The sequence below is a fragment of the Convolutriloba macropyga genome, chromosome 5 (genome assembly GCF_964194025.1).
Source record: "Convolutriloba macropyga chromosome 5, txConMacr16.3, whole genome shotgun sequence".
NCBI classification, from domain to species: domain Eukaryota; kingdom Metazoa; phylum Xenacoelomorpha; order Acoela; family Convolutidae; genus Convolutriloba; species Convolutriloba macropyga.
The window spans coordinates 47350273-47472168 of record NC_134472.1 but is presented as its reverse complement, the minus strand read 5'-3'; the positions used below and the strand labels follow the sequence as shown (position 1 = coordinate 47472168).

The 121896-nt window shown below is 35.5% G+C and overlaps 2 protein-coding genes and 1 long non-coding RNA gene across 4 annotated transcripts; 2 read left to right on the top strand and 1 right to left on the bottom strand.

The window, feature by feature from the left end:
* Nucleotides 1-20863: 20863 nt before the first annotated feature.
* Nucleotides 20864-21918, bottom strand: LOC142340053 (uncharacterized). 2 transcript variants are annotated; one of them, XM_075390454.1, is made up of 2 exons: nt 21422-21918; nt 20864-21067 (listed from the first exon to the last, which is right to left on the bottom strand). In XM_075390454.1, exons 1-2 carry the CDS (start codon nt 21836-21838, stop codon nt 20972-20974), a joined length of 513 nt encoding a protein of 170 aa, XP_075246569.1. In that variant the 5' UTR covers nt 21839-21918; the 3' UTR covers nt 20864-20971. The 2 variants fall into 2 exon arrangements, with proteins under 2 accessions (XP_075246569.1, XP_075246570.1); XM_075390455.1 differs by having other exon boundaries at nt 20865-21067; nt 21403-21918.
* Nucleotides 21919-28397: 6479 nt separating this feature from the next.
* On the top strand, nt 28398-92064 carry LOC142339427 (uncharacterized). Its single transcript, XM_075389453.1, has 10 exons — nt 28398-29001; nt 51259-51386; nt 54164-54295; nt 59079-59316; nt 59926-60142; nt 71544-72763; nt 73692-73930; nt 74364-74494; nt 91357-91499; nt 91896-92064. Exons 2-10 carry the CDS (start codon nt 51328-51330, stop codon nt 91941-91943), a joined length of 2427 nt encoding a protein of 808 aa, XP_075245568.1. The 5' UTR covers nt 28398-29001; nt 51259-51327; the 3' UTR covers nt 91944-92064.
* LOC142340052 (uncharacterized) lies at nt 46387-46987 on the top strand. The gene is made up of 2 exons (XR_012759046.1): nt 46387-46448; nt 46580-46987. It is a non-coding gene; the product is annotated as an uncharacterized LOC142340052 (long non-coding RNA).
* Nucleotides 92065-121896: the final 29832 nt, after the last annotated feature.

Here is a 121896-nt window from a genome sequence, read left to right as displayed (position 1 = left end):
ACTATTAATTATCTTGTATACTTCAGAATTATTGTTTTTTTGGAGAAATAAGGTATTTGTGACAGTTTTTACGTGTCTCAGATAGTCTTGACAAACCTCTTTATTTGCTAGTTGATGACCAATGTTCACAAAAAAATCATTGAGTTGATCACAAGATAGCAAAATACTTCTGTTTTCATTCTGGTCGTTTCTAATGTCTTTAGCTAGGTGGAATAAAGTCCGGGAACTATGTTTAGAAGAGACTTTCTTTTCAAAGTGTTCAGTTTTAGTCAACCGGCAGAGTGCCTTCAGCCGGTTACTTACTACTTTGTACTTCACTTTGTCTTCCTCGAGCTTGCTTTTAAGATATTTAGTCCATAAAATCGGTTTTTTCTGCGACAATTTTTTAATTTTATTGGTAACCCAGCTTTTTTTACAACCACTTCTAAAGAAAATAGTCTTTTCGGGTTTATAAGTTTCCTTGGCCTTTAAAATCAACTCCTGAATGACAGTAAAGACATCATTTAACTCTAAAGATTTGATGAAGCTTCTATTTTCCTGAAACTTCTTGTAGAGCCAAAAATTAATATCAAGACAAAAGTTCTCATCTTTAAGCTTGTGTAGTTGTTTGATCAATTTTGGACAGGGGGAACATTATTTTTTGTTGCAATGTCTAGTTCTAGAAAGATCGAATAATGATCTGAAATTTTGGTTTTCTCTACATAGAACTTGCAATTGTGATTAGCAAAAAAAAGGTCAATTGCACTTTGGCTATTTACAGTTTCACGTGTACAATCATAGCTGTTTTTGAAATGATAATCAAATAACTTGAGAAATTTTATTAGTTTTGTACTATTTTTATTCAATTTTCTAATATCTGTATTGAAATCACCGCACAGAATACGTGAATCGACGTCGCTTTTTGTATTCTCGAAGTGTTCTATCAGATCATCTGTAAAATGGTCGATTGAGTAATTTGGCGCTTTGTATAAAACAGTTACGAAGCACTTGCTCTCGCCTGTTTCTATTTCTACAGTAAGGATTTGTTGGTGCCTTTTAGTTGTCTTTTGTATTATTTCTACCGAGAGTTCATCACTGACAAGAAATCCCACACCACAACCTCTATTCTCTCTATCACAAGTTATCAACTTGGAGTAAACTGTCAGCTGAAATGATCCTTTTAATGTTTTTTTCGGATGTCCAGGTTTCAGTCAGAGCAATAATGTGAGGCTTTGTATCAAGATGATGTAAGAAAACTTCAAGCTCATCAAAGGTTTTTTGAATTGAACGGATGTTTTGAAGCAAAATATTAAATCCCATATGTTACACAAAAGTTAACGTCATGCGTTCGTTTAGTTTTTTTAGAATCAAATACTTTTTTTAAAAATAAATTATCAATTCAAGAAATTGCTCAGGAATCAAATTTTAAACAACAAAAAAATTTTTAACAAAAATTATTTAGCACTCGTAATTCACGGAAGTCGCAAATTAAGAGTAGTCAACAAATAATTTACATCGAATAAAGTTTGAATTGGTACCAGGATTTGCGCAAGTCGCAATCCTGTTTGACTGTGACCATCTTAAGAGTTTGAGAGAATCGCGAAAGTCGCAATTCTGTTTTTTTTTGTTAAACCTTGAGTCCGATTTGCAAGAAAGAGAACGTCTAGTAACCAAAAATTAGAAACACCACAGTCAAATCGCGGAAGTCGCAATTTAACATGTGTTTATTATATAATTTTGTAAGTAATTGTCTCAATTGTTTCTCTTTAGACCATAGACCCTCAGCCAAAAAAAGTTATCAAAAAAAAACTCAAAGGTCTTAATTTGAAAGTTAAAGTGTGAATGAGAAACAGGATAAAGCTCAAATATTCGTTATGTACTTGCTATGAACTGAGAACTGAAAGTTTTGTTTGATCATTCAATCGATTAGAGGGCAAAGTGTGATAGACAAATGAATGATCATTGTGTCTCACAATGATTCAGTTTTTCTCCCATGAGCCGTTTTTGATCTGGCGACATTGAGGCGTATAATCACATAACTTTGTCATCGTCAGTCATCATCGAGTTGTGAGGCCGTTTGAAGGGATTTCTCGAGTTATTTTGGAATGTTTTAGATTTGTCAACATTTCTCACAACCGGATTTCTCAAGTTGACAACATCAGAAGCATTGTTTACTTTCACGTACACATTGTTACCGCTATTGTTTTTGCACATCACGGAGACTCTGCAATTATTGCTGACCGCTACGAGATTTTTATTTTCAGCAAGCTTTTTGACAAACGCATCTAATGGAGGGAGTCTTTCTTTCATCCAAATGTTTTTGTTGTTGATTTCGTTTTTCATCGATTTAAGCATCCTACGATTTTTGTATATCTCGGCTTTATCGCTGAGGTGAACAAATTTGACAATGATTGCAGGCATTAAATTATCTTGCAGGGGTACGGGTCCAGCAAGTATATGGTATGCTTTTAATCTCGATTCCGAAATCGTAATATCAGTTTTCTTGTACATTTTAGTTAGAAAAACAAGAAGCTGAGGTAGACAAGTCTCCTCATGTCGAGCATCACAGGGCGGGTTATCGATAATTATAGAATCTTTACTGGTGTACCTTTCTTGCTCCCTTAATCTGTTGTCAAGACCTGATACAAAGTCCCATATTTCAGCAAACCTCTGAGTACATTGGTCTTGATGCTCCTTTAGTTATTGTACAACACCCAGCAGAGCTGTTTGTGTAGCCTCATCAGTGATTCCAGCAAAAAGAGCATCAATAGATTCCATGGGTAATTATGAAATTGCAAAAAAACCGCGTTTAAATGAGCAAACTTGTCTATAAATTGAACAATCAATGGTGTTTTGAATTTCAGTGCTTGATGTTTTTGAACGCAATCGGTCACTTAAAAGTTAAGCTAGAGCGCAGCCGACCTCTAAAAGCGCAACCATGGTTTCTTTTTACGCAAAGATTAAAGCCGAACAGATTTTTCTTACCCCCTACACCTTTTAAAAGGTCAATAATTTCCTTGAAAAATCCCTCTGTTTGAAAATTGATGTGACTTTTAAATTCTGAAAGATCCCTCTCCATGAAATGTGATGTAACATTTATTTCTGAAAAATCCCTCTGTATGAAAGTTGATGTATTTAATGTCGGAGAAATCCCTATTTTATAGGTTTGCCATTGTATAGTGCAGTAACTATAGTTTAGAAACTATTGTATGCCCTTCTTTAAAACAATCTTCAGCAATCTATATAAATATAAATAAAAAATACAAATAGCTAATATAACCACAATTATTTTTTCCGGCCAAAATCAAAAAACAGATTTGTTGGACAACTACAACTAGCGTTGAAGATGGGCCAGTGCCTGTTTCGGAAACCAACGCCAAATACCCGGGCCGAGGATTTTCCCCAACAATAACGGGGAAGAGAGTGTAAAGAGTGTATAAATAAAAAATTACCCCCCTATTTCTCCGCTTAATTAAGCGTGAAAGAGTGTAATTATAAGAGTGTAATTTTAAAAAATAAAAGTGGAAGGAGGTAATGAGAATTGATCCCCCCATCTTCCCCCTGTCGAACACGTTACTTTAATTGTCTGCATTAACCATTGCGCCAACTGACACTAGGATCAGATGTTTCAATTTGGTTATATTAGTAATCGTGTAAGAGTGTAATTTTTTATTAGTTCACCCTAAATTACACTCTTTGCAAAGAGTGTAAAAAGAGTGGAGAAAAGAGTGTAAATAAAGTGTAATTTATTAAAATTACACTCTTACCCTCTTTCCCCCTATAAATAGGAGTGGAATACGCATTACACCCTAGTCCCCGCTAATTAGGGGTGGATTAGGTGTGAAACCTCGGCCCGGGTAAATATTAATTATTATTTATTTTGTTTCATCGGAAACATGCTGAATTTTTGGATGCCTAATTTCGGGATAAGGTGAAAATATCGTCGCCTTACTCAACAGTCATAAACTCTCAATTTCTACAGAACATAAAATGCGGAATACAATGCCGAAGTTTGTCAACATTTTCCTCAAATTAATTCTTTTTGAGGAGTTCGGATATAATTAGTTCAAGCTCCATTTTATCCCAGGTTGAGGTCCAGACCCAAATTTTTGTCTGATCAGACCTTCCAGACCCAAATTACCTCTGATCAGACATTCCAGACACAGAGGGTTTTGATCAGACTATTCAGACCGAAAACGTTCTGATCAGACCATCTTCAGACCATGGTCCAGACTCAAATTCAGACCCTTGCCCAGACCTTAATCAGACTATGATCAGGCTCAAGTGCGCTCGAAGAGGTTATGATTAGACCCAGTTGCGTTCGAAGCATTTATGGTCAGACCCAGTTGCGCTTGCAGCCATTTATGACCAGAAGCGCATTCGAAACCAGTTCTGATCAGACTAAAGTGCGCTCAAAATAGTCTGATCAGAGAAAAACTTTACTTATGAACATATCTCTTAATTTTGCTATAATATATTCATTTCATAAGAACTGATGTTTGCAGTAATTATTTCATCCAAGGAAAAACCAATTATAAAAGTATTGCCAAAAAAAAACGAAACCCAGCTTTTGACAACAAATTTTATTTAGTGTACCAATTAGTGTATATTTCTAACTCAATGGATGAGTTTAGACAGCTTTTCATAACAAACATCGTGGTCTCCAGTAAATAAAAATTTCCTCTGAAGGGGAACGGCTTTTGCTATCATCTGGACTCCTTTTTTTCTGATCAGAGCTATCGGATTATAGATGAGTTTCTGATCAGAACTCTGCTTCATTGTTGCTTCTTGACAGAGCCAACATCTCTCATTAAAAAACCAAAAAAAAACAAAATAAAAGAAAAATAGGGCGCTCGAAATGGTTCCCGATCAGACACAATTGCGTTCAAAAATATTTCTGATCAGAACCAATTGCGCTCAAACCGTTTATTATCACACTCATATGCGCTCAAATGCGCTTATTATCAGACTTTTCAGACCAATTTGATCTCTGAACAGACCAACTCCAGACCATGGTCCTGACTTTAGTGCGCTCGAATTTCCGTCCAGACCCTGTAATTTCGGTCTGGGAGCACACGGGTGTGCGCTCAATTGGGTCTGATCATAACGCAACTTGGGTCTGCACCTCAACCTGGGATATGGGCACTAGCCTGTAATGAGGAACATATGAAGTCATCAAATTCGACATGTCTCAAGTGAAGCAATTTTTACGGACACACAATTCTTCCGAAAAATACCCAGTTTGAGGTGCCATCCGGAAGTGACCTCCAATCAGAAGAAATCGGTGTGTTCCCAGAACAAAATTACAGGGTCTGGAATTCGTTTCGAGTGCACAATAGTATGCTCAGAGGTCACCTCGGTCTGTGGATGGTATGACCAGAGGTCACTTCGGTCTGAGGATGGTATGATCAAAGGTCTTTTAGGTCTGGGGATGGTATAATCAGAGGTCATTTCGGTCTGGGGATGGTATGATCAGAAGTCACTTCAGGATGCGAATGGTCTGATCAGAGGCGGATTCAAGCTCAAATTAATCGGATCAGAGACCATTTTGAGCGTAATTTTTCGCAATTAATTTTTTTATGATGAGAGATGTTGGCTCTTCCAAGAGGTAACAAAATGCAGCATTCTGAACACAGACACATCTAGAGTCTGATGCTTTTGATCGGAACCAAAAGGGCCAGCGGTCTGATTTCGATCTGATCAGAGGTGATTTCCGTCTGGAAAGGTCTGATCAGCAGAGACAGTTTCGAGCGCATTTCGAGCGCACACAGTGTTTCGAGCGCACTTTGCTCTGATTAGAGGATTTTTGGGTCTGGGATATTCTGATCAGAGGTTACTTTTGTCTGGCCCGGTCTGATCAGAGGTCACTTCCGGATGGCACCTCAACCTGGGTATAAAACTATCTAGAAAGTGGTTTTTAAGTGAATGTTGAAATCCTTCTAGTTATAATTTTTTCAATAGTCAAAAATTTTAGTCAAAAATTTAGTCAAAAATGTTGAAATATTTAATAACAAGTTTCTTGGTTCTTGAAAGTGTCTTTCAATGTAATTTAAAATGCAAACTTTTTACAGACAAAAAACAGATTACTTAAATGAACAGTTATTGCATTCAGTTTGAAGAAAGTTCCAGAAAGATTTTATTGCCGTTATCTGAAGAAAGATTAGAGAAGTTCAACCGTAATTAAATTTACGATATAAAAATAGTGAAAATTTGCATAACACTGAAAGTGATAAAATTAACAAGACGACATTCGTATGAAGATTATTGAAAATCTTTCTTGTTAATTCTCAGAGAACGCGTTCTTTAGACGGCCGGTTTTGCAACACTCAAATTGGAACAATTATTGAAGCAACCTTGATTGATATTTTCTTTAAGCTTAGAGATGAAGAAAGGCAACGCCCCTGATTTTGATATGATTTTGACATACTAAACCTTACGCATTGTCAACTAATTTGCGACATGCAGAGGATCCTCTGACACGTGAAGTTCAGCGTGAGCATTTTTATGCTAACAAAAATTATCTTAAACAAACAGACAGAGGTTTTAGAAAAATAAAGGAGAAACGATCTGTTTACACGCTAGAAGTAGCAAACAAATATATGACTGGTTTCACTCACCTAATCGTTTTGTCATTGAATATATCCCCTAGCAATGAAATTTTTACCCAAAGGTTCAATCAAATACTAGTTTTTGCGCAGAAAATTGTCAGCGAATATCAATTAAAAATCAAAGATTAGAGTTGATTATTTCGAGCAATGTAATTTTGTTGAGAACTCGGTGGACAGATAATTGCATTTGTCTTAAGTTGGGAAAATTTTGTGAAAAGTATTAATTTCGTCCAAGTTTTTCTTCAGGTTTGTTGCAGTTGAACTTTAGGTTGGTTGTATTTGTTTTGTTTTTTTTTGCCTCACGTAGGTGGCTGCTGTACTTGGCCAATTTCTTCATAAGTTGAGAATACAGTAACAGAGCTAACAAAAAAATTTTTGCATTTTTCCAAAATGACTATTTTGTATCGGTAGTCAACCAAATTGCGCATAATTGATCAATTCGGATAATCAAAGTTGTATCGTACCATTTATCAACTGTTGACTGAGTCTTGGCCAATACGTGGCAGATATTGAGAAAAAAAATCCATAAGATAAATTTTATCTTTTATAACTGTTCGAGGTGAAAACTCGTAAGAAGTGCTATAAAAGCTGCCAACTAATTAATTAAACGCGCATATCAAAAAGAATCTACTTGAACAGCTAAAACTTAAAGATCGATTCAAGTCTGAAGAAGGGGATTTTGGACGCCAAAAAATGTAACTCCGTTCTTTCCTCAGGCTGAGGAATTTCCTGTGGTCCTCTTTTTGAATGCCCATACAGAAACAATTCTGTTATTTTGTGTCATTATAGCATGTATGAAAAAAATGGTTTAGGGTGAAGAAAGTTTAAAATGTTACGGAAAATTTTATGCATGGTAGCTCTAGCAAAAATTTTCAGCCTAATGTACTTCCAGACAAAAGATAAACCTTAATCTCAGGCAAAGTCTTTCCGTGTCTTCCAATATTATCAATCTATCTTTATCCGATAAACTTGCACATCAACTGTAGTTCTCATTTAAAATTTTTTCATGTGGTTCCGCTTTTTACATATTTGTGTCCTAAATTAAGCTCTATTTATCTTTAGAGTTTGTATTTATTTATCTTCGAAGGGTTTAAAAATGGTGTTTCTCTTTTTTCGTACACAAAATCAAAATTTGACTCAAGAAAAGAGCCGTCTTCTCATATTGTCGTACTTTATTATTTTGCTGTGGTGATTCGCGGTGCGAGTATGCAGACGGAATGTTTATGAGCTATTCGCGGAGCGAGATCTACTTTTACTTTTGTTTCGCTTACTTGCGGAGCGGGAGAACAAGAGACAGTTTTGCAAACTGAATTGAGTTGCATAAATTAGGAAGAATGAATTTAACAAATTGGAGCCACTTGGGCACAACGTGAATACGTGATCAGACATGTCTGATCACGAAACGGGAAACTATCAGACAGTGGAATGAAATCATATGATAAACAAATTGAACAAAGTTAGTGAAGGTAAAAGTAAGGTGAAAGTAATTGAACTAATTTAAAGGCATCAAATAAATTTTACTGCAACAATTAAATAAATGAATAAATATATCACCAGGTATCACATACCCTTCACAGCAAGAAGAAAAATTGTAATATACAATTTTTCAGATATAATTAATAATAACAATATTTACAAATTAATACAAGGTCCCCGGTTAAATAGATAATATCAATATATTTGCTGGTTATCATAACTAAAAATACGATGATTAATACAATATAAAATGTCTTTTCAGTTTTCGAGTTTTACAAGGTCCAATCTTCATTTTCAAAATCTTGTTCCTCTGCATCAAGAGCAGTCATTGTTCTAGCCAATGTCGGGGTGTCCGTCTCTAGCAAAGGTACATTTCGTACCGCGGGAGGCGAGACAGAACCAATCTGGGGTGACACGTTTTGCTCTTCGGGTTGGGTTTCCAAGATTTGTTGCACCGATTCGACAACTGTGACAGGTGGTGCAAAATTTTCGACATCACCCGCTCGTCGGGGTCGTTTAGGTGGTGGTAGGATGTCTGATGCTGGAGGTGATGTTTCGAAACCATAATATGACGGGCTTCGCCTATTACGGTCTGATGATCGTGTTGAAGATGCTGTTGCGGGTGGATTGGTAGGCGCATTTGTAGTCGGTTCGCTGATCGCGAGTGGGGGTTGTGGGTTTCGCATCGCGGCGAAATTTGACAATTTTGGAACTCGCCCCCGCATCGCGCGTGAAATGTTTGAACTTTGTGAAGAGACTCCGCTGCCCGGCTCTCTCTTCCTGTGTTTCATTTTTTTATCACCCTTTTGCTTTCGGGTGAACTCTTTAATGTGGGTGTGGATCAGCTCTTCGACGACTTTCTCCCCAGAACGTGGCCCGCGTCTGACAGCATATACTTTTAATGGAGTCTGTCTCTCCTGTTGGGTGCCGAATTTGGCAATATCGCTATTGCGGGCGGTAACAATTTGTTTGCCCGGCTCCTTGATGGTCGATGTGGTCGGGCTTACTTTGAGGATGTGCGACCCCGGGGCGAGAACCTCATAAAGACCTTCTAGTTTCTTCTTGGATCGCCTTTTGCCATGAATTTTGCGAGCCAAGTTTAACTCTACCGATCGTTCTTTTAGGGGAATGGGGCGGATTGCTTTTGTTTTGAGGAATCTAGATTCGCCATCCGTGATTGCCCTCTCTCTTGCGCTTGCTTCCGTTGTGACGCGTGTCATGCCCTTTTCGACTTCAATGTCGCTTCGGTAGCCACTTATCCATTTGTCATCGGGCAATATTTCCTCCAGCATCACTGTTTCTTCGTCTAAATAGTAATTTAAGATACCTTTATACGACAAATTCATCAAATTCGGTTTAGTTGCGATCACGCTTAGCGGGGTATTAGGTTTTCTCCCAAAATGTGCTTCGAAGGGCGAGATCTTTGTTGTTCTTTGTTTACATATTCGCAATTGGTGAACGATTATCTTTAATGCATGCTAAACATGAAAAGCGTGTGCAGCTAATTTCTCTTCTTTGATACATGCGAGTCTATTCTTAATTGTTTGAATTAACTGTTCCACCAACCCAATAGCACGGTGATCAATTACAGGCGCTTCAAAAATTTCAATGTTGTTTTCATTACAAAAAGTCTTTACTTGATGTCCAATTAAACATTTAGCTTGGTCTAAACGGCTAGATCTTGGAATTCCGTGAGTTTCGATGTGCATGTCCAAAAATTTTAGAACATTTGGTCCATTAGCTATTTCGTAGATATATGCAGTTGGATATTTAGAAAAACGGTCAATTGCTGCCAAAAATATACTTCATTGTTCTTTTCATCAAAAATTGGTCCCCCAAAATCGATTTGAATTTCCTGATTAGGTTCAACACATGGTATATGAGGAGTAAATTGCTTTGCGGGAATAACGGATTTTAGATTCTTACCAATTACTGTGCACGGTTTGCACTCAGTGGCCTTGACTATCAGCTCCCGATGCATGTAAGGCCACCAGCAATGTGTTGCCATACAAATCATGCCCCATGTACCCGGATGGCTGGCATGAATATCATCTATAAGTGCTTCGCGGAGCACGTTGGGGATAGCTACCTTCTCATCTATACATACGCACCCGGAGCGCACGTGAAGGTCCCTCCAGTACGAATGTATGTACGGGTTGATGGCTTTTAGTCGGGCTTCGTTATTTGTCAGTATGCAATCCCTGACTTCTTTTAAGACGGCATCTTTGCTAGTTAGAGAAGCGATGAGTGTTTTATTGAATATCTTTGATACTATATAATCAAACGTGGGGACGTGCGGGCTCGGCGTTAACGGGGTACTAGCATTCGAAGAATGGGTTGGGGATGTTGGGGTTATGTTGTGTGCCATGCTTGTTGCCGGCGGAGTACTAATGTTTTGCGGACGTTGATTTGCTGTGCGGGGTGTAGATGTTGAATTAGATCGCGTACTCGCGGTGCGCGTGACGTTTTCACTGGTTGAGGGTTGATCCGCTGCGCGGGATGTATCGTTGAATCGTACTCTGGTTATTCTTTTCTTTGACGGCATACTGTTGGCTATTAAATTGATGTCTTTAATTATGGATGATGATTTAGTTAAGTTTTTAAAATTAGAAGGATGCGACTGAATTCTAGATCGACAAGGGGCAAAAGGCACTGATTTTAATTTTGGGTGGTGACTTTTGGAGTTATTTTTGGAATGTGATTCGATTGGTGGGATTTGTAATTGAGTAATTTGATGCTTGCGCTGCGCGTATGTCACTTTATTCCTAATTTGGATTAATTGTTTGTTATTACTGGTATTTTGCAGAGCGAGAGGAGTGCTAAGTGGATTTTGAGACGCGAGTGGTGCATATTTTAAATTGTTTAATTGGTAAATACTATTTGAGGCATGATTTCGCGGAGCGAATGAATGACTAAATACATGTTCGCAAACTTACATAGCGCGTGTGCTAATTGAATTTATTGAGTTATTAAGAGACTCAAATTTAGGTGTGACTTGGTGTGCGGAGTTATATATTTCAATTTTAGGTGTGTTTTGCGGGTCGAGTGTGTGATTTGTTAAAATGTGATGCGGGGTGTTCAGTTTTTAATTCTAATGTGTTAATTGATTTCGAGATTAGTTTCAACTTTGCGACTATAAATTCTTCATCATATGTGGAGACCTTTTTAGCTTTTTGAGATGGATTGCGGGAAATATAATCTACCAAACCCATTTTTGCCCCAGGAAGGTGTTCAATATCAAATTGAAAAGGGAGAAGACGATCTACCCATCGGGTTAATCTACTGTTGTAGGATTTATTAGATCTGTGTTCTTTCATAATTGAGAGAAGTGCTCTGTGATCAGTAATTACTTTAAATTGTTTTCCATACAGATAATTTTTGAAATATTCTGTTGGCCAGACTACACCCAAAAGTTCAAGTTCGTTTACGCTATAGCGTTCCACGCATGAGTTTAAAAATCGAGACGCGAACGCAATTGGTTTCCATCCATCTACAGTTAATTGTTCGAGTGCCGCACCAAGACCTGACCGATGCGTCGCATTTCACACGTGTTTCGAGTTGCGGGTTGTAGTGACTATTAGCAGTAGCGTTCGCTATGCGAGTTTTTATTTCTTGGAAACAATTTTCATGTTCAGTCGTCCAAATGAATTTTGAAGACTTTCTCAGTAGCGGACGAAGGGGATGGCTTATTTGGGCTAAATTTGGGATGAATTTCCCAATATAATGAACGGTTCCCAAAAATGAACGGAGTTTCTTTAATGTTTTCGGTGCATCAAGAGCCAAAATTGCCGCAGTCTTAGATTCGAGAGGCGAGATACCCTCTTGTGATATATGATACCCAAGCCAGTCAATTTCTAGATTTCCAAAGTGACATTTAGGTAAATTTATCCTAAGGTTTTCATCATCTAAACGTTGTAGGCACTTCATGACGTAATTTATGTGATTATTCAAAGACCCTTTGCTAACAATTAAAATATCATCCAGAAAGCAATATGTATTTTCCAAGCCAATTAAAGTATAATCCATAGCTTTTTGAAATTCTGCTGGCATATCTGTAAGTCCGTAAAATCCTGTTTGAAATCTATACGTGCCAGTCATATCACCATTAATTATATTAAAGTTGCATGATTAGCTGTATTAACATCCAAATTCAATTGACTGTATGTGTATTTCAAATCGATCGTAGAAAAGTAAGTTGTGTTTTGCGAGGCGGGAGCGCTTATCTGTTGAGAAATTGATTCAATGAGCGTATCAATATTCGGCATTTGATATTTGTTTTTGTGGATAGCTTTATTTAAAACTTTTGAATCCAATGCAAGCTTTATTGTTTGGTCTTTTTTAACAGTCACCACAATAGGTGAAATGAAATAATTATCTGGGCAGCTCGACAGTTTTATAATGTGTTTTTCGGCTAATAATTTTCGAAGTTCTGTATTAACTTTGTCTTGGAGATTGATAGGAATTCGTCTACCTTTTTGGTGTCCAGCTTGGAAATTCTTAAGAAATTTTGATTTTGCTACATGACTTTTTGATCGTCCGATGCGTGATACCAAACCAGGGAATTTTGTGGCTATTTGCTCTTTAAATTCCGAGGATGCAATGTTATTGACATAATTACCTTTTTGAAGTGTAGATTGTGTTACTGCAAGTCCAAGTTGGTCGAACAAATCACGACCTATTAAGGACTTTAAGCCGTCAGCAACAACGGTGACGGTTGCTGTGTCGCATACCCATCCTTTGCTTGTGATCGGAGCTTGGATTTTTCCCAGTACCTGTATTGGCTCGTTAGAGAAATTTCGTAGTTGTGCTGGTGACGATTCGTGGATCCAGAAAGCGCGGGGGCTGTTCTGTACTACTTGCGACGCGAGTGAATGATGCAATATACTGCATGCACTCCCGGAGTCCATGAGCAGAGTTGTATTAACGTTTCCAATCTTGAGTGGCATATTGAGGGGTTCAACTTTCTCTACTGCGGATTCAATCATGGCAACTGTGTTGTCCTCTTCGCCGCTGCTGTAATCAGATTCATAGAGTTTTGGCGGTTGAACAAAGTTTCCTCTGGATGTGGATCTTCTTCCACTACCCGAACTATCTTTTTCTTGGGATCTTGTGGTTTTGTGTTGATGGTCTTTTGTTGTTTGCGGCAGACTTTCGCGAAGTGGTTTAGCAATCCGCAATTGTTGCACGTCTTTCCTTTTGCGATGCATTTTTCGCGATGATTTGGGAGCCAAACTCCGCCACAGTTGGAACAATAGAGTGTTGATCTATTATTCTGTTTTGCAACATTGTTATTGTTGTTCTGTCAATACGGTCTTCGTGGATTGTTGTTGAATTGGACGGCATTTACGTTCGCCGGGACAACAATTTTGTTATGCTGTTGAATTTGGTGTTGATTTCGCATTCCGAGTTCCATGTTGATTGCTAATTCCAATGCCTGACGCGGTTCCACAGTTTGTTTTAGTAGCTCTTTTTGAATCTCGGGGTCGATTAGGTTTGTGATGAACACATCGCGTATCAGAGTTTCTTCTTTGTTCTCAAAGTCGCAGTTTTCTGCCAGTTCTTTTAATTTACCGTAGAAGTGTTCAACAGTTTCCCCCCTGAGTTGTTTTGTGATCAGAAAGACGTGTCTATCGAATGTTATGTTACGCCGGCGGATGAATGCTTCTTCTACAATTTTCCAGAAATCAAGAGTTGATAGTGTATCTATCATAATATGCGGGTTCTTAAAATTTAAGATACGGCGTCCCGCTATTCCAATACTCAAGTAGAGAAGGGATACTGATTTTTGGTCCGCCAACGACCACGGTTTGTTACCACACATTATGCCTATTTCCGTGAGTCGTTGGCATTTGTTTTGCCAATTCATCTTTTGTTGCGCGTTGCGCGCGTTCCTTTCCCTCTCTGATTGTGCAGATGCACCCACAATAGTCTCTTCATAGATGGGTTCCAAGGTTAGCTCCACCATTTCAGGCTTTGGGCCGAGTAGCGTGTCCAAAATGATATTCTCTTTGGCTAAGAGTGCTGATTTGCATTGAACTCTCCACTTCTCCCAGCGAAGTGGTGGGTCCGGTGTCGGTTTGTCCCAGAAAGGGTCGATTCCAAGAGGTGTTCTTTTTGTTGCTGATTGCGCCATGTCGTACTTTATTATTTTGCTGTGGTGATTCGCGGTGCGAGTATGCAGACGGAATGTTTATGAGCTATTCGCGGAGCGAGATCTACTTTTACTTTTGTTTCGCTTACTTGCGGAGCGGGAGAACAAGAGACAGTTTTGCAAACTGAATTGAGTAGCATAAATTAGGAAGAAAGAATTTAACAAATTGGAGCCACTGGGGCACAACGTGAATACGTGATCAGACATGTCTGATCACGAAACGGTAAACTATCAGACATTGGAATGAAATCATATGATAAACAAATTGAACAAAGTTAGTGAAGGTGAAAGTAAGGTGAAAGTAATTGAACTAATTTAAAGGCATCAAATAAATTTTACTGCAACAATTAAATAAATGAATAAATATATCACCAGGTATCACGCATATATAAAACCATTTCCCAAAAGGTGTTGGAGAAACTAAAATGAAAAACTGGTGACTGATTCTCGGCCAATACGTGGCAGATATTGAGAAAAAAATTGGCCATATGATAAAGTTTATGTTTTATTAGTGTTCGAGGTGAAAACTTATAAGAAGTACTAAAAAATTGCCAACTAATTGGACGCGCACATCAAAATGAAGCTACTTGAACAGCTAAAGCGCAGAGATGGATTCAAATCTGAAGAAGGGGATTTTGGACGCCACAAAAATTTCAACTCCGTTCTTTCCTCAAGCTGAGGAATTTCCTTTGGTCCTTTTTTTTGAATGCCCATACAGAAACAATTGTTATTTTGTGTCATTATAGCATGTATGAATAAAATGGTTTAGGTTGAAGAAAGCTTAAAATGTTAAGGAGAATTTTATGCATGGCAGCTCTAGCAAAAAATTTCAGCCTAATATACTTCCAGAAAAAAATCCTCAATCTCAGGCAGAATCTTTCCGTGTCTTCCAATATTATCATTCTATCTTTATCCGATAAACTTGCACATCAACTGTACTTCTCAACAGGAATTTTCTTTGGTGGTTCAATTTTGTACATATTTGTGTCCTAAACTGAAATATATTTATCTTTCGAATTTGTAAAAAAGAGAGCTTGATTTATAATTGAAAAACTTCCTTAAAAACTTGGATATAATTTATTTTAAAATGTGGAAAAAAATCTGTCGTTGAGAAACAGCTTTCAAGTTTAAATTTTCCTTAGCAATCAACTTAAACTCATAAGAACTGCTATAAAAATGCAATTAAACTGGAAGTGCTAATTAAAACTTACTTATTTGAACAGCTCAAGCGTTCAATTGGAAATAAGTCTGAAGAAAGGATTTTGAATGCGAAAAATTTTCTATTCCGTTCTTTCCTCACGCTGCTGCTTTTTCTGAATGTATCCTAAGGAACTAATTCGGTTGTTTTGTGTCATTATGTCACGTAAAAATAGTGCAATTTAATATGAAGACAGTTTTGTGTGTTGAGGATGCAAAACTTATGCAAAATCAAGCCATGAAATTTAAAAGTAAACTCTAATTTTCTCCATTTTCAAAAAATCCGTATATAAGGTTCTCACTTTCTCATTAATGCAAAAGTATATTGGCAATATTTTCATCTTTTTTAAACCTTTCTTTGAACTCAATTTTGTGATCTAACAGAAACCAAAGGAGTGCTTAGACTCTAAAGCTAGTTGAATCGTCAGTAACAATTATCAAAATGCAGAATAAACAGAAATAAATTTTCTACTCGCAAACTTTTCTTTTTTTTCTCTTCTCAAATATCCAATGATTGGTCAAGGCTTAAATCTTTTATCCAAATCACATTCCAATGGAATATGGCAGTGAGTTTGGGGTATAGCATAACATTATTTTCAGTGTTTTGTCATATTAATACTTATTTTTTTGAAGAAAATTTTCCCTTTGTCATTTTTTCTGACAAATGTGTATAATCTAGCATGATTGCTTTCCCATGATTAAATGACAATTATTCTAGCAATTGTCGCAACTCAAATCCCACCCCCAAAACTCTCTGTTTGCTGCTTTTCTTTCCAGTGTTTTAAAACTAATTTGCAACATGCAAAAAAGATTGCCGCTTTTTATAAAATCAAAACTATAGTCTAAGGGTTTTAAAATGGTGTTTTTTTCCTCTACAATTCCTAAAATAAATCAGAATTTGACTGAGGAAAAAAGCCGGCTTCTCATGTATATCAAACCCAATATGAATAAAGTGCTTTAAAAAAATCATAACGAAAGCGAAGCCAATTGGCTAAAGTTTTGGGTACAACCGAAACTGTGAAATAAAGATCGGATTGAGAGATTGTTCCAGCAGCTTTTGGAAGTACATTTTGCGTGAAGCTCTGTACAAAAGTTCTGGCAAAAGTTTTGAGCCTAAAAAACTTCCAGACAAAAAAATTAATAACCCTCAATCTCAGGCAGAACATTTATGTGCTTTCCATTATTATCATTCTTTCTTTATCCGAGAAACTTGCACCTCAAATGTACTTCTCAACTAAAATTTTCTTATGTGGTTCCGTTTTGTACTTATTTGTGTCCTAAACTGAAATATATTTATTTTTCGAATTTGTGTAAAAAGAGAGCTTTATTTATTTCTTAAAAACTTCTTTAAAAATTTGAACAGAATTTTATTTCAATTGTGGAAAAAATATCTGATGTTGATTAACAACTTTCAAGTGTACATTTTTCTTAGCAATCAACTTAACGTGAAAAATAATGAATATTCGAATTTTTCATATTCGAATTTTTCAAATAATGAATATTCGAATTTTACATTGTGAGGTAATCAAAAAACAATTACATTGTCCAGCACCGATTAATCCCAATTTGCTGATTTTTTACCATAGAACTTGGTTTCTTTCCACAAAAGAGACGACACTCTTGCTCTGTTTGTTCATCTCTACCAAATGACCTTTGCCTCTAGAGGAATATATGAACAAAATCAATGTTTGCGGGTAGTCTTGGAACAATTTTTTTTGTATTTGCTTTTGGTTATTACTGTTTACATCCAATTAGTTTATCATTCAGATTTTTGCTTGCCAAGTACACAAATTGAGATTGCAATGTCCCTTTTGTTTTAATGATACAATTCCTTGCAAGCATCCTGTTTTGATATGACATCCCTTTGCCAATGTTTTGTACGCGTTCTGTTGTTTAAGCAGCATCAGCAAAACGGAAAATTATCTAAAAAGTGGCAGTATTTGAATTGTAGCTAACCCTCAAATGACAAAGGTTTTTGAACTGCCATAGCATGGAAAAATGCGGAAATTAGTGACAAATAATGACGTATGATTGTGAATATATTATTTAACCTATAATTTTTTCATATTATTCTTATAAATAGCGGAGAAAAACGAATTAGGTCGCCCACACTGAATAATCCCACTCTATGAGGAAGTAATTAAATGAAAAACCATTTGATCATCTGTGCAAAAAATGCCCTAAATGACAACAAAAATGCTCATTGTAGATTATAAACAACATAGTGACATAAAAAAATGATGTTGCGCACACGCCAGCAGCCATCCTAAGAGACATACAATTGTTTAGCAACCAAAATTTTCTCTAAATTATCAGTATCCAGTCAAGAAGACCGAAAGTAATGCATTCAGAACTTCGAGAACCGTTTCAGAGAACACAAAAAAAGGATCATCTAGATTAAGTATTTCAGTTGGGAGAAACTGCTGTCGCAAGTGAGATCAACTTACGCTCAAACTTTGCCATGATATCTAAATGACGTTCTAAAGTTGTCTGTTTCCCGGGTTGACAACCATAAATATTTATTGAAATGGTTCAAGATTTTCCCATGTGTTTCATTTCGTTGTTTTTAAGCTACTATTTCTCGAGTATCTTTTTTTCTACTCTATTCCCTGTTTTAACACAAATTTCTGTTTTGGTACAAATTTATTCTGTTATGATACAAATTTCTGGCCAATTTTGGGTTTTTTGTTCACTACTCCAGCAATTATTTTTCTTTAAATCCAAAAATCTACCATTAATGATTTTCTTAGAAACACTAAACCGACCATCAATGACTTTCTTAGTTATCAAGAAACTAAAATCAATGCTTTTCCTAGATACCATACACATTCTAATTATGGCCATCTTGAATATCATAGAATTATCATTAACGGTGATTTTGGATACCATAGACTTATCATTAATGGCTATCTTTGTCAGCATACATCCGACCATTTGTGATATCCAATGGTACTATGGTAAGATCATACACGAAAATTTGGATGTAACCATAAATGATCTTACCTATGGTATCTACGATGCGCCAACCCCGATTATTATTTGTTTGAAAAGAGAGCCATAAAAATAGCCAATCTTCGCCAAACAAAAAAACCTTTCCGATTAAGAAATCTTCTACTGTCATAGCCTTTGACAAGAAAGATAATTTTTTCAAGTGTTTGAAACTATTTTGAAACACGGCGGATTTTATCTTGTTTGCCTTATTCTTTTGAAAACTCAAAACAACTTTAAGTTAACGGCTTTTCTACCTAAACTATTCTATTTTTACTAATACGTACACTTAATTGCAATTGTCAAAAACTTCTCTTGACTGTTCTCGAAGTGACTCCGTTATTTCCAGCCTTATCAGATAAAATCAAACTCCATGTATTTACGCTTGCTGCACATTTCGATTCACCTTATTCCACTTAGAACAAGTATGCTTACATCTAATTATTTAAAAAAATGATCAGCTATCAGCTGAAGATTTGATAGAATCTCACTGAGTCATGCCAATTGCGTAAAAATTGCCAAATAAAGAGAATGGTATAAATTTTTTAGTTGTTGTTTGTTTGTTTATCAAGACACTCATAAAGAAGTGTAATCTGGTGTTACAAGAGAGATCTACACAACCCAAGAAAGACACTGATTCATTCTTTCCATTATTTTGACTAAACGGCGTAGAAATTAATCCTGGATGTTGGTAAGCATTTGAAATCTATAAAAAAAGGAATGAGTGAAGTTGTACTGCTTATAGAGTATTTCTGAAATACAAAATTATTTAGAATAGGTCATTTTTTCATCAATTCTTGAGCGTTGAAAATCTCGAAAAAATCAAGCCTTCTGATTACGATAAATTGTGTGTTCAAGAGCGCCAGAGTCTGTTCATAAGGTGATCCACCGCAGCCCTCTTTTTGCTCTTTTTAGAATGTCTTCTTATGTATCGAGGTTAAAGCTCGAGGTTTCAATTTAAGTTTCAGCGATAGATAAGGAGCAAGAATTGAATTTCTCACCAGACTGTTGCCTGCTAAATATGTTTTGTGTTTCCTGTTTTTAGTCAATTAGCATTTGAAAAAATAGAACTTGAAAAACTTTTGCTGCGGTATCAAGAAACAAAAGTTTAAAACTTCTTGATAAGCTATTATCGGGATGTAATTAAGATGCTGCGAAATTTGATTCCATATCCGGGTAATGGCAAGAACATGGCTGGCGGACTGCTGGAGTAGCTGCAAAATAGACTTGCGTGCTGTAAAATACAGATCAAAACAGATTCAGAGTTATCGCGGGCGCTTTGAAAACTTTAATTCAAAGGGATTCAGAGCGTTTTTGTGGAAAAGAGAGAAGGTGAAAAAAATTGTCAACGGAGAGGTTAGAACCCTAGTCCCCGGCGTAAGAATCGGAAGAACGAATCATTTGGCGATCGATGCTTGTCACCGATCGCCTTACAATCGAATATGTTTTAGCAACAGACATAGTTTCGGATTGTGAGCAACTAAGGTCACACAAACTGCAATAAATTAACCGTGAATAAATCATCGAAAAGTGAAGCGAAAGATTGCTTTAGGACGATGTAAAACATAAAAAATGCTTCAAGCGACGAAACAATAAACATCGCAATAAAAGTCCTGACACAATTCAAAGAATTTTTATTGACTTAGCGTAAGACTAGGCATAGAATGGAACGGGAAATCACATAGAAAAATATACGATGAAAGACAGAAAAGACAAAGGCCGTCGAGAAAGCGATCTTTGTTCAAACAGCGTTTCTCACTGTACTTCGAAATTAGAATCAACCAGAATTCACGCAGCAAAACCACTGTCTCTTTCTCTCTGTTTCATGTATCGGCGGGACCAAAATCACATCTGCAATATGATATTATAGTTTATGGAAATATGTGAGCTGATCTTAATAAAAGTCAGCGTCCAAATACAATTCAAATTCTCTGAATTACAAAAACCAATAGCATATAGTTACGCTCAGGTTATAAAATCGCAGCCATTGTATTTTTTGTTTTGTAAGAATTATCATCGTTATTACAGATCATGCCTATGGACAGTTAGTCATTTGGTCTCTGTCGATATTTATGTCAAATAATACGTTGCAAAAGGTGCATTTGTTTGAGTAAATTTCTCGAATATGTCACTGTTTTCAACGATGGCTCTTAACAGCGTGTCTGTTAGACAGAAATGGAAGAAAACTTGATTTGTAACTGATTGCGTGAAAGGTCTTCGTGTTTCTACTTGCAGATTAGAGCACAAATTGTAGACTAGCTTTTATTCGACAGGGTACGGCTTTATCGATAAGAGATACTCTAATTTCTAAATCTTATTTTATGTTGAATGGAAATTCGATAAATAAATTTTAAGGTATTTGAAGTTTTGTCACTGTTGGCTGCAAAAGCCTCGAAGTGTACGTTTCGCCCAAAACTGTATTTTTTTGAAACGCTCTGGAATTGAACTACGTCCATTTTCAACCTTCTTTTCAGCTATTCCTTCATTTTGCCTGCTTGTGAAATATTAAAAGAACTGTTGGTACGATAAATATTTTCAATTCGTTAAACATACCACTATTGAATTATCGTTTTCAGAGTTGCAGTCCACAATTTAACCAGTTCCATCTGTTCAGATCCAAAAATATATGACTTTTCGCCAAGGAAAGTGAAGGATTTAGTTTCCAGAGCTTAGAAGTTACGTTACCAGAATCGAATTAGCATATTTAAGAGGCGATAAGTTTACTCCGATTAGAAAGTGCTTTCCGTTTTGTGATCTCTTTGCATGGCGGCATGGCAGAAAATACTCCAAATCGGATTTCTCTCACGCTTTTATCTTTGAAGCTGACGAACAATTATTATCATATCAGGAAAAAAACACCTCATATATATTGTGTAAGTGAAATCGGAGCTCTATGGAGATTAAGGAAGTTAAGAGATATTTAAGAAAATTCCGAATTAAGAAAACTTTGGTTGGAAAATTCTGACCACTTTAGAGGCGCCAATGCAATCCTGGTAATGTTACGTAATGCATGCGCTCAAACTTTCTTGCACTTGCATTTATATCCAGGGTACATTGCTTCTTTGACAGTGCATGCGTTATCCAGCCACCACCTTTCGCCCAAATGTCCACAGAGCCAAAAGGGACGTTTCTTCGTAACATCGTCAATTGATGGCTTCGACTGGTCGATAAGTCTTTCATCTTCGAAACGGGGCTCAAAAATCGTGGACTTCATGATTTCGTCAAAATGACGTCTTTCTCCGTTGTTTTGATTCAAAGCTGGTCTCTTTAACAGGCTTTCGGGTTTGCAGTCGCATTTTCGAGGGGGTACTTCTGCTAAGATCATCTCTTTACAACGTCTCTGAGCTGCCTCGGATCGAGCGTTCTGAAGTTTAGTAATCGCATCATTTCGGACACTGGTGGCATTTGTGCTCGAACACTGCTTGCAAACGGAAGGCATGATTTGAAAAAAAACTTAGTTGAACTGTTTCAAAAACTTGTGTTATGCTAAACTAAGCGTATGCGTGACTTCTGAATGGGTTCTTTGACAGTTAGATAGCTATTTTTTGTAAAGGTTGATTAGAGTACCCGGTCTTTCCAAGGGTCTTCACATGGTCTTTTCTTCCCAATATTGGTCGACCGCGATCTCATAAACCCTATCATGTTTTTTATATATTTCTTTTCAATTAATCGGGTTGATAGACAAGCATCGAGGCTTTTGTCCAGAAAGCAAATGAAAAAGTTTTTACACAGTTAAGCCACCCGACCTTGCAAAAAGCATTCCCAAAAGGTAATTTGTTGAGAGACTTCCAAAATCCTGAAATTTTGTACAATTAGGGTACAATTTGACAAGATTTGTTGATCAAAATTCATCAGTGTAGCAAAATTTAAAAGTTTAAAAGATTTTGTAACCAACTTTTCTGGCTTACTGCAAAAAAATACAAAAATACTTCGACTACCGTATAGGCAGAAACGTATGTTTAATGACGGTCAACAAATCTTTTCATAATTCGGCCCACGGAATTTCCAAGAGCATAAACGTGGTCTAACACGGCACTGTCTTTCCATAAGCTAATACAGTTCAACCAAAATTTAATAATGGGCCTTTTCTTACCACATATTTCGGTCGACAAATGAACGACCCCAACCTTTTCGGTCTACTATAATGATCTCCAACTATTAAAATTGACTATAAATTCTCTTCATACCCGATATCTTTAGACCATGGTCTTTTAGTCGACCGCTGTCTTTTCATAGATCGACCCCCCGGGTCGAGAAAAAATGGAAAACCATGTATGATAAGCGGTGAAAAGTTGTTTTTTTTTTCACCGCAAATTTTGTACATCATTTTTGCGGTGAATGCGGTGAACTTACAAAAATGCGCCACATTGCACCGCTTACTACAAGTTACCGTCCTTGCAATAATTCGAAACTCTCACCTACTGCGTGTCAGCCACTTCTAGTTCCACTGCGCAACTTCTCACTAAATTCCAGAATATTTGATTTGAATTTAATTCAAATTCACTCTACTTTTTGTGAAACATACGCAAAACCTTTGCAAGATTATCGGGGAAATTACAAATTTTAGCGGTGAAATGTGATTATTTTTGGTAAGTTCACCACTTACTCTAGTGGTGAAATTACATAAGTTCACCGCTTAAATAAAGTTTCATAAAGTTGTAGGATTATTGAGTATAATAAAGTTGAGTATAATAAGCGATGAATTTGTCTAATTTGATTGCATTTACTGCTGATCTCACACAATTCTAATTTTTCTTTCTAAGTGGTGAGTTTATGTAATTTCAACGCACTCACTGCTGTTCTCACACAATTTTAAAATATTTTTCTAAGCGGTGAATTTCTAAAACTTCACCACTTAGTTAAGCGGTGAATTTTGTAATTTCATCGGATTCACTGCTTATCTTACATAAGTTACATATTTTTTTCGAAGCGGTGAAATTATGTAATTTCGCCGCCGAATTCAGCTGTGAAAATATGTAATTTGACCGTATTCACCGCTTACTTTACAAAATTTTTCGCATTCAACGCAAAAGTACGCAGGAGAAGCGGTGAATGCGGGAAACTTTGTAAGATAGGGGTGAATGCGGTGAAATTATATAAATCCGGCGGTGATTGCGGTGAAAAAAAACTTTATCACCTGGTAGAGGCAAAATTACATAATTTCACTGCTGATTTTAGCAATGAATTTACATAAAATCTGCGCTGTGAAAAAATTGTCCAAATTATGTGAGATGAGTGGTGATTGCGATCAAAATAACACAAATTCAACGCTTATCTTTGTGGTGAACGTACATAAGTTCAACGCAAAACGCTTAGAAAAAAGTGTTAAAATTGTGTGAGATCAGCGCAGTGAATGCGGTGAAATTAATTAGGAGAAATGGAGGAATTGTAAGATTTAAGCTCCCCTTAAAATTTCTTCTTAATCTTTTTGACACTATTCTCTAAGCGGCTAATTGATGTAACTTCACCACTAGATTCATCGGTAAACTTACACCACAAAATCATCGCTAAAATGCTTAATTTCACCGCTAAAATATTAAAAATCTCAAAAAATTTCACCGCGTATGTTTTACAGAAGGTAGAGTGAATGTGATTTATATTTAAAACCAAAAATAGTTGAAGTTACTGAGAGATGTTGCAGCGGAAAAAATTGTGCATGAAGAGTTGAGAGGTTCGAACCCTTCTAAGGGCTGTGAGATGCGGTGACTTTTGTAAGTTCACCTCTTACTATAGCAGTAAAATTACATAATTTCACCGCATTTCACCAAAAAAATTTGTACGAAATTTGAGGTGAAAAAACTTTCTTTCACCGCTAATCTTACATATTTTTCGTGCTAATGTTCTGGCATTAACTTAGCGACCTTAAAATTTTGCTTCTTTTACTTTTTTAAATCAGATTTTTTAAAAAACAAACATATCACCTCAGAAATATAATAAATAGAAAAAATGCAAAAATATGTTGTTAGGAATTCTTTAGTTTACGAAGCTCAGATAAAACTATTTACAAAATCTGGCTTAAATAGTCACCCGCGACGAAGTTCGAGATGTCTACCAGTTGTTGACTTCATTAGGGTCGCGTAACTTTGCCTGAAAAAAAAACCATTTATGGAACTTGGAAATGTAGCCATGTATACAAGAAAATCCTGCATTGTAGAATCTGGTACCGCAGAGATCTGGCAAAAGCATTTTCTGAGCAATAGTTAAAGAACCGACAACATTTGTTCTGCGCTTAAAAACGAAATAAAATGGCACGAATTCTTGATCCAATTGGGCAGCCGAAACTTGGAAAACTTGATAAGGCCGTAGTACGGCACGGTATCAGTCGTAAAAGAAAACAATACTTTGTTGTTGTTGTTTTTTACGTGCCCTATTGCGATTTGTCATATACATAAAAAGAATGTAGCAAGATTTATAAGCTGCAGTTCTTAAGCGATAACAAGCTCAATGAGGAGCCTTTAGTTTAAAAAAAATGGCCCAAATGTATGAAGAAAATTTTTGATTTGTTAATTTGATGACATTACGATGCAGAGGTATACCCAAATCGTCACGGGCAAATATGCCCGATGCGTGTATCTCGTGTTCGTTTTTACTATGTTAATACATTGAAAGTGGAAATACACACACCGCGAAATACAAGTACACACTCAATAACCTATTTTTCGCGCAAGTTGTATCACGCATCCGCTCCATTTATGTATCGATTTTTCGCACGCAATGTAGCTCAATTTCACATATAATCCGCAATTATACCTAACTTAATTACTACTTATTTAATTAAGCCTAACTTATTACTATAAGCAGTACTTTATTACTACTTTTTACTACTTATAGTAATTTATTACTACTTAAAACTACTTACTGGTACTATTTATTACTACTTATTAAACTCGGCCAGTCCCACATTGATATACAACGCCTTTGATGTGCAAGGGATTTTTCGGAAAAAAATCAATTTTTGTGGTTGCATGTATTTAAAGCACTTTAAAGCTTTGAAAGCTTTAATTAAAACTTTATTAAAATGCTTAATGCATGCTCAAAATGCGCGCGAATAATAGATACCTAAATTGAGCGGAAACGTGCTACAAGATTTGTTACCTACTTTTCGCACCGAATGTTCTTTTATTTCGCAAAATGGGCGGAACCCATTTTGCGAAAAGTAAGATACAAAGGATGTCTCCTAATTTCGTTCTTTGTATGTATCTAATTTTAGAGCCAATTTTACTAAGGCGGAAATTTTGGGGTATACCTCTGCATCGTAATGGAATACAGATTTACTCCACTTAAAAAACACGCAGAAGCAAGCGCGCTCGTGTCATGACACTAAATTCTTGGCTGCTAAGCTGTATATTCCAGTACATGTTTGAAATACCGAGCAGAGCTTAATTGATTCAAAAATTCCCTATTCCAGCCAACCAGAAGTACAACCAGCGCTAAAAGTTTGCGGTAATGTTAATTTTGTTATCGATGCTCTAGTCTGGATAAAACGTGGGTTAAGAAACCGGAGTTTATTTTTCGAAAACAGACCGATATTTATCCAAAAGGTAACTGCAAACGCTTTGTCTCCAAGAAAACAAAAACAACTTTTAGCAATTAAAACAACAAGCTATTTTTTGGAAAGAATTTTTTCTTTGTTTCGAAGTAACCAGTTGGGTATTTGCTTTCGTGGTATAGCGGGATAGAATGAAATTATGAGTAGGGACTTAAAAAATGACGTTTTCAATATTTGATAAACTTTACAAAAAATTTGTAATTTATTCTGTAAAATTGGGGACAGTACTGAGTTATATTTTTGAAAAATCATCTCGACAGTCTGCAAAATTTTATTTTTTTCACTCTCTTTCTAAGGTTACGTTAATTTGTTTCTGCTTTTTTGCCTCAAAAGTAAGTTTGTTCTGGAGTCAACTCTTTGAGAATTATAAATCTTGCTTATTTTTTGTACATACAGAAAGGAAAATGGTATGCCACCAAATCAAGAATATTGATAATGATTGAACCTATCAAAGCAACAATCAGAATTGGTCACTCTTATCCAGGGGACAATGATCCATGATCAATTTTTGGCTCGCATGTCTTCTAATCAGACGACACGATTGTTGAGGATTATGGTGTTCTAATTTTATGCACTCCAATGATTTGTTTTTTTATTGACTGATCGTGACCGTACACATCAATCCGCGAAGGAATGAAGGATTGAAACAGAATTGAAACTAAAAATTTTTTCTAAGTTTGTTTCACTTGAAAATTTTTTTGAGACACTCTCGCAACTCTTTACTTACTTCAACTGTTCCGAGCAAGAAACTTTTATAGGAAGTAAAAGAATTTATTTTTCTCTAGTTTTACTCCAACGTCACATTGTTGTGGTGTACCTGTGGATGTCACAACCTTCAATTATTTTTGAAATTACGCTCTGCTAATAAAACTTTTTTTCTTTAAACAAACTTTTTGCAAGAAGTTGGTTCAGCTAATTGGCTAACTGACACGTACGCAATATCTCCTCAAAAAGTACAAATAGTACTCAGGTGTGCCCACTTTACAAAAGAGTTGACATTAACATTTTGCTACGAGAGAGTCCAAAATTTATCATAATCAATTACCAGAAAAGAAAGAAAAATCTTATAAGGCGTTCTTCTAATCAGTTTTGGAGAATTTTTCTAGTTTTTGTTCTTTTCTGAATCGGCAAGTAAAACAAATTGGTAAAGTTATTTAAATGAAAAGTTTTCAGCAATGTTATTTTTGTTAATGATAGTTTTAGTCTGACTAAAACGCGGGTAGGTAGTGAGTTTTTTCGAAAACAGATTGATCTTTATCCAAAAGATAACTGGAAACGTTTTGCTAATTTTTGGAAAATCTATTTTCTTTGTTTGAAGTGATCAGTTGAGTAATTGCTTTTGTTGTTAAAACGGACTACAGAAGATCTATGAGTAGGGATTAAAGAAGTAGACATGCTTTCAATATTCATTCATTTTTAAAAAGAAATCGCAATTTGTTCTGTAACGATGAGGACAGCACAGTAATTTTTTTGAACATTCAGCTGGACAATAAGCGAAACGTTTTTTTTTCTATCATTCTGCGTTTTACCACGAAAAAAAACTTTGTTCAGGAATCAGCGCTTTGAGAATTGAAATCCTTACTTTTTTTAAGTGTGCGTTCAGATATGAATGGCACAGACCAGCAAATGAAGACTATTGGTAATGATTAAACCTATCAAGGCAACAATCAGACATGGTCTACCCAGGTGATAATAATACGCTATGATCATTTTTTTGCGTCATCTACTCAATTGACAAGATATTTGAGGATCATGGCACTCTAGTTTAACACTCCAATCATGTGTCTTTACTGACTGATCACTGTGACATATACTTCAATTCGGGAAAGAATTGCGCAGAATTGAAAGTTAGGCTGTCACTCACGGCGGAAAATAAAAAAACGTAAATACATGGTTTATTTATTTTTGAATGAATGACTTGGATAATTTGTAGTGTTTTGCACATTATACTCCGGTTTTCCTCGTGTGTTCACGATATCGCCCATTCAATCACGCGCCTCTAACCTTTTCAAAGTCTATTTAAACTGGTCACATATATTTGAGGTCAGAGAAAAGCGAATTAAACTATCGTTTCGACTCAATGCACCGTTCAGCATAAAACAGGTTGACTAACATTTGAGTAATAATCAGTTTGGCCCTGTGCGCCCATTCAATCTAATGTAGATTAGACATGCCCCAACTCAGTCAAATAAACTGAGCGTCTCTTAAACTCCAGACTCGTATTTCCTCCTTTTGCTATGGAAATAGAACCTTACTGTCACGCTGGCAAAACAGATCTGGGAAAACAGACCTTTGAGTATTTGCATAAAGGAGAGTTTGGGCTATGAATACCTTGTGAATAAAATATAACAAAACATACGCTGTGTTTGGGCTAGCTCTGGTGCGGGTAAGGTGATATAACGGAAACTGCTCGAGTGTCTAGGGATAAATTTGCAAGTTTCCACTGAATTTAGCAAACGTTGAATCAATTTGTCTTCTTGTGTTTGAGAAACACAATTTAACAGATTTTCTTGTCACCTTGAAAAAGCGTGCGGGCTTACTGTTCCCACTTATTTATGAATTCAAGCTATTTATAGCATTTCAAATTATAGCCATTTATCATTCCGAAATTTCTCCTCTATCGTTTTGTTTCTTGGAAAATTTTGAATTTATTGTCAATTTCGTGAGAACTGAAACTTGAAGATCGCCATTAAAAATTTTAAAACTTCTTCGACTATTGTAGCATGGCAGGATCTATACATTATTTTTTGACAATTTAGAAAATTATGTTTCGTGTTGAAATGAACAATTTCGTTGTGCTTGAGAACAATTTCAATATTTTCGGCATATTATTTTTTGTTTAGTCTTTCCTTTCCTACTGAGCTTCATTGTTGCTGAAAACTTTGCTATTCACCACTCTAACAAGCAAGTTGATTAATGTGATTATTCAAAAAAACCTATAGCAACAATAGCAATAAATACGCTTAGTTTACCACTTGTACTTTCCTTACTGACCAATGGATGTTCCAATGTTAAAAGAAGAAAGGCATGCTGACTGAAAAGTTTGTGTAAGGGTAAGTGATAACAAATTTCAGGAGCTGAGGACCTGAAACCACAACTGATCGTTGCAATACATTCATTGACAAAAATAAACTATCAAATTGTAAGTTTACATGGTAAATTGTCTGTTATCGAGGAGCATTTCCCGTACCAGCCCTATTTCTGTTTTTTTTTAACTTTTTTATGGAATCACAGTCTGATAATTTTAATAGCACTAAGTTGTAGCAACAACAAGAATCAAATCATTCAAAGTTTGGAAAAAAATAAATGGTCTTGCGGTCCCGAAAACGTTGCTCGAAAACAAGCATTTTCCATTGAAAAGTTCCAATTGGAGCATTTACTTATGTCAATGGGTGTATGAGCAGTTTTAACTCAGATTTTTGATTTGTTTCGTTTTCCCGTGAACAGTTATTCTTTTCCTAAATAAGCGTTGTCAATAAACGAGTGCGCTATTTTACAATAATATTCGTTTGCATAACCTGATCAGACGTGGTACTAGCTACTAAAATTAACAGTTTGCCCATATAGAAGTTACGGTAAAACAGCGGGGCAACAATTACAGGGTGTACGCTGCTTCAAATATTTCTAAAAAATCTTTTGATTTCAGTTGATTACAAAAATTTGAATTTTATGAGTCTCGAGATGAAATAATACCAAATGTCAGAAGTAAATCGTACCAAAAAAACTACGTACAGTACAACTTGTGTTCTTGAGCACAATTTTTTGCGCAGTAACTTTGATCTGTTCTAGAAAATAAAAAATGGATTGAAGTTTTGAAGTTGTCAACGAAACTTCATTTTCGTTTTCCGCACTCATACTGAAAAGTTTGTAAAACTGCTTTGTTCTTGTACTGTTTGCCAAGTTGTTAAAAATAGAAACTTCCGAAACTTATGCAAAAAGATCTCACCTTAAAACCAATATCTAGTGCACAGCTGTCATAAATGCAAACGTCAACAAAAAAGTAAAAGGTTCTAAACATCTGCAGCTACAGAATTGTATAATCGTCGAAAAAAAATGGAACAAGGTTTCTTGACAAAAACAAAAAATTTGAGTTTAGACAACTGCTATCTTAAGCGTTAGGTTGCAATACAAAAAGTTGGAGGAAAACGGATGAACTGTCAAACCCGTATTTGACGAAATTTCTGAAAAGATTTTGGGGTACTTCAATGCTATTGGGGATCTCAATTTGCCTCTAAATTTTGGGGCAATTTCGAAGCCGAGTGCGCAAACAGACAATGTTTTTTGCGGATATTGGAAGACAAAGAGTCAACAATTTTAAACAAGATTCACGCAGATGTGATTAAAATTGTGTGTGAAAACTATATAAACCAGCTACTAAATGTTAAAATTGTTTCAGGTGTGCTGATTCGTTACTATAGAACACAAAATATTGTTTTATTTGTTGACGCTTTTCAAAAATTCTGTATGCAGTTTTATGCTACTAGAATGTAATGTAAGAAATCAACTCCAGTTTTTTTGAAAAAATGGGAAAAGTTTGAGGAGAAAAAAGATGACACTGGTTTGCCCCAGGTATCTATTTTGGGTCCTAAGGAAAATGAACTGTATGTTAATAATTGGTCAATTGCATTAAAAACTTTTCATTAGAATTTTTTGATGATAGGTCTCGTTCGTTTGAAACGAAACACAAAACTTTCCAATACTTCAAGACTAAAAGAATGATTTTTTATAGATATTTACTAGCATAAAATTTTTTAAAATATTTACGAGCATAAAATTTGATGTTGGCATCGGCAAAAACTGCTTTCTGCTATCATTACAAAACCTAAAAAGCTGGCCGAGCTTCATGTTTTGATTATGGCATCTAATTGATGACTTGTATATTTGATGACTTGTAAAGATGACTTTGATTCCTAGAAAAATACGTCATCCAATGAACGGGGAAAATCAACACTAATGAGTTTTGATGTCTCTCCCAAAGAGTGGGGAGCTGAAAATTCTAAAGGTTGGATTCAATCTTATTCGAACGGAACTGATAATAAAAATATCAATGAACGATTACGAACAAACTCTTCAATAATTTACAATTATTTGATTTCAAAAAAATTTTATGAACACAAAATAAAGAGAAAAGTATCGCATTTGACGGATTGCTAAAACAAGCAACGTTCAGATGCTTTCTGACGTGACATTGCCTGATAAGATTATAGAAAGTGTGCATGCTCAGTGTTCAAAAGGATGTTAATGTTGCCTCTCTTGTAGAGAATGTGCATCGGAAATGAATTGTGTGCTAACAACGCAAAAAGTCCAATTCCATTAAAGTGTAATTTTGATAAGTGGTCATTTCTTTTGAGGCTCATGTAATGGAAACAGTGTATCTCATTTTACCTAATCTCCGATAAAGGAATAACAGCTAGGACATAAATATAACTCGCTTCTGCTGTAGCATTTATAGCTAAATTTTGGGGGAAAAGAGGCGCCCTACCAGGGTTGTCTGCAAATGGTTAACCTGTACGAACATGCAAGTTTCTTGCAAGCTGGCATAGTGCGATGCATCACTTTGCAAGTTTTTCTTCCAAAAACTCACAAATTCTTGCAAATTAACCGTTCGGCTTACAAGTTCTTAGAATTTAACTTTTTGTCTTACAAATTCTTACAAGTTAACCAATCGACACCCAAGGCACTTGAAAGTTAAGCATTTGACTTACAAGTTACAAATTCGACTTAAAACATTTATTGTAATCTCACATAATTTCATGGAATATAATGTGGTAAAAGATTGCAAATTCTGTCTATATTGTAGCAAAAAACAATATAACGTTGACAGATATGAATATAGCAGTTGTTTAAAACAAAAATTATAGAATCTGGAAAAGTATGAATTGAAGTTATAAACAGAAGGTATGAAAATGAAGGCTAGCCGAATTGTGTTGAGAAAAATGCGGATAAATGTTTGAAATTTTGATCAATGTCAAAAAGGGTGTAAACTTTTACGAACAAATTTGAAGAAAAAATAGTGAAAAAGCTATTGGAGATGTCCTATTTCTTAATTAAACTGCAAAAGAACCTCTTAAGCTGATAAAGTTAAAATATAACCGTTTTGTCAATATAGGTCGCATTGTTTTGTTATCCAAACTGAGCAACTAACTTCCACGTGTTTCCTACGGTAAATGACTGAATTTGAATCTTAATTAACTAATAAGAGTTGAACTCGACCGGAACGAACTCGCAAGAAACTTACAAGTTAACCAATCAACCTGCAACTTCATACAAGCTAATTATTTTTTCAAGAATTTATAAATTCTTACAAATTAACCATCTTTTGCAAGAAATTTTGCAGCCTCCAACCGGGCATGGTTCAACATCAAATTATAATTCTTTATTTCAAAATAAGTTTAGTATCATAAAAACTATTTGAAGAAACTACAAGAAAATTTGTAATTAGAAACAAAGAAATCACTTTTTAATCATCTTGGTGCAAATATATTCTGAGTTAACAGCTCTTGCTTCTTGGGCTATATTATTGAAATCCATCCATGTGCTTGTATAGTTTCATTTGTGATTTGGTACTGTAATCAAACAACTCAAATCAATTCAATTCAAATGCCATCGTCATTGGGTAAACTTATTGTCGACTACGCTGGAATGCAAGTTATGGATCAGATCTTGCCTTGTCCATAATAAATTAACCCTGACATTAAACTAGTTTTCCATGGTGACAGATTTTGGTTTTCTCTAAAAGTTAAACTGAAGATGGCTTCTACAATGACAACAATTGACTGTTGAAAAGCACCGTTGAGCCAACTGCCCTTTCTCATGTGTTGCACCCCAAAACGGTTTTGCTTTAGATGGAGAAAGTTGCATTCCGTTTCGTTTCTGATACTGTTGTTGTTTGACCTCATTACCTCTATCCTAGTTTCAATGGCATCTGCAGTGCTTTTTCTGCACATGAAAACAAATTGTTGGTATAAAACAATCTCCAAAATGAGGTCGGTTTTGAAGTTGGTCAAGAACAATATCTTCGGAAGCTTTTACCAGATTTGGAGGCAACGAAATGGCCTGAAACTTTATGGATCAAAACCAGTCTAATGAGACACGTCCTGTCGATAATAAGACGGTATCAGATGACACCTCAATAGATATCAGTAGACATTTTCCAACCAACATTCCTCGCCGTTTAATAGGATCCCACCCAGGTTGAGGTGCTATCTGAAAGTGACCTCCGATCAGACCGATCCAGACGAAAGTAACCTCTGATCAGACCATCCCAGACAAAAGTAACCTCTGATCAGACCATCCCAGACCAAAGTAACCTCTGATCAGACTAATGTGCGCTCAAAACTTCGTGTGCGCTCGAAGTGCGCTCAAAACTGTCTCTAATCAGACCTTGCCAGCCGGAAATGACCTCTGATCAGACCCAAATCAGACCATTGTCCAGACGATTGTGCGCTTCAGATGATCTCTGATCGGACTATCCCTAGACCAAAAATGCCACTGATCAGACCAATTTCTTCACTTCTTCACTTATTATATTTTTGAATAAATAGAAATTTGATCGGGTCATTGAAAGAGTTGTTTAAAATGAACCAAATTGATATCCCAGACCTACAATAGTATGTAGGTAGTAAAACAATCAGAATGGTCTGCCTGACGTTCCTGGGAAAAAATTGTATTCACCCGACTGAACTGCAAGTCAAGATCAGTACTGGTCACGTCAAATTGCAAGTCTTTTATCAGTAATGATTCAGAGCTATGATCATGTCACTTTTTACACTTGTCAGTATAAAAGCAAGTCTTGGCCTAGACGTGCAATTCTAGACGCAAGTCTTGGCCTAGACGTGCAAGTCTAAATGCAAGTCTTGGCCAAGACGTGCACGTCTAAATGCAAGTCTTGGCCAAGACTTGATACGTCTAAATGCAAGTCTTGGCCAAGACTTCGCACGTCTAAAGCACGTCAAAAATAGCCGAAAAAAACGTCAAAAATGGCCAAAAAACCTCCAAAAATAGGTCCCAAAAACATCAAAAATAGCCGAAAAAGACGTCAGAAATGGCAGAAAAAACGTCCAAAATAGATCCAAAGAAAACGTCAAAAATAGCCGAAAAAGTCGTCAAAAATGGCCGAAAAAACGTCGAAAATAGGTCCAAAAAAAAACGTCAAAAATAGCCGAAAAAGACGTCAGAAATGGCCGCAAAAAACGTCTAAATTAGTGCAATTCTGTAGTCTTGCATTTCGGTCCGGGCAACTCATAAATGTCGGCTTGTTGCCTTCGCCGCGAGAAACGGATTCAAGCCTCAAATCAGAGATGGTTTTAAGAAAAAGAGTTGATGTTTTGGTTACCTCTGAGTAATCGCATATTTGAATTAAAGCTTTCAGCCAGATGTATTAAAAATTAGAGTTCAGTTCGTTTAAACATAACTCACTAATTTCGATCGTCAATTTAGAGTAATGAATTTAAATTAATTATTTCATCTTAACTCTTTATCGTTAAAACTGCCTCTGTACTCGGAATGAAGACAAGGTGTCAGTGGTATGACACAGCAAATGATTAAAGGTAAATGCATCGAATTCAGCCCAGGTCGAGGTAGCGAGACAGAATTGAGCTCTGACCAGACCATCTTCGAGCGCACACATGTTCTCGGTGCGCTCGAATTATATGGTCTGGAAAAGGCTTCAAGCGCATTTTTGTCTGGACAATTGTCTGGAACTTGCCTAGTCACAGGTCACTTCGGTCTGGGACGGTCTGATCAGAGGTAGTTTGAAGCGCATACTAGTCGCAACAGAGGCGAAGCCGAGCGAATTTTTTTCATGTTTTTTTGTTTTTTTCTGGTAAGAGTCAACAATTAAGCAGCATTCTGATCAGAACTCCATCGGAAAATATGATGGGGTTGATCAGAACCAAGGGATCCAGCTGATAGCAACTGCCGGTCCCCTCAAGAAAACATTTTAAATCAAAGTACAATCAAGACGTTTTCATGCAAAGCTGTCTAAGTTCATTTATTCAGTTAAAAACATAAATTAAAGGCATACTCAATAAATTTTTTGGCACGTTTTTGGTGTTAACTTTTTAGCAATACTTTTAGAATTGGTTTTTCGTTAGTTTAAAAGAAGAGTGATGACATTGATTTTCATGAAATAAATATATTACAGCGAAATTGAGAGATTTGTTCATGTTCAAAATCATTCTCTGATCCGACTAATTTGAACGCACTTTAGTCTAAACAGAGGAAACTTCGAGCGCACTTTTGTTGATCAGAGCTGGACTCGAGCGCACACTAGACTGATCAGAGAATGACTTTCGAGTGCACAATAGTCTGATCAGAGTAGGTTATCGAGCAAACTTTAAGCGCTCACGGAGCTTCGAGCGCACGATAGTCTTATCAGAAGACACTTCAGTCTGGGTCGGTCTGGTCAGAGGTTGCTTTTATCTGGGACGGTCTGATCATAAGTTTTTTTTTGTCTGGACCTCAACCTGGGAGGTCAGATTAAAAATTAATGCGTTCATAGCAAATTTTCAACGGTTTGATGCGTTAATCGTATATAATTTAGCGCTCCTTTTAGCGTTCCCAAGCAGAAATGAGCGCTCTAAATTGTCATAATCAGAGTATGTCGAGCACACACCTAACATTTTTGCGCTTGAAATTGCAGCGTAATTTTGAGCGCACGAGCTCACTTGTGTCTGGCCTGATGCGGACTGGGGCGCGCTTGATTCTGATCAGAACCGGTTTCGATCGCAAATTGGTCGGAACATCAAAGGTTTCAAGCGCAACTGGTTCTGATAAAGAACGGTTCGAGCGCAACTTGGTCAGATCATAGACAGTTCGAACGCAAGTGGTTCTGTACAGAAATATTTTAAACGCAAGTGAGTCTGTTCAGAGTCCACTTCGAGTGCATTACTTTTCCCATTTTTCTGTAATTTCAACTGAGTGATGTTAGTGAGGCCATAAGAAATTAGCGTTCTGATTAGAGACTCATCCAAAGTCCAGTGGCTCTCATCAGAACCAAGGGATCCAGCCGATAGCAAAGGCCAGTCCACTTTAGAGGATTTTAATTAACTGTAGTTCAGGACATTTTCATGGAAGTCTGCATAAGTTCATCAAATGAGTCAGAAATATACACTTACGGTATACAAAAAAACTTTTTCGAAACAGCTGGTTTTGTTTTTAAGCAGTATTTTCAGAATTGGCGCTTCCTTAGTTGCAAATATTAATTTGAATATAAATTTTTATGAAATGATTTTATTTTTTGCAAAATTCAGGGGTTTTTTGCAAAATTAAAATCATTCTCTAATCAGACAATTTTGAGCGCACTGGAGTCTGATCTCAAACGGCTTCAAGTGCAACTGGGTACCATAATCATCATCAGTTCGAGAGCAACTGGTTCTGACCATAAACAGTTCGAGCGCAAAATAGTCGACAGTTCTGCCATGCGTTTTACTAAGAGATTTGTCTAGAGGCATTTGGCTCTGATTAGAACCTGGGGTCCACTTGAAATCGAAATTCGGTACCCTTTAGATGATTTTAATTAACTGTAGACCACGACGTTTTGTATGGATTGCTGAATATTTGTAAAAATTGCTAATTTCGGTGGTTAATTTCTTTAGCGCATTCATCGCTAATACTGCAAATCTTACAAAAATTAACAGCATTCACCGCCAATATTTACAGCTTTACACTTTACAGCATTTTTAAGAGGTGACACCTCAGCCTGGAAGTCTGAACAAAGTGAGGCGTTAAAATTATGATCATAAATTGTGATTAACTATAACGGCTGCTCTCCTAGAAAAAACAAAAAAAACTTTACACCGCGCAGTTTAATTCAGCGGTTTCAAAACTGTCAAGTTATAACATTTTACAGTTAGCTTTTGTAAAGTCTGCCATCGGCTACTATAGAGTACCGCTACCTTACTCAATTCTCAATTAGTACAATTAACTAATCGTTCAGCTTTTCTTTTCAGCAACATTCTTTGCTCAGAATACAAAATTAATTCGCAGTACAAATAATGAATTTTTGTTTTTGTTTTGTATCATATTCCCAACTGTTGTTTTGTTGTCCAGCTCTAGATAATTGTCTAGCTACTGTGTTGGGTCAACTATTTCCTATGTCCAATGTGTAAAATTTTTGGAGAGTTATTATTGATAGTCGTAGTTAGCAAATTAACCAATATTCGAAAACTGTGCTTTTCAGTGCAAACAGTTGCTCAAAAACGCAACTGTTTAAAAACCCTGGGATCTGTTAAATCTAGTGAGCAACTGACTATGTACTTCGCACAATGTTTCTCCTACTTATGAGCCCCGTACCTTAGAATTGTGCCGCCTAAGCGTTCAGTTTTGCTGTTCAGCAATTTAAAAACTGTATTTTCAAAAAATGAATGTTTGCTCAAACATCACTCAATGTTTTGGTTAATAACTCGATATAAATCAAATTTGCAAATCTCCTTTATCCAGCTCCATTTTCTAATTTACAGAAACAAGACAAGATAACAGGTAAAATACAATTCAAGGAAATGCGATAGCCACTTGATTTTAAATGCCATTAATTCATCTGTGGTTGGTTGTAGATAAGGTTATCAACAACATATAAACAACTTTCCATGATGTCACTTTTTCAGTGTAAATTTGGTGTCATGGGAAGCCTTAGAGAAACTCAAATTTTGTCGAATATTCTGCATCAATAACAGGTTGATTCTCAAAACAATTCGTAAAGCAAAACAATTGTGTTTGCTTTGTCTCTTTGTGCAATGAACCGCATGATGACCACCATCCCTTTCAAACTTGGTTACCTCCTCCTTTATGCACCGTTCTCACAGTTAGACGAGTGAGCAGAAAACACTGTCGAATTTTTTCCTTTGCTCAATCTTCCTAATGAAAGAGCCAAATTAGTCCACTGCAACACTTCGTAAATTTGTTGATTCAGCCAATCGCTCACTGGGTGAACCTGCCACTACAGGTGTTGTTGTGTGTGTTCTGCCCTTTCTACAGATAACACACCCGTTCTTGATATATCGTAAAAACTTTTGTATTTCCAGGATCCGCACCGTGTGCTTAAAATTGCTTCTTGCGTGCTCAGTGCCGTAGTGTTGATTCTACATGTGCACGTGTATCAAAAATAATTCTACGGCATGATGTTTCCAATTGAGCAATACCAGGAACTTTACAAAAAAGTCCAACGGACCCTTTTCTATTCTGACTTTGAAACAAGTGAGTCTTTCTTCATCAAGAGGGGGGTGGCAAATATAATATTTTGCTTCTTTTTGGATTTTACTTTTGGATTTTGAGAGATTTCATCTCCTCAGCTGATCTTGTTGTAGTAGCCTAAAGATGGTTGCGTTTGTTTTTTCTCGTTCTTCTATACTTACCGCAAGTGTTGGAATTCTGTGTTTGCTCAGAACTCTTTGTACATATGCAACCATATTGATCAGCTTGCCTAAAGATTTTGAACCTGTCCCAAAGATTAACAGTTTTCTTTACTTCAGCCTGTTTCATGACAACTGATACAGGTATGTTGTATTCCTCTGAAGCAAAGAACATGTTCCTCTCATCGGGATTTTTACATGACCGCCGCGTTCTTAACACCGATCAAATCTAACACTGTGAAACATCAGTTGTTTGCGATATCTCAGCTTCCCGATTGCCCAAAAGCACTTGTCTTTTACAACGGTAGTTGCGTATCCACTGCAATACTCTAAATTGATTCTGACTAAAGACTGCAACTATGTATCTGCATTTTGTGTTCATTGACTGTATATTCTTTCAGCCTTAATGCCTTGACTGTCGCTTGCAAATACACTTTTGGTATTAAAAGAGATGTTATTAGTGCTATTCTGCAGTTTCAAATAAAAAATGCCAAATCGGGCAAGAATTTTTTTGTTCGTGACCTTGGATAAGCCATTGCGCACAACTTGTCTTCTGATGCTCAGCAAACACTTGAATTTCAATTTTGTTCTTTAGTGTAATGAATTACCTTCTATCGATGATTGTTTAAGTTAAATTGGAAGCCTGTTTTTTCACCTCAAATTTTCTGCTGCCTCATTTGGCTGCACTTTAACTCTCCAGTGTTGTTCATTTGTGTTTCAGAAGATAATCAGTTGTCGTCTTACGTGAATGTTGATTGGAGCAAACAATCCAATCAGGCATAAGACAGTAGATACCAGTGATATAATCATCCGCACAGTCATGGGAATTTCAATTTCTTTGTTGGAAGTTCTGCACACCTGAAGACCAACACCAGTAACATTTCATCGCAATCCAAGCACTGGGGAGCACATGCTTCGTTTTGCCGGTCAATTTCAAATATTCTGCGATTTCTTTGATAACCGAGCCGTTGCTGTTTATCCACTTCTCTAGTTCGAATACCTACTGAGAGAGAAAAGGTAGCAACCGATTGAAGAGGTCAATGGCTTCCTCTGGTGTTTCTACCAATTTGATGAAATCGTCGAGGTAAAAGTTATTTTGTGTGCGTTCACTGCGATTGCATACAACTCATTGTTGTCGAGCCAAATTCATGTGTCAAGATAATTTGACGAAGTGGCAGAGCTCTTAGCGTCAAAGACTTGACGCTAAAAATCATATATTCAAACAGGTTCGGCAAGCTCGTCGGGAAGTTGCACTTGCAGGACAATTGATTCAATGTTAGCTGTAATAGCTGCTGGCTTTCAGAAAACTGAAAACTGTTCGAATCAACCCATGTACTTAATTAAATTTCTCATTAGATCAACGAGCAGCTTTTCGTTGAGATTTACTTCTTTTTTGTGATAGAGCATTGCAAAAACATCTTATTTTGTCGGGCTTGGTAGGATTTATCACTGGATGGTGAGGCAAATATTATTCTTTCCCAAAGGTGATTTTACTTGGGACTCGTTTGATTCCTTTTGTACATCTGTATCTATTGATTGCTGATAAAATCTTTTATATTATGATCCCTTGGAATCTTTGCTCCAATGAAAAAGTGGACCCAAAGCTGAGTTGTAGTTGTTCGGTATGTTTGGCTCTAGCTCTCATAGGTGTGGCTCTGGCTCATAGGCTTGGATCGATGATTGTCCTTTGCTTAGACATCCGTTACGTTGCTTCTTTACTGCTGCGTACCGATTTATCACACTTGTGTTCCTGGATAAAGTGAGGTTCTAAATTTGATTGCCATTTTCTAGTTGACAGTGATTGGTTTGCATTTTTTGTTTCCTCGGCATTTGAACGCCTCACGCTTGTTTCAAATCTCCAATTTATCGTTACCCTTTGAGCACGTCTAAAAAGTCAGAAACAAGAACTGAGAACTAGATCAAACTTGATGAGATGCGAGGCTTCTTTGATCTGCCCTATGGAGAATTAAGAGCTGTGCATCGTATATCACATAAAAACCATCCAAAGTTCTACTCCAGAATGCTCGAGCCAGCAGCCTAGAAGTTTCCGTAATAGTCCATTCCACTATTTTTTCGCTTTGCCGTGTTTGTCAGTAGAGTCATAAGATAACTCAGTCTCTCTGAGGATGGTGTTGGTCGTCGATCCACTGTAAATGTACAAAGTAGATGACTCCGGCCCTAGACCGTTCCGGCCACTCCAGTAGGCTTATTTCAAAGTTGTTCAACATCAATTTTGTTAGGTTACTGTTAGCTGAATAACGATTATTGCAGAATAAACAAGCTCTTGGGGAATGTACCGGTCTTTGGTAGCGTTAATTTAACCCAGCTTGATGAAACGCTTGGTGAAAGGATTTATGAACGGTAGCAAGACTTTCATTGTCCTAAGAAGTGACTATGCCTATTTACTTCAAGTATTGGTTCGGAGGGAGCTGCTGTCGGTCTGGCATTAGAAGGTTGTCTAATGGACTGGCCCAACTTGACGGGTGATTTGTCCTGAGCACAGGTTGATTGGGAGCTATCATCATCGTTTTTAGGTCTTTTCATCTCCAGACTGTTTCGGATAACTTATTTTGTTGTAGTATCTCACAGATTGCTTAGCTTTTTTCGTTCTTCAGTGCTTACTGCAAGTGTTGTCATTCACTGAACCGTTCCTGAGGAAGGACAGCTTTCCTTTCTTCAGCCTGTTTCATGAAGACTGATGCAGTTATTTTGCTCTACATCTGAAGCAAATACCATTTTAATTTGCTCATGCCATTCAATTTATGGTCGCTTCAATCATGGCTGCCCAGTGAGCTACTCAATTCTACTGAGTTATTCATTGATGATTCCTCACACCTGAAGACCAACACCAGTAACATTTCATTGCAATCCAAGCACTGGGGAGCACATGCTTCGTGTTGCCGGTCAATTTCAAATATTCTGCGATTTCTTTGATAACCGAGCCGTTGCTGTTTATCCACTTCTCTAGTTCGAATACCTACTGAGAGAGAAAAGGTAGCAACCGATTGAAGAGGTCAATGGCTTCCTCTGGTGTTTCTACCAATTTGATGAAATCGTCGAGGTAAAAGTTGTTTTGTGTGCGTTCGCTGCGATTGCATACAACTCATTGTTGTCGAGCCAAATTCATGTGTCAAGATAATTTGACGAAGTGGCAGAGCTCTTAGCGTCAAAGACTTGACGCTAAAAATCATATATTCAAACAGGTTCGGCAAGCTTGTCGGGAAGTTGCATTTGCAGGACAATTGATTCAATGTTAGCTGTAATAGCTGCTGGTTTTCAAAAAACTGAAAACTGTTCGAATCAACCCATGTACTTAATTAAATTTCTCATTAGATCAACGAGCAGCTTTTCGTTGAGATTTACTTCTTTTTTGTGATAGAGCATTGCAAAAACATCTTATTTTGTCGGGCTTGGTAGGATTTATCACTGGATGGTTGCAGAATAAACAAGCTCTTGGGGAATGTACCGGTCTTTGGTAGCGTTAATTTAACCCAGCTTCATGAAACGCTTAGTGAAACGATTTATGAACGGTAGCAAGACTTTCATTGTCCTAAGAAGTGACTATGCCTATTTACTTCAAGTATTGGTTCGGAGGGAGCTGCTGTCGGTCTGGCATTAGAAGGTTCTCTAATGGACAGGCCCAACTTGACGGGTGATTTGTCCTGAGCACAGGTTGATTGGGAGCGATCATCATCGTTTTTAGTTCTTTTCATCTCCAGACTGTTTCGGATAACTTTTTTTGTTGTTATATCTCACAGATTGCTTAGCTTCTTTTGTTCTTCAGTGCTTACTGCAAGTGTTGTCATTCACTGAACCGTTCCTGAGGAATGACAGCTTTCCTTTCTTCAGCCTGTTTCATGAAGACTGATGCAGTTATTTTGCTCTACATCTGAAGCAAATACCATTTTAATTTGCTCATGCCATTCAATTTCTGGTCGCTTCAATCATGGCTGCCCAGTGAGCTACCCAATTCTACTGAGTTATTCATTGATGATTCCTCTGGTGCCATTCTCTGCTAGGATGTTGATACCACTCAAAAGTTTCCACCGTGAAACATCAGTTGTTTCAAATATATATTGACTTTCCGATTGGTCAAAAAAACTTGTTTACACGATTGGAGATGTGTACCCACTGCAGTACGCTAGTTGATTCAGACCACAAAATTGCAAATTTGTATCTGTATATAGTGTTGCTTGGTCTTCTGTTCTTTCAGCCTCAGTGCCAAGACTGGCCCTTTCAATTCCAGTCGTGGTAATGAAAGATCCCTCATTTGTGCCGTTCTCCATATTCCAAATATATATGCCAAGTCTGGCAAGCAATTTTTTGTTTGCGACCGTAGATAAGCCAATGCACACATATTTGATTGTGGATAGTATTCGTTTCGCAATTGCTTCGTTTCTTCGACAATAGAACTCCTCGCAACTAAATTACTTGTCTTGGCGAATTTTTTGCCTTTATTTGTACCACTTCGGTCATTTTTATTGCGCAAGTAAATAACAAGTCAAGCTGCGAACTATTGAACTCACTCAGGTTAATATTGATCTTAATTGGCTAATTGGAACTAAATAGGCGTTTAAATTGCCTCTCATTTGATTCTTTTTGAGATCAAATCAAAACATTGCGCAAAGGAATAAAAAACTTTAGAATATTTTCTGAACAAAACAATTGTCAACTATAACTGAAGGAGAACACAATCTGCAGCAGAGGATTATTTCCTCAGCATGATCAACAAATGAAGATTATAGATTTCAACAGGGAACACTTATTACTGTTATTTTATCAGTGTATCTTCTATACCAACTAAATAAAATGGTTAACAATTCTTGATACCCCTGGAACCTTTTCTGCAAATTTTTAAACAATTATCAAAATTGGTTTATTAGATTTTGAAATTCTCAATTGTTCTGCCAGAATAAAAAAGGGAAAAATCTAAATTTCATCAAAATTATAACAAATATTTTTCTCTGATCTTTTTGCCAACAGAGATTTGATATTCAGTTTTCCCGCCACAAATAGCCCATCAAAACAAGCAGTGATTGCGAAAAAATGCGAAAGTTTTTTTTTCTAATATTGCAGAGGGAATTGATTAAGACAACTGTTTTTCTTTTGAAAAATCTTTGCAATTACCGATTGTTTTTTAAGTATTAAAAAGGTTTTGTAAAAGTAATTGCCACAAGCAGTAACTTGTCAAAAATAACTAAGAATGATAACGACAATTAAAAAAAAAAACATTTAATTTTAAAATTTTTCAAATTTGCATATATCTCTTACGCCAATCACTTCAATTTGTTACAACTGTAATAAGACCACTCCCGCTTTCTTAAGTGTCTACCAAAGTGTTGGGCGAATATTTCTTAAAGTTTCAAAAATGTTGGCTGTTTATTGTGTTATTCAACTTTCCAATTCAGACAAAAATTTCTCTCCAACTATTTGGCTTCAAGATATTTGAAACACAAGCGACTTGGTAAGCAAACATCTACTCGATAGGTTCATTTTTCTAATAGTGTTCAATTGATACAGGCCGAAATAAATGTGCAAAATAATAGCGGCACGGCGGGCACATAAATCCTTCAAAATATGAATTTGCGAGTTTTAAAAAGACGAATGTTTTCAGTTTCAAAAGTTAAATGCCAGTCTTTCCTATATACATAGCAAGAAAATTTTCAAAATTCTAAACGCAAATTGGTTCGATGACTTTGAGTCAGAAATTCGAGGTGACTTCTGCAGAGTCACGTAGCCATGCTTTAATGAATATTAGCACACGGTTGTTATCGCCACCGAGAAGTTATCAAACTCCGAGGCGAAGCCGAGGTGTTATAATAAATTCGAGGATGATAACAACCGTGTGGTAATTTTTTTTAATCAACACCTGTTGCAATCATGTTTGTTACAATTCAAAGAATTTGAACTGTATTGGTGCGCTGTGTTTTTTTTTTGATGTGTTCACACATTTTTCAATGACTTTGATTGTTCAAAACGGGATAAACAGGTAATACCCAAAAAGCATTAAGTTTCATTAGAGGCCCAATGTGGGCTTTAGTTGTCTTTCAAGTGCTAATAGTGGTGCAGCTGCTCGGATGGCCTTAACTTAAGGTTGAAAGGTCATTTTTAGGAGTTTTTGGACTCAAAATGGTGCATTTTTTCATGTTTTTTGTGATTTTTTTTGAGTTTTTTGTTTGATTAGTCTTAGGTTGAAGATTTTAAAAGTTGATTAAGGTCTTTTGCAACACAAAATTGCTTGTTATGACCAATTTATGAGCTATAAGTTTTAGTACTACAAACACAAACACGCGAAAGGATACTAATTTTTGCAATTTTTTTCAGGTTTTTTGAAAGTTTTTGTCATGTTTTGAGCCCTAGGTGCCAAGAAATCTCTTCTAGAGTTTGATAAAGGCTTTGATGATAAGTTCCTGCATAGTTTCTAGTGGTAATGAAATGGTTTTCAACTTTTTGCTATCATGAATTTGAGCAATTTTTGACAAACCTTGCAATTTTTTCAAATTTTTTGACATTTTTGTCATTATTCAAGTTGTTTGAGTCCCAGGGGCCAAAAAACCCCATTAGGGGTTGGATATTAAGTTACTGAAAAGTTTTTAGTTGCCATGGAATAGGTTTCAACTTTTGAATATCACAAACTTTAGCAATTTTTTTTGACAAAATTCGCATTCTTTTCAGGCTTTTGAAAACTTTTTGTCATTTTTTTCAGATTTTCCAGCTTCAAGGACCAGGCATTCTCATTTAAGTTTTGTTAATAGGACACTTCATAGTTTCTAGTAACAATGGGAGGGTTTTTAACATTTTATTGTCTCGAATTTTAGCATTTTTTGGATAAAAACTGCAATTTTTTTAAGGTTTCCTAAAATTTTTGTCAGTTTTTGTTATTCGTCCATTCGCGGGTGCAAAAAAACCTATTCCACGTTCTGACAAAATTTACTGAATGTTTTTTAGTTTCAATGGATTTGTTTTCAACAATTTAACCTTTAGACTTTTGCAAGTTTTTCGATAAAATATGCAATTTTTTCGAGTTTCTTCAAAACATTTGTCTTTTATTTTTTTTCTTGTCTCAGTAGACAGGTAACCTCATCCAGTGTTTGATAGTATGTTATTAAATAGTTGATAGGGGCAATTGAATGGCTTTCAACATTTTAATAGAACGAATTTCTTTTTTTTTGAAATTCGAATTTTTTTCTGAAAATTATTGCCTATCAATCTATGAGCCAATGAGTTTTTTAGAGCTTGGAATTGGCTTACTGGGTAACCTCTCGAGACACAGAAATGAATCGCAAAATATTTATATCACAATTTTCAGCAAAATTTTCTGATGATTTGTAATTGATTTCTTTTCTTAAATTTTTTGGTCATTTTCGAGTCAATCGATCTTCAAGGGCCAATGAATATTTTTCAGTTCTTGCAGATATAATACTGGACCGATTTCTAAAAGAAAAATTTACCTTGAACATATTTTTGAAATAGGTATTTTTAAAGGGAAAAAATTTAACCTTATGTTTAAAGGCTTCGAGTTTTAGCAATGAGTATATTTTTTTTAGTTTTGATTCTTTTAGTTTCTCAAATTTTTGAGATGATTTTGTTTGTGTTCTGGCTGGCATTGTTCAATTGATCTACTAGTCAGTTAGAGTAGGTCTGAGCTTTTCATTCAATTCTTTGAATTGTATTTCAGGACTTGTCCTGCTATGTTTTTTTTAGACTACAAGTTCATCAAACTGTTTCCATCATTAGACTACGAGTTTATCACCACTCTTTTATCGCCACTGTTTACTTAGTAACAGTGGCGATAAAAGAGTATGATTAAGTCGTAGTCTAATGCTGACGTGTTTTTCCAGTGTCGATCGGGCATTCAAATTTATTACACTGGCAGTTTATTTAACTGCTATTATCGCAACAGGTGTTGATTAAACACGAAACGGTCACAAAGTTCGTGGAAGTCAAACTTCTGGCTATGTATGTACAAAGTTGTGGCATTTTAACTTATGGCTCTGAAGACTTTCGGTATTTTAAAATGAGCACATGAGTGTTTTAACCAAGGTTACGGTACTCTGTAGAAGTCATTTTGCAATAGTGTTTTGAAATCTCCAACTGCTACGCTCTTCCCATTAAATGCAAGAGTTTCTGTATCAATTCGGTTTTTGACGGTACGAACCGTTAATTTCTTTTGTGACAAGTATTTATACTGCTAGAGTATTCTGAGTAAACTAATTATTGAGATGTACTTCTGCGAAACTTCTTTTCCCGAACATTTTCTTAAAGCTTCTATATTTTTTAGGTTTCTGCAAAAAGAATCTTTGAACGAAAGGCTTCCATTTTAACATGAAAGTTCAATGAAAGGAACCGCATGTTAAGACTATGGGTCGATTCTTTTGATGAATATTTGGTTGCTTTTAATCACTGATCAATCATCTCAATCGACAATATATGTCTCCAGCAGTACTCCATTCAAACAGCTCAGCAGCCAATCTGGTGCAACTTGTAATGGCAGAATTAATGTATAGAGTTATCTTCAAAGTGATATCATAACTAAAATAGGCATAAATACATCACGTGATCAAAATGGGAAAGACGTGACTGGGACATGGAAACTGGAGATAAACAAAAGATCAACACCTGATTTGGAACAACGAGTAAGCAATGTAAACAATTAGATTGGCTTACCAATGTGATTTTTTAATCTTCAGTGTTTTGCTCCCTTTTGACTATATGCTATATTTCATCTACGTTAACAACAACAATCAATGGTACAACGTTTACTTTTATTGTATTGTTATTGATACAAATCATTCGCTTTCAACACCAATTTTGAAATTTCTTCTCGAAAATTTTTGTCATTGATCTGAATCTATTATTGTTCTGTACCATTCGTTTAACTCTAAATGTATCTTTTCTGGGAATAAAATAGTTGTTAATTTTGAAAAATGAGTGGCCGCTTTCGGAAGGGCAGAAAGGTAAGAATTTGAATCATGCTCATGTCTTTGTTAGTTATTTCTAGTCCAGAGTATGTCATCCTATCAGATCTTGATGAAACTTTTCTCCACAATTTTGTACTACCATGCGTTTTCTAGACAGTTTAATTTGGGTCCCAATATGATCACCAGGTGTGGCCCAAAATGCTCCGATCATATCGGAAAGCTTGGTCATTACGTGGCCAATTTCCGAGAAGAAAAATTTCAATAAATTTGGCGTTTGGTGGAATCGAGTGACCAAAACGTGTCCCAACTTTTCAAGATTCGGTTATGCTTTCAAATTATTTTCATACATTTAGCTAAGCAAAACATGGAAATAAGTTACTTATATCGTGGAAAGGGCTTAAATTTTGTCACAAATATCCACTGATATATATTTTATTTTGGTAATTTGATACTGTAAACGTGGGAATAAGTGACGTAGAAACGAGTTACTTAAAATGTAGAAACTAGTGACTCAAGGCGTGGAATTAAGTGACGAAAGATAGTCTTTTGTTTTCACAATAGCGCTGTGTGAAAAGGGGGCATAAGTGATGAATTTTGAAGAATTTGAAATAAGTTAGCCTAGTGTCACTCGTTTCCACACACGCTTATAATTCTCAGCATAAAACATGGGTCTTGAAAAAGCCCGACAAAACAGAGTTTGAGTACTCGATTTTTCGGATGTTGCCAAGATAATGGCTGGGCTTAATTCAAACAAAACGTCGCATTAAATAACTATGAATTAAAATGTGTGAGGAAAAAGTTGGGGATTTTAAGGAAACTTTCAATTTTTAGGTAGGAATAATGAAACACGTGACAAAAAAGTTATTTAAAAATCTGGATATAAACAAAAAAACATCAAAAACACTTACGAAACTCCTGTTGTTAAGCAATTTTTTAGTCAGGAAAAAACTCATCCGATCAAATTTCTCATTGTGTAAGACTATATGGTTTATACTACATAAAATTTGCTCAGAGTATATTCAATGACATTGGATTCTACAAGAAATAAATTTAGTGTCGCATAAGAAATGATCTCTTTCACAAAAAGAACCTCATTGAAAACAAAAACTTGATAAACAAAAGATCAACACCTGATTTGGAACAACGAGTAAGCAATGTAAACAATTAGATTGGCTTACCAATGTGATTTTTTAATCTTCAGTGTTTTGCTCCCTCTTGACTATATGCTATATTTCTTCTACGTTAACAACAACAATCAATGGTACAACGTTTACTTTTATTGTATTGTTATTGATACAAATCATTCGCTTTCAACACCAATTTTGAAATTTCTTCTCGAAAATTTTTGTCATTGATCTGAATCTATTATTGTTCTGTACCGTTCGTTTAACTCTAAATGTATCTTTTCTGGGAATAAAATAGTTGTTAATTTTGAAAAATGAGTGGCCGCTTTTGGAAGGGCAGAAAGGTAAGAACTTGAATCATGCTCATGTCTTTGTTAGTTATTTCTAGTCCAGAGTATGTCATCCTATCAGATCTTGATGAAACTTTTCTCCAGAATTTTGTACTACCATGCGTTTTCTAGACAGTTTAATTTGGGTCCCAATATGATCACCAGGTGCGGCCCAAAATACTCCGATCATATCGGAAAGCTTGGTCATTACGAGGCCAATTTCCGAGAAGAAAAATTTCAATAAATTTGGCGTTTGGTGGAATCGAGTGACCAAAACGTGTCCCAACTTTTCAGGATTCGGTTATGCTTTCAAATTATTTTCAAACATTTAGCTAAGCAAAACATGGAAATAAGTTACTTATATCGTGGAAAGGGCTTAAATTTTGTCACAAATATCCACTGATATATATTTTATTTTGGTAATTTGATACTGTAAACGTGGGAATAAGTGACGTAGAAACGAGTTACTTAAAGTGTAGAAACTAGTGACTCAAGGCGTGGAATTAAGTGACGAAAGATAGTCTTTTGTTTTCACAATAGCGCCTTGTGAAAAGGGGGCATAAGTGATGAATTTTGAAGAATTTGAACTAAGTTAGCCTAGTGTCACACGTTTCCACACACGCTTATAATTCTCAGCATAAAACATGGGTCTTGAAAAAGCCCGACAAAACAGAGTTTGAGTACTCGATTTTTCGGATGTTGCCAAGATAATGGCTGGGCTTAATTCAAACAAAACGTCGCATTAAATAACTATGAATTAAAATGTGTGAGGAAAAAGTTGGGGATTTTAAGGAAACTTTCAATTTTTAGGTAGGAATAATGAAACACGTGACAAAAAGGTTATTTAAAAATCTGAATATAAACAAAAAAACATCAAAAACACTTACGAAACTCCTGTTGTTAAGCAATTTTTTAGTCAGGAAAAATCTCATCCGATCAAATTTCTCATTGTGTAAGACTATATGGTTTATACTACATAAAATTTGCTCAGAGTATATTCAATGACATTGGATTCAACAAGAAATAAATTTAGTGTCGCATAAGAAATGATCTCTTTCACAAGAAGAACCTCATTGAAAACAAAAACTTTTCCTTCATAACCTCAGCAGTCTTACATTTAAAATTTTTTGACTGAGTCTTTACATTTTGTTTTCATTGAGACATTATATGAACATGCATAGTAAAAACTTCATGCTAACATTCAAAAGTTTTCATTTGTTTTTTTTTCGTGTTTAATTCGACCTCTAGCACGTGTAGTGCAACAGTACTGTCCATAGTCATTATGACACTTTATATTTCATAACTGCTTCATAGCCAGCTAAAAGCAATTTTTCGTAAGAATATAAAGAAATATTTTTTTGGAAATTGACCCTACGTTTTCTCATAGTTTTTTCTTTTGCTTTAGGAAACCATGGCTTGAATTTTTCCAAAGACATCATTTCAGGAAGATTTGATCTGAAAAACTAGTTTTAAAGCAACAAAATATTTATTCGAAATCGGAAGGTTGCAAAAAACCATCCAAATTAGTTTTTAGAGTCCTTACTTATTACTTGTTTTGCTCATTTTATTAGAGTCCTTAGTTTGAAACATCATTGCAACACATATATATGATGTCTATTTGTCTAGGAACGTCTTGTATGAGAAACCTTTGAGATTTGGAGCAAAGAAATCACCAAAACAACCAATTTAAATGTTATCTACTTAAAAGATCAAAAAATGATCAGGAAAGTTGTTTGATCTAAGAATAAAGAACAAAGCACGTTGGGAATTTTATATAATATAAACAAAAATAAGTTTTAGAGCCCACCAATTGAACTCCTGCATCCGATGAATAAAGAAATGTTTTTTGTTTCTCTCAAGTACTAATACGCTTTGTATTAATCTGTCGGCTATAATTTTCATAAGTATTTTATATAACTTCTGCAGTGAGTGTCTCTACTTATTTTTTCGTGCTTTAACACTGGCACATTGTTTCAGGTATTAGTTTTTTTAGGATCCTGCATTAAAGCAACTTCAAAAAATTCCTAATAATTTTCATTTTCAAGCTCGTATAATCACATACGGGATGCTATATTGTTTTGCAAAGTGTCATAAGACAGACAACAGTTTATAGTAATAGATCTCACACGAAAATCATTTTAAGCTCAGAAAGCAGTAAAAAAGAAATAGGTTGTTCAAAACAGTTTTTTATCTAAGATTGCAATTTGCTCGTAAAGATCTTTTTAAGGAGATCTGTCCATAACGGCAATTTTTGCACTGTATAAACCTGTATAAAGAAACTCACAATCAGACTGCAGTTTTCACTTGCATTCCAAGGCATAGATATTTTTGCACTTTTCACAGAGAATGTTTTGAAGTACTTACGACCAGTGAAAAAAAGACAAATAACAATTTTAGTCATCTGATCAAAAATTTCAGCTCTTTTATATGCATGTTCTTGAACCTCAAATTTATCGCCTGTACACGTTGCCTAAATTCGGTCCTTATCAATCCTTCCATTGAGGTACATTTTTTTCTTTTAATTCTTTTAGTGGAATTTGCCAGGAAACAGTTTTTTTCCTTTTCACTTATACGAAGTATTTTAAGGCAGCAACATCCAGTAGCACTGGCAGGGAATTGACGTCAAGCTCATCCCGGTTGGCAGCTCTGGGAAAGATGTTCAAGTCCATTGGTTCCAGAGGAAACACTCCTGTCAGCTCACAAGCCAATCTCAGGTCAGAAAAGACTCACAAATTAAAATAGTTCATTACCGTGGTTTTCACCGTTCTTAACTTAAAATACCGTTTTTGTAACGTAAGAAATTGCCATTATGTTCAGCCTGGATATGTTCGGTTCAGCGAGATAAAAACTGCGATTTGTGTATTTAATAGCCGCGAAGTAAAAGTCTATTTAAAAGTGTATTTAATAGCCGCGTTAAAGATCAATAGTGAGCATCTAAGTAGTACCAAACGTATATGCCCTATTTTTTGAGTAATAGAGTCTTTGAGTATAAGAGTTTTTGATTTCGAATAATAATTTTGAAAAAACTCTCTAAGTTTTTCCTTATAGAGCGTATTTCTTTCACAAAAAACGACAGTCCGAATCTAACCCAGAAGGTCTAATGGTCTATTAAATGACTGGTGGTCAATCTGTTTATCTTATTTCTTTAGTTGTTCCAATTCTTTGGAAGGCCACAAGCATCTGTCGCGGATTTTTTCCGGCAATCTGCCGGCTATGATTCTCCAGTAAGACCACACAATGTATCAAAAAAATTGCAAAATCATTTTTGCAATGAATTCAACATTCAGTTTTAGGAAGATCGTTTTTTTCGACCTCGTTTACGACGTAGACCTGGAATATCATTGTGCTATTATTTGAGAGATAGTGAGAAATTTTGCGTTGTTGCAAAACGTTTAGAAACAGGTATGAGTGAAACAACTTTGAAGATAATATGATATAATGTGGGTGCCATTTACTTAAAAATATCCTCAAATACCTGAAACAAAAAAAAAACAAAAAAAACGTTTATTAATTTAATCGGCGTCATTTAAATTGATTTTAGGCCCAAAAAAATCTTTGGATCTTTTTCCTTTGTGCCCCACAACAGTACGTTATGCAACCCCTTAACTCCAATTATAAAGCACATGTCATTACAAACTAAAGCATTGTGTAAAAATTTGCACGTAAATCTGGGGGTTGCAAACAATATGCACCCAACAAGATGCGGGGGGGGGGGAGCACAAATGGAAAATATCCAAATTTTATATCCAAACAAGGAATTCAATTGTTCAATATCGCATTTTAACTTAAATCATTTTGCGCCAAAGGTCGCATATGAACTTTGTTGCAGCAAATGTTTTGATCTCTGTAGTTTACAAGTTGTTTTTGTAGATACATGCATGTGTAAACTTACGAACAAACCTTTGTTTGATCCATAAAGTTTGCAGTCTGCACTTGTTTTTTAAAACTATACACGAGCTAAGTTCTCGCAATAGGGAATGTCAAAAAGCTGTTAATTAAAACATGCAGCAATATATGACGCAGAAGCCATTACTCTTTCATGGAAAAATTATTTCTGATCATCTCATGCGAAAAATTTGTAGATTAATCTATTTATCTAATGACGCAACTGGCTGTGGTTCTAATTCTGTTAGTCTAAGAGTAAGGAAATTCCTAGAATTCATTTTCAATCGAGAACTAAGCTAAACAAATTGGGGATATTTCTTTCTATGTATGTTCAACATTACATTCAAGGTAATGCTGATTTACTTTCAAAGATTTGCTGATTCTTTAATAATTTTGTTAATTCTTTACACTAATCTTTTATGCGTACTTTCAACTTTTTCATGTTATGAAAATTTTCCGACAAAAATTGGAAATTTGTTAAGCTTGCCAATTATTTTTCAACTGATTCAAGGCAGCACTTGACTAGGCTTCCTTGAAGCCTATTGATGACCTGTCAGATCTGAGTGATGTGCTTTTCCTGATTTAATAACAAGTCCTTTAAGTCTGAAAAATAATTTTTGATTATCATTCTCATTTGCTTATTGTGAAGGTCATATTTCCAAAAAAAACTTTACGTATTTGTTTAAAAAATTACACACGTTCACTAGCCTCAGAGAAAAAATACCCGCTATAGCTATCTGTGCCCATAACGCAATGTTTTTATGTTTAACCAACTGCACAAAATTTGAAAAACGTTCTATTTCATTCATTTAGAGCTTGCGAATCTCGATTTGCCATGCAGGATATAGTCAATTTGATGCTTTTGATTTTTTGTCAATTGGCGTCAGCATTCACAGTTTTTTTTTTATAAAAGTGTTAATAAAAGCGGTCCCATTTCAGGCGGCTAAGCGCTCTTAGGTAAGGGCTACAATAAATTTATTTATGTTCAGTTATTAATTCAATTAAGTTATTGCTCTGACTTCATTTTCTTAGTTTCCTTGAATAATTCTTATTTTCAGAGTTTACTCTTACCGTCGGGTTACAATCCACTCTCAAACAACTCAAACTCCTTCTGCGACCTCAACGCGATCCTCAATCTAATGCTTTGCATAAATTGTGGTCTGAGTTAGCTTTTTATCCCCAACCCCTCCATCGTGCGGTAGAATAATAGCATCTATAATTGCTCTATATCCATGCAGTAGCTGCTGTGTTTAGCCCACCCCGTTAAGGAGACTAACAGTAACAGTTAATATAGCAATGCATGGTTATATAGAGCAATAATACGTCGGTCTTTGCACTGGGCGACCAAAACTGGTAAAAAAAACATTGCGCACAAATTTTTTTTTCCACACAATAGCAAAAAATCTTTTTTTTTCACGCAGAGAGAGTGCAGCTGATATCCTCATCTATTAATGAGTGGATGTAACTCAACGAACTGTTTAGTTTGACTGCACGTATGTGTCTATCTATAGCTTGCACCAAAATGTAAATATTTACAGCTTAATGCACCAAAAAATAAATTGGTGTTGATTATATGCAGAAGACACAACTCTTTCTGTATTCTTAGGTCTGGGTCTAACTCTGGCATCGATGAGCAGGCGGTGGCCAAACAGGCGGTCCAAATAGTGTTAGCTGGATCGAAGAGTGGTATGTCCACTCTATGTGGAGAGTTCGCCAAAATCATGCGAGACAAAATGAAGTGAGTTGTGCACTGTTTATTACAAAAATATTCTTCTCGCTACCCAGATCGAGTTGTCTGGGGTGTAAAACCCAATTTTGTAAGAAATCAGCTGAGTTAAAAATGATTTCAGTATATGTCAACTCCTTTCATATATACGAAAAATTTGCACTTGTGGATCAACTACCTTCAATATGGCCAGGACGACTGAAATAAATTTATACTCTGTTCGCCCCTGATGGCGGAAATCTGTTTCAAAATTTCTCGCTAAGCATGCAAGATTTCTTTGCATCCAACCTTATAATTTTTCGATCAGTTTGTGCACTATGTTCGCAATTCGTCGACTCTCATTAAATAAGCTGCATCTTTTAATGAAATTACAAAATATGTATTGAAACTTTTGACTTTCTTAAACAATTTTTCACGATCTTTTCGATACTTTTATGAACGCCCTGTTTATTAGATATACGGTTTGTATACCTCATACCCGGACTAAACGTCAAGTCTTAATCAGTACTGATTCAGTGAAAGCGCAAGTCTTGGATCAGTATTGTATCAGAGCTCTGATCATGCCACTTTTTTGACATGGCATGTCTTAAATCAAGTCTTAATTCTTGACAAATCTTAGGTCAAGTATTGAGCTCAGTATTTATTGTTGGTTTGCTATCGCTTCGTAACGAAAGTAAAAGGCCGCCATTTACAATGGCTTGCCCTTTAAACTCTCCAAAGTAAAACAAGAAGCACAAGAAAACGCAATTTTTCCACAAAAATCTGATAATGCCCAAAGATACCAGTCCTGGCCACTTTCTTCTGCCCATTGAAAAAAGTTTGGTTACTGAGTGAATATATATATATATATATATATATATATATGTGTGTGTGTGTGTGTGTGTGTGTGTGTGTGTGTATACTATATACATATATATATATATATATATATATATATATATATATATAATATATATATATATATATATATATATATATGTGTGTGTGTGTGTATGTGTGTATATATATGTATAAAACTGAGACATTCTAAGTTCGTATATGCTCAATTCACAAATAGCCTGGTCAAATTAACAAATTTCTCATAAAAAATATTACCAATATTTTGGTAATTTTGTTACTAATACGCAAAATATTTTGTTAATTTTGAAATGCATTAACTGTAAAAATATTCTTCCAAAAAATCTACTTTGTTTAGTAACTGCGCAAAAATCAAGACTTGTCAATTTTTAGCCAAGACTTGACTTAAGATTTGTCAAGTCTTGTCAAGACTTGACTTAGACTTGACAATTCTTGAGCAAATCTTGACATGTCTTCGCAAGTCTTAAGACCTGAGATAAGACGTGATCAGTAGTGATTTTCATTTCAAGACATGTATTTCACTGAAGAAGTACTGATCAGGTCTTGAAACTTGTTCCGGGTAAACTGAAGACCAGATTGTGTGGGTCAATCGGGAAAAGTTGGGACGACAATTTTGTCCCCTTGCGGGCACTATTTCTTATTTAGAAGTGAATAGCATTTTGAAATAAACTGCCATTTTTTGACTCCTTTAGCTGATTTAGTTAATTTTATCCATAATTTTTTGTGTCTGTGACAAAAAGCGCTCAAAGGTAATTAACCGTTTAAATGCGGAGACTGGATGTAACAATTGCGGTTTTTACCGCTGAATGCGGTGAAATCGGTGAAATCAAATACTTTACCGCTAAGAAACTGACGTTTTACTTTAACTCACCCGTAAAAATCAGAGAAAATAATTTTGAAAGATTTGCTGTTTTTAACGGTGAAGTGTTAGCAGCGAATTTTTTTTCACCGCTTATGCCGAGAAAACAAAATTTCGCTCTATAAATTGCTAATCTTACAAAAATTCGTAAATTAGATTGAATCCGGTATAAATTCAAAAGAAAAATCATCACACTAAGTGGCAGGAGGCGCAGTAGAAGAAATGGTTGACATTCACGAGGCTTGAGGTTCAAATAATTGTACGGGTTTTGACAGCCGCACAGCGATAGCTGGAGCTATTATTGGCCGTTTTTTTGTTTTTAACAATCCAAAGGATTTTGCTTAGGTTGGGGTGCTGTCTTTTCTTAAGATCTGTTCACGCTTTTCTTGGTTTTTTCACGTCCTTGAAAAGTCAAATTAGAGTGGTGATTTTAGTCACATTGAAGTACTCAAGTAAGAAAAAATTAGAGTAGGTTCAAGACCTAATTCTTTTAAAATTAACTCTAAAGTGGAGTCAAAATTTGGTGTTTGAACATTTTTTTGTTTTTGTGAGGTAGTATTTTTCACGTCAACGTGAATTCTGTTTTCAGAGTTTTTTTGTGTGATTTTAATATGAAATATATGTGTTATAATTGAGTCAAGTTGAAATGCTAAAAGTCCTAAACATTTTATGACCTGAACACTTTTTTGATAAGAAACTTTTTTTTGACAGCAAATATTTGATTTTGCCAGCTTTTAAAAATTATTTCAATTGTCTTATTACTTATTATCATCATTGACAGGTCTCATTGGTTGATAATGAGGCTCAAAAGAACCTAATTAATTGTCCGAGTTAATAGCTTTTTAGTTTTCATGACATTGACACTAATTTTTCTCAGAAATTCTGAGTTAATTTTTCAGTTCTCTTGAACTTTTGTTTTTTTTTATTTATCGTTTTTTTCTTTAATAGCAGGACTCGTAGGCTGCTAAAAGGGGATAATTTTAATCGATTAAATTGTTTTTGTTCAAAGCCGATGCTATATCCGAATTTTTGATTTGTGCATGTTTCCGTTGTTAACTTTATTTTATGTCTTTGTCTCATTATTGACCGTTTTCATTGCTTTCTAAAAACAATTTTTTTTTCGTAAAATTTTTTTCAATTCATTCTTATTGCTTTTTTTGAAATTACGCAGCCTGTTTTCAAAAAAAAACTGTTTGTTAGTTTTTGAGTTTCTGCAAGTATTCATTAAACTTATTGCTGTCTTATCACTTAACCTCATTAATGACAGGTTTTATCGGTTGATAACAAAGAACAAGGGAGTTTAATCAGTGGTGTGAGTTTTTGGACGTCTTTTTTTGATTTTGACCATGTCTTTAAAAAAATAGATATGATTTTTTAGTCTTGCTTTTATTGTTCTTGTGGTAAAATTGCTGAATCTCATTGGCGTCACACTATTTGTTCTAATTGGACATCTAAAGGGGCTTATTTTATGTCAGGTTAAAGCTAAGTCAATTTTTTAGAATGCAATTCTATGCTTTTTATTCCGTCGTCAACAATTTTGTTACAACCATGTGATGTCACAATCACTTCCAATCTGCTTTTTGTTCATTCGTTCATGCCATTTCAACTGAATTGCGTGAGTGACGTCACTTTTCACTCCTATTGAAGCGATATTTTTGCCCATTTGCGTGATTTAATTTCTTGCCGCGCGTGACTTACCTCGCTCCTAAAAATGACTTTGTGACACTGAAGTTGACTTTTATTTACTTTAACTCAAAGGGATAAGGTCAAGTGAGTGCGCATCACTCTAATTGCAGGTTATTTGAGAGCATCTAATAGAAGCATCAAAAACTTTTACGGATTCGTAATCAAAATATAACATCTCAATATTTAACAAAAATGTTTCCCTTTGGTCTGTATCTGTTACTATTTTTTCGAGACTGCAGCTCTACGAAGCTATTGCGGCTATTTTCTGGCAGTCTGCCAGCTATGGTCTTGCTTTGTAAGAATTCTTTTGAGTGCAGTGAAGTTAAAAACTTAACCTCTAGAGACTGCAAGTCTCCCAAAATTTCAACGCCATAAACCACAAATCTTACAAAAATTCACCGCTTCTGTCGCAATCATCGGTAAAAGATGCGGGAACTTTGCGGTGGAAATTGTTTTTGCCATTTTTTACCGTAATTCTCCCATTATTTTGTCGACAAATTCTTGACGTGGGTGATAATAAAAAATTGTTTATAAATAAACCTCATATTACTGGTTACCATTTTTATTATCTCGAAATTCAAGTTATCTTTTGCGCTCCGACAGTACATTATTGGCCCCTACGGATAACTTTCAGATGCCTTATGGGGAAATCGTGTAGCATTTTACGGAAATAACTTTAAATGAAGAAATAAAATGAGGCATGGAAAAATGTGAAAATTCCTACGGAAAAACCATTTTCAGTTTTGGTTTCTGTGTGCCTAATTAAACAAAATAGCGGTTTTTAGATGTCTATCTGATCATAATTCTGATTAAAACACGCACGTGCATGTTATAAAATGCCAAATATTTAAAATGCCAGAAATCAACAGGCAGGAAGTTATATACAGCGCCAGAAGTTGAACTTTCGTCTTTTTAAAACGTTCAAGTTGCGTGTTCTACAAAAGGTTACGTGAATAGGCAAAAATGGGTTCGAATTTCACCCACTTAACATCTTGAGCCACTACGCAGATCTCTATAAACGCCAGAAGTTCTCAGTTACTGCAGGCAGAGTCAGGTAGCCTATACTAACGAAGTAATTCGTAAAATTTAATCGTTTTTTAAAGACCTTTTAAAAACAATTGGGATCTATTCTGTTTTGTCCACCCCCCCCCCCCGCTCAGTGGGCGTGTATCTTTTCAAAAAAAGTCTGGAAATGAACGCACGAAAATCGGTTGAACGCACGAGAGTCTAGACATAGGCACTTTCCGACTGGGACGGTCTGGACATACTTGGTTCCGTCTGGGACTTCAACCTGCGTTACGCCCCCCCCCCAGGCGCAAAACAGAACAGATCCAAAAATTGCGCATTGTTATTTGTTGTCATTCTGGAAACGCTCTTAATTTCTGAGTTCAGATACGAGAAGGAGAACCAAGTGATGAAGAAAGAACTGGCATCTGTCAAAGGAGAAGTGGAGCTCCTTAGGACTATGTTGGATGCTGCCAAGCAACAGCTCCAAGAGGGCTCTGGCTCATCCGGGTACAACACACTTGTGGGCGATGAACCACACTCCAACTGTGGAAACGGTGTCTCTGGAGGTGGGAATGGGGTGGTCGTGAGTCCTAGCCAATCCAGTGATTCTGTAACCAGACCCGTGAGTTGACAATTTTAGCTTCATTACGCCGCAAAACATACATTTGAACTACTAAATCTACTCGCACGTTTTATTGTTTTACCCGACTGCTGTTAGTTATGTCCCAATCAGACATAATTGAAAGCGAATCTGATTACTATGCACAGCTGCAAAGTCCCTCGCGTCGCTTTTTTTTATCGATTTCGGAGACCAATTGCAGATTATCAATAACTCATTTGACGGCGCTTAACAAAAATTTAGAAGTCTTAATTGTATCTTAAAGAAACTAATAAAGAAACACGATTGATCAAATTTTTGTTAAATTAAGGCAGTTTTTTGGGACAAGATTGGTTTCACCAGTGATTGAAACATCTACTATTTGCAACGTAATGTGACTTGAGAAAGATTTGAGCGGGGAAAGATTTGAGAAAAGAGGATCTTAACGGATGATCGGTGAATTTAAAAGCTCGCAAGCGTCTTAGAAGCAATCTTGCATGTGAATACATCCCATCTCATTAATAATCAAACAAAATCGGACATTAATTAGCCATAATTAGATTTTAGCTCCTTTCACAATTTTTGGCTCGTTTTTTTTACTATTATACATGCTTTCAATAAATTTCGTTTCAGTGTCATTGTGAGGGGAACGTGTTAAGCTGTGACAACTGCAACTGCCATGAGCATCACTCTACATGCAGACACTGCTGTATGTGTAGTCACATGACACACTACAGGTGCACGTGTTGCTTCCACTCTGGGGAGGAACCCCCCTGCAACTGCTCCTGTCATCACAGAGTCATACCCCCTGACTACCATGGAACCACACTCGAAATTCCTCAGGCCATAGGTAAACTCATCGTGCTGGTATCGGAATCTGAGTCCCCTCTCACTCGTATAAACACACACACACACACACACACACACACACACACACACACACGCACACACACACACACACACACACACACACACACACACTCACTAGTTGTAGAAACTGACGAGCTTTAATTACAATTTGTGCACCTTTGTATGGGTATACATAAGTTGTAAGTGTTGCTCTTACTTCTCATTAGGCTGATAATAAACCATTATTATTGGAAAACAGGAGGCTGGATAATGTATGTTCCCCAGGTTTAGGTCCAGACCCAAATTGAGCTATGATCAGACTATGCAGACTGAAATGACCTCTGATCAGACTTTCCAGACCGAAGTTACCTCTGATCAGACCTTCGAGACCAAAATGATCTCTGAGCAGACTTTCCAGACCAAAATGTCCTTTGATCAGACCGAACCCAGACCACTGTCCAGACTATAGTGCGCTTATCATCAGACCCAAATTCAGACCATTGTCCAGACTATAAACAGACTATGATCAGACCATCTTCAGACCATGGTCCAGACTCAATTTCAGACCATTGCCCCAACCTTAATCAGACTATGATCAGACTCAAGTGCGCTCAAAATAGTCTGATCAGAGAAAGATTTTAACTATGAACAAATCTCTTAATTTTGCTATAATATATTCATTTCATAAAAACTGGTGTTTGCAGTATTAAAATAATCTAAGGAAAAGCCAATTCTGAAAATATTGCTAATGAAAACGAAACCTAACTGTCGAGAAAAAAATTTTATTTACCATACCCCTTAGCTCTTATTTCTGACTCAATGGATGAAATTAGGCAGCTTTCCACAAGAAACGTCGTGGTCTTCAGTTAATCAAAATTTCCTCTTAAGGGGCATTTGCTATCAGCTGGACTCTTTGTTTCTGATCAGAGTAATCGGACTTTTGATGAGTCTCTGATCGGAACGCTGCTTTATTGTTGCCTCTTGGCAGACCCAACATCCCTCAATAAAAAAAAACAAAAAAAATGAAAAAATAATGCACTCGAAAACAGACCTTCCAGACCGAATTGACCTCTGATCAGACCGAACCCAGACCATGTTCCAGACTAAAAAGACTATGATCAGACCGTCCAGACCGAATTGACCTCTGATCAGACCGAAATCAGACCATGGTCTAGACTATTGTGCGCTCGAACCGCTTTCCAGACCCTATAATTTCGGTCTGGGAACACAGGGGTGTGCGCTCGATTGGGTCTGATCATAGCTCAATTTGGGTCTGGACCAAAACCAGGGTCGCAATTAATGTTTCAACCCCGCTGATATAGATTCTTGGCTTAATTGTCCACAAAAGAGGATTCGATAGAAAACTTTAACATAAAAAACGGTAATAAATACTTACCCGGGTCGAAGAAAAATCCGAAAAATAGTAAGATAAGCGGTGAAAGGTTGTCAGTTTCAACCGCAAATTATGTACATAATTTTGCGGTGAAATGCAGTGCAATTTTGGTAAGTTCACCGCTGGAGTAAGCGATGAACTTACAAAAATTCACCAAATTTCACTGCTAAAGTATGCAATTTCACTGTTTTTCTTTTCACCGCAATTACTGCCTGGTTTTTGTAATTTCACCACATTCACCCTTTATCTTACAAAATTTTTCGCATTCACCACTTATCTTACATAACTTTGCTTTGAATGGCGTTGACACCTTGGCCCAAGTAAGGATAAATGAGATGTTCTCAGAATTGCACAAACTTATTCTTTTATAATTCCACTATCATGGATAAAATTAAAAGTTCGCAAACATTTGGTTAGAGCAACGAAATATTGCCATTTCATCAAGTAAACACCTCATTTTGCCAAAATCAAATGATTGAGATACTGACTTTTAATTAACTCCAACTCAACCCAAAAAAAAGTGAATTGGCCGATGAATTCAAAAACAAATGATTCTAAATCAAGTTGAAAAAAGTATTAAATCTAATAAAAAAAAACAACTTTTCTTCGAAAACTGGTGTTATCAAATACGAATCACAACATGTTGTCAAAATTCACACAGTATGGGCACCAGCCAAAATCACAGGCCAGCCTTGATGGAATACATCAAGAAATCGTGCAATGAAAACGACAAAGAGGACATTTGTCAAAACTAAAACATTTTCAACAAAATTGGCGTCGAATATAATAGAACAATTATGCTTTTACCTAAACAGTTATCGCTTTGAGCGCCAATAATGTTTGTCAATTAATGCTGCTTCCTAATTACACTAAAGGACAAAGTGACAAAAAATTATCGGAGCTTGCAAATAATAACAAACAAAATCAAATTTGAAATTATCACTAACGATGCTAAAAAAAGATCTGTTAGACGGTATTAAAAACAGGTAAAATCTGAAAACATTAAATTACTCTAATATGTCCTAAGATGCATGACATTTTTTAGTATAGAGTTTGAACCTGGTTTTTTGGTCAACAAAAAACCAGCAATTATACAAACCTTTAAATTCACGGCTTTTCAATAACAAACGAAGTGTCGGGGTCAAATTTTTGCTAGAAAAATTCTAATACAACTCAAGATTCTCAAAATTTTTCTGCTATATAACAGGTGCGACCTTACAGCAAAATAAACTAATTTATAAGTCAGCAATGAGAAACACGAATATGGGCGAAGTCGCGAAACCCAAATCCTCATCAGTTTTAAAAAGCAATCAAATTATACGCATTTACCTCTTTAATTTTGATCTGCAATTTTTGTTTGCATTAACTTATATCTCGTTAGAAAGCCATAACGAAATGTGAACAATCCGACTAAAAAAATCAGGTTAAGGAAACTTTTTTGCACTTTGCACTCATATTGTCAGAGCCATAACAACCATCTTATAATAACTGAAAACATTGTCACGTTCTAAAGGTAAATCTGTGTCATTAGAACTTTTAGTGGATCTGCAAATCATGGCACCACTAAATTCAGAAAAACTCACTTTGTCGCTCCACCTACTGTTTTAGCGTGCTTAAATTCCTTACTCGGACTTATTTTCCGATTGACATTAAAATGTGGCAAACAGTGTGAACAGATCTCATAAAAGTTTGCACCCATAGTAATTCAAATGCTTAGACTTTTACTCAGCCAGTAAAAGATCAAAGTACTCTCCCTATTAGCGGCTGATATAATTTTTTAGGAATGTAGATTGAAAAAAACGCTGAAAATGATCAAAATTTTGTTAGATTGACTAAAATAAGTAAAAAAAAAAACAGTCAAAACTACTGATCAAATTTGCTTTGCCAGATGTAACCGGATCAAAATAACTGATTTGGTGCTGGTATTTGTGACAAAATGAGGGAAAACTATCATAAAAGATCAGCTTAGTTTTTGCAAAAATATCAAGCCAGAAGATTTAAGAACCCTATCGCGTTGTTCAGGGATGGAAATACTGAAAAACAATGTTAGTTGAAAATTTTTACATCTATTATAACAAACTCAAACAAAACTCGACCTTCAATTCAAAAAAGCGAACAGAAAATGTGTAAATTCCAACAATCACTACAATTTTAAACCCACATTACTGCTCAAAAAAAAAGTTTGAGAAAGAGTGTAAAACTTTGAAAAGAATTTGAATTTCAATTTGAAGTAAATAAAGGTTCCATTTTGAAATTGCAAAATAATGGGCACCCCAAACCTGGTACCCCTCAACTCTTCATGTTATATTCATCATTGAACTCTGAAAATTTGTGGGCATGTTCCCCTAATGATTGTCCATATGTAAAAGGGATGCGTGGCGAGTTTCGCCTTTTGGATCTGAGTTATTAGCTTCCGAAGTGATGTTATTCGAAAGTTTTTGATATTTTAGGTAAAATTTGATGGTCTTTGGATGAAATAGCGGTATAAACCACTCGTACTAGCATGTACTTGTGCAGAAATGTCTTGGGTGATCAAGGGAATGGTATAAAGTTGTGGGAGACATTTATTTGCATTTTAAAAAAAAAGCCATTTATCAGTTTTTCGAAATACTGCGGAGCGGAACGTGTCTGTCCCCCCCCCCCTGGTTGATAACCAATCAATGATGGGAGGATACCCAAATGGTCCTCTAGTTTGGGTATAATCTTCAGGCCAATCAGGCCGCTCACCTTCCAGTTTTTAACATCGAAAGTAAAATGATTTGAAGGTTTTTTGGTATTTTACTGTGAAAAAAGACTGTTTGAGTCAGAAATAATGGTATTAATCAGTCGTAATGTCATGCACGTTTTATTTAAGGTTTTGCATGATCTTGGGGAGAGATTTGGATGTAAAATAGAATTTTTGAAAAAATTGGTATTTATCGTAGTATGGTAGTTAAAATCCAATTTTAGATTCAGATTTGACCCCAAACCAGCCTGCATGGAACTAGCGCACGCCCGGCTGCTGATCGTAAAATTAAAATTGCTCGGTGAGTACTGTTATTAACCTATGATTTTGGAGGCTTGTGCAACTTTTCAAAGGCTTTTGATTGTTGATGATTTTAACCCCAGATTCCGACCGCTCGCCGGTGCTGCGTGACGACCCAAAAACCGCAAACCGAAAAATATTAATTTTCAGCCCCCAAATAAGTTTGATATGGTAAAAATAAAAAAAAGATGACCCAGGACAGTTACTGACAAAAAATACCCCCCACGATCACTATTTCGGATGTTTGAGATTTTTAGCGACGTGACCCGTCAGAAATTTTTGAATTGCAAACAACTCGCAACTGTTGGTTGGTCACAAAACTTGACAGGCAAGTGGCTGGCGCTTTTTAATTACTAAAAAAATTACATGAAGACGTTATGACTACCTCTTCGCGAGTTATTAGGTTTGGAATTTTGGGGCCCACCGGAAGGTCAATGAAAAGTGTGCGCGGTCATTGCTCGTGTTCTATTGGGAGTTAGGAAGTAAAAATTTTTTTTGTTGGTGCAGCTAAAAGAGGACTTTCCATGACTTAATGGTTCTTATCAACTTGACCCCTCATATTGGACGGATGACTTTTGGATAACCCCTAGATGTCAATTTTTTAGGTTTTTAGGAAAATTGGTCTCATCGGCATGTATATTTACAGGAAATTACATGAAACGGTTTCAAAAGAGTAAATAACAACTGGTCCTAGGATAAGGAGAAGGTTTAACAGTGGTTGAAAGCAGTTGAATGGCAGAGCTTTATTTGATATTGATTTGTCTGCTTCGCAAAAAAGCCCTCCTACAAAATGTAACAGATTTCAAGTGTAAATTGCAATGTCTGCTTAAAGATGAAGTTTTGTTTGCATAAGATAAGAACGTATTGGTTGAGAATAAGTTGAAGTGACCGAGAGAAATTTTTGCAGACTTTAGAAAATTTTGGGAGCATTCAGAAGTTTGGATACACGAGACATTTTTGTACAAGCGAGAGAAAGCAGTGGGTTTATTGTGACTAAACTTTAAAAGATAGTGTGAAAAGCAGAGAAGGGATGGAAACTGGGACTGAACTCTGAAAATTTGTAAGTGCAAAACCAGTCGGGATACTGTGAGCGTTTTTGAATTATTTTTTTTGGAAAGTGGACCACTGATAATGTTTTTTCAATTATTTCAACTACTATTATAATTTGTCTTAAATTCCTTCTTTCCATTGATGTGCAAATAATTTTCTTAGATATGTTATCCATATAACTAGAATTGACATTACTAGTCCCAATGTGAGTAAACTTATTTCAAGGTAATCTAGTTTGCAACCGCATACAAGAGTGGAAAAGGGGAAAGACCAGAATAAAGGTAAAGCTTGCTTCACCAATACAAAACTTTTGGTATAGTTTAATTGATCGATCTTCTGGGCAACCGAGTCCCTGTTGGCCTAGAGAATAATTCAGAAGACGACAGTGGTGTTCTTGGGTAGGTTTTGTTTCTTTGTTAATTCTTGCTAAGGAATGTTTTCTGATTATTTGGAGAGCCTGCGATAACTTTCGTCGGAGAACCTGCTGAGAGCGCACCGAAATTTGACTGCTATTTGCTATTTGGGTTACCAATAGTTTGATTATGTTTGATTATCAACTGGTGAAAAGTTTTAAGTCACCAGGCTACGAAGTTTGGAAAGATTGGCGTGAAAATTATTCAAGCACTGGCATGAAAACGGGATGGACGTAAGAATACATTATAAAGTGATTGCTTACGAAATTGTGTGGGTGGACATTGAAAGCAGTGATTTACCAAGAAGTTATTGGCGGTCGACTCCAGTGCAGCAAGCACGGACACTGACAGAGACGCTGTATCAATTTGACATACGATTGTCTGACAATCCAATGTTTGATGAGTGAAGCTAAATATTGTTTGTTAGAAGGGAAGTAGGAAGGAGGGCGGAATTCATTAAAACCAGCAACACAATGGATTAGGAAACGCGACAGCACCTGTTCTCAAAGGCAGGTGGTTGATACAAGTAGCAGCGCTGACACTTCTTTAATGGATGATTTTTGGCAACCCGGCAAAAATTCTGAAGGTTTTGACATGGGGTCCAGCTGTCTTTGATCTATCAAGAGAAGGAACTTTTAGTAAAGATCTGTTTGCAGAAGTGGAAATACTGAGAGTGTTAGCAGAAAACAAATTCTAGATTTTGGCAAAAAAGTGCAAACTGGACCTGAGATCGAGTTTACGAAGAAACTTTGCGATAAAAAAGTCGAAAAACTAAAGAGCAGCGCTAAGAGAATACAAAAACAGTGGCGACTGAAGAAAGAATTATCGAGTGGAGTGTTGAGTCCTGTGTACTAGAAGAGCATCATGCTATTTGAAGGATTTTATACTGTCACCAGAGTGTGAGGAGCTAAACGCTGAACAGTCGGATGACGATTATTTCTTCCAAAATTTTTCTGACACAGTTTTTTTGGGTATATAGGAACTTGATGTCGACGATGCAAGAAGCAAGACAATTTTGCAGCAAGTTTGAACTCAGTAGCATGCAACAATGTAAATGCGATAGCGACCAACTTTGGCGGTGGTGTCAAAAACTAGAAGAAACGAGATGTTGGGACGCCGGCGTTTGTTGGAGTTGAAAACAGGAGGTTTAGACCAGAAATTCTGCAATTCAACACACGTGATTGATGAGACACAAATGTGTACAACTAAGTGCACTGTGGACACTTTGGAGAACTGGACAAGTTCAGGAGGAATTGACCGGCAACTGGTATCATAAAAACAGAAAGGTCAAAACAAAACGGCAGCTGTTCCCCCAAGTAATTTTGTGGAATGTGTGCCATCGCAATTGAATGAAAGTCAGCCTAATGGTAGTGTTTCGGTCGAACCAACTGCTGCGCATTAAAGGGAAAGTGCTGGAATTGACAGAACAGAGAAATCAGATCAGAAGTACAGTGTTGCACAGTTGACTTCATGATGATCAACAGCCTAGGAGGTTGTACTCTAGCGGCTCTTCAAGGGAAGTTGAGCAGAAAGTGGAGAAGAATGCATCGCGTTTTCCGGAGTTTGCAAAGCTGTTGCTGGTGAACCAACCGTTGAGCTGGAATGAGAGATGAAGCCGTTTGAAGGCACCAATACAGCAGTCATGGCAGGATTACAGGAGAAATGTCCGCTACAGTGGAAGACTTGTTGAACATCCATTCAAGCATCAGAGGAAGAAGGTTTTCATGTACAAGCGCACGAATGTATGGTGAGAGGGACGTTGACGGCTAAGTTTTTCAAACCCTTTTAAACCATTTTTGGCCTACATTGTTTTAGTTTGTTTTTTTAGGACAATTTGATCAAGTTTTATAGCCTATGGAAAAAAATTTTTCAAAAAGAGATGGTTCAGGGAAAAGCTGCACGCTTTGGTAGATCTATTTATAGATTTGATTTTTATTTTAGTGATTTTGAAGTTCCCGGGGAAGTTTTATGTCAGAGGCAATAGACTATGGTCGAAAACAATGTTGATGAATTAGGTAGAATATGTTAATACAAGAAATTTCGAAAGTGTTTTCAAATCTGATTTAATCAACCGCTTTTCAAAATTTATTGCAGTTCGTTTTTTAATCGAGAGCTATGACGTTGTTCACTTTTTGGGGTGTTAGACCAATTTTCTTGGACTGTTAACTACTAGAAATTATAGCAGAACGCCTCGCAATTGTTCGGGAGAATAATATTTCAGAAGGGAGGAGTGTAGAACGCAGGAAGTTGTCATAAACAGATACTGCGACTAAGTTATATAATTTATGTCATTATAGACAATTTATTTGTGTGTTCGAAATATTGGTTCTTTCTTGAAGGGTTATTGTTTCGAAGGCGCCAGAGAAGGGAGTTGAGTGATATATCTTAAACAAACAAATTAATGAAAAAAGCTTATTGAGCTGTTGATATATCTCATTTACATAGCAAAGTGTATTTGTGCATCAAGCCAAACTCGAAATGAGTGATTTAAATTTTGACGTAAACAAGAGAGCGGACGTTTGAAGTGAACAAGATACCTTGAAAAAAATCGGAATTTCAATTTGAAGTAATTGAAAATTCCATTTGAATTCGCGAAATAATGGGCACCCTCAAACATGGTACGCCTCAACTCTTCAAGTTATAATTGACATTGCACTTTGAAAAATTGTGGTCATGTTCCCCTAATGATTGTCCATATATAAAAGGGATGCATGGCCAGTTTCGCTTTTTTGGATCTGAGTTATTAGCTTCCGAAGTGATGTTAGTCGAAAGTTTTTGATATTTTAGGTGAAATTTGATGGTTTATGGATGAAATAGCGGTATAAACCACTCGTACTAGCATGCACTGGTGCAGTAATGTTTTGTGTAACCAAGGCAATGGCTTAAAAAGTTGTCGGTGAAAATTAGTTGCATTTTGAAATCAAATAAGGTAATTTATCAGTTTTTCGAAATACTGTGGAGCAGAACTTGTCCAAATGGTGGGAAGGAGTTATTGGTTGCTAACCAATCAATGATGGGAGCAACGCCCAAGGGTTCTCTATTGTGGGTGTAAGTTTCAGGCCAATCATACCACTCACCTACCACCTATTAACACCGAAATTAAGGTGATTTGAAGGTTTTTTGGTAGTTTACTGTTAAAAATGACCCTTTGAGTCAGAAAAAATGGGATTAACCAATGGTAATGTCATGCAAGTAAAAATTAAGGTGTTGTTTGATCTTGGGAAGGGTTTACGATGTAAAATGGCAACTTTTTGAGAATATTGGTAATTATCAAAAGAAGGTGGTTAGCACCTAAACTGAAAGTGTTTTTTTCGAAAAGTTGAACCTGAAATTTTCGGGTTGACCTGAAATTTGGGAATAGACTAATTTGGATAAGTCGAGAAGTCCAATTTTAAAGTAAGATTTGTCCCCACACAGACCAGAAGGGAACTAGCGCACGCCCGTGATGCGGAATGTAAAATTAAAATTGCTCGTGTAGCACTGGTAGTAGCCGTTTATTTTTAGGCCTGTGCAACTTTTCAAGTGCTCTTGATTGTTGATATTTTTAACCCCAGATTCCGACCGCAAGCCGGTGCTACGTGGCAACCCGAAAGCCGCAGGACACTTACTGACAAACTATACCCACCTCAATCACTTTTTTCTTAATGCGGAATTTTCCGATTTTTTGCACATACGACTCCTTAGAGTTTTTCAAATTGCAAGCGACTCGCAACTGCTGGTTGGTTGGTCACGAAACTTGGCAGGCAAGTTGGTGGCACTCTATATTTACAAAAAAAGTACACGAAGACATTTTGACAAGTACTTCGCGAGTTATTAATCTTGGAACTTTGGGGTCATCCGGGAGGTCGACGAAAATTGAGCGCGATCATTGCTCTCGTTCTAATGAGAGTTACGTTGTAAAATTTTTTTGGGTTGGTGCAACTAGGCGAGGACTTTCAATGATAATTATTTTTATCAATTTGACCCCTCATTTTGGACGGATGAGCTTTGGATGACCCCTAGATGTCAAATTTTTAGATTTTTATGAAAATTGATCTCATCGGCATGTATTATTACAGGGAATTGCATGAAATGGTTTCAAAAATGGAAATTATAATAGGCCCTTGGTTTAGGGTTGTGTTTAGTTATTTATTCAACGCATGATTTTTGACTGGGATTGATTGTAGCTAGTTGATTTGATAGCGAAAATATAAAAATAACAACTTTTTAGAGCAACGTTCAATGTTTACTAAGCAAACACTGATTGACATGTCAATTGCGTATATGAGAAGAAGCGAAGATGGTTCGTTGACCTACGAGTTCAAAGTTTGTTTACTTAAGATAAGGAGAAAGTTGAACAATGGTTGGTAGCAGTTGAATAACAGAGCATAATTTGATATCAATTTTTTTGCATAGCAAACAAATACCACTTACACAATGCGACAGATTTCAATGTTTACTTAAAACTTGCAAGTTGCAAGGTTTACTTAAAAGATGAACGTTTGTTTGCTTAAGACAAGAGCGTTTTAGATGAGTATAAGATGAAGTGACACGGAGAGTTTTTGCAGACTTGGGAATATTTTGGGAGAATTCAGAAGTTTGGACACAGGAAAGATTTTTCCACAAGCGAGAGAAAGCAGTTGGTTTAGTGGGCCAAAAATTCAAAAGATAGTGTGAAAAGCAGAGAAGAGTTTGAAAGTGGGACTAAGCAATGGAAGTTTGTAATTGCAAGACCAATTGGGATTCTGTGAGCGTTTTTGATTTAGTTCCTTCGGAAAGTGAACCGCGGTTATTGTTCTTTTAATTATTTTAATTAGTGTTATAATTTGGCTTAAATTTGTCCTTTCTATTGATGTGCCAGTAATTTCCTTACATATGTCCTCCTTATAACAAGACTTGATACTACGAATCCCATTGTGAATTATCTTTTTTCAAGGCAATCTAATTTGCAACAGCATACAATATTGGAAAGGTGGAAATATCGGAGTAACAAAGTAACGCTTGGTTCATCAATTCAAAATCTTTGGTTTATTTTATTTGATCAATCATCTGGGCGACAGAGTCCCCTCACTGTTGGCCTAGTTACAAATTCTGAAGACGACAAAGAGCAAATTAATTCTCTACAACTCTACAACTCGATTTTACTCGATCGATATGAATATATCGATCGACCCTAATTGACCAAAAATTGAACCCAATTTAGGATAAATTTCTTGCCCCACTAAGTTGAGTTGGAACAAAAAAAAACTTCTATTAGTTTGTTCACACAGTGTCGCGGAAAAAATTCTGTTTACTGGGATAAAGTAAGTATTTTACCACAACATTTTTTGCTGACAATAATAAAATTGTTTTCTGTTTTGAGAGGTTTCTATAGATTATGATGTAAAAGTTGCATATAAAGGTCCTGTACGTTTTTTTAATATTCAAACCCATATATCAAATTGATTGGAAGCTCAGGCACTGATTGCACGAAAAACTGTCCGATAAAATACGAAATAAGCCAATTTTTGCAAAGAAACAGGCGTAGTTTTCTTAATTTCAGGCTTCCCTCAAATTCCAGAAGAGCCAGAATTCGATGAAATGAGTACGTCATCTGCCGAATGCCAAACAGACATGCAAGAATATCCCATTTTCCAGTTCCAACAACCCCAACCCATAATCACAATCGACGCCATGTGCCAAACTAAACTAGTCACCATCAAACCCAACGAAGAAGAACCCGAGAGTCAATCAGTAGCCTGTCAAGTCAACCTGCCGCCTACAAATTCAAGCTCCTCCTCAGATCCAGGAAGCCAGGGTTCGAACCCTGCCAGGGATCTTTCTGTTCGAACACCTTTAAGTGACTCAGTCTCTCGCCTACCGCAATTTCAAATACCATCAGTTAAAATTCAATCAGATATGAGCACACAAAGCGACCCCAGAATAAACGAAACTAGAAAACAAGTTCAAGCAACAGTTGAAATGTTACACAACTGCAGTCAAACTGAAAACGAAGATTTTCCGAAGCTCTGTCGAAAATTGTGCACCAAAGAATCAAATTCACAAACCGAAGAGAGCCAAATCGAAAACACAAGTTGCCAAACTGGTTCAGATCTAATTCGAACATTCAACATGGGAACCCAGACACCCCCCAAAACTATCGATTCTCAATTCTGTCAAACAAACTTCACAAACATCCAGTTGGATAAGTGGTGCCAGTTTCCCTTACTTCAAGGGGAAATTTCCGAAGTTGACCAGAGCTGGGAATCTCCAAAACACCTAATTTACGAACCTCCATTCGCCAGAACTCCTCTGGTCACAATCGAAGTCAATATGATGAGCAAGCTTAGCCAAACAGTTCAATTTTCGTACCCTACAATAACGTTCCAAGCTCCTGATTTTGACCCAGAAAACAGCAACCCTTCATCCCCAAAAATTCCAAAGTCAAAAAGTATGCCAAGAATCAAAACGAGTACCCCCACCAGACAAAGTAGCCCTGTGAAGTTTGTGGACTCTAGTGCAGCGTATCAGTCGCCGCAACAAGTGTTCACAGGGCGAAAGTCGGCGTCAAAGCACCGGTTATCCGCGGGAACCCCCGGAAGCTCCTCACGGGAAAGCCGTTCTTCAAAGTATTACAGGGAGGAATCTGACAACAATTCGGGGAGTGGAAGCAGTCATCAGTTCACATTTGGGTGTTACGAAGGTCCCAAACTGTTGAACAAGCCGAGTAAGAAACAACTCGGAATCAGAAAGGGAAAGTCGTGGGAGAATTATGTGAACACGGTAAGGAATCATTATTTAAAAGCCGAAGCTGTATGCCGAGTAGAAATAGTATATGCGATTACTGCTTTTTGACGTGTCGTGTTTTTAATGGATTGAAACGAAGCCGAAGTTTGTGTCACATACATCTGTAAATTAATTTAAAATCAGCTCAAGAATTAAGTAAACTCACTTAACTTATTAACGATATTGATTCTGATAGCAACGCAATGATAATTGACAACTAGTGAATTGTAATCATGAGATCATCTCGTGCTGAAAAATTTTTATCAAAGTTTATTTCTGCAGTTACTCAAAAAATTCAGTCTCTTTCCCGGGTCGAGGTTTTAGGGTATTTTTCGCAAAAAATGCGGTGAATGCAGTGAATTTTTGTAAGAAATGCGGTGATTGCGGTGAATGCGGTGAAAATAAATTTTTCACCGCATTTCACTGCCTTTCTTACAAAAATTCACCACAAAATTTACCGCATTTTTACAAAATTTCACCGCATCAACTTTTGTGGCAAAATAATGTAAGAAATGCGGTGAAAGCGGTGAATTCGGTGAAAAAAAAATAATTCACCACATTTCACCGCATTTCTTACAAAAATTCACCGCATAGGATTTCCAAAGTTTACTCAATCTGATTTAAATTCACAAGAAATTTCAAAGATGTACGTGAAAGTTGGCGGAGTGGACTAAGCAGTGGAAGGCATGCAGGAGGTCAGATGTTCGAACCCGTGTGGGGACTATTCTTTTTTGTAAAAATACTGATTACGCGGTGAAAATAAATAATTCACCGCGATTCAACGCATTCACCGCAAAAAGATGTAAGAAATACGCGGTGAAAATTATTTTTTTTCACCGCATTTCACCGCATTTCTTACGAAAATTCACCGCCAAACCTCGACCCGGGTTACAATTCTCACATTACAATGTAATTTATTTTTTAGCTCCCTCCTAAGGTGACCTTTCCTTCACGTGTCGTGACAAGTGAACATGTTGCATCTAACAGCTCAATGTCTGAGAATGAGTCAGACATTGAGGCCCTGTCACAAGCATTTGCAAAACTTCTAGAACCTTCTGTCCTCACGTGTCCTGTTCCTATGATCGGGTGCAGATGTGATGCGTGTATATATGTGTTTCAACATGCTCCACTTGGACCAGACGATAAAAATCATGACATTCAAAAGTAAGTCATGTGCTTACGCGAAATTGTCACCTTGCTGGTTGATTGTGCTGGCAAAAATTTACAAGTGATGCTTTCATGACGTTCTGGTTATAAAAGAAACAAACTGTCAGGCGGCGGCGTTGGTTATCGCGCAGTTGGTTTCGGAAATCGAAATCCAATCGAAAAGTTGAAATGAAACAGAAAACCAACCGCAAAACGTCAAATGCTAAAAAGGGCAATATGAGTTTGATGACTCTATTATAACAGAAAAAACTGAATAATCAAACTAAATGTTTCGCGTCTCTGTCCTCCATCCGGCCTCTTTGTGACATTTTTTACATTTCGAGCTTAGGAAGTTGCAAGTTACTAAATAGTAAGCAAACCTGGGAAGGACAAATGAGTTCAAACCTAAACTCATATTTTTCAATTTTCTAGTATCTCCTTTCTGTTTCAGACTTGGTTTGGCCCTGGAAGACATTGTCAGCTTAGTTGATGGGAGAAATGGTATCATCAGATATGTGGGACATGTGGGGTGTTCAGCCGATCCATTCTCAGTCTATGCCGGCATCGAACTTACTGACTCGCGTTAGTTCTTTACTAGAAATATTTTATCATTTATCTTTTACTTCTTTATTTTCAAAGCAATTATGAGGGAAATGAAATAATAAAAATAATAATAATAATAATAATAATAATAATAATAATAATAATAATAATAATAATAATAATAATAATAATAATAATAATAATAATAATAATAATAATAATAATAAATAATAATAATAATAATAATAATAATAATAATAATAATAATAATAATAATAATAATAATAATAATAATAATAATAATACTAATAATAAATTGTTCTCGAGTAGGATGTACACTTGTTTGCAACACATATGGTATAAATTATGTACCAAAATAGCAAATCTACTCGACAGGTCATCAATAGGTCCAAAAGTTCCTAGTCTAGCGATGACCAGTACCATTACTATACAGAAAGCAAGGTGTGAATGCGTGGCGTATCATGTTAAGAGAGGGAAACCTCAAAACCTTACCCGGATCGAGGTTTTTGGGTAAATTTTTGTAAGAAATGCGGTGAATGTGGTGAATTTTTGTAAGAAATGCGCTGATTGCGGTGAATGCGGTGAAAATAAATATTTCACCGCATTTCACCGCATTTCTTACAAAATTTCACCGCAAAATTCACCGCATTTCTTACAAAAATTCACTGCATCGACTTTTGTGGCAAAATAATGTAAGAAATGCGGTGAAAGCGGTGAATGCGGTGAAAAAAAATAATTCACCACATGTCACCGCATTTCTTACAAAAATTCACCGCGAAATTCACCGCATTTCTTACAAAAATTCACCGCATATGATTTCCAAAGTTTACTCAATCTGAATAAATTCACATGGAATTTCTAAGACATAAGTGACAGTTGGCGCAGTGGACTAAGCAGTAGAAGGCATGCAGGAGGGCAGAGGTTCGAACCGGTGTGGGGACGGCTCTTTTTGAAGAATACTGAGAACGCGGTGAAAATAAATAATTCACCGCGATTCACCGCATTCACCGCAAAAAGATGTAAGAAATACGCGGTGAAAATTATTTTTTTTACCGCATTTCACCGCATTTCTTACGAAAATTCACCGCCAAACCTCGACCCGGGTATTCTGAATTTTATGAGATCTATGGAGTTTTTGTTAATAAAACAAAGCAAACAGTTCTAAGTTGTCTACGAAAAAATGAAACTAATGCTCAAGAAAAACAATCGGTTGCTAATTAATTATTGTAGCAATACACAATGAAGTTTCTATTCATGAGGTTATAAAATGAAACGAATACTAAGGAGTTGCTAGAGAAGCTCATTTGAATAAAATTTGTGACCTTGTATAAAAAAATGATAACCAGCTTTACAGCAAAAAAAATTGAAATAAAAAAAATTCTAACGTTTGAATCATTGAACAATTATCCGGCCTAATGAGGAAATTTAGAAATGAATTCGTTCAGACGAAAATTAATTTGCGAGTCAATTTAATAGGATAGGTTAAAAACCTGCTGCTACCGCAGAAATTTCTGCAAGGGTTGTTATGTGGCTTTGCTTTTGCTATGATGAGGAAAAAATTTCTCTACCAATGTAACATTAATTTATCTGCTGTTTATTTTAGAAACGGGGAAAATTAATGATAACCCTAGTGTTCTCAGAATTTATATCGTGGAAAGTCTGATAAATTTCTGACATAACCATCTTGCTAATAGCCTGTAAGGGGATATATTTTCTTATCAGATCTGATATGACGTTTGCCAGTTCTGACACCAAACAAATTCCTCCTATAAGATCTTACACGATCAAATTCTTTTAACAGATTTTAGACGATAATAATTCTTTATCAGATCGTACACGATAAAAAAATCTGCCTGACAAAAAAAAGTTTATCGTGTGAGCTCTTATAAGAATCTTATAAGATCTTGTAAGATAAACCTAGGACTTGTCTTTTTGATAAGATTTTTATCGAAACAAACCATGGTCGTTTTCAAGCAGTAGCAAAAAAGCTGCAGCATGCAACTTAGGTGTCAGAGCAACAAAGAGAAAATTATCTTACATTGTTTTTTGAGACTAAAAAGATTTTGTGAAAAAAGTTATTCGAGTATCAGGGACTTTTTCTGAAGCGGTGATTATCAAACTAGGCTGATAATTTTTTTCAAAGACCAATTTATCTTGGACTGATAAGGATAGTGCCTAGTTGAGAATAAAACTGCCGTCAAAATAAAATCAACAAACACTTTTTTCTTTCTTGTTTGGTTAGTTGACCGATTAATTTTAACTTCAGGAGGCACATCACTACGTTATACGGTAAAACTGAAATCATTATAACATGTCTTATGAGGTTTTACAAGAATTCTTCCCTACGTGAACTTTTATCGTGAAAGATCTGATAAGGTACTTATCACAACTTGTACAAAAAAATTTGTCAGATATTACATGAAAAAAATTCTAGAATCAATGGGCAATCTATATTAGTACATCATATAAAATTTAGTACAGAGAAATTTTTCGAGAAAAATGAACCTAAATAGAGGTCTTTGAAAAAAAAAATCCAATCGCAAGTAGTCTCAGATCTAAATTAAAAAATATAATGAACTCAAAAACTAAATAAACAAACATTATATTCGTTCACTTGTGGGGATTTTGTAAGACATCCAACTCTTGTTACAAAGGCACTTTCTTCTGTCTTTATCTAGCTGTCATAAAAACCTTGATTTGGTTGCTTAGTTTTAAACATCTCATTAAACCGTTGGTTTTTGATGAGAACTTTCAAAATGCTTCGCTTTGGAGCTTGCATCTTGAACAGTATCACCCAATGAATATTTTATATGGAAGATATCCGATTTGATAGTAGAAAAAATGTTTTCAAATTAAATATATGTATGTGTTAGAACACAAATTGCAGCATCCCGAGCAACTTATTATCCATACACTATTTTGTTAGCACAAGAGTGCTGAATCCCGAGGACGACAATAATTTACGCTCTAATTTAGAGCATCAAACAACATAAATACATCAATTCCTATTCCAGTATTTGAGGCATCTTTGATATCTGGTCTGGTTTATCTGATCGTTGGGTGTTCTGCAAAAAACGTCTATCCAGATGTCTATCCATCCGTTACAGCTGTTAAGATGGGGCCACTAATTATTTCCCGAAATTAACAAAACTTTGACTGCAATCAGAAATTCCTGCACAGAGTCTTTTCAGTTCAGGTCATCTTGTTTTGTTTATTCTACAATGAATTTTTATATCAAAACCAAGGTGAATCATCCGAAATATTTTACAAATATAATGAATGTTTTTTGTAATGTTTTAGTTCAAATTTTAAAAGTTTCCCCGCTATGAAGCGCTCAAAACTATCGCAACTCATATCTTGATGCAATAGCCCTAATGTTTTTTTAAATTATCTTAACAATATCAATTGACAATATTGATATATCTATTTTTCTTATCCTGTCTCCTTGCAGATCTTTCCACTCTCTACATTACGAGCGTCTACTGGTACTAAAAAAACGAATAGTTACAAAACACGTTTTTTTTGTTAGGTTTCAGTTAATTAAAAAAATCATAGAACTCAAAAAAATTTTAGAACTGGAAGTCTATTGGCGCCACGTGATGCATTTCTTTTTTATAGGGGTGTTTCTTTTTACCATTTTGAGGGAAAATTAATCATTTCACAAAATTGAAATTGTTTGACAGTTTACTTTGCCATTAAGATTGATTAGACAATTTCTGCGCTGTGTTGTTCGAAGTACAGTTTGGTTTTATTAGTTCCAAAAATAGCCTCTTTTTCAGTTGCATAAATAAGCGATTTACTCTTACGTCATTTATCTGCGGTTCAGTTTTTTCTAAGTTTTTTATTTTCCTAAATTGAAAAATGTCTGATAAGCTGATAGACTAGAAAAGTTTTTTCTAGTCGGATTCTCTCTCTTCTGAATGTCTTTTGTTGTGGTAGATGTCAATAGAACTGAAACCTTCTAGAATTTGAATTCTGCTTCATTCTTGGAATTACATAGGGGACATATTTATTGCAAGAATTTTTTAATTGTTAAAGGAGGAAAACAAAACATTTACGGGATAACTATCAATATGAAAATGGGAGGAGCGACAAAAATATCGAAGGAAAAATTTTTTCACTTCGAAAAATTGAAGAGAAGCATCAAAGATTGACATTCATTTACCAACAAACGGCTAAAAAATTAATATGTGAGTTTTGTTCGTTCGTGTTCCTTTCACGAAAATCAAAACTGACCTTTCTTGTAAATGAACTGATTGTCACTAATACTTACACTAATTTTGGTTGTTTCACGTTAAAATTGAACTTTAAAAACTGTTGATTCGAATGCAATTAAATTATTTTTGAAGCACGTTTAATCTAATAAGTTATTTTACTTCTATCGTAACTCCACCTTACTTGGTTGCACTTTGTGTGTTTGAATCGTGAACGCATGCGTGCTTTTTTTTTCTTCTTTTGCCGCTGAATTATTTAGACTATTGTGCGAAGCATGCGTTTATATGTAGTTAAGCTGCAAATATATACTTTGATATAACATATCACGGTACCACAAATCAGGCGCCTTTGGAAATTCATTTTCTTTTCATCAAATTTTATCAAAATTCTATTGCTTATGCAATCATTCGCTTGACCGCTGAACGTTCTAGTAATTCTGTCACTTTAGTCAAACTGAATTGAAAAATTTCAATTATTGTTGCTTTTGTTCTATCTCAAAAAATGACAGCTCATACATCGTTGAACCCTGAATCAATTCCGAACCCTTTTGGCGCAGATCTGTTCAGCACGCGACCTATTCTCAGTATCGCAGTTTTGGGCGTAGCAAAAACGGGCAAATCAGATTTTATCAGCGCGGTTACGAAAGAATCAGATTTTATCAGCGCGGTTACGAAAGATTTCACACCAAGCAAGCAGTCAGAGAAAGATATCACGACTAAACGACGAATCGACGCCCGCGAAGATCGTGATAACGAATTTGTCAAATTGTGCGTCTACGAAACTAACTCAATAGAAAGATTTCACGCAATTACTAAAGGTTACCACCGCAAATGGGATATTGTATTTATTTTGTACAACTCGAACTTCGGGTACTCGCTAAAGCGGGCGGCGAAATGGGTTAATGACATTCGAAGTCACGGGTCGCAATACCCGAAATTAGTTTTAGTAGAGAACACTTTTGAGATTGATCACGAAACAAGACTGTCAGAAATTGAACTTCAAGAATTCAACTCCAATTTGGAAAGCCACAAAGTGCAACGCGTGAACGAATTTGCACTGAACAACATTGTTGAAGTGAGCGCAATTTTAGATTCAATGATAACTACTAAATTGAAAGACTTCAAGGAGGAGAAGAAAGTGAAAGTGGTGAAGCAGGAAGCCGAAAAAGAACAGTGACATTTTTTAGAAAAACTTTTAAAAAACTCATTACAAAATTACATTGAGCTATAATAGAGGTAGGCTAATAAATTTTTTTTTGTGGCTGTGGTTATTGACGCATCATTTTAAGCAGAGTCTTTTTTATAAACCCTTTGTCTTACCTGCTGAGTAAATCGAAGCCGGGGCGTTGTAACTTGAGAGAAGCAGAAGCTCCCAGGCCAGTTCACTTTCTTTATGCGCTTAACAGCGTATGTCCATTGTAGAACATTGGAATTATCCTTCACAGAAGTGCTTCCAGAGGCTTTATTCTAGGATTACAATTGACATCAGTTGTCATCGCAGAACCATTATAGAATAATGCAATATTAATACTGATTATGCTAACGATTATTATTATTATTATTATTATTATTATTATTATTATTATTATTATTATTATTATTATTATTATTATTATTATTATTATATTATTATTATTATTATTATTATTATTATTATTATTATTATTATTATTATTATTATTATTATTATTATTATTATTATTATTATTATTATTATTATTATTATTATTATTATTATTATTATTATTATTATTATTATTATTATTATTATTATTATTATTATTATTATTATTATTATTATTATTATTATTATTATTATTATTATTATTATTATTATTATTATTATTATTATTATTATTATTATTATTATTATTATTATTATTATTATTATTATTATTATTATTATTATTATTATTATTATTATTATTATTATTATTATTATTATTATTATTATTATTATTATTATTATTATTATTATTATTATTATTATTATTATTATTATTATTATTATTATTATTATTATTATTATTATTATTATTATTATTATTATTATTATTATTATTATTATTATTATTATTATTATTATTATTATTATTATTATTATTATTATTATTATTATTATTATTATTATTATTATTATTATTATTATTATTATTATTATTAGTTTCAACACCTTTTACAAACTCAAAAGTGCACAGCGAATTAAAACAGATAGGTTTTAAGAGCTTTACGGAAGCAAAGTTCAGTGGGGATTGACTTCAAAGAGGCTGGTAGTTTATTCCATTCCGTTGGTCCTATGTATCTGAAAATACGTCTACCATAAGCACTGCGGGTCTTCGGAACTTCCAAGTTGTACACATAGTTCATTCTCGTAACGCGAGTATTTCGTTTCAATAGCTCCTGCAGATATAATGGACTGTCCGATGGCTTGTGGATAGCTCTGTGAACAAAAAGCAACAGCTTGAAAAGACATCTTTGCTTGATTGGAAGCCAGTGCAATTGTCGAATATATGCTGACGTTGGTGTTCCGGCGTGTAAACAGAAAATACAGCGGGCCGCAACATTCATTACACGCTGGAGTTTTGAAATGAGCTTAGTCGGAAGAGATACATAAAGGATATTGCAATAATCAAGGCGTGAGATCACCTGCATTCTAATCAGCTCAATTAAAATGGTCCTTTCAAGGTGGTGTTTGACAGAGAAAATCTTGCGAAGGTTAAAAAAGCAGGAAGACACAACACGATTGATCTGCTTCTCCATCAAGAGATTCTGATCGAATTGAACACCCAGGAGTTTAACAGACGAAGATAATCCAGTTTCACAAGGTATAGAAAGCGGTGGTACAGTCACGGTTCCTTTGTCAGGTTTTGTAAGCCATAAAAACTCACTCTTGTCTTTATTTAACTTCAGACGGAAACTTGAAAAGAAAGTAGTAATTTGGTTCATGGTATCGTCAAAATTTTGTTGACTAGTGAACAGAAAATATAGAACTGTGCCATCGGCATATATGTGGAAACCGATAATTAAGAAGATAATTATAAAAGCTATGGCAAAAATAATACCCAGGACAAGGTGTGCGACATGTATTGGCCAGAGAGAATTGCATAGACCCAAATGTCTGTGTAGACCAGATCAAGCTAACCAAACTGGGGGAATTGGACAAATAGAATAGACGAAAATGTGAATAATGGCCAGAGTGAAAGGACCAAGACATTGTTATTGGGTAGACCCAACAGGAAAACATTTGACATTGGTCAGACAGAAGATGCAAAAAAAGAACTTTGGGAAAAATTGAGTTGGTTCGCACCCTCTTCCGCAACACTAGTCGGTCCAGTCGATAGCTTTCTTGGGACGGAGACCTCATTCTGTGTAAAATCAATAAAAAAACAGTAAAAAATAATAACACTAGTAATAATGATAATAATAATAATAATAATAATAATAATAATAATAATAATAATAATAATAATAATAATAATAATAATAATAATAATAATAATAGTAATAATAATAATAATAATAATAATAATAATAATAATAATAATAATAATAATAATAATAATAATAATAATAATAATGATAATAATAATAATAATAATAATAATAAAAATAATAATAATGATAATAATAATAATAATAATAATAATAATAATAATAATAATAAAAATAATAATAATAATAATAATAATAATAATAATAATAATAATAATAATAATTGTTTTATGCGAGTTGCTTATTGGATAAAAGAGCAAGAGTTAAATCTTGAAATTCAACGACTAATCTCTGAACGCGTTAAGGCAGAACTGCAACGGTGTGCTTTCGCACTTGTTGGTCAAGACACAGTACCAGTTGCACTGTGCGGTTAACAGTTTAACATAAATGTCAATCACATTTATCAATCTATGTACAATGCGTTGTCACCAATTGGTGAGGTGTTAACATGTAGAGAAGTAAGTACGATAACAAATGAGTTTGTTCTCCGGATGGAGATTATACCATAAGAAAAATATGTATATAGTTTAAGAGTGTTTATATTAATACTTGGTATACTTGGTTGCATTTTGTGGATTCCTCCACCACACTCCCCCTTCGTCGAATCTTTGGCTGACTAGTCAAAGAGTTTGTCGAGGGCGGCGATATCCTCTGTGTTGAGTGATGATATGGAGCTTGTTGTTAAACGTTCGCCATTGTCCTCCTCCATGTGTATTAAATCAATCGGTTCGTCGGCCTTTTCTCTTTCTTCCGGTATGTCTGGTTGTGCTTCGATGTTGTGATGTTTTGTGTGTTTGATTGTTTCCTTGTTTGGTGTTTGTGCCGGATAATTGTCTTGGGATGTTGTGTCAGAGTTGGTATTGGTTGTCCAAGTAGTATGTACCAGTTGATTATTGTTTTCGTTCTCGCAATCGGTGTTGGTTGGTGCGTTGGGTTTTACCAATTGGTAATTGTTTGTGCTGGTCGTCACGGTATCCTGAGTTGTTGTCCTTGTTTTAGCTTGTGAGTCTACTGGGGTCGACTGATGTGCTGGTGTAATGGATATGATGTCTTGTCTTGGGCTTGTGTGGTCAGCTGGGGTAATTGAGATGATTTGTGCGTCGTTGTTCTGTTGTTTATTTGGTGAGTGGGTGATGCGGTGGATGATTTTATCAATCTTTTTGTTTAATTGTTCCTGGGACTTTTTCCTCGCTGGTGTTGACATAAAGGCTGTTGGGTCATCTGAGGTGAAGATCTTTATCGGGCTCCCTTGTGAAGAGTCGGAGATTAAATTAATAACTTCGATAGATTTGTTTTGTTATAGTTTTGATGTATCCATTTGGATTCTTGGGGAATTGGAGATTTGGCGCTGGCGCTCTTTTGCTTTGTTTAGTTTTGATTGGGCTATAGCCGCTTCTTTTGATTTTCTGTCAAAATCGCTTTTGGGTTTTGTTGATCTTTTTGTTGGCTGCTGTTTACGTTTTCGTTGTGGTGGGTTTCTGTTGTTTGGTCCGGGGATGTCGAGTTGGTGGGATGGTCCAGGTTGCGAGTGGAAGTTGGTTTCGTTTGTGTTGGTTGGTTCTTCTGTTCTGTCCAGTTGGTCTTTCTGCTTGTACTGTTTGGCTTGTTTCTTTTCTGTTAACAAAAATTGTTTTATTTTTTCCAGATTTCTATTATATTCTCGTACGGTTTTACATGCTACGAAGTGCATTAGTCTCGGTTTTATTTCGTTCACGATTGCTAAGTCATTTTTTCTGACTACCGTGTTCTTTCTGGTGTTTGTGTCTAGTGTTATTGTTGTTGGTGAGTAGTTAGTACTTGTACCATCTGGTATTATGTTCCAAAGTGGCTTTAGTGTGCCGCGTGGTTCAGGTGATTTGCGTGCTAGTGTTTTTCGTGCTATTTGTTTTCTTGTGTAAAGTATGGATGTTGTTTTATCACCGAATGTTATCATTAGTTTGTCAGGTGTTATCTTAATTGGTGAAGTATTCTTACGTTTGATGGTTTTGTCTTAACGTTGTGCAGCGTAGATTGGTCAGAGGAGTCGTCTTCCTCGATTGTTGATTGGAATTGTATATCTAGTTGAGGTTCAGAATCTGACTCGAGATTCCAGATTATGTCGGCTTTCAGCATCGGTTGTTTCAGTCCTCTTCGTTTATCTAAATGAAATTTTGTTATTTCATTGTATGATAGGTTTTTTGGTGATGTCCTGGATGTAATGTTTGATATTGGTGTGTTAAGTTTTCTGCCGAAGTGAGCTGTGAATGGTGCGATTTTTGTTGTTGTGTTAGGTATGAGTTTTATTTCTTGGATTATTCTGTGATTTTATCTGCAAGTGTGATTTTTGACCATTTGGGGTCCTTATTTAAGACTGAGAGACGGCGTTTTATTGCTTGTATTAGACGTTCTATCATTCCGTTAGCTCTGTGGTCTCCAGCTGGGGCTAGTATTAGTTTAATATTGTGATTGTTACAGAAATTTTCAAAATGCCTGGTTTTGAATGCTTGAGCTTGGTCGCATCTTATATTTCTAGGTATTCCGTGAAATTTTATGTATTTTTCTAAGTATTTTATTGCTGTGTCCGTGTCGCAGTTGTGGTATACTTTTGCGTGTGGGTATCTTGAGAATCTATCTACCAAAGCTAATATATACGAATCATTATTTTGTTCGTCTAGTATGGGGCCGGCAAAATCCATTTGGATTTCTTCCTTTGGTTCGTGTAGTGGTGGTCGGTTTGCTAATTTTGATTTTGGGATTATTGGTTTTAAATTCTTACCTATTTTGATGCATGGTTGGCAATCTCCCTATGGATTCTTGGGAACCATATCATGTTTGCTAAGTGCATCATTCCTGATTGGCCTGGGTGATTGCGGTGAATGGAGTTCATGATTAGTTTACGTAGTTGTGTGGGTATATACATTTTCCCGTCATACAGTATGCAGCCAGCTGGTGTCGTGCTCAGATCTCGTTTGCGGGAGTGCCAGTATCTGCTGACGTATGCTATTGGTTGCCATATGTTGTTTTGTCTTTGTTCGAGGCAAGCGCCTAAGCCTTCTTTGCTGGCATCACATTTTATTCGGGTTTGACAGTTAATGTCGAAATGTTTTTGTTCGACGATAGTTTTAATTGCTTGTTTTATTTTGTGAAATGCACTGGTGTGCATTTCTTCCCATTCTAATTTTTTGGGTGTTTTATTTGTTGGTTTTGTTAATAGTGGTCTGAGCGGTGCGCTTAGTGCTGCTAGGTTTTTGTTATGAATTTTACCAAATGGTGTATGACGCCCATAAATGATCTTAAATGTTTTCGCGTTTTTGGGTTCTCCAGTTGGATGATTGCGTCTGTTTTTCGTTTAGTTGGGGTAATACCTTCCGAATTTATTTTGTATCCTAGCCAGGTAATTTCTGTTAGGCCAAATTCGCATTTGTGAAGGCTTATTGCTAGGTTTTCGTGGTCTAGTCTTTTTAGTGCTTTATCTATTTCGTTTTCATGTTTTTCTATTGTTCCTTTTGTTATATTTATTATGTCATCAAGGAATGCCTTTGTTGAGTCTAACCCGTCTAGTGTTGTATCCATCATTTTCTGGAATGTTGCTGGTAGGTCTGTCAGGCCATAGAAGCCATTTAGGAATCTGAAAGTGCCCGTAGCGTTGCCGCCTATTATATTGAAGTTGCAGTGTTTTTGTGTTTCGGGGTGTAAGGGGAGTTGGCTATAAGCGTATTTGAGATCTATTTTGCTAAATTGTAGTGTTCCCTCTGTTGTTTTGAGATCAGAATTTTTCATAGCTATTTTCTCTATTAGGTGGTCTATGCTTTGCATTTGATATTTGTTTTTGTGTATTGCGTCGTTGAGTATTTTTGAGTCTAATGCGATTTTGATGGATTGATCTGATTTGACTGTTATTACTACTGGGCTTATGAAAATTCGTCTGAACATGATGTTAGTTTTTTAATTTGTTTGTCTTCGATTAATTTTTTAAGTTCGTTTTCTACTTTTTCTACTAGGTGTAGTGGAATTCGTCTACACTTGTGTTGTGTTGGGTTGATTTCAATCACATTCATCAATCTATGTACAATGCGTTGTCACCAATTGGTGAGGTGTTAACATGTAGAGAAGTAAGTACGATAACAAATGAGTTTGTTCTCCGGATGGAGATTATACCATAAGAAAAATATGTATATAGTTTAAGAGTGTTTATATTAATACTTGGTATACTTGGTTGCATTTTGTGGATTCCTCCACCGCAATAATAATAATAATAATAATAATAATAATATTAATAATAATAATAATAACAATAGTAATAAAAATAATAATAATAATAATAATAATAATAATAATAAAAATAATAAGAATAATAATAATAATAATAATACTTGTAATAATAATAATAATAACAATAATTGTAAGAATAATAATAATAATAATAATGAAAATAAAACTAATTAAAATAATAATAATAATAATAATAATAATGAAACAGAATAATAATAATAATAATAATAATAATAATAATAATAAAACTCGTAATAATAATAATAAAAATAATAACAATAATTGTAAGAATAACAATAGTAATAATGAAAATAAAACTAATTAAAATAATAATAATAATAATAATAATAATAATAATAATAATAATAATAATAATAATAATAATAATAACAATAATAATAATAATATTAATAATAATAATAATAATAATAATAATAATAATAATAATAATAATAATAATACTAATAAAATTAATAATAATAATAATAATAATAATAATGATAAACAAAACAATAATAATAACAAAAAAATTATTAATAGTAACAACAGAACTATATATGAAAAAAAATAAAAATAATAATAATAATAGTAATAATAATAATAATAATAATAATAATAATAATAATAATAATAATAATAATAATAATAATAGTAATAGTAATAATAATAATAATAATAATAATAATAATAATAATAATAATAATATTAATAATTGTAATAATAATAATAATATTAAAATATTAATAATAATAGTAATAATAATAAGTGTAAGAATAATAATAATAATAATAATAATAATAATAATAATAATGAAAATAATATTAATTAAAATAATAATAATAATAATAATAATAATAATAAAAATAATAATAATAAAACATAATAATAATAATGATAATAATAATATTAATAATAATAATTGTAACTTTAATAATTAAAATAATTAAGAAATCAATAGCAAAAGCAAAAACTTACCATTTCTGGATTTCTAATCATTTCAAACGATTTTTTCTCATTTATTTTTTTTTGCTGGCCTTCGTGTTTCTGGGTGCTTCTTTGTGGTTGTATTGGTTTGGAGTGACTACAGCTATTCTTTGCGTCTGGAATTTTTGCGAGGTACAAATTTTGCACGCGGTGTTGGCCCTCAGGGAGTTTAGTCTCCAGCCAGAAATAACAGCTGACATCAAATCATCTGAGTAAAGATTTTTTTCTGATGCTGTGATTGTGCAATTTAAAACGATACTTTATAAGCAGACAAAATGAACGGTACAGTTTGTATCAACTAGATTAAAAAAAGTTTGTCTTGGTTACATCCTTCCCCTCCTCGGGCAAGGGGTTGAGACATTGAGAAGCAGAGTGAAGAGACATCCGACGACGGTACACCAAAAATAATTGTTCACCGAACTGTTGATTTAGCAACCGATGCGATATTCTGACCGATTGGAATAAAAAAGTATCGGCTAATTCTGTAATTTTATCCTATGGGCCATAATCCTGGCACCGTTACGACCCTTGCTACTAAGATTGGAAAAATTTGGTGCCGGATAAAATTCTATGTAATTGAGCTATATATAGTTTCAGCAAAAGTATAAGCCAATCATAATTGACTGCATCTATTCCTAATACAAATTTCTAACATCGTTCTTATATGAAAGCTTGTAAACTGAATTTAACTTAAGTTTAGGTAGAATTGATAAAAAAATATCGATTGAGAGGGTTTTCTGTATCATGGTGTTTGTATATCCTCAACTTAAGGACGATCCGTCCAGTAGAAAAAAAATTGTCCAAACTACTTTTTGTTACGTTTTTATTTGTTTGTTGTTTGTTGTGACTTAGGCCTACGATTAAAAACTTCGTAATGCAAACTCGTAGTTGTGAAAAAATGTAACTTTTGTTATCGTCAGAATTGATATTGTGATGTATGTCCCTGGCGCTTCACAGTCAGGTATTGAGCATCAAATTGGCTTGTGAATGATAATTATAACTGTAATTACCCACCTTGTGGTATATCAAGCTTACAAAGTTACAAAGTTATCAGAGCTTTGGTGCAGCGTTAGCATTCCTGGCCGGGGTAATGGAGATAGTAGGTTCGAGTCCTCTACGCTCTAATTCAAAAGCAGTTAATAAAGTTAGCTAAGGCCACAATGGGATTGTTACCTCGCCTCTCGGTTATTCAACACGCAGCTGTTTTGATGGTTTTGGTTGCTTTATAACCGCCAATGTCAAAGACAACAACAACAATCAGTTGTTACTTTACTTCTTGTGCGTCTGTTTTATCCTCTCATAGGATAACTGTGAGAAAAGTGTCCTGATGGTCATTCAACCAATCACATTTTTTGCATTGAGCATTGAGACTTTATGCAAACAAGGCGGCTCGGTAATGTGCGATAGCACATAAGGTTCCGACCCCGCTCATCCACAATTTTGGCATAATTGTCTAGCAAATGAGGAAAAGATAGAAAAACACAAAAAATTCAAGTACTTTTCAAAACAAACTGGTGTATGAAAGAAAACATAGCCCCCAAAGCAAATAACTCAGTGCAGTAAAAAATGATGCATTAGATTGATGATATATGCCGATGTTAAGAAAGCGAGTGAAGACGAACGGGAAAATCAAACAACAACAACAATCATTAATTACATCAAAAAATTTATGTCCATTTTAAAAACCAAAACTTAAAATGCAAAAGTATGTAATACTTGTTTGCTTTCGAAAAAAAATTTATTTCCAAACACATGAAAGCCATTAATTACAAAATGAAGAAGTTGAATAAGTTCGTCCATTCTTCCAAGGAAAGTTTTTTAAATCCGAAATTAACCATGTCTTACGTCTATAAAAAGTACGTCAAATATGACAAAAATCAAAAATTATTTACTTTTTTGTGAAAAACCAGTGTCGAAGCCAGTAAATTCATAACGAAATCTTTAAAAACATTAGATTTTGTGACACCAATCCCTTTTGACACCTTCCCTTGACAAAAAAATCATCTGAAACCTTTAATTAACGAGACCAGGTAACAAATAGACAATAAAAGGAACAAAAATGCGAAGTTGAGATAATTTTTTTTTTCATTTTGGAAAACAATTGTTTTCAAAGTCATGAAAGCCATTATCTATCTTCTAATATCAGAACGTCACCTCTTTTACTCTTCCAGGAAGAGCAAATACAGCCGGATAATTGTTCAGGAAATTAAATGCGAGTAAAAAGGACACTTGAAGACAAAATTAAAAAATTCAATTAAATTCTTCGAGAAAGTATTGTCGAAGCGGTAAAGAACCACAATCTTAATCTTTAAAGATTTAAATATAATAAATTGTGCGTTATTTTGAACGAGAAAAATTTGATATATGAAATGACAATTACGTGATAAATTAACAAAATTATAAAACATGAAAAATGGGCAATTACCTAAAAAAAAAAGTTTATGAAATCTAGTAGTGTCAAAGCCAGAACACCATAACTTAAATGGCGTAAAACCGCAATAAAGAATAAATTTGAATTCAGCAGAAAGAAAGAGCACTCTTTGATTGCTGACACTAAGCTACAGGTTGACTAAAATAAGAGAAAAGTGGTGGCAAAGTTCAATAAGCCATTTTTTTATTTAAAAACCAAATATTTTAAAATACAAAACCACCATAAGCTTTCAAGCAATTAACTAGATAAATCAAATTTCAAGCTAATTAGGAAGCCAATAGAAACTATTACTAGTGAGCTTTGATTTGAAATGTTCTGTTATTTAATTAATATTAGAAATATAAATCGAATTTTTTTTATAAAAAACCGACTGATGACAATCCGAATTATTTTTGGTTTGTAACGGTCCAAGATTGGTACAAAACTAGTCCTGCTAGTTTTGATTGTTCATTAGGAAGATTTAATTTTCGGAATATCATTGATATAGATATTTTGTTTGTTAAAAAATCAAAAGTAAATGCTGCGTTTTTGATAATCAACGAATAAAGTTAGCAAAAAACGGCAAAGTTTTATTTAGAGAGCACTCTCAACGGAACTTGAAGTGGAATTAGCCCCCTTTTCAGTCGATAAAGATTGTGTTAGTGGTGTTTGGGTTTGCACCCCCTGCAAATTTAATCAGAGTGGACTAAAGAAACTTATTTCGTGCTGTTTTTGATGAAAAAGTCTGAATTTTATGAAATTTTTAGCCGGAATTTGTGACAAAAAACTCAACGAAAATAGCCGACAATGTATTTTGTCTTTAAACGTAAAATCAACAACATTTTCATGAAAAATTTTATTAAATTTTATCAAAATTGGCGAATTTTTAGTCAAAAATTTCGAAAAATGGTGAATGAAATCAACGGAATTCACTCTATTTTCTCGCAAGTTTAAACCTCGATATCTCCCTGTCGAAAACGAAAATCAAAAAAATCTTTTTAATTCCATATTCTACGCTGGACAAGCTTTCTAGTGATACCAGTCTCAACTCTCTACGATGAATATATCGATCGGTCAAAATTGACTGAACAAAAAAAACCAGTTGAGTATATAGTTCCTCCCCCCTCATTCTTTCCATGCAAATTGCATTAAATTTCTTGCAAAACTAGTTTTGTCTTTCGAAACGTCAACTATTGTGAAAAATCTAACTTAAATTACCTTACTGAAATTTAGTTCTTTATTAATTCGACACTAATGCGCTTAATTACTAGATTGAATGGAATCAATTTGGCTGCTTTAACCTCAAATCAAACTCCAAACCTCAAAGTTAAACTATCAAAATTCTTGCAAAACGTTTTAATCTTGCAAGATGATGCAAGACAATTTTTTTCTTACCAGATGTTGCTTAAAAATCAGATGTTGCTCGAATAAGTTGCAAAGCTTGTTCATTATTTTGCAAGATCTTCCCAAACGAAGCTCGGGAAGGCTTCGATTTTCATTCACTGCTAAAATGTTTCTTTCTTTTTCAGTATCTGGTTATTGTGATGGAAGCATAGGGAGTGTGCGCTACTTTTCCACAAGACCCAACAGAGCCATATTTGTGCCCTACCAAGAGCTAATATTCCAAAAGGACAACAACAGCAACAATCTGCAAATGAATAGCAACAAAGATGTAAGTAATTTAGATCTGTGTTGGGTACTACGTACCTAGATGCGTAAATTTTACTAATATATGTAATTCTGCCCATATATCGTCACCCATAACTATCTATTTCTTCATAGTTAATTATAGGAAACATTCGAATATTTGCGGATCTTTTGCTTGTTCCTTTTTTCACTTCTAGAATCGAGAATCGAATTGGATTGAAAGAATTTCAGACTAGTTTAAACCTGACCACTTTATCACTAACCTGATAGTAAAAAGAGATTCAGATTATTTGTTTCAACACTGCTTTACAATCTACCTTCAGAGCTCTTTCGTAGAGATCACTTTCGTTAAGTGACCTATGTGTCCTTTTTAACACTTGTAGAGTTAGGAAGGAGTGAAATCTTTTAAATATTGTTTCAGAAAGGGAAGAGAACAGTTCTGAAGCGCAGTACCAGCAGTAACAAATGAGCACTTGAATTGAAGTCAACTAGAAATCCAAAAGTGTGCCACAAACTCCGGACAATCTCGCCTTCCCCTCTTCTTTGTGATACTTTATATCTAAAACTTAAATATATTTTTAATATTTTAACTTGGTTGTTCATGTTTTAGTCATGAACAAACAACAAAGAGTCGAAAATATTAGTGACAAATTAAAGGAATTTATTTCTCTAATTAATATCCCGTTTCTGCCAATTTTACTGATATGGTTTCTTGTTTTCTGAAATTAATTTATAATGGCCAAATCTACTAAAGGACCCAGGTCAAAGTCCTCGTTCAATATTTCCCATGATCAGACCTTTCCAGACATTCTGTCTTTGGGTTTCAAGAAATTGTTCCAGCTATTTTTCAAAAAAATGTTTTGCACCTACATGTCACACTTTTGAAACCTTTTTGACTTATTTGATTGATCGTTGGTGACTTCCGCAAGCAACAAATTAAACCAGTTTTTTTGAACGAAAAAAATTACTGTAACGGCAAGGAAATGAAAAGAAAATAAAAAAGAATAGTATTTCTACGTGAACAATGACAAATTAAACAAAATTAAACAAATTATAATCTGTAATTCAAAACTATTTCATTTTTCTCATCAGAACACTACATTAAACTTGAAATCTCGCTCCCATTTAACGAAATTGAAATTTAATTTAACAATTCGACTCAAACTAGAACAAGTATGTCTGACTGAGACATAGCTCATTCCTTACGAGAAAAACAACTCGTTTTCTTTGGATAGTTTAAAAAACTGTTTCCAGTAACTGTTTAAAAAAAGTGTTGTTTTCTTCTTCTTCAAATACAACATATTGTCAGATAGTTATGAAGAACTTTAAACAAGTTCCGCTCAATTGCTAGCAGCTGCTTTATAAGACTTAACAGAGAACATATTTTTCCTTGTATTTATATTCTGTTAAATATACCTGATGAGTCGAATTTTGCGTTGTGTTGCGCGAGAGATATCCTGACAGCCTTATGGTTGACCAGAAACAACCCAAAAGTATTTTAGAGGTTTTTAATGAAAAATTTCAAAAAAAAAATGAGAAAACAATGAACACGCGAGGGACCCAAACAGTAGAATTAAAGCCATCGACACAGTCAATTCAAGCTTTTTATAGAAACCAAAACTGAAAAAACTTGACTAGCAGATTATCACACAGAAAATGGATCACATGAGTGAAATGGCAGTTCAGAAAACAACCTGAAAGATCTTCAAAACCAAAACCGATCAATCTAGATAACCCCATTCCAATAGAAAAATTCTACATTAGAGGCCTACAGAGGAAGCCTAGAACTTGTACTGATTGGCAACGCCTCTAAAGCACTACAGGAAATGCCTACTGAAATGTTGGACAATCACTTTTCGAAAAACTTAAAAAAAAAACAAAACTGGCTGAAGATGAAGTTAAAGACGTAGCTAAAAAAACCATGTGAAGAAACAGGCAGATACAATTGGATGGCCAGAAATTAGGTTTTACAAAAAACTGAAAATGTAAAAAAAAAATTAAGATCAGTCATCTTGTCTTTAAAAACAAACTTTTAGTCAAAATTGTTCGAAAACTGAATTAGTGAAAACGTAAACCCTGTTTCAAAAAACGTGGTTTAGATCTCCAGCTCTCTATTTTTCTAAATTAGAAGAATATAGCGAGTTCTTTCAAAACATCAGGAAAACTAGATGCGCAATTCAGAACAAATTTTAATTAGACGATAGAAAATGAGATTAAAATGGTTTTTTCAGACCAAAATCTCAGAGGTAATTAACATGTTCAATCAAAAACTGTAAAAACAACTTTATCTTTAAATGCTGTAAACAGAAATATTTTAGCATTAAAAATTGTCCAGTATTGAACAAGTCTCTTACATTTAAAGTTTAACAGTGGATAAAGAAACTGGAAGGTAATCAGAAAACCTTAAAATTGCCAAAACGCTATGTGTCTTAGAAAGTGTTAGTGAAGATGACACACCAAAATTCAGGACAAAATTGTTTATTCGAGTCGCAGAAGAAATTCTTAAGAGGATTGTTTTTGATATCAAAACTATTTAACAGTTTCTCCTATTCTCTCGGATTCGCAATTTGGTTTTGGTTCGGAAAAAACACAGCTGCTCACCTTGCAACCTTCATGGAAGAAATCAGATGGAATCTCATAACCAGCCATAATTCATCCTTCTAGACCTAAAGATAGCCTTTGATTATGTTAATCACATTATCTCATTTGAAAAATGTCAGAGATACGGTTGTTGGGGTCCAATATATAACGATTTAGAATCTTGTTTGTCCAATCAAACGCAATATACACTAATTGATGATTAAAAATTTAAACCGATTACTATAGAAAAAAGCGTGTCAGGGGTTGCATTTTTGTGAATTAGTTGTTTATTGTCTAAATGCATGGCTTGGGCGTGAACAAGAACAAATTCGGTACAATTTTTCATGCCAATTTGCAGCAGAAGATTGTATTGAGCAGAATCTTTGACACGGAGATGATATCGACAAAACGTTAGAAACTGTTAGCGACTTTCAACAATTAAATTCCTACTGAAGATGGAGAAAACGAGTTTTTGTGGCCTCAAAGATGTGGCCTCAAGAACTGAATAAAAAACTAAATAAAAAGCAGAGAAAACTTCAAATTCCTTGGTATCGCGATAGGCAGAAATTGCATTTTGCAAATCACTGGAGGCCTGTTGCCACGTGATTTTTTTTCGAAATGTTCTTTCTATTGTATACATGTGAGAAATTTTTTCAAGAGAAACGCAGATGATGATAGCCTCTAACAAACGGGCACAAAGCTATTAACTCAATACATATTCTTGGAATGCTGATCAACGACAAAAATCCATTTGGGAAACAGAAACAGTTGTCAAACAAATCTTGCGACTATATCGTCGTCGGAAAAAAAATTAAAGGCACTTATGAGGAAAAAATTGATCACACGACTTTTTAGCATTTACAATTACATGTCTATGAGGTACTCCAGCAAACTAAAATCTTAGGGGGCAATGAATTATTTCACAATTTTCAGAAGAGTTTTCAATGCCAAATTTTTTTAAAAAAATTGATGAATAATTAAAGACAAGAACAAAAGAACTCTAGGCAAAGATCTCATGCTCAACTTTGAAGCAATGTCAGAATAAGGTGGGTCTTAAAAACTTTTCCTCGCTAAAATGATCAAACCATTCAAAAGATTTTTTGTTCACCAGAGAATTGCAAAAAATTTCTCATCCTTTTTTACATGAATTAGTTTAAGGTAGTAAAGGCACGGTCTGAATTTTGAATGAGTTTTAATAGCGCAACTCAAAAGTGTCCATAAATTTGAATTTTTTTCTTCTTCCGTATTGATTGCTACTTAGATAAACTGTTCGGAGTTTTTATCTTTTTCGTTTTCATTTGACATGAAGCCAAATTGAACAAGACCAGGGCCATTGAAAGTGTTTTCCCACAAGTTTTTCGTACTTTGCTTCTTTATCTGGATAACCGTTGCAACATTTTTATTTACCCAATCGTTCGAATTACTCACATTGTTATTTTTTATTGTTTCGAGTCCATCCCGTTGGATGCAAAAAAAATAATCAATCACTTATGATGCAAACTGTGCTCAGATATTGAACAGATTAAAGAAAAACTACATATTTTTGGAAACATCAAATTTGTGGAAAACGTTAAAACGTTAATTAAAAATGCACCTAGTGCTAAGGAAAAGAGCTAGATCAATAATGGGACTGCGATGGGACAAGTAAAAAATCTGACAGTTTCATCCTCCACTGCCGATAAATTTTAAAATCTTTACATGATTAGTAAATGTTTTTTCACAAATTACTGATTCGCATCAGTGAAAAGAGCAAAATTAAAGATGGAAGAAATAGAATAAACTGATTCTAATTTGTTTCAGCCTAATTGTTTTTTCTTCCGGAAACACTGAATATCTTTTGTCTCAATAACTATTAAATTAACAAGGAAAGCAAATTGGGAAATGATTAAAAATGTCAAAAATTGTACTAAGACTGTCAAGTAAGGTACTTTTGTAGACATGCAACTTAATAATTTTAATTTGATTTGTCGTGTGATCTGTTGTGAGAAAAAATGTATATACTTTTTAATTGTTGGATAGTTATATAAAAACTGAACAAAATTTTGCGACACAAATTTTGTGGCTGACACAGGAAACACGAGAGATCCGAAGTCGAATAAACATCTTTTTTTGCTATTTTTGTGTAAATTATGCCTGTGAATCATGTCTGTGATTAGTACGCAGATCTGTCATCGAATTGCTAAGAGAGAATTTACCCCTTCATGTAATTTCCACATCCCCTCTTTTCACTTGGGAGAAAACGCAAATGAGGTGATATCAATAAAACATGTGTTTTGCTCATTTGATTGCGAATAACAGTTTTAAATGGTTTTTGCATTGACAAAGTTTTGCGAACTTCACTTTGTCATTGCCAATTGCACTGAAAATGTATCAAATTCATTATCCGCAAACCTTTATTTATAATGTATGTAAACTATTTAAACTATGTATAGAATTTTTGCCGTTTTATGTATCAATGAACGCTCTTTATGAAAAAATATGTTTATCGAACAAATATCAACACCTGTAGACTGTTTTTTTTGTTCGCAGTTAGCTCATGAATATTATTCGCAGATCTGCAAATCACTAGCTTTGCATTTCGACACCTGCTCAGTGGTGAAATGGGATTTGTTCCTATTAATATCTGGCGAAGCAGACCAACTAATCTTGTTTGGCTATTACACCTGTGGATCGTGTATGAATCGCGCAAAAGCCGACCGGAGAGTTGATTAGATCAAAATCTTAAATTTACACTTGGAACGGATCACCATCTACCTCTAAACAGCACTGTGACTACAATTTGCCGTCACATCTGACCCACTAACAAGAAACTGATCGATGATTAACCGCAAACCTCGACTATATTAATCTAACATTTTTCATTTTATTTGCAGAAAATTTGAAACAATGCTTGCATTTCATTCAACTGCAATGACAGTCAAATTTCGAAGCTTTTTTAATTTTTCGAAACTTATCGCGTATCTTTTTGTCCACACAATCGTAAGAAGATTTCTGCCAAATCAGATAAATCTGTGTGTGATCAAACTTCCTCTCCCACTCTCGAAACGCAATCAGGTCCGACCTCTCACACGGATCCCTCGGATGACATTCCCGGATGTCTGATGTTTCATAAATTGACACTCGGGTTTGGTTTTGGGAAGCTAGGTAGTGGACAAACTGCATTCCATAACCGAGCTCTTGAGACGCAATTTTATAATTTTCCACCCCTTTGGCAATGTTAAAAACTGCCTCTCGACTCATAAAAGCTGCGTAAATTGGTGTTTCGCTGGTCTCGTTGAGTCGATTGTCGTCAATCAATAGAAATGAAGAGTCCTTCAACTCGAGTGATTGCTTGCGTAATGTCCTGGGGTTGAAAAATGTGTTGTTTGATATAACTCCGTATAGATGATGTTGCGGGCAACGTTCTCTAAAATGCTTTGCGGCATAAATGATGTTATTGACGTTTGAGGTTTTACCACGTTCATCAATATCTACCTCAATAACTTCAATTTCGGTTTCCATATGAAGAAAGTCGGATTTGAGATACAGACTTGAATTTATGGTTAAGTTGATTCCTAAGATAAGAATTTTGTTAGAAATGGGTTCATTACAGACAATTTCTGACTCGGCCATTTCCATATCCTTTTGATTCTGTTCAATTTCATCTTTGAGTTGTGATTCATCATTGCTGGCATTTGTCAATTGCCTTGAAATCTGTTCAAGGTTTGAAACTTTTTGGGTCATTGATTTCTTTGCGAATGCTGACTGTTCATTAAGGCTGGGCTTGTCAGGAAAAGGAAAACAGAAAGCTAAGGAAAAAAGTATTAAGGAAACAAATACTATGTACGCTATCCACATTTTCATCATATCATCCTTTGGTAATTTCATTAAAAGTTAAATAGTTATACATAAAATCTTATTATTAAGATTATTATGGCAACATTTTGATCAGATCAAATAGAAGCAAGTGGATTCAAATGCTCTGTAAAATTTTAAATAGAAATTAGAAGCGAAAATTTAGTCCGATTCAAGCAAAGATATTGTTTGATATTATGGAGCACACATATGATACTGCTAAAGCAAAGTTCATATACAAAAAATTGAAAACATTGTTCCATTTCAACTATTTCAAAAAGAATTTTAAATCACAAATCGCATGATTGGAAATGAGTCGGATTGAGAAATAAAATGGAACTGATCGATCACAATCCAAAACCAAGTCCTGTTATATCGAATTGACTTGGTATTGGGTTATTGTCATCGTATTTTTCAATCCGACTCTTTTCGGATGGTGAGATTGATAGTGCAAACATTCTTTTTGAAATCGTAGAAATCCTAATCCAAATGCAAGATGTCCCAGATTGAATGGGCTTGAGACTCTACCAAAAAATGTTCCAATTGTTGAAAACGGCGGCAAAACAATCATGCCTCTGCAAAACAATAACATTACGAGCGTCTACCAGTACCAAATTTTACTTTAATTTACTTGTTTTTTAAACTAGATTTCACTTTTCCTGTGTTGATAAGTTTTGTGCTTGTGAAACACTTTCGCATTTCAAGGATGAAAAGGCGGTGTCTTATTTCGAAACTCGCTTGTTTAGTTTTCTCTTTTATGCTAGAAGTTCGAAAGTGAAAATTGTTTTTCAACGCATAATATGTTTGAAAAAAGCTCCATCCGCGCGAAATTTCTCGTAATTAGATTTTACATAACTTAGGACCGCATTTTACTTTTCTTTACGGACTGGAGACAATAAATACTTTTTTAGCGGCAGACTAATTGTACAAAAATTCCTCATTTTAGTTTTGAAGTTAAATCTAGTATTTCACTTTATGAGTCAATTACTTGCAATTAATTTCAAGTATGCTTATCTCAATTGACCAATAATCGCTTCCCTTCAAAATGGACTAAAATTGTGTGAAATGCCCTTGCAGCCGAACGTAACTACATTTTACATTTATTTTATCCGATTTTTCATTTTAAGGCTATCTATTGCTTTGTGGTAAGCACTTTCCAAAAATTTGAGCGCTTTCCGGATTACGGAAGTAGCACTTGAAAGCGCCATCAAGTTGAACATTCTCTCGAAATGGATTTCTTTCATTATAAAACCAGTTTTGATAAATGAGAACAGAAAATGTTTCTTTCGTTTAAAATCACTTACCGCACATTATTTTACAAAACTCCTCCCAGATGAAAACTTTTTACATTTTAATGAGAGCACAATTTACAATATGGGCTGAAATTTCGTAGTAACCATACAACGGTTTACTCTGACACCATATACTATATCTTGCTATGACATTAAAAAGAGATCAAGTTTTCATAATATATTTTGTCTGACTAAAAACAACACAGTACTGTATGACAGCTAAAAACGTATATGTTCTTTTTCAGATTATGTTAGGACAATGTCTAGATAATGTGGATGCCAATGCAACTGATTGAGCGTATCAGCGAACGAACCCAATTTAATGTCAATGAACAAAAAGGCTGCTCAATTTAAACTAAAACTGTTGAGCTTTGATATAATGAAGTGTTGATAAACACTCGAAAAGACCAGTGAGCATTACAAAAAAACACACACTGGTCAACCCGCTCAAAAAATGATGATGAATGGTTATCTTACCATTTTGATTTTGACCTCAATAGAGGAAGTATCATTATTAACCACAATCAAGAATAATCACAAGATTGAGAGTCCTCACAATATCTGCCCATCACAACATTGAGGGAAAACAATTTAAAAACTGTTGACAACAAAATCTCAAAAAAATTTGGCAGCGATTAAAAATTTTTTCTATTATAAACAAAATATTATGGGCAGTATCAATTCAGTCAGCAAAAACTGAAAAGAATAAATGATCGCAAGACAGCAGATCAAAAAAATACAAAATAAGAGTTTTAAAAAGCAAAGAGGGCTTTACTCATTTTTTTGTTGAAAAATTTGCCAAAAAACAATTTGATTGAAAAATTTTTACTTCAATTCACTGTGGAAGCTTAAATTATTAATGGAACCATTTCTCAAAGGAAAAATTAACAGTAGACTTAGAATAGCAAGGTAAGCGAAATTTAATGCTACACTCATCAAAAGCCCTTTCAGATTGCTCAAACTTGTCATTATTTTCAGTAACGGCTATAAGCACGTGAAGGTCATAAATAAAATGAAACTCAAACTCGACCTACCTCACTCATACCGAAATCAGTATGACCACTTAATCATAAATTACGAAACTCATTGCCGGCTTGACGAATCGAGCTAAAACGGAGCTTAAGATATTGGTTTTGCACTGCCATTTTAATTAAATTTTGTGATAATTTTACCAACTAAGAGAGCGTGGCGCACGAAATTGAGTGCTTCAAACCCCAAACTCAGTGATTTCAGATATTTAGCCAACATAGTTATCTCTATTCAATCAGCGATGCATCTTCGACTTGTTAACCACGTGCATAGCAGCATAAAAGGAACTTAAAAACAACCAAAAACACTCGAATCTAACCCAATTTTCCTTTTAACATGACCTGTAATGTGTTTTGAAATACAACTTTTGAACGGAAAAAAATAATTCTGTGTTTTGTTTCTGCTGATCAACTTATTGATTTTGCAGTTTAACTTAGCTCTCAATGGTTCAAAACTGAATTAAATATGATAATCTCAATTTTTCCTTCTGAAGAACAAAGTTGCTAAGTAAGAGCATTCTTGTGCAAAATATAGAGCTAGTTTCTCAAACTGGTTTTAACGAACCCAATTTAGTAATGAAACACTAATCTACAGTGTAGAGATAATAATAATAAACTTCCCAAAAGCCAATTTCAAAAACGTTATAATTAGGCAGCTCCAAGACAGCTGAATTGAACGGGTTGGTGTAAAGTTTTGATTGTCGTTGATAGGAGAGCAGCCGTTACATTCATTAACCTGATAAACTTCTGTTTCAAACTCTGTAAAAGCAGTGCAACTTTTTTGTCTGAACCGCAAAAAAGACAATATTTGGGATACGACTGAAAACAAACCAAATTCTTAACAATTAAAGCTAGCTTTCTTTTCATTTTTTTGTGTTTTTTGAAGTTCAACCTGTTTTCATATGAAACTATTAATCATTAGATGGTTTTTCTAAATAAATCTTGTCGGCGATTCAGAAAAGATATTTTCTGATATTTCGTATCTTTCCGCAGCAACTATTTACAGAACTTGCTATTCAGTTGCCCTTAGTTAGTGTCAAAAAGTTCCGCTGTTTGTGACGAGAAACAACACGTCAATTGAGAGTGATTAAACATCAGCTGTAAATGTATCAAAACAAGGGTCAATTCTATTTGATGCTAAGTAGCTAGATAACACAATTGAGGCCGATCTTCTTGAGATTCAATTCTCAGTCTCTTCAATAGGTTCCAAAAATGCAACTGATCTTTTTAAAATCTCTAAGTGAGCAAAAGTCACTAAAACACATTTTAATGACCCGATCTGAGTGTGCTATTGAAATTGAAAAACGAAAACAAATTGATAAAGGAAATCAATCAAGTTTGCTGCTTGAATTTCCAAAATTACGATAACTGAAAAATAAACTGCTTTTAGAAATATTTATCACCTGAAAAGCCTAAATATTTAAATATCAGTAACAACGTGCCACAAACGATCAGCATCAAATCTTTGTTATTATGTGGACGCGTAAAAAGTTGTACATCTAGCCATTTCAACCTTGGCTCTGTTCACCTCGGCTCTGTCTTCAGATTTTAAATAACAGAGTTGAACTTCACGGTAAAAAAAGTTAAGCACATTTACTGATTGAAGAATCCTTTTGGAAAAATGATTTTTTGGGAGCTTCAACGTCTTTGAACACTTTGGGCAAATTATATAGTTGACTGCAAGCATTTCTATATAATTTTTGTTTTTTTTTTTGCAATTTCAATTTTAAATCCTTTAAGATTCGCTCTGAAATTAGTACCGTTCTCAATAATCAATCAATTTATCGGAGAACATTTCAATATTTATCAATATGGTATGTTATCTGAATTTACTTGATTAGGTTCCAAAAAAAAGAAAAGAACAAGAGGTGTACTGGGAGTCAGGCTGTGTTTGAAGCCAAGTTTATTTGAATTCCTCTCTTCAAGATTCCAGACTGAAGATTCCTCAGTGAAACCTTTCGCTTACACAGAATAAGCATTTATAAACAAAAGAACGCTTGGTTCTTATCTTATATTAAAGATACTATTCAAAAACCAAACGTTCTGCAGAGCCACTATTTGAAGACGTGTTGTTATACAGCAAAAGTGTGCCTTCTTAATCATCGCAATAAGTAATGCGAGTGACTTCAGTGAAAATAATTAACATTTATCCTCCCAGTCGTAGTGGGATGGTAATCTTGCAAGATCTTTATAAATTGGTGCAAAAATCTTGCAAGATAATATATCAATTTTTTTGATCTTGCAAGATTTTTGTATGATCTTGTAAGATAATCGTCCGCCTTTGAATGAATGATGAATGTCTTATCACGGTGTATCAAGTTTGGATTCGCTGGAGAGGCATAATGAAAAATCAAATGTACTAGATTTGTGCCAAGTCAATGGAAAAACTCTCATAACACAAATGCCCAAAAACGTGGAAATATAGTTTGAGAGATCAATTTAATGTGAATTCATCCGTTGCTGTGAACATGGGGTGTGTAAACCCGGTTCGAGGTGTCAGTGCTAAAAGTCGCTAAAAAATGTAAGATTTGTGGTCAATTTGAGTATAAATGTAAGATTTGCGCTCAAAGCGATCAATGCAGTGAAAAAAATTTAAGCGCTAAAAATTTTTTTTCAACGCTTAAGCAGTGAAAGAAAATTTTTTAACGCTACCATCAGAAACGCGGTGGAAAAAAATTCACCACTTAAATCGCAAACCATACAATTATTTAACGCTAATTTCAACGCTTCTCTTATATTCACAGGAAATATCAATGAAGTACGTGACAGATGGCTCCGTGGAATAGGAAGTTGGTGACAAAAGAGAGGTGAGTGGTTCGAACCCATGTACGACAGTTGCTTTATTGTAAGAAATCCGGTGAATGCGATGAAAAAAAAAATTCACTGCTAAAAACCGCAAATCTTACAAAAATTCACCTCTTTCACCACATTCAACGCTAAAACATGCGGGCGCTTTGCGGTGAACTGAAGTTTTTTTACCACTATTCACCGCTAAACTTAGATTAATTTTTGACAAAACCTCGACCCGGGAAATAAACCACTGCTCATTGTTCTTACCCCGCTTGTACGGAGAGAAGCAAATAAAAGCTTAGACCCCCTCCGGCCCCGGTAAAAAGATATCTTTAACATCGCAGCAAGCAATAAAACGACACAAAATTTGTAATTGGGGTTTACAACTGCCACTCTTTGATGCATTATCCTACCAAATTGTATTTTGCTTGTTAAATTACGTTGAAATTGTCGTGACATTGTTCCGTTATCAAACTCAGAGGTTCGTCCGAATTTCAGTTGTTGTATGAAATGAACAAAGTAAAGTCACTGATTGCCTGTCAATTTATATGCTTTTTCAAATAATTATTTTTTGGTTTTTTTCTTTCTTCTATTCTGGGCTTCACAAATTCTGCTCACTTGAGTTGTTTTATGGTTTCTCAAATCCCTCCCAGTGGTGTTTTTATGCCCCCAGTTACAATTAATGTGTTATCATATAGCAGGTTACAGTGTAAATATTAGCACGTCCGCCTGAAAAATATATACCGTCCGCCTAAAAAATATATGCCAACTAAGCTGCATGACAGAATCAGAGCAGATCTGTTGTTTTAGCACAAAGAAATCCTAAAATCTCTAAAAGCTTAAAACACAGATTTTTTTACTGGCGAAGACTTTATCACAATGAAAAAGAAAAATGAATATCTGTTTTCAATTGCTAATTGTTTATATTGTGTTCCGCTCAACCTTCTGAACTTTTGTTGTTGTATGAAAAAAAGAAAACTGTAACTTTGCTCTAATACCATTTCGCCAATCTTTTTTAAATGTACTTCAATTAATTATCAAAACCACTATTAAGCAAAATTAGAGAAAGAGATCTGTTTGGTTAAATTTCAGGCATATTGTTTAGTTTTCGCTACAAATAGTGGTGCAGTATAATAAGTGTTATTGTATATTCTTTGATATATAAATAAGAAGTTTTTTAAAAAAAAATTGAAAAATATTTTTAAGTTTTCTCCAAAAAAAAATTCTTCAAGCGCCTGTGTTTTTACTAACTTCTTAACTCCCATTCATTTTTAAAATTTTTTAAAGGAAATAATATGATCATATATAACATCAGTACTTTTAATTTTATTAGGTACAATCTTAATAAAAGTATTCGTTAAATTTTTCTTTATTCATTGTTAATTTGTCACTAAGATTGGACTACTTTCTCAAAACCAAACCTCGGCAACTTTAATGCTAGCAGTGTTTTTGTTTGTGATTGGCGATCAGTGATTCAATAATTGTGTTTCATAACTGCAATGATATTGCGTGGCTAACGTCCGAAAAGCAAACTTCAAAAAAATGCGGTTCGAAAACAATATTGTGCATGTATTTATCCTGAAAATTTATTGCCCGTTTTGTAAGTAATTACATAAAAACTATTTCAGAAACTTAGTTGTTTTTGCTAACAGTGCTCTCTCCCTCTCTCTCTCTCTCTCTTCTCTCTCTCTCTCTCTCTCTCTCTCTCTCTCTTTGGTTGATGTCAAAGCCACTAATCATCTTCTTAATCCACAATAATCGAGAGGCACTTTTTTGAAATAAAATATCACATAGGTGTTCGTTTATTTTGGTAATTTAAAACTGTAGCCATTCAGACGGGGGTATTTCTAGGCCGATTTGAACTAAATTAGTCGAGTGTTTTTCTTTTTCCCACTCTCTTTCGACTGTAATCTTAAAACATGGGAGGTGGAGAAACCATACCAAATCGAGCATTTATAATCGGTTTTTCGGTCATTGGCGCGCCGGATGCAAGGGATACTTCGTCCATTTTATTTAGCATGGAATAAAATTTCTTCGGAGGATTGCTTTTTTATCTTAATCTTTCTATTTTTTTCTGTGGAACATTCCTACACAATTGACTGCTAGAAAATTTGAAACACAAGACTCAGCTCCGGGTAAAATCTCAAAATTCATGCCGATTTAGCACTTAATCTCACTGGTTACTTTACTGAATTTTTTAACCGAATTAAAATCAAGAGGAAAACCTAATGTACTGAGAAATTTTCAAAACTAAGTTTGAAAATCATCCCAAAAAAAGACAAACTTTTAATCAAAAACGTTGAAAGATAAAAGTTTGACAACAATCTGTTACACATTTAATAGAATTAAAGAGTAAACCCCTAGACAATTGGAATTTTAAATGCCAATTAAATTTGATAGAAACGTTTTAATTACGCCCTCCTTGTTCAACGTGGAACAATACTAAACAATAGAGCTCTTTTAAAATTTTTCTCATGTTTGATTGAAAGAGAACAAACATAGTTGGTTGATTAAATTCAATAGTGTAACAGATAACTCCTGTAAATTCGTGGCGAAAATTTTACTTTATTTAAATTAAAAGTTTTTCAATTAAAGTCTTCCCTGAATAATAAAGAGGATTATAAAATCATATATACGAGTCCAAAGCAAAACATGTGCTCTTAATTTTTTCCCGGGTCGAGATGTCAGCGCCGTTTAAGAGCATTTTTTGTAAGAAATGCATTAAATGCGCTGCTTTTTCAAATTTCAGTGCAAAAACCGTACATAGCAATGCACTGAAATGTGCTGAAATTCGTTGGAACTTTGTAAGAAATGCGCTGAAAATCGCTGATTTTTCAAAAAGTGCAGCGCAAAAACCTTCCATAAAAATGAGCTTCATTGTGCTGAAATGCGCTGAAACTTTGTAAAAATTGCGGTGAATTTCCAGCGCAGTTACAAAGCTTCAGTGCATTTCAGCATATTGAAGGGCATGTTTATGTAAGGTTTTTGCGCTGCATTTTTTTTTTGAAAAATCAGCGATTTTCAGCGCATTTCTTACAAAGTTCCAGCGCATATCAGCACATTTCAGTGCATAATTATGTAAGGCTTTTGCGCTGAGCTTTTTGAAAAATCAGCGCATTTCTTACATAATTTTTGGAAAGCTTTTCGACCCTGGTTGGAATGGTTAGAAGACAATGTTTTTTTTTCAATTTTGTCGAATTACAGAAAGATGAGATGACCACAGGTAAATTTTTAAAACAATGAGAAAAGTGAAAAGGAGAGGAAACTGGGAAATTTTTGTATTTGTTATTTTATGTGCCGAGTTCTATGCTAGTTTGCTAAGACTCTCAAACGTGGAGCTAAGCTTTTTTTCAGTATTTGTGGATGAGAGGGGTTGGAACATTGCAGACGCAAATTGCCAAGAGCGCCTCCTTTGTTCCACTTTCCTCGCAATTCTCAACACGGACAAATTGAAATATCTACTTTAACTCTTTCTATTTCACTTTTATCCATCTCTCACCCTATTTTGACCAGGAGTATGTAAGGACAGCAAATTATTGAACAGATATTGGTTAAAATTTTGATCTGCGCACTTCCTGCTATTGATAAAGGTGAGCCTGACTCGCTAGTGTAAGAGCTGTATTTCTGGTCGGACTTTTGTAGCTGGTAACGCGGCTACCAAGCTACCACGACCACTATGTTAACGTTATTTATTTGATTGACATTACTGAAAGATGCCTAAGTTGTAAGTATCTAATTTTAAGTAACTAGATAAGTTAGTTGTAAGTAAAAGAGGCCTTATCATTAATTGCGGATTAAGAGGCCTAATTGAAAATTAGGATACTCTGTTAACAAAATCTAATGAGAGAAAATTGTCAAAAGATTATAAATTTTGACAATATGCATGTATACCCATGTTACGTTGGCCGCCTTAGGAACTTTGTGAGATTTATTTGATTATTGAATTAATAAAGGATTACATTGGTTTAGTATAAATTAATCAGTTTCCAGTTTCTAGTTTTTGTTAAATTGACTGTTCTTCACAATTTCTGATGTTGTTATGGCTGAATACTTGCATGACTTTTCTCAACCATGTCGAATCAGTATCGGGCACAGATGGTAAATAGTGCACATATGGCAAATAATCCACTGGGCATCAATGTTGATGACATCGCCGGCCCCATTTGCAGGGTTGCAAAGAATAGTCAGCTTCCGTAAAGACGATGCTTTGTTAGGTAAAAACTTTGTAGCCAATAAATACTTCCGATAAATTAACTGAGGGGAGAAAAAGATGGTTACAAGAGATAACAAAGCAAATAATTTTCAAAATCGGCGTTTCTAACTGACGGAGCGGGTAAAGGCAAAAAATTGTAATACCCGAAAATTGCGACACAAGCGGAAAAAGCTAAAGCGGAGGTTTCTGCGGTGTAGCAACCTTCTACACAGCGCAAAAAAACCAAGATTCCTACCTGTTGCGGCCTGTACCTACCTGTACCTAACTATAACCACTCAAGCGTGACGGACCTTTTAACGTACTGGATTTTTTAAATCGTATGTTGATCGACAAGTAAGTGATGTGACTGCACATTAACGATAGTGTAGATTTCTGCAGGAGGAATTTAAGGAAGCTGAGTGCTAAAATGATGTGAATTTGTCCGTTGAATGTGAATGTAGTTTACTCTTCAGAGATTTTACTTAGCTTGAGAACGGGGCGGATCTTTTCACCGTATGCAGTCTTTATTTTGACTGACCGAACTACTTTATCCGATCCTGGATACACTTCAATTACCTTTGCTAGAGGCCAGAGACCACGAGGTGTGAAATCTTCCAAAATCCAGACTAAGTCGTGAACTTTTAAATTCTGATTTACTTTATGCCATTTAGAGCGTTTCTGCTGGTTAGGGAGATACTCTCTAATAAATCGGTTCCAAAAATGTTGGCCTAGAATTTGTGATGTTTTCCAAGATTTAGTAACTGCTACTTTGCTTTGAGAGAAGACTCCTGAAGGAGTGTTTTGGAAGTGATTTGGCGTTAAAGGGAGTGGATCGTTTATATCGCTGGAAACATTCGTCAATGGTCGCAAATTCATGTTGGACTCAATTTCACAAGTGAATGTCGACAGCGTTTCGTCTGTTAGCGTTCTTGAGCCAATGACTTTGTAGAGGGAGAGTTTGAAAACTTGAACTAATCTTTCCCAGCTGCCGCCAAAATGCGGCGCCAGAGGGGGGTTAAATTTCCAATTGATATCTACGTCTAAGATGTGGAACTTAGATGCAAATTCTCGCGAGGATCTGAGAGCTTTATTCCTTTTCTCAATTCGGAACAAGAGCCGACAAAAGATTTACCGTTGTCAGAATAAAATGTTTTTGGTTTTCCGCGGCGGCTAATGAATCTGCGGATGCAACTCATTGTAGAATCAGTAGAAAGACTTTCAGAAACTTCCAAATGAACGGCTCTTACAACTAAGCATGAAAATAGAAGGATATAACGGGTAGCAAATTTACCACACTGTTTTATAGGAAAAGGACCTATGAAGTCCAGGACTGTTGTGGCAAACGCAAAGTAATTTTGTAGCGGTAAACGTTCACTGAGCAGATCTGACATCTGAGGTGGACTAATTTCTTGAGCCATTCTTCGGCAGGGAATGCACTGACGTATTGTTTGTCTAACGACAGCTCGGCATTTCAGAATCCAATAGTATTCCATTAGAAAGGAACGTGTTTGTTCAACACCAGAGTGACTATTCACCACGTGAGTGTTTTTGATGAGGAGCTTAACGATTGGGTTAACCCCGTCTAAAATTAACGGATGGCGAGCAGTTTCTAAGAACATTGCCTTAGACAGCCGACCTTTGACGCGGAGTTCATTTTTTCCGTTAACAAAAGGACAGAGTGTCTTTAGAGGGCTCGACGAAAGTATCTCCTTGCCTTTTTGTAAAGACAAATTCTCACTTACAAAGTTCTGACTTTGAGCAACGCCAATGAGGTACTTGTAAGCCAGTGTGTGATGTGCGAGCGATAAGCTACTGCTCTGTTTTTTCAAGCGATCGAGGAAGAAGAGGCAGTATGCTGCAACTCTAACCAGACGATTCCAATTGCTGAAGCGTGCAATGTCGATGGGACATTGGATTGCTGAGTGCAGATCGGTTTGCAACGCATGAACGATGAGAACGTTTAAATTTCGTGCTTTCAAGATGTCCTGTTTTGGCCAGTCACTTTTTGGTAACTGTAGAAAGGAAGGACCGTTGAGCCATCGAGAACTGCAGTTCTTCTGTTTAACTTCATAGCCTCTTGAGCCATCATTGGCTAGATTGTCAGCCGAGGTGATGTAATTCCAGTCATGTGCTGTTGATACATCAAGTATCTTCGCCAACCTGTTAGCAACAAATATGCGATGACGTATCTCTGGGGTTCTGAGCCAATAAAGAACTGTTGTACTACCGGACCAGAAAAATTTTTCATTAATGTGAATGTCGTGCTCTTCTGTCACGAATTGTGCGAGCAGAGCTGCGTAAACGGCGGCTTGCAACTCGAGATTTGGAATTGTCATTCTTTTGATTGGAGCTACGCGGGCTTTTCCCATGATGAATTTCACTTGAACGGTTTCATCAACGTATTCAATCCTAAGATACGAAACTGCTGAGAGTGCATACTCCGACGCGTCTGAAAATGTATGGAGAGCTGTTTCCTTTTGCTTTGTTAATGAATAAACAGCGAGGTATTGAAATTTCGCGGAATTCCCGTAGTTCGTTTTGCAGCTGAGTTAGATCTGCAAATTCATTGAGGTCCAATGGTTTGTCCCATTTTGGTCCATGATTCCAGGCGGCCTGTAGACTTTTACGAACTCGGATGGTGAGCGGTGCTATAAAACATAGGGGGTCAAAAATGGAGGCGACAAACCGCAGAAGTTTTCTTTGGGTTACCATAGTGTTATCCAAGGGAAACTTCTTGAAAAGTTTCTTCTCGATTACATAAGTGTCTGTTTTTGCATTCCAGGGTAATCCGAGGACCTTTTGAATTTGAGGAGAAGCTTCGTTTGTGTTTAAAAGTTGATCCCTACTGACTTGTTGCAAAAATGCAGCCGAATTAGAATTCCATTTGGTGAGGTTAAAACCCCCAAGAGACAGGCAAGCTTTAGTGCTGTTCATTATGTTTACAGCTTTTTCAACGTCGTCAGTGGAAATATACAAATCGTCCATGTAGATATTGCGTTCAACAATATGGGAACCCTCAGGAAAATGTTTCTGATTATCTATTGCAGAGCGACGTAGAGAGTACGATGCAATGCAAGGTGATGACGTTGCAGCAAATATGTGGCTAGTGTATTCATATTCTTCTATTTTGCCGTTGTGATCCCACAAGAAACGAAGATATGAACGGTCTGAAGGAGCAACTTTGACTTGCATAAACATTTGCTCAATGTCAGCGGATATTGCGATATAACTTTCTCTGAAACGCAAAATAACCCCAACAAGATTGCTGAGCAAGTCCGGGCCTTTCAACAGATTCGAGTTGAGAGATTGGCCTTGAAAGATGCTGGATGCGTTAGTCACCCGTCGAATTTTTCCGGGCTTATTTTCGTTTGAGACCGGATGATGAGGTAGATAAGAAACTGACTTTGTGTTGTCGGCACAAGGATCAATTTTTACAACATATCCGTTTTGCAAGTCCTTTTGCAAAGTCTCTTCATATTTTTTTCTTAATACTGGCTTTGTGGAAAGCTTTGCTTTTAGCTGCTTCAACTGTTTCTCAGCGAGCCATCTGTTATTCGGCAATTTTGCGTTCTCTTTCCACAAGAGACCAACTTCGTAATGACCATCCTTGAATCTGGTTTTGGATTGAAAAATTTCCAAAGTCTTTTCATCGTTCTTGGACAGTGTTTTTTTCTTGGATGCAATGCCATAGTTTTCGATCTTCATCCAAACCTGATCTTTGGTGAAAAGTTCGTTGTCCAATTGGCCATGGGAACAAATTTGGGTTTTGAGAACTGGATTTTGCTCATCTGCAATTATGTTGGTCTTTCCGGCACAAGTCCAACCTAATGGTGTCTTGACAGCCCAAGGTGTGTTTTTCGGGCCTTTAACTATCTCATTGTAGTAGATTAGTTCGAGGTTATCAATTCCAATGATTATACACACTTGATTTTGTTTGACATTTGGAAACGTGATGTGTTTAAGGTGATCAAACTTACTACAAAGTTTGTTCAGCTCACTGGTTTTAACTGGTGTCATATTGAGATCTGGTACTGCTAGCACATCGATTGAAACTACTGAGCTATTCTGAGATCTGTATGGCTTGATTTGGACAGACACTTGAGAACAGTCTATTTCTCTAGTTGTATGGTAGCCACTGATAGGCATTTTAGCGACTGTGTTCATGTCAATCTCCAATTCTGATGCTGCAGATGTAAGCAGCAAGCTTTGACAACTTCCGTTGTCTAGATACGCATAAGTATCAAGAGTTTTTACACCATTGGAAAGTTCAACCGGAACAAGGGCTACTTGTCCTGTTCCATGTAATTGAACGGATTTAACGGCCGATGGCGGCTTCACTCTCTGATTATTGTCTCCAAAGCTCTCATGGAGCAGAGTATGATGCTTTCGGCAACAATTGCCAGTTCGACAAACATTTTTTGAATTGCAATGTTAAACATGATGACTGCCAAAGCAGTTGAAGCAAAGTTTTAAGTTTTTGACATGTTCTCTCCGATCGAAAGGAGAGAGGGTTTGGAAATGAGAACATTTGTAGAGATATTGACAGGTCTCATTACTGGGGCAAACAACAGTTCTGGAGGGGCCTTGTTTGTTACCGTCTGAAAAGGAGCCACCTTGTTGACCATTGCTTGTCGTTCTCGTAGATGAGGGCAAGGGATTAAAGTATCTAATTTTAAGTAACTAGATAAATTAGTTGTAAGTAAAAGAGGCCTTATCATTAATTGCGGATTAAGAGGCCTAATTGAAAATTAGGATACTCTGTTAACAAAATCTAATGAGAGAAAATTGTCAAAAGATTATAAATTTTGACAATATGCATGTATACCCAGGCTGAGGTGCCAGACCGAAAGTGTCTATGTCTAGACCGTCCCAGACGGAAAGTGCCTATGTCCAGACTATCGTGCGTTCAAAACTTTTAGTGCGTTCTTCGTGCGTTCGAAGTCGAATATGTCCAGACCATCCCAGACCAAAAGCGTATGCGTCCAGATTTTCGTGCGTTAATTTCAGACCATCGTGCGTTCACCAGACTTTGGTGCGTTCATGTCCAGAATTTCGTGCGTTCATGTCCAGACCATCGTGCGTTCATCCGTGTTTCCCGACAGCGTAATTTTGAACGCACGACGCCCCCTTCGTGCGTTCATTTTGGTCTTGAAATATTGACTTTCGGTCTGAGACCTCAGCCTGGGTATATAATAATAATCGGAATAGATTTGAAAAAGTTGGGCAAATAAAAGAGACAAACTAGGCAATCTTGACACAAAGAATTTTTTCCGAGCTAATACTAATCATGACAGTAGCACGATGACAAAAATGACAGCACAAATAGGCTCGCGTTTTATCAGCGCAACTTATTGTGACGAGGTACAGCAAATATGTTTGGATAATCAGCTACAATTTTATCAATTGTTTCTATTTGTTTATCTGTCCAGTCCACCCCATTTCTACTGGGGTTGGGAGACTCCAGGATGCCAGAGACCACCCCTTTGATGTATTTCTCGTCACAGTACAGACCCAGTTTTCCACACATAATTTTTGCATACTGTCTCGGCCTCTCTATCAAGTCCTCCAACTGCACTCTCACAAATGAAATCGAATTGTACTTCTTCATCAGGGATTCACTGAAATAATGACAATCTAAAAGCAAACTTTTCATTTCGTCTAGTGCTCACTAATATAGCTGATTGTTCATGAATAAACCTATAGAAATGGGTCATGAGCCGTTTTTTGCCAATGTTTATACTCAGATAGTGTAATTCTTTCAACGGGTTTCTATTCGGCTCACATCTAGCTTGGAATTTACCGGAAGTAATTCCATTAATTGGTTCGAATTGATTTCAGCTGCTTATATTTATTATCGAGAGCTATATCAAGACTCGCCAAAATAAGGTCTAATCATTTGCTTGTCTCAATGACACAAGAATGCATTCCGAAAAAAAACGTTAGTTTAAATTGCTATTTCTTGTCATCTACAAAAAAAACTGAGTCTGTTTCCTGCCATCTACGTTGTTCCTACCCACTTTGATCTACTTACAGTGCTCTGTTCTGCTTACTTCAGTGAATACTGTTTGAAACAAATTGAATCGCATGCTTTTTGCGTGAGATACGCTTGAGATATACTGATTTGTCTGTATTTTTCATCGCCAGATATAATATAACCCCAACCATATTCAGATTTAGATGGCGTTTTCAGCTAAAAGGTCATCAAACTACAACATGGGCGCGGTCGAATTGGACCGAAATAACGTATTTATACACTGATGTGTTCCTATTGACTAATAAGAACCCGATCTTGAAATTGGATACAATCAATGCGGCAGAAGTCATCTGAGCAATAGTACTAACTTCAATGTCGTCTCTGGTTATGGGTGAGCTCAATGCAGCTTAGAAACGGTAATGCCGCACTCATGAAAAAAAATTGTGAACTCTTTTGTCCAAAATTGTTTTGATGATCCAGTTCTTAATTAGGCGGCGAATCTCGTCACTAAATAATCTTTGGACCAATTGAAAATCGTGAACGCAATGCTAGTAAATTTTCTTAACCGGTCACCCATACTTCACCCTAAATATAAGTTCTAAGTTAAAACACATCCATTTTATAGAATTTTGATCAAATTGCCGAAAAAAGGCAAAATTGTTCCAACGGGGTTATGTAACAGAACCATTCTCAGATATGAGAAAAAAAAACAAGGGGAATATTATTCAAAAGTGTTAAATTTCAAAAACTTTTAGTCAATTTTAATGCAAATCAAAGAGACTCAGATATTCAGATATAGAAGAGACTTAAATAACCCTTTCTCAAGTATGATACATATTAACATGAAGTCTGTAAGATTGCAAAAAAGTCCAAAATACCAGAGAACTTGACAAAAGCAGAAAAAAATGAAAAATTTTTCAAAAAATGTTTAGTCCGTTTGAAGCTTTGTCAATGGAGTGAAACTCGAAACACAGATAAAAGATTTTGAAAATCCATAGCCTCTGACAACCAAAAAACTCAAAATAATGAAGTGGTTCTGCCAAATTTTTCCCTCCGTTTTTCGTGCCTTAACCATATTTTTTTTCTCCTTCATTTAACGCCTCTGAATCATCTTCACGTTTTTGATATACGTATCATATTGTCCCAAGGAAGGAAAAAGCTGATTTTCCTGGTTGGTTGTTTTGGTGTTGTTGCTTTCCAGGGTGTGATTTGGTTGACTAACGAGTTACGGCTTGTTGGTCTCTTGAATTTATCAATTATTTTTCGGCTCCAATCAGTTCTGCAGCAGAAAAATCAAGTGAGATCAAAGAAGACATTTTTATTCATTTTGTTGTCTTTTTTGTTGTACCACTGAAAACAGCAAATAGACGTAAACAAAGCAACCTGATTAAGAGAGGTCCAAGAAATCATTATTACTCAGTTAATTTTTTTCCATTGGTTGCCTAATTAAAAACAACAAGTAGATGTACTCCAGATGTGGTCAAACTTGATCAGAACCATGACCGAAAAGTGGTAGATCAGAGCAAAAAAAATCAAGGCACTCCATTCCAAACAAAATTCAAGGCTATTAATTTCTAAGCAATGAATGTTTATAGCCCCTTGATCATTACCAGATTCGGCAGAGGATTTTTTACTGCCGCTAGTGAAGAAGCAATTTACCAGCCTCATTTATAAACGCAATTGAAGCAAGCAGCCCACCAGGGCTGAGTATTTCTAAACGTAGCTTAACGCGGAACCACAGTGAGCCATCCGCCTTTCAAATATACCTCAGGGGCTTCTTCGACACAATTTTAAGAGCCCGTTTTACCGCTGCAAACAAAACGTCAAGTAAAGGAAAATATTTCCGTCTCGCCATGATAAAGTACGCAACATCATTGTTCCATTTTTTGCACTCAACATCATTGTTCCCCATCACTTGTCGTGATCTATGCGCTCAATACGGTTAATTGAAAAGGTCCCCGTTTCCACCTTTTAACATCAAGCCACAACATGACCATCTTCAAACTAATAATTTACACTGAATTGCTTGCTCCGCTGCTCCTTCTGCCTATAATTTTCCCATTGCCAAAATAAACCTATCATTTGTGCCAACAATGAGTGTTGTGGCGTTTTCCAAAAGCACACGAATCAGTCTGTAAAACTGCAGCTGTTCTCATAGTGCAACTATATATCGACAAACATTCCGCCATCATTAACTAACATCCCGCCACAACTCTATCAAAATTCGCTTCCTTGGCTCTTCTAGCATGCAACAGGAAAACCCAAGAGCAACTACTAGTTTTATCGCACCGAATTTTGAAGCTGTTCCGCAGATGTTTGTGGTTTTCGCTGTGGTGCTAGACGAAGCAACCTGAAACTTTCCCAGAGTGGGTTTTTGCTCATTTTAATGACCATCCACTGCAGTGGCAGAATTGTTATGGTCAGTTCAAACGCCCTTTTGTTTCGCTGTCGCGCTGACTGATGATGTTATGTTGTCTTACTTTAAAATTTTTGTCACTGGTAGAGCAAAATTGCGATAGCTGGGCCCACCTACTGTGGTTTAAAAATTCAAGAAGTTCTTGGGACTTCATGAAGTACCTTTCGCCAGCCAGAGACATTTGTAAGTGTTGCATGGATAAACTCAGCTACTGCTCGCCATCAAAAACGCGCAATAGCGATAACATCAATAGCTTTTCAATAGCGAAATTGAGACATGTTGGGGTTTTCATGTATTTGTCAAACTGGCATTGCCCTTCTTAACCGTTGGTTCATAAAACATTAACAGACATAGAAGAATTGGCCACTCCTTAAACTAAGAAAGCGCTGGTTTAAGCCAACTCTTCTTGACTGTAACGACTGGCTGAAAAAGAAAGCAAAAGCACAAAATTTTAATAGAGAAAGCGCAACAAAGGAAAAACAAAGGAAACAAAGGCACTTCAGCAACCAAGACCAGAACAGCTTCAAAAAATTTTGTGCGCAATTCACAGCAAATGGAAATCAAAAGACAAGTTCCGACATCTGCCTTAACCACTATTTGTCAATGCATTGTATTCAAGATTAATCATCTCTTGTTGGAGTGTCAATTTTTCAAGGAAAAAATCCACATAGCGAGCTAAGTGGATCATGGATGATAAACTTTGGTTTTGGTTCTTACGGGACATGCATGCATTCTCTCACCGTCCTTAACCAAGAAGAAACAGGTCGGATAGGAAATGAAATAAGAAAATTATTATTATTGCATTAACAACTTTTTGTTGGTGTTTATACGAATATTGGGGTACCTGGCTTTGGCGTGGTGGCTTATTGTTTTGATAGTGTCATCCACATCACTACTGTACACTACTTTCATTGTCCCATTTGATAAAGATCCTCGCATTAACTCATTGCAGTACCTGATTTTGGGCTGCACATTGGAACAGTTCTGGAAAGTGAGCCAGGTTGGTGAATGGGTGAGGGGATGAGGGACCTTGAGGACAGCATTCTCCTTCGCAGTTCTAGTTGCTATCATGTCGAAAGGGTTGCGCACTACCATCACACCAACTATTTTCCACCTCTGTTTCTGAATCCTGCAACGAAGAGGAAGCTTTTCCGCTATATTCCAGCTATCCCATGACCGAATCTTGCTTCGATAAGGAAATGCTAACATACATTTTGTATTGCAACCTTTTAAGGGTTAGCGTCCAACAATCATGACAGCTTGCCCAATATATGGAGAGACCTATGCCAGTGCAACAAACTGAGCATAAATCTTGCAGAGTGATTGCTGGAAAATTGGAGCTGAAGTAAGAGGACACCTAATGAGAGGAGATTTCTTTTACTATTTGATTCTTTCCGACTCACTCAATGAGAGTGGAGTAGAACAAATTGCTTGAGTTCCCGGAAATAAGAGGAATTCCAGGAGGATTTTTAGTTGATTTGAACAGTGTTTGCCTAGTCTTTGCATAGTATAAATTAAAAACTTTTGCCTATTGTCTTTTGCAAACCTTTTAATTTCTTAATCGATGAAAATTTTCAGTGATCATTTTATCAGATCTTGCATGACAAAAATTTCATCATGATCTTACACGATTAAAATTCTTAATAAGCTTCTTATCAGATCTCACAAGATAAAAATATTCTTTTGTGATAAGATCTTGCAAAGACACACGCACGCACCGACACTTACATACACATAAACAAACACTTTTACACAATGCACACGCAGACACACTTTTACACGCACACAATTACACAGGCACTCACACAGACGCTTATTTACGAAACTAAAGAATTTGTTCTTTTTCTGTTGTTTTTCACCATTGACTTACATTCAAAACTAGTTCAGACAAAAATAAAGACAACTAAGACTGATTCAAGTCTCCATAATTTTGCTTGAAACTATTCACTCGAAATTCAACTCCACAATGTGCACAAAGTATTACGGCAGATCAATTTTCAACACAAAAAAAGGAAAAGATTTTTGTTCTTTATTTAGAGTTAGCTTAGTTTTACCACTTATATGTCCTCTGTGCGCTTTTCAGTACGTTTGATTACACTAAAAACAGGTGTTTTTTACTCTCTTACAAAGTCTTACTACTTCCCACAAGATGTCAGAATTTGTAAGACGGAATTTTTATCCTATATGATTCTGAGTTTCCTATATTATTCTTAAAAGATTAAAATTCTTAAAAGATCTTGCACGATAAAAACTCGTCGTAAGCATCTTATCAGATCTTACACGATAAAAATCCAGAATCACTGGGGGTGTAAATGGCCTGTGATCAGACAAGCCCAGACCAAAGTTATCTCTGATCAGACCTTTCAAGGCAAAAATAACCTCTAATCATACAATTTGAAATTTTCACAAGTTTAGGTTCGCTTTAACTCCGTTACAAATGCGCATCAGCCAGAAAACTATCAGCGGAATTTTGTGCCCCGCTTTGATAAAAAGGAGCATCCCCTCTCCTTCTTTGAGTTTTACCCAGTGACAACCTAATGAAATGAGGTGCTGATTGGGATCACTGAGTGTGAAGTGGATAGCCCAACTATCACAAACTCGTGAAAAGTAATCCAATTTCCTGCACTGGGATATTTCCCAAACAATAAGCAATAAGAGATGAGAGAGAGCATGTACGGGAAAGGGGTTGTTCATCGTCGGGCGCAGTGCGCACACATTTGCTTAGCAATTAAACAGTTTAACCCATCTCATGACAAAATGAGTGTGTTGGATCAAGGAAATTTGGCAATTGCGCAGGAGTAATATGAGAATTTACAACAATCATCTGTACTTCCAATTTCCTGTCAAAACAAATTTGTTTTATCCCGACAAAAGGACATTCTGTACAAAATATTGCTCTAATACAGAGTAGACGTGAAAGATATTTACGTGCGAGGGAAACCAAGATACGACAGATAGGTTGGCCCAAAATACATCTCGGCCTCTTCTCATTTTAGTGCTCTTCTGTTAGGTTCTAAAAAGATATCATCTGACTTAGCTGTACGAAAAGACATCATAGTTTAAGGGGTGAATGAAGATCAATTAGGGAACATTCCATCGGGAGTTTGTTCTGTTCCACTTATCCCGCAGGCGCTTTGTGACTGGAAAAATTCCCAAAGAAAATTTCAACACTTCGGTACGTGAGCTTAAAATTTCATCTAAGATGGTGTAATTTGTAGTCAAAAACTTCTGAAGGCTGTTTCGTTCAAACTGATTGCCGTTTAGAAAGCAAGAAGTGGGCAAAAATTATTTGCTGTCTGTCAATCTCTAATATTTGCATCAAATGGTGGCAGTAATGGCACAAACAGCAGCATGACAAAATAATTCCAAACCGTTTTGTCCTAAGAAAAGCATGAGAATTTCAAAAAATTAAATAGAGTTTATAGGGAAAAACTGTCCATTTTGGCAAGTTCTAAGAATTGGTCTGTCAGAGGCTTTTGAAATTTGGCATGTGGACTCCCTGAAGCAATTGAAGAACCTTTTTCTACTTGTTTGAATGCATTACTCTCAGAGGCACTTTTTGTTGATTGGGGTCAGAATTTTTAAAAATTGAATAAGTTTAGCCTATTTGCAGAGATTTACTTAAAATTTTGAAGCTATTTCGGTCCGTAAAAAATATAACCATATCCAAAATGGTCAGTTAAATCATTTATGTCTATTTTGTTCATTATACATAATTCATCAAATTCGAGGAAATTGAGATTTTATAAAAACTTTTTTGCTGCTCAATTTTGAAAAAGTTAATATTTTTGATTTTTTTGACAAGAATTTAATCTTTCTGGCCAAACGAAACATCAAAAAACTATGGTGGTTTCAAGAAACAGCAAATAACTGACGATAGCATAAAAACAACACAGCAAGAGAGAACAATGGTTTTTTGAGAGATATTGCAACACTTTGAGATGAAAGTATTTTTTTGCACTTCGGTCCTTCGATACATCTAAAACTGAGCATTTACAGTGTACAGGGCAAACAAAATCAAAAGGTAGTCACCGGCACATACAATCTTCCTTCTTGAGTTAGTGAAAAAAAAACTAAAAATTGAGAAGAAAAACTGCGTAAAGACTGAAATTGGAAAACGGTATCATCATAATTTTGAAAAGTAACTAGCCTGAAAATTTTGTAAAGAAGGAGTTTTCTATCACTTTGGCAATTGCCTCACAGTCTCTGCAATTGACTGCAACCATATTAGTCTTTATCCGTGTTACAAAGTTCATTTTTGGCAGCCAAAGATTTAATGTAGCCGTTTTGCATTTTTTGACATAAAGTAGAAACTTTTTGCAATCTGATCAATTGATTGTTTTCAATAAACCTAAAAATAACAGAGAGGTGAAGTAATGCTTACAAAGAATCGATTTGTGCGTTTTAAACAAGGGCAAGAGGAATACCTTTCTCAGAACAACTGTACAAAATTTATCATAAAACTTGGATATTTTAACAACGTCTGCTTGTGAAAGTTATCCGACAGTGAAGCATTAAACCTATCATCTAAGCTGTTTAAAAATGCATCTGTATTAGCATCTTAATATATATTAAGCTTTGTTTTCTTAGATTGGGGTAGAGTATGCGTGAAAATTCATAATTCAGTAAAGAAAACAATTAAAAAGTTGAATCTCAACATTTTTCTGGTTTTCGTAACACATTTGGTTACGGAGTTCTATGTCAATCTGGTTTTCCGGATTTTACTTCAACCGTAACTTCTGATTTCCGCAATTGTACGTCAGAAAAGGTAGAACGAGAGCAAAATTGTCTGGTGACTCCTGGAAATTTTTTTGGGCCCCGCAACAAATCCACTCTAAACATATTGATTTGGAGATAAACGTTCGAAATTTCACAAAGATGACAAAATGAGTGATTTCTTAAACTGGCACCTATTACTTACGCTACGTTTGTTTTTGCAGAAGTATCCTTTCACATCGAATGCGGTCGCTGGATCTCAAAAGCAAGATAGTTCAGCGCTAATAAAAAGTTTTTTGGTCCATTTATTATTGTTTTTGAGTTTTTGCTTAAAAAACTAAATTCAAGCACTACCCATGTGAGGATCGCAACTGATTAAAAACGAGCAATAATTTTCAGTTAGCAAATAGCGTAAAATTAGCAAATAACGATCTACGGTCTGTGTTCCGTGTCCTTCGCTGAGATTTTTTGGAGTGTTTCCCTAACAAATTTGGGAGGTAAGAAAATTTTTGTGTGCCCAATCGCTGAAGGCAAAGTCATCTAAAAGTTTTTTGTTACAATCAATGCAAAAGAGGCAAAAGCACTTGGAGTTTTCGGAAGTTATTTCATGACTGTTATAAATTTCGTCAAGAAAAAGATACGCTTAACTTAGAGTGAAAAAATATGCCTAATATTGCAGCTTTTGCACGTTTTTGTTGCTGCAAGAATAGGCAACTACATGCAGTTTCCTGGCCATAACCAGCCTGTCAGAAGTATAACAAAAAGAGCCTACGGGACGTATTTTGTTATCATTATGTTCCTTACTGCAATGGACAACGAAATTCCCTAGCACATGATTGTGGCAATGACCACTGAATCGAAAAACTTGCAAGAATTTTGCAAGTTTTCTGGCAAGATCTTGCAAGAGAATGCATAAGGCTTCCATCTTCTTGCAAGATTCTTGCAAATTTTTCGATTCACATGCAAGATTCTCGCAAACTTTTTAATCCGCTTGCAGGAAACTTGCAAATTTGTTAATTCTATAACCTGGCTACATGGGGCAACTGGTCGAGCTGAAAAATGGAGAATATAGCTGATATTGTGTCGGAAAATTTTCTCGAGTCAAGTTAAAAAACCGACTTTTGAGATTTTCCAGTATGTTCTGGCTGTGTTACCCTCCTCCTTTCTTAATCGGGGCTTGGGACCGGCAGTGGCGGAGTTACAAAAAAGAGTTATAGGAGAATTAACATAGCACTAGGTTATACATAGGCTACAATCTGTCTCCAAAACAAAACAAAACAACATATAAAACAAAATAACGCATAAAACAACAAGATAATTTTGCAAGATAAAATTCTTGCAAGATTTTGAATACGGTTTTGTAATTTGTTCAATAAACAATAATTTGCTTCAATAAAGTTTTCTAAAACATTTGCACCCTGATTTTTTTTTGCCTTGATTGATATCTTGTAAGATTCTTGCAAGAATCTTGCAAGTTTTGAATCAGCCTGCAAGATTCTTGCAAGTTTTAAATTCACTCATCACTAAGAGGTCTTTACTTATTGAGCAGTCTTCGAATCAGGCTTAACCTAGTGGCAATACTGATTTTGGCGTACGAAGT

Excerpts from the sequence above, each read along its gene's own strand:
- LOC142340053 (XM_075390454.1), bottom strand. The coding sequence starts at position 21,838 with ATGCCTTCCGTTTGCAAGCAGTGTTCGAGCACAAATGCCACCAGTGTC. Across the intron at positions 21,068-21,421 it reads ATAAATGCAAGTGCAAGAAA|CTCTGGAAACTAAATCCTTC; the intron begins GTTTGAGCGCAT and ends GTAACTTCTAAG.
- LOC142339427 (XM_075389453.1), top strand. The coding sequence starts at position 51,328 with ATGTTCAAGTCCATTGGTTCCAGAGGAAACACTCCTGTCAGCTCACAA. Across the intron at positions 73,931-74,363 it reads AAAAATCATGACATTCAAAA|ACTTGGTTTGGCCCTGGAAG; the intron begins GTAAGTCATGTG and ends TTTCTGTTTCAG. Across the intron at positions 91,500-91,895 it reads AAATGAATAGCAACAAAGAT|AAAGGGAAGAGAACAGTTCT; the intron begins GTAAGTAATTTA and ends ATATTGTTTCAG.